The 144,179-nt window shown below is 46.9% G+C and overlaps 1 protein-coding gene across 1 annotated transcript; it reads left to right on the top strand.

Annotated features, from left to right (window-relative positions):
- Positions 1-42,221: 42,221 nt before the first annotated feature.
- On the top strand, positions 42,222-128,625 carry qars1 (glutaminyl-tRNA synthetase 1). Its single transcript, XM_078543041.1, has 24 exons — positions 42,222-42,387; positions 47,507-47,654; positions 49,657-49,766; positions 51,797-51,872; positions 53,597-53,661; positions 57,240-57,293; positions 63,698-63,758; positions 73,976-74,047; positions 79,753-79,838; positions 83,051-83,137; positions 87,801-87,900; positions 89,253-89,331; positions 91,318-91,426; positions 92,201-92,331; positions 93,235-93,327; positions 96,588-96,725; positions 99,791-99,878; positions 106,235-106,378; positions 110,151-110,255; positions 110,629-110,721; positions 111,126-111,253; positions 120,322-120,388; positions 127,295-127,420; positions 128,322-128,625. The coding sequence occupies exons 1-24, from the start codon at positions 42,280-42,282 to the stop codon at positions 128,370-128,372; spliced, it is 2,319 nt and encodes a 772-aa protein (XP_078399167.1). The 5' UTR covers positions 42,222-42,279; the 3' UTR covers positions 128,373-128,625.
- Positions 128,626-144,179: the final 15,554 nt, after the last annotated feature.

Below are 144,179 nucleotides of genomic sequence, written 5' to 3'. Positions count from 1 at the left end.
ATCAGGTCAATTTGATGCCACAGAGCCTACAAAGCACCCCCCCCACCCCTTCTCCAGCTATTGAGGTGGGGTCATTACCCCCACCCCACCCCCAAATCCTAGCTCTGACCCACCCATATGACACCATGAAAACAGTGCAACATTTCGAAATAAAATGTATTTGAGGATTACTAAGCAATGCCCAAGAGCAAGTACAGGACCAGTTTGCAGTTAATGAGATGGTTACACTCTGTTCTGGCAACAGTTACTATGGAGGAAGTTTCAATGGCTTCACTTTTTTAAGCCTAACTATAAATTTGTGTGAGAAATTGAAAATGCTGGGGATTGTTGGTGTCCCTTTTTCTCAGAATATTTATTTGTCTTTTCAAACATTTGGTTTGTTTGCAGCAATCGCTCCAGTGTGGAGAGCTCCATGCTAGTGGTGATTTTTATAACTGTTTTCTTGGGATGAGGAAGCTGACCTGAGGCACAATCCAGGAAGATTCCTGCCTGTGGGGACAGCTTCTGATTGACTCCAATGCCCTGGATCAGGCAGCAGGCACACGCACTCAGCTCCTGACCCTGTCCAACCCTCCCTGTGTCATTTTGGGTGGGATTGTGTTGTTGCTGACATTGCTGTCTGCACCATGTGAACGATGGAGTGAGTTAAAATGTGGGAGGATCAGGCTGCCCCTCTGACATTGGTACTTTCAGCAAAGGAAATTCCTAAATATTGACTGGATATTGTTTTATTTTTAAAGTTCTCTCCTGTGTTCTGATTGTCACACTGTTTGTTTGATGGGCTGCAGGTATGTTTGAGTCAATGGGTGGCTGATGTTTCGGGGATCATGATGATATTTTGCACAGTGTTGTACTAAAAGCATCCACATTATCTTGTGTTTAGAGTCTGCCCGGCAGCAGATTTAAATGACTCTTTTCACTGGTTTATTTATTTGTTTTCTATTTAAGATTAAATTCCATATCTATGGACCTGTGAACTATGTTGCAGTTCAATAAAATGGTTTCATCGCTGCGTTTTGATGAGTGTACTTTGTTTCCTGTGAGTATTTGCCACTGAGCTCAGGTCCGTTTGTGAAAGTTAGCTGGCTGTACTCTCCCTGCTACCTACACTGTCACATCAGGAGAGTGCTCAATGTTTTGCTGTTTCAATCTAGATTAAACTGCAGTTACTCCATAATCTTAAATCTTACATCGCTGAAGGAAGCTGTTCAGCCAATTGCGGAGGTGGGGGAGGTGGTGTACAGTTGGGAGGGAGTTGCCCTGGGAGTCTTCAATATTGACTCCAGACCCCATGAAGTCTGATGACATCCAGTCAAACATGGGCAAGGGAACCTCTTGCTGATTACCACGCACTGCCCTCCCTCAGCTGATGAATCAGTGCTCCTCCATGTTGAACATATTCTGCTTTTGGTATGCAGGACATACCTGGGCAATTTCCTACCTGGCTATGTGGAAAATTGCACAGCTATGTCCTGTACACAAAAAGCAGGACAAATCCAACCAGGCCAATTACCGCCCCATCAGTCTACTCTTGATCATAAGTAAAGTAATGGAAGGGGTCATCAACAGTGCTATCAAGTGGCGCTTGCTTAGCAATAGCCTGCTCACTGATGCCCAGTTTGGGTTCCACCAGGGTCACTCAGCTCCTGACCTCATTACAACCTTGGTTCAAACATGGACAAAAGAGCTGAACTCCCGAGGTGAGGTGAGAGTGACTGCCCTTGACATCAAGGCAGCATTTGACCGAGTGTGGCATCAAGGAGCCCTCGCAAAACTGAAGTCAATGGAAATCGGGGAAAACTCTCCACTGGTTGGAGTCATACCCAGCACAAAGGAAGATGGTTGGGGTTGTTGGAGGTCAGTCATCTCAGCTCCTGGACATCACTGCAGGAGTTCCTCAGGGTAGTGTCCTCGGCCTAACCATCTTCAGCTGCTTCATCAATGACCTTCCCTCCATCATAAAGTCAGAAGTGGGGATGTTCGCTGATAATTGGACAATATTCAGTACCACTCACAACTCCTCAGATACTGAAGCAGTCCATGTCCAAATGCAGCAAGACCTGGACAATATCCAGGCTTGGGCTGACAAGTGACAAGTAACATTCACGCCACACAAGTGTCAGGCAATGACCATATCCAACAAGAAAGAATCTAACTATTGGGTTTTGACATTCAAAGGCATTACCATCACTGAATCCCCCACTCAACATCCTGGGGGTTACAATTGACCAGAAACTGAGCTGGACTAGCCATATAAATACTGTGGCCACAAGAGCAGGTCAGAGGCTAAGAATTCTGCAGAGATTAACTCACCTCCTGACTCCCCAAAGCCTGTCCACCATCTACAAGGCACAAGTCAGGAGTGTGATGGAATACTCCCCACTTGCTCAAGATGCTTATCACCATCCAGGACAAAGCAGCCCACTTGATTGGCACCCCATCCACAAACATTCACTCCCTCCACCACCGACGCACAGTAGCAGCAGTGTGTGTACCATCAACAAGATGCACTGCAGGAATTCACCAAGGCTCCTTAGACAGCACCTTCCAAACCCACGACAACTACCATCTGGAAGGACAAGGGGAGCAGATAGATGGGAACACCACCACCTGGAAGTTCCCCTCCAAGTCACTCACCATCCTGACTTGGAAATATATCACCGTTCCTTCACTGTCGCTGGGTCAAAATCCTGGAACTCCCTCCCTAACAGCACTGTGGGTGTACCTACACCACATGGACTGCAGCGGTTCGAGAAGGCAGCTCACCACCACCTTCTCAAGGGCAATTAGGGATGGGCAATAAATACTAGCCTACCAATGATGCCCACATCCCATGAATGAATGAAAATAAATGTACCTGTGCTGGCTGTTTGAAATAGCTATTCAATTAATCCCAATCTTCCCCTGCTCTTTCCTCATATCCCCGTCATTTTTATCCCCTTCAAGTTTTTCTCCAATTCCCTTTTGAATGTTATTGTGTAATCTGCTTCCTCCGCCCTTTCAGACAGTGCCTTCCAGATCACAACAACTCGCTGTGTAAAGAGCTCTCGCTGGTTGAGTTAAACCTGGCTGCTCTGCTTGCTGACACTGCCACTGCTAACAGTTTCCCTTTAATATGTTTTGGAAACATATTCCTAATCTTGCATCTGAACACAACAGATTGAGGCTGAGAGCGGCACCAATCTCCCAAAAATGGATCCGTGATACACGTCAGCCACGAACCACAGCACAGTGGGAGATGCAGATACAAGTGTCGTGTTGAGTGAGCAGATTGCGGCACCATTTATAAAACAGAAATCCCATAGTGGGAGGGGAATCGGACTCTCAGAGCCACTGGTCTGGGATATCCACATCACCTCAGGCAGCCTGGAACCAGGTGCTTTGAGCCTGCAGGCAGCCCACAGGGTGAAGCATAGGAAGGGTTTTGGAATGTCTGACTCCAGATCTGCCCATTCACCAGGACAACAGCAATCACATTTCAAAAATACTTCACTGGCTGATCACCCTTTGGGATGTTGTGAATGATGCTATAAAAATACATATCCTTTCAGCAAATCCCAGACCAAACAGTGACTGTCCCATCAAACAAATCAGGACAGGTACAGCACGGGGTTAGATACAGAGTAAAGCTCCCTCTACACTGTCCCCATCAAACACTCCCAGGACAGGTACAGCACGGGGTTAGATACAGAGTAAAGCTCCCTCTACACTGTCCCCATCAAACACTCCCAGGACAGGTACAGCACGGGGTTAGATACAGAGTAAAGCTCCCTCTACACTGTCCCCATCAAACACTCCCAGGACAGGTAAAGCACGGGGTAAGATACAGAGTAAAGCTCCCTCTGCACTGTCCCCATCAAACACTCCCAGGACAGGTACAGCACGGGGTAAGATACAGAGTAAATCTCCCTCTACACTGTCCCCATCAAACACTCCCAGGACAGGTACAGCACGGGGTTAGATACATAGTAAAGTTCCCACTACAGTGTCCCCATCAAACAATCCCAGGACAGGTATAGCACGGGGTTAGATACAAAGTAAAGCTCCGTCTAAACTGTCCCAATCAAACACTCCCAGGACAGGTACAGCACGGGGTGAGATACAGAGTAAAGCTCCCTCTGCACTAACCCCATCAAACACTCCCAGGACAGGTATAGCACGGGGTTAGATACAGAGTAAAGCTCCCTCCACACTGTCCCCATCAAACACTCGCAGGACAGGTACAGCATGGGGTTATATGCAGAGTAAAGCTCCCTCTACACTGTCCCCATCAAATATTCCCAGGACAGGTACAGCACGGGGTTAGATACAGAGTAAAGCTCCATCTGCACTGACCCCATCAAACACTCCCAGGACAGGTACAGCACGGGGTTAGATACAGAGTAAAGCTCCCTCTACACTGTCCCCATCAAACACTCCCAGGACAGGTACAGCACGGGGTTAGATACAAAGTAAAGCTCCCTCTAAACTGTCCCCATCAAACACTCCCAGGACAGGTACAGCACGGGGTTAGATACAGGGTAAAGCTCCCTCTACACTGTCCCCATAAAACACTCCCAGGAGAGGTACAGCACGGGGTTAGATACAGAGTAAAGCTCCGTCTACACTGTCCCCATCAAACACTCCCAGGACAGGTACAGCACGGGGTTAGATACAGAGTAAATCTCACTCTACACTGTCCTCATCAAACACTCCCAGGACAGGTACAGCATGGGGTTAGATACAGAGTAAAGCTCCCTCTACACTGTCCCCATCAAACACTCCCAGGACAGGTACAGCACGGGGTGAGATGCAGAGTAAAGCTCCCTCTACACTGTCCCCATCAAACACTCCCAGGACAGGTACAGCACGAGGTTAGATGCAGAGTAAAGCTCCCTCTACACTGTCCCCAAAATACAATCCCAGGACAGGTACAGCACGGGGTTAGATGCAGAGTAAAGCTCCTTCTACACTGTCCCCATCAAACACTCCCAGGACAGGTACAGCACAGGGTTAGATACAGAGTAAAGCTCCCTCTACACTGTCCCCATCAAACACTTCCAGCACAGGTACAGCAGAGGGTTAGATACAGAGTAAAGCTCCATCTGCACTGTCTCCATCAAACACTCCCAGGACAGGTATAGCACGGGGTTAGATACAGAGTAAAGCTCCCTCTACACTGTCCCCATCAAACACTCGCAGGACAGGTACAGCACGGGGTTAGATGCAGAGTAAAGCTCCCTCTACACTGTCCCCATCAAACACTCCCAGGACAGGTACAGCACGGGGTTAGATACAGAGTAAAGCTCCATCTGCACTGACCCCATCAAACACTCCCAGGACAGGTACAGCACGGGGTAAGATACAGAGTAAAGCTCCCTCTACACTGTCCCCATCAAACACTCCCAGGACAGGTACAGCACAGGGTTAGATGCAGAGTAAAGCTCCCTCTAAACAGTCCCCATCAAACACTCCCAGGACAGGTACAGCATGGGGTTAGATACAGAGTAAAGCTCCCTCTGCACTGTCCCCATCAAACAATCCCAGGACAGGTATAGCACGGGGTTAGATACAGAGTAAAGCTCCCTCTACACTGTCCCCATCAAACACTCGCAGGGCAGGTACAGCACGGGGTTAGATGCAGAGTAAAGCAACCTCTACACTGTCCCCATCAAACACTCCCAGGACAGGTGCAGCACGGGGTTAGATACAGAGAAAAGGTCCATCTGCACTGTCCCCATCAAACACTGCCAGGACAGGTACAGCACGGGGTTAGATACAGAGTAAAGCTCCCTCTGCACTTTCCCCATCAAACGCTCCCAGGACAGGTACAGCACGGGGTTAGATACAGAGTAAAGCTCCCTCTGCACTGTCCCCATTAAAGACTCCCAGGAAAGGTACAGCACGGGGTTAGATACAGAGTAAAGGTCCATCTGCACTGTCCCCATCAAACACTGCCAGGACAGGTACAGCACGGGGTTAGATACAGAGTAAAGCTCCCTCTGCAGTTTCCCCATCAAACGCTCCCAGGACAGGTACAGCACGGGGTTAGATACAGAGTAAAGCTCCCTCTGCACTGTCCCCATCAAAGACACCCAAGACAGGTACAGCACGGGGTTAGATACAGAGTAAAGCTCCCTTTACACTGTCCTCATCAAACACTCCCAGGAAGGGACAGCACGGGGTTAGATGCAGAGTAAAGCTCCCTCTACACTGTCCCCATCAAACACTGCCAGGACAAGTACAGCATGGGGTTAGATACAGAGTAAAGCTCCTTCTACACTGGCCCCATCAAACACTCCCAGGATAGGTACAGCACGGGGTTAGATACAGAGTAAAGCTCCCTCTACAATGTCCCCATCAAACACTCCCAGCACAGGTACAGCACAGGGTTAGATACAGAGTAAAGCTCCCTCTACACTGTCCCCATCAAACACACACAGGACAGGTACAGCACAGGGTTACATACAGAGTAAAGCTCCCTCTACACTGTCCCCATCAAACACTCCCAGGACAGGTACAGCACGAGGTTAGATGCAAAGTAAAGCTCCCACTACATTGTCCCCATCAAACACTCCCAGGACAGGTACATCACGGGGTTAGATACAGAGTAAAGCTCCCTCTACACTGTCCCCATCAAACACTCCCAGGACAGGTACAGCACGGGGTTAGATACAGAGTAAAGCACCCTCTGCACTGTCCCCATCAAACAATCCCAGGACAGGTACAGCACGAGGTTAGATGCAGAGTTAAGCTCCCTCGACACTGTCGCCATCAAACACTCCCAGGACAAGTACAGCACGGATTTAGACACAGAGTAAAGCTCCTTCTACATTGTCCCCATCAAAGACTCCCAGGACAGGTACAGCACGGGGTTAGATACAGAGTAAAGCTCCCTCTACACTGTCCCCATCAAACACTTCCAGCACAGGTACAGCACAGGGTTAGATACAGAGTAAAGCTCCCTCTGCACTTTCCCAATCAAACACTCCCAGGACAGGTACAGCACGGGGTTAGATACAGAGTAAAGCTCCCTCGACACTGTCCCCATCAAACACTCCCAGGACAGGTACAGCATGGGGTTAGATACAGAGTAAAGCTCCCTGTACACTGTCCCCATCAAACACTCCCAGGACAGGTACAGCACGGGGTTAGATGCAGAGTAAAGCTCCCTCTACCCTGTCCCCATCAAACACTGCCAGGACAAGTAGAGCATGGGGTTAGATACAGAGTAAAGCTCCCTTTACACTGTCCCCATCAAACACTCCCAGGACAGGTACAGCACGGGGTTAGATACAGAGTAAAGGTCCCTCTACACTGTCCCCATCAAACACTCCTAGCACAGGTACAGCACAGGGTTAGATACAGAGTAAAGCTCGCTCTACACTGTCCCCATCAAACACTCCCAGGACAGGTAAAGCACGAGGTTAGATGCAGAGTAAAGCTCCCACTACATTGTCCCCATCAAACACTCCCAGGACAGGTACATCACGGGGTTAGATACAGAGTAAAGCTCCCTCTACACTGTCCCCATCAAACACTCCCAGGACAGGTACAGCACGGGGTTAGATACAGAGTAAAGCACCCTCTACACTGTCCCCATCAAACAATCCCAGGATAGGTACAGCATGGTGTTAGATACAGAGTAAAGCTCCCTCTACAATGTCCCCATCAAATACTCCCAGGACAGTTACAGCACGGGGATAGATACAGAGCAACGGTCCCTCTACACTGTCCCCATCAAACACTCCCAGGACAGGTACAGCACGAGGTTAGATGCAGAGTAAAGCTCCCTCTACACTGTCCCCATCAAACACTCCCAGGACAAGTACAGCACGGGGTTAGATACAGAGTAAAGCTCCCTCTACACTGTCCCCATCAAACACTGCCAGGACAGGTACAGCACAGGGTTAGATACAGAGTAAAGCTCCCTCTACACTGTCCACATCAAACACTCCCAGGACAGGTACAGCTCGAGGTTAGATAGCAGAGTAACGCTCAGTCTACACTGTCCCAATCAAACACTCCCAGGACAGGTACAGCACGGGGTTAGATACAGAGCAAAGCTCTTTCTACACTGTCCCAATCAATCACTCCCAGGACAGGCACAGCACGGGGTTAGATACAGAGTAAAGGTCCATCTGCACTGTCCCCATCAAAAACTGCCAGGACAGGCACAGCACGGGGTTAGATAAAGAGTAAAGCTCCCTCTGCACTGTCCCCATCAAACACTCCCAGGACAGGTACAGCATGGGGTTAGATACAGAGTTAATCTACCTCTGCACTGTCCCCATCATAAACTCCCAGGACAGGTACAGCACAGGGTTAGATACAGACTAAACCTCGCTCTACACTGTCCCCATCAAACACTCCCAGGACAGGTACAGCACGGGGTTAGATACAGAGTAAAGTTCCCTCTACACAGTCCCCATCAAACACTCCCAGGACAGGTACAGCACAGGGTTAGATGCAGAATAAAGCTCCCTCTACACTGTCCCCATCAAACACTCCCAGCACAAGTACAGCACGGCTTTAGATACAGAGTAAAGCTCCTTCTACACTGTCGCCATCAAACACTCCCAGGACAGGTACAGCACGGGGTTAGATACAGACTAAAGCTCCCTCTACATTGTCCCCATCAAACACTCCCAGGACAGGTACATCACGGCGTTAGATACAGAGTAAAGCTCCCTCTACACTGTCCCCATCAAACACTCCCAGGACAGGTACAGCACGGGGTTAGATACAGACTAAAGCTCCCTCTACATTGTCCCCATCAAACACTCCCAGGACAGTTACAGCACGGGGATAGATACAGAGCAACGTTCCCTCTACACTGTCCCCATCAAACAATCCCAGGACAGGTACAGCACGAGGTTAGATGCAGAGTTAAGCTCCCTCGACACTGTCGCCATCAAACACTCCCAGGACAAGTACAGCACGGATTTAGACACAGAGTAAAGCTCCTTCTACATTGTCCCCATCAAACACTCCCAGGACAGGTACAGCACGGGGTTAGATACAGAGTAAAGCTCCCTCTACACTGTCCCCATCAAACAGTTCCAGCACAGGTACAGCACAGGGTTAGATACAGAGTAAAGCTCCCTCTGCACTTTCCCCATCAAACACTCCCAGGACAGGTACAGCACGGGGTTAGATACAGAGTAAAGCTCCCTCTACACTGTCCCCATCAAACACTCCCAGGACAGGTACAGCTCGGTGTTAGATGCAGAGTAAAGCTCCCTCTACACTGTCCCCATCAAACACTTCCAGCACAGGTACAGCACAGGGTTAGATACAGGGTAAAGCTCCCTCTACACTGTCCCCATCAAAGACTGCCAGGACAAGTACAGCATGGGGTTAGATACAGAGTAAAACTCCTTCGACGCTGTCCCCATCAAACACTCCCAGGACAGGTACAGCACGGGCTTAGATACAGAGTAAAGCTCCCTCAACACTGTCCCTATCAAACACTCCCAGGACAGGTACAGCAAGGGGTTAGATGCAAAGTAAAGCTCCCTCTGCACTCTACCCATCAAACACTCCCAGGACAGGTACAGCACAGGGTTAGATACAGAGTAAGCTCCCTCTACACTGTCCCCATCAAACACAGCCAGGACAGGTAGTGCACGGGGTTAGATACAGACTAAAGCTCCCTCTACACTGTCCCCATCAAACACTCCCAGGACTGGTACAGCACGAGGTTAGATAGCAGAGTAAAGCTCCATCTGCACTGTCCCCATCAAACACTGCCAGGACAGGTACAGCACGGGGTTAGATACAGAGTAAAGCTCCCTCTGCACTGTCCCCATCAAACACTCCCAGGACAGGTACAGCATGGGGTTAAATACAGAGTAAAGCTCCATCTGCACTGTCCCCATCAAACACTCCCAGGACAGGTACAGCACGGGGTGAGATACAGAGTAAATCTCCCTCTACACTGTCCCCATCAAACACTCCCAGGACAGGTACAGCATGGGGTTAGATACAGAGTAAAGCTCCCTCTACACTGTCCCCATCAAACACTCCCAGGACAGGTACAGCACGGGGTTAGATGCAGAGTAAAGCTCCCTCTACCCTGTCCCCATCAAACACTGCCAGGACAAGTAGAGCATGGGGTTAGATACAGAGTAAAGCTCCTTCTACACTGTCCCCATCAAACACTACCAGGATAGGTACAGCACGGGGTTAGATACAGAGTAAAGCTCCCTCTACACTGTCCCCATCAAACACTCCCAGCACTGGTACAGCACAGGGTTGGATACAAAGTAAAGCTCCCTCTACACTGTCCCAGTCAAACACTCCCAGAACAGGTACAGCACGAGGTTAGATGCAGAGTAAAGCTCCCTCTACACTGTCCCCATCAAACACTCCCACGACAAGTACAGGACGGGTTTAGATACAGAGTAAAGCTCCTTCTACATTGACCCCATCAAACACTCCCAGGACAGGTACAGCACTGGGTTAGATACAGAGTAAAGCTCCCTCTACATTGTCCCCATCAAACACTCCGAGGAGAGGTACATCACGGGGTTAGATACAGAGTAAAGCTCCCTCTACACTGTTCCCATCAAACACTCCCAGGACAGGTACAGCACGGGGTTAGATACAGAGTAAAGCTCCCTCTACAATGTCCCCATCAAATACTCCCAGGACAGTTACAGCACGGGGATAGATACAGAGCAACGTTCCCTCTACACTGTCCCCATCAAACACTCCCAGGAGAGGTACAGCACGAGGTTAGATGCAGAGTAAAGCTCCCTCTACACTGTCCCCATCAAACACTCCCAGGACAAGTACAGCACGGATTTAGATACATAGTAAAGCTCCCTCTACACTGTCCCCATCAAACACTCCCAGGACAGGTACAGCACGGGGTTAGATACAAAGTAAAGCTCCCTCTACCCTGTCCCCTTCAAACACTTCCAGCACAGGTACAGCACAGGGTTAGATACAGAGTAAAGCTCCCTCTGCACTGTCCCCATCAAACACTTCCAGCACAGGTACAGCACAGGGTTAGATACAGGGTAAAGCTCCCTCTACACTGTCTCCATCAAACACTGCCAGGATAAGTACAGTATGGGGTTAGATACAGAGTAAAGCTCCTTCTACACTGTCCCCATCAAACACTCCCAGGACAGGTACAGCACGGGGTTAGATGCAGAGTAAAGCTCCCTCTACACTGTCCCCATCAAACAGTCCCAGGACAGGTACAGCACGGGGTTAGATACAGAGTAAAGCTCCCTCTACACTGTCCCCATCAAACACTCCCAGGACAGGTACAGCAAGGGGTTAGATGCAGAGTAAAGCTCCCTCTACACTGTACCCATCAAACACTCCCAGGACAAGTACAGCACGTGTATAGACACAGAGTAAAGCTCCTTCTACATTGTCCCCATCAAACACTCCCAGGACAGGTAAGCACGGGGTTAGATACAGAGTAAAGCTCCCTCTACACTTTCCCCATCAAACACTTCCAGCACAGGTACAGCACAGGGTTAGATACGGAGTAAAGCTCCCTCTGCACTGTCCCCATCAAACACTCCCAGGACAGGTACAGCATGGGGTTAGATAATGAGTAAATCTCCCTCTACACTGTCCCCATCAAACACTCCCACGACAGATACAGCACGGGGTTAGATGCAGAGTAAAGCTCCCTCTACACTGTCCCCATCAAACACTTCCAGCACAGGTACAGCGCAGGGTTAGATACAGAGTAAAGCTCCCTCTACACTGTCCCCATCAAACACTCCCAGGACAGGTACAGCACGGGGTTAGATGCAGAGTAAAGCTCCCTGTACACTGTCCCCATCAAACACTGCCAGGACAAGTACAGCATGGGGTTAGATACAGAGTAAAGCTCCTTCTACACTGTCCCCATCAAACACTCCCAGGACAGGTACAGCACGGGGTTAGATACAGAGTAAAGCTCCCTCTACACTGTCCCCATCAAACACTCCCAGCACAGGTATAGCACAGGGTTAGCTACAGCGTAATGCTCCCTCTACACTGTCCCCATCAAACACTCCCAGGACAGGTACAGCACGAGGTTAGATGCAGAGTAAAGCTCCCTCTACACTTTCCCCATCAAACACTCCCAGGACAAGTACAGCACGAGTTTAGATACAGAGTAAAGCTCCCTCTACACTGTCCCCATCAAACACTCCCAGGACAGGTACAGCACGGGGTTAGATACAGAGTAAAGCTCCCTCTACATTGTCCCCATCAAACACTCCCAGGACAGGTACATCACGGGGTTAGATACAGAGTAAAGCTCCCTCTACACTGTCCCCATCAAACACTCCCAGGATAGGTACAGCACGGGGTTAGATACAGAGTAAAGCTCCCTCTACAATGTCCCCATCAAATACTCCCATGACAGTTACAGCACGGGGATAGATACAGAGCAACGTTCCCTCTACACTGTCCCCATCAAACACTCCCAGGACAGGTACAACACGAGGTTAGATGCAGAGTAAAGCTCCCTCTACACTGTCCCCATCAAACACTCCCAGGACAAGTACAGCACGGATTTAGATACAGAGTAAAGCTCCTTCAGCACTGTCCCCATCAAACACTCCCAGGACAGGTACAGCACGGGGTTAGATACAGAGTAAAGCTCCCTCTACACTATCCCCATCAAACACTCCCAGGACAGGTACAGCACGGGGTTAGATTCAGAGTAAAGCTCCCTCTACACTGTCCCCATCAAACACTCCCAGGACAGGTACAGCACGGGGTTAGATGCAGAGTAAAGCTCCCTCTACACTGTCTCCATCAAACACTGCCAGGAGAAGAACAGCATGGGGTTAGATACAGAGTAAAGCTCCTTCTACATTGTCCCCATCAAACACTCCCAGGACAGGTACAGCACGAGGTTAGATACAGAGTTATGCCCCTTCTACACTGTCCCCATCAAACACTCCCAGCACAGGTACAGCACAGGGTTAGATACAGAGTAAAGCTCCCTCTTCACTGTCCCCATCAAACACTCCCAGGACAGGTACAGCACAGGGTTAGTTACAGAGTAAAGCTCCCTCTACACTGTCCCCATCAAACACTCCCAGCACAGGTACAGCACGGATTTAGATACTGAGTAAACCTCCTTCTACACTGTCCCCATCAAACACTCCCAGGACAGCTACAGCACGAGGTTAGATGTAGATTAAAGCTCCCTCTACACTGTCCCCATCAAACACTCCCAGGACAGGTACAGCACGAGGTTAGATGTAGAGTAAAGCTCCCTCTACACTGTCCCCATCAAACACTCCCTGGACAGGTACAGCACGGGTTTAGATACAGAGTAAAGCTCCCTCTACACTGTCCCCATCAAACACTTCCAGGACAGGTACAGCACGGGGTTAGATACAGAGTAAAGCTCCCTCTACACTGTCCCCATCAAACACTCCCAGGACAGGTACAGCACGGGGTTAGATACAGAGTAAAGCTCCCTCTACATTGTCCCCATCAAACACTCCCAGGACAGGTACATCACGGGGTTAGATACAGAGTAAAGCTCCCTCTACACTGTCCCCATCAAACACTCCCAGGACAGGTACAGCACGGGGTTAGATACAGAGTAAAGCTCCCTCTACAATGTCCCCATCAAATACTCCCAGGACAGTTACAGCACGGGGATAGATACAGAGCAACGTTCCCTCTACACTGTCCCCATCAAACACTCCCAGGACAGGTACAACACGAGGTTAGATGCAGAGTAAAGCTCCCTCTACACTGTCCCCATCAAACACTCCCAGGACAAGTACAGCACGGATTTAGATACAGAGTAAAGCTCCTTCAGCACTGTCCCCATCAAACACTCCCAGGACAGGTACAGCACGGGGTTAGATACAGAGTAAAGCTCCCTCTACACTATCCCCATCAAACACTCCCAGGACAGGTACAGCACGGGGTTAGATTCAGAGTAAAGCTCCCTCTACACTGTCCCCATCAAACACTCCCAGGACTGGTACAGCACGGGGTTAGATGCAGAGTAAAGCTCCCTCTACACTGTCTCCATCAAACACTGCCTGGACAAGTACAGCATGGGGTTAGATACAGAGTAAAGCTCCTTCTACATTGTCCCCATCAAACACTCCCAGGACAGGTACAGCACGAGGTTAGATACAGAGTTATGCCCCCTCTACACTGTCCCCATCAAACACTCCCAGCACAGGTACAGCACAGGGTTAGATACAGAGTAAAGCTCCCTCTGCACGGTCCCCATCAAACACTCCCAGGACAGGTACAGCACAGGGTTAGTTACAGAGTAAAGCTCCCTCTACACTGTCCCCATCAAACACTCCCAGCACAGGTACAGCACGGATTTAGATACTGAGTAAACCTCCTTCTACACTGTCCCCATCAAACACTCCCAGGACAGGTACAGCACGGGGTTTGATACAGAGTAAAGCTCCCTCTACACTGTCCCCATCAAACACTCCCAGGACAGGTACAGCACGAGGTTAGATGTAGAGTAAAGCTCCCTCTACACTGTCCCCATCAAACACTCCCTGGACAGGTACAGCACGGGTTTAGATACAGAGTAAAGCTCCCTCTACACTGTCCCCATCAAACACTCCCAGGACAGGTACAGCACGGGGTTAGATACAGAGTAAAGCTCCCTCTGCACTGTCCCCATCAAACACTCCCAGGACAGGTACAGCACGGGGTTTGATACAGAGTAAAGCTCCCTCTACACTGTCCCCATCAAACACTCCCAGGACAGGTACAGCACGGGGTTAGATACAGAGTAAAGCTCCCGCTACACTGTCCCTTCAAACACTCCCAGAGCAAGTACAGCACGGGTTAGATACAGAGTATAGCTCCCTCTACACTGTCCCCATCAAACACTCCCAGGACAGGTACAGCACGTGGTTAGTTACAGAGTAAAGCTCCCTCTACACTGTCCCCATCAAACACTCCCAGGACAGGTACAGCACGGGGTTACATACAGAGTAAAGCTCCCTCTACATTGTCCCCATCAAACACTCCCAGGACAGGTACAGCACGGGGTTAGATACAGAGTAAAGCTCCCTCTACACTGTCCCCATCAAACACTCCCAGGACAGGCACAGCACGGGGTTAGATACAGAGTAAAGCTCCCTCTGCACTGTTCTGAATTAGTGAGTTCCATGGAAAGGAGTGAACAGAGATGTGAAAACTCTGGGCAGAATCGTCCCAAGTTTGCACTAAGCAGGCGGCAAAAATGATGTTTTACCCGCTGGCCGCAATGGCAGCTTCTCACACCGTATCGTCCCAATCCCGCCTCATTAATTCTGCAGCCACAGGAAACACGCCATCTCGCTGGCCGACAGCCTCTGAATGTCCCACCACACCGTTACCTCACTGTTTCCTCACTCCGGGGGCCATATCTAAACTGCAGCCGCACACACAGTTCTCACTGCCTGGAGCCCAGGGCTGCTCCAGTGAAGACATGGCCCTGAAAGTCAGGGAGAGTTCAGTGACCTGTCACTGGGATGCCTTCCAGTGGCCCGGCTTGATGTCCCCCACCCCCACTCTGGCTGCTGGAGGTCCAGCAATCTCACCACTCCGGCTTGGGAGGCAATGGCAGTGGTGGTCAGTGCCAATGCTGCACAGAAGAGGTTGGCCATCCAGTGCAGAAAGAGGATGAATGATCTCATCCATATCGCCAGGGTAAGGCAACCATCTCATCACTCTAAACCCACACACTCACACACCCATCACACACTCACACACCCATCACACACTCACACACCCATCACACACTCACACACCCATCACACACTCACACACCCATCACACACTCACACACCCATCACACACTCACACACCCATCACACACTCACACACCCATCACACACTCACACACCCATCACACACTCACACACCCATCACACACTCACACACCCATCACACACTCACACACCCATCACACACTCACACACCCATCACACACACACACACCCATCACACACTCACACACCCATCACACACTCACACACCCATCACACACTCACACACCCATCACACACTCACACACCCATCACACACTCACACACCCATCACACACTCACACACCCATCACACACTCACACACCCATCACACACTCACACACCCATCACACACTCACACACCCATCACACACTCACACACCCATCACACACACACACACCCATCACACACTCACACACCCATCACACACTCACACACCCATCACACACACACACCCATCACACACTCACACACCCATCACACACTCACACACCCATCACACACTCACACACCCATCACACACTCACACACCCATCACACACTCACTGACATCTCACTCACTGCCAGCTCAAGGGACATCACCACTCACTCTCTCACACACACCCTCACATCCCCATCTGGCCTCATCTCCTCTGGAGGCTGCCCCCTCAGCCCTCACCCTCTTGAGGCCACTTGCACAGATCAACATGTGCCCCCCACACACACCCTGGGATACCCCCCTTCCCCATTACAGCCCTCACCCTGCAGCCTCTTCCCTTGCCTGAGGCCACTTCTCCCCCTTCCCCAAAGCCCCAGCCCTGCAGCTGTTGAAAAGCCCCCCCCGACCTTACAGCTGATCTGGTGGGTAGAGACCTGCCCGTGAGTCCCCCTAACAGTGATGTGGTGCTGCCTGTGAATCCTGGGGCTGAGACCCCGAGTGCTGCTCGAAACAGGATAGACAAACAAACCTGGAAGTCCCGAGTGAAGGGCAGCTCACCAGGTGTGAAGCACAATGGTGTGAGATCACACCGACATGCCCAGATGATCCAGTGTGGGGGGATGATACAGTGGTGGGGGGGTGATCCAGTGTGGGGGGATGATACAGTGGTGGGGGGGATGATACAGTGGTGGGGGGGTGATCCAGTGTGGGGGGGTGATACAGTGGTGGGGGGGGGGGGGTGATCCAGTGTGGGGGGGATGACCAGGGCGTGGCGGGGGGTGGGGTGATCCCAGTGTGGGGGCAGATGATCCAGTGTGGGGGGATGATCCAGTGGGGGAGATGATCCAGTGTGGGTGGGTGATCCAGTGTGGGGGTGGGGGGGATGATCCAATGTGGGTGGGTGATCCAGTGTGGGAGGGGGATGATCCAGTGGGGAGGGGGGATTGGGGGGGGGGGGTGATCCAGTGTGGGTGGGTGATCCAGTGTGGGAGGGGGATGATCCCGTGGGGAGGGGGGGGGGTGATCCAGTGTGCGGGGGTGGGGGGGGATCCCGGCCTGCGGTGGGGGGTGGGGGAGATTATAATGAGATGCGGATGTATAACAGTGAAATTCCTGACATCCAGCGATGGGAATTCCGGCCGCCAGACAATTACAAACTGGGTTCACGATGGGGTCAAGCTGATTTTTGGCTTTCTCGTCATATTGTTAACTGACACCCACCGTGACACCCACCGTGACACCCACCGTGACACCCACCGTGACACCCACCGTGACACCCACCGTGTTGAAACAATTCTGGATCTGGCATGTCCTCAACGCAGTGGGACCAGCAACAGGAATGTGGGTCTGAAAGATGTGGGGGTCGGGTTGGAGAGCATTGACACAACCCCCCCAACCCCAAACACTCACTGGGCTACAGTGAAGCAGGGTATGTTACTGAGCTAATCATCTCAAAGAAAAGTTCAAATGGGCAGTTTCAGAATTCGAATTCACTAGAGAAGATCTGAAAATGAAAAGCTGGGATCTTTCAAAGTGACCATGAAGATGTCAGATTGTTGGAGAAGCCTATCTGCTTCACTAATGTCCCTTAAGGGAAGGAAACCTGTTGTCCTTATTGGGTCTGGGCCTATACCTGTCTCCAGTCCCACATCCATGTGGTTGATGCTAACTGCACTCTGAATTGATTAAAACACTCAGAAATGTTAAACAGAAGCTGGAGAGGTTCTCCTGATTGGATTCACGTGCTGGACATCCAATGATCCAATGGAAGACCAGCGGCTATTTTAAGTTGCTATCTGAGGCTGTGCCAGTGTTACAGCAAGAAAACGTCACGGAATTTCCCAGACAATTAAATCAAGGGAAAATCCATGATCTTACTGAATGGCAAAACCGAATCCAGGGGCTGAATGGCATCACATGTTCCTATGAAAGAGAAAGAATTGCAATAGGGTTGAAAGAGAGAAACTGTTTCCTCTGGTGGAGGGTGGAGTCCAGAACAAGGGGCAGAACCTTAAAATTAGAGCTAGGCTGTTCAGGGGCGATGTCAGGAAGCACTTTTTTTATTCATTCACAGGATGTGGGCATCACTGGCTGGGCCAGCATTTATTGCCCACCCCTAATTGCCCTTGAGAATGTGGTGGTGAGCTGCCTACTTGAACCGCTGCAGTTCATGTGGTGTAGGTACACCCACAGTGCAGTTAGGGAGGGAGTTCCAGCATTTTGACCCAGCGACAGTGAAGGAACGGCCGATATATTTCCAAGTCAGGATGGTGAGTGGCTTGGAGGGGAACTTCCAGGTGGTGATGTTCCCATGTGTCTGCTGCCCTTGTCCTTCTAGATGGTAGTGGGCGTGGGTTTGGGAGGTGCTGTCTAAGGAGCCTTGGTGAGTTCCTGCAGTGCATCTTGTAGATGGTACACACTGCTGCTACTGTGCGTCGGTGGTGGAGGGAGTGAATGTTTGTGGATGTGGTGCCAATCAAGCAGGCTGCTTTGTCCTGGATGTTGTTGAGCTTCTTGAGTGTTGGGGGAGCTGCACTCATGCAGGTAAGTGGGGAGTATTCCATCACACTCCTGACTTGTGCCTTGTAGATGGTGGACAGGCTTTGCTGATATGCAGAGGGATTAGGGGATCTTGTACAGCAATCACAGAACATTCAGGTACAGCAGACAATTAGGAGGGTAAAAGGTCTGTTAGCTTTTATTGCAAGAGGGTTGGAGCATAATAATAAATGTACTTCTATTGGAGGTAAGGACATAACAAACTTGTGGTACACTGATGACACTTGCAGAATCAGGAGAGGCCCTGCAAAATATCGTAGATCAAGTAAAATCTAGAAGTTTAGAATATGGATTGAGTATGAAAAGCAAAAATATAAAAACGATGGTAGTTAGAAGGAATACATTAGAAGAAACAAGTATGAAGATTGAAGTGGATGGTATCACACTGGAACAAGTAGATAAGTTTTTATCCATTAGGACAAATGATAACAGAAGATGGTAAATGTAATACAAAAGCCAGAAGGATAGAAATATCCAGAAGTAATTTTGTGAAGATGTTAACATCTTGTTAACAACAAGAAAACTCAAGCTTGTAACAAGGAAAAAACTCATACGATGCTCCATTCTATCCACTTCCATGTCAGCCTCAGAAACCTGAACAATAAGTAAAGATCTGTGGAAGAAAATAAGAGGCCTTTGAAATGTGGATGCTAAGATGTTTGCTAAAAATTCCATATGCAGATAATAAGACCAATCAAGAGGTCTTGAAATAGAGCAAAAGAACTTGAAAAGGTGACATCCAGAAAAGACACTGTCAGTATTTTGGCCATTTGATCAGGGCTGAAAAGCTACAGAGATCTCTGCTAGAGGCCAAAGTGCAGGGCAGCAGAAAGAGGGGTTGACCTAGGTGTAGTTGGATGATGGATGTCACAGTGGTTGCGGACGAGTTACGGTGGATATGTGAGGGTGCACAAGACAGATGAGATACAATGACACATCTCCTGGTAGGAGTAGCTTCGAGCAGCAGCAGGAGGAGGAACATAAGAGTGAGAAAGTCTTGCTACAATTATCTAGGGCTTTGCGAGACCACACCTGGACAACTGTATATCATTTTTATAAAAGCAAAATACTGCTGATGCTGGAAATCTGAAACAAAAACAGAAAATGCTGGGAAAACTCAGCAGGTCTGACAGCATCTGTGGTGAGAAAGACAGAGTTAACGTTTCAAGTCTATATGACTCTTCTTCAGAGCTAAAGAGAAGTGAGAGACTAATGCACCTTCTCTTTAGCTCTGAAGAAGATCATACAGACTCAAAACGTTAATTCTGTTCCTCTCTCCACAGATGCTGTCAGACCAGCTGAGTTTTCCCAGCATTTTCTGTTTTATATAATTTTGGTCTCTTTATCTCAGGGAGGATACACTTGCCTGAGGGGAAATGCAACAAAGGTTCACTGGACTGATCCAGGGATGAGCAGGTCTCCTGTGTGGAGATTGAGTGGAACAGGTGCTTATTCTCTGGAATTTTGAACAATGAGAGATGATCTCATTGAAAGACATTAAATACTGAGAGGGGTATTACAGGATGTAGATGCTGAGAAACTGTTCCCTGCAACTGGAGAGTCGAGAACATGATTCATAGGGCAGAATTTTAATGTGGAGGCAGCTCAGAGGTGGTTTGGAGGATGCTGTGCCAATAGCCCAACACGTTAACGACACCAAAGGATTTTTCTGGAGACAGCACCTTGGGGAGGACAGCAACCTGCCTGGTATCATTGGACAGACAATTAGTGTGACTAAACAGGCAATTGAGAGGTTGTTTGACAGACAGCTGCAATTTTATCACAGCGCATCGATCCTACGGTGTGTCAGCTTCTCACACGAGCAGATGAGGCGGCTGCAAAACAGGATGTCCGAGGCTAAAGCAGCAGATATTAAATCCCCTGCATTATAGAGGAATCCTACATATGAAGCAGAAGTACATGTAGAAACACTGAATTACCAGGGTGTAAGCAGGGCTTTTTGAATGGGAGGATGGGTTTTGGAGTGGTGTTCATTCTGGGCCACTGCAAGGAGTGGGGCAAACATGGCAGTTTAGGTCCAGCGATTGACTCTGCATCTGGACATAGAGTCAGTACTGAGGGAGTGCTGCACTGTCAGAGTGTCAGTACTGAGGGAGTGCTGCACCGTCGGATGGTCAGTACTGAAGTAGGGCTGCACTGTCGGAGGTTCAGCACTGAAGGAGTGCTGCACTGTCAGTGGGTCAGTACTGAGGGAGTGCTGCACTGTCAGAGAGTCAGTACTGAGGGAGTGCTTCACTGTCAGAGAGTCAGTACTGAGGGAGTGCTGCACTGTCAGAGGGTCAGTACTGAGGGAGTGCTGCACTGTCAGAGGGTCAGTACTGAGGGAGTGCTGCACTGTCAGAGGGTCAGTACTGAGGGAGTGCTGCACTGTCAGAGGGTCAGCACTGAGGGACCGCTGCACTGTCAGAGGGTCAGTACTGAGGGAGTGTTGCACTGTCAGAGGGTTAGTACTGAGGGAATGCTGCACTGTCAGAGGGTCAGTACTGAGGGAGTCCTGCACTGTCGGATGATCAGTACTGAGGGAGTGCTGCACTGTCAGAGGGTCAGTACTGAGGGAGTGCTGCACTGTCAGAGGGTCAGTACTGAGGGAGTGCTGCCCTGTCGGAGGGTCAGTACTGAGGGAGCGCTGCACTGTCAGAGGGTCAGTACTGAGGGAGAGCTGCACTGTCGGAGGGTCAGTACTGAGGGAGTGCTGCCCTGTCGGAGGGTCAGTACTGAGGGAGCGCTGCACGGTCAGAGGGTCAGTACTGAGGGAGTGCTGCACTGTCGGAGGGTCAGTACTGAGGCAGAGCTGCACTGTCGGAGGGTCAGTACTGAGGGGGTGCTGCACTGTCAAAGGGTCAGTACTGAGGGAGCGCTGCACTGTCAGAGAGTGACGGATTTTTTTGTGTCTTCTTGCTGTGCACTATCTGGCTGCTCACTGACAACCTCATTCTGGGGTCATGACCCTTGCCTGGGTTGGGGCAGTAAAAAGCCACCCCCAAAAGTTCTTTACAAAGCGGGGAATAAAGTCAAAGAGTAGCAGTGCCCATCAGCCCAGGTGCCAGGGAGTAAATGCCCCACCAATGGGAAGCTGATTGTGAAATGAGCATTGGCATGTTATACTCAAGAAATATGACCTACTCATCTCCTGATGTTGATCAGTTTAATGTACATCTCAGATAAATCTTTGGTTAAATGTTTCACAATTATCTAACAGCTGACGTATGCAAGAGGTCGTGGGAGCCCCTTCGGAGCCTCACTTAGGCTTGGAAATTGGGAAGGGATGAAAAATCGGGTGGTTGGGGTGGTGGGTCTGACAAGGGGAAACCTCTTTGAGACACTGGAGCAATCTCATCAGCAACCGATGAGATTACAATTGCATTCACAGACAGGACCTGGGCTCTTTATGCCAGAATAAACATAGCGATTGAGGCTGCTTTTGAGAAAAGGAAGGGACCGGTTGTGACTGTGAGTGGGGACGCCTTACTTCCCTTCCCTCCCCAACCACCTCCCATTCACCAATGACAGGACAGCTCCCAGCCCGAGTACTTGTGTCCACTCAAGTCTGATTCTTACAGGTGACCTTGTGTGTATGTCAAGGTGGACAGACAGGGTGGTAATTACTTAATGGACACAGGAGCAACTCACACAGCTATTTACTGTGAGGCTGCATTTAACAGTCCTTGGTCAAGTGGGCACCTTACGCCCTAGAGGGTTTTGCTGGGGATGGTTCAATGGGAACAGTGTCAGTTCCTCTGGAGTTTGAGGTGGGACCACTACAAACTCAGTGGCCATATATATGAATCAAATGGTCAGACACAGGGGTCGGAATATTGGGATCATAGAGTCATAGGGGTCTACAGCACAGATAAAGGCCCTTGGGGCCCATTGACTCTGCGCCAGTCAAACAAGTACCTAACTATTCTAATCGCATTTTCCAGCACTAGGCCCATAGCCTTGTATGCCATAGCAGCGCAAATGCACATCCAAATACTTCTTAAATGTTATGAGGGTTTCTGCCTCTACCACCCTTTCAGACAGTGAGTTCCAGATTCCCACCACTCTCTGGATGAAAAAATTCTTCCTCACATCCCCTCTAAACCTCCTGCCACTTACCTTAAATCTATGCTCTCTGGTTATTGATCCCTCCACCAAGGGGAAAACTTTCTTCCTGTCTACCCTATCTATGCCCCTCATAATTTTATACACCTCAATCATGCTCCCCTCAATCTCCTCTGCTCCAGGGAAAATAACCCCAGCCTATCCAATCTCTCCTCACAACTAAAACTCTCCAGCCCAGGCAACATCCTGGTAAATCTCCTCTGCACTGTCTCTAGTGCAATCACATCCTTCCGATAATGTGGATTTCAGAACTGCGCGCAATACTCTAGCTGTGGCTTAACCAGCGTTTTATACAGTTCCAGCATAACCTCCCTGCTCTTATATTCCAGTCACAAAAACACCCCTCGACCATCACCCTCTGCTTCTCGCCACTCAGCCAATTCTGGATCCAATTTGCCAAATTGCCTTTGATCCCAAGGGCTCTTACCTTTGTTATCAGTCTCCCATGCGGGACCTTATCAAAAGCCTTGCTGAAGTCCAAGTAGACTACGTCAAATGCATTGCCCTCATCTATACACCTGGTCACCTCTTCGAAAAATTCAATCAAATTGGTCAGACATGACCTCCCCTTAACAAAACCATGCTGACTGTCCTTGATTAATCCCTGCCTCTCCAAGTGTAGATTAATTCTGTCCCTCAGAATTGCTTCCAATAGTTTCCCCACCACTGAGGTTAGACTGACTGGCCTGTAGTTCCCTGGTTTATCCCTTCCTCCCTTCTTGAATAACGGTACCACATTGGCTGTCCTCCAGTCCTCTGGCACCTCTCCTGTGGCCAGAGAGGTATTGAAAATTATTGCCAGCACCCCTGCTATCTCCTTCCTTGCCTCACTCAACAGCCTGGGATACATTTCATCCAGGCCTGGAGATTTATCTACTTTTAAGCCTGCCAGACCACTTAAAACCTCTTCCCTTTCTATGCCAATTTCTTTAATTATATCACAGTCCATCTGCCTGATTTCCATACCCATGTCTTCCCCCCTATTTGTGAACACCGACACAAAGTATTCATTTAGAACCCTACCTACATCTTCCGGCTCCACACACAAATTACCACTATGGTCCTTAATGGACCCTACTCTTTCCCTAGTTATCCTCTTACTCTTAATGTGCTTGTAAAATAACTTTGGATTTTCCTTTATTTTACCTGCCAATGTTTTTTCATGCCCCCTTTTTGCTCTCCTAATTTCCTTTTTAAGATCCCCCCTACACATTCTATATCCCTCTCGGGCTTCTGCTGTTTTGAGCCCTCGGGTCAGATTGGGTGAAGGCCCATGATGTTGTCGTAGATCTTTGCGATCACTAATGTGGAGGGGAAAAGAGCGGAAAGAAATTCTGGTTGTTCCCCCAGTAAAACATAAACAGAAGGGACAGAAAGTAAGTTTATGGTCATACAATTTAACAGATCTGGCAGAGTCAGTCTCTCCCTGGTTTCAGGAGAAGCTTTTGCCCGGCACAGAAATGGATGTGGTCGTGTTAAAGGGGTGAAGGTTAGAATTGATGGAGACTCCATGTCACGACCTCAAAGACAGTCCAATTTCCCACAGGAGGCAGAGGCAGGTCTGGGGAATTTGGTTGATTCCATAGTAGAGCAAGGGGGATGGAGACCAATAGCCACACGTGTCAATTCTCCTATGTGGCCAGTTGGTAAACCAATGAGTCATGGAGGCTGTGGGTGGATTATCCGGTTTTAAATAAGGACATTCCTGTCTGCACACCCACGGTAACTGTAGCGACAGACTAGATAGCAGATATACCCCCAACAGCCACAGTGTTCTCCGTGTTAAACATTTCAAAGGGATTTTGGTCAACTCCCATACGTCAGGAAGATCGATATAAATTTGCCTTTACCTTTAATGGTCAAGAGTCACCAAGGATGTGCCTCCCACAGGATTTTCACAATAATCCCTCCATATTCCATCAATGTACGGCCAACAAATGGAAAGCTTTCAGCCAGCCTGAGTGTTTGATTCAACATCTTGATGATTTATTATTGTTCACACAGAGTGAGCAGGAACATGCTGCTCTCTTAGCAGAGCCTGTTACAGTTATTAAAGAGCAGGACTGAGGGTCAACCCTGAAAATGTGCAGATAGGGGCGCGGGGAGACCAGCTTTTGGGATTAGGTCTCAAACCAGGAGAAATGAGTATCCCAGCAATTGAAGAGGGAGACAGTGGCCAAGTTAGCCCAGCCCACCTCACCTCAGTCACTACCCCATGATCTTTCCTCCAACTGACAGGCTATTGCAGAGAGTTCACTGAAGACTACGGGGACTAGTCAGTTCCACTGCTAGCCCTGTGAGAAAGGGAAAGGTGTAGAGTTGGACACCCAAGTGTCAAGAGGCCTTTGAGGAACTGAAAAGGGGTCTTCAGGTGGCGCCAGCTCTCGGAATGATCGGTCAGTAAATGGGATTTGCTTTGAAGGTAGCAGCACAGTATTGATAAAGGAGATTCACAGGAAATATAGATCAGAGGCTCACACCTCCCGGGTATTAACTGAAGGGGTACTCGACATGCGAGCACCACCATCTGGGCCGTACAGCATTTTGCAGTTTACACTGGGACTCTTGACTATAAATAACCTTTTTAACCCATCAACACCGACAAGGCGAGTACTGGAGGGAAAGATTAAAGGTGGAAGAGAATCCAGCGCCAGCATTTCTCGGTGGTCCCCGCTTTTACAGGACACAACTCTGAAAGTACAATCATTGCAAGATCCTAAATTAGCAGCAAAGCTGTATTACAAAAGAGAACCACATGAATGTTCAGGTGACGGTATCTGGGAAACAGGGGGAGGATTTAAAGCGGGAAATACTCCCAAATGGACGAGACAAAGATGTAGACGGTTCAAGTTCAGTACTGGCAGGAGAACGGCAAACGGGGTGTGGGATTTATGATCTTGACAATCAGCTGTGGTTAAGTCCAAAGCCTCCCAGCCAGTTGAGAGCTCAGCAGCAGAGTTAGCAGCTGGAGCTCATGTGGTTCTGAATTGAGGAGAGTTTCCACCACTTTATACCATTCGTTCAGATTCAGTGTTCACACGCTTGACTGATACAGCTCAGCAGGTGGGAAACCACTGACCATTAAACCCCTTTTGCAGATTATTTTGCAGGCAACCTGACAAAACCCAGGGCAGTACTACATCATTAAACTGAAGCCCATTCTAAACCCAAACCCAGGCGGGAGGGTAATTGGGAGGTCGACAAAATGGACAAGATAGAGGCTAAAGCGGGGATGCCACGGGATCCCTTTTCAGGGGGAAAGGCACAAGGCACAAGGTAAATGTGGGACTGAGGGAACAGCATTGCCCCTGATTGAACCAAAGCCCAGAGTCAAGATCCAGCATTGAAGGCAGCCACTGAGGCTATGAGTAGAGGGGAGCCCATACAATGACTGTTAGGGGTCCTAAAATCAATATAAAACAGAGGATGTTATTAACAGTGATAAAAGGATAGTACCAGAGACACGTTTTTTTTAATTCACTCACGGGATGTGGGCTTCGCTGGCTGGGCCAGTATTTATTGTCCATCCCCAATTGCCCTTGAGAAGGTGGTGGTGAGCTGCCTTCTTGAACCGCTGCAGTCCATGTGGTGTAGGTACACCCACAGTGCTGTTAGGGAGGGAGTTCCAGGATTTTGACCTAGCGACAGTGAAGGAACGGCGATATATTTCCAAGTCAGGATGGTGAGTGACTTGGAGGGGAACTTCCAGGTGGTGGTGTTCCCATGTATCTGCTGCCCTTGTCCTTCTAGATGGTAGTGGTCATAGGTTTGGGAGGTGCTGTCGAAGGAGCCTTGGTGAATTCCTGCAGTGCATCTTGTAGATGGTACACACTGCTGCTACTGTGCGTCGGTGGTGGAGGGAGTGAATGTTTGTGGATGTGGTGCCAATCAAGCGGGCTGCTTTGTGCGGGATGGTGTCAAGTTTCTTAAGTGCTGTGGGAGCTGCACTCATCCAGGCAAGTGGGGAATATTCCATCACACTCCTGACCTGTGCCTTGTAGATTGTGGACAGGCTTTGGGGAGTCAGGAGGTGAGTTACTCAATGCAAAATTCCCAGCCTCTCACCTGCTCTTGTAGCCACAGTTATTGTAGCTGATACAGACATTTTTTTTTTTTGTAAAAATATACTTTATTCATAAAATATCTTCAATCACATTCCAAACCATTTCAAACACAACATTACAAGGGTACAATCCAGGTTAAACTTTTACAAAATGTATCACCAGGTGCATCAGTACAAACAGTATTACAATCATTTACAGCCTTTCATTTTGATCTGTACAGCCCGAGGGGCTCTAAACAGTTCCCAGTCTCTCGGTGCGCTGTGGTAGAAAGGTCTTAGACAGCGACCCTTCCCCATTGCGCCTTTGCGGCAGCTGCCCCAAGCTTTAGTGCATCCCTCAGCACGTAGTCCTGGACTTTGGATTGTGCCAGTCCGCAACAATCGGTCGGGGACAACTCTTTGTGCTGGAAGACCAACAAGTTTCGGGCAGACCAAAGCGCGTCTTTCACCGAGTTGATGATCCTCCAGCTGCAGTTGATGTTTGTCTCGGTGTGTGTCCCTGGGAACAGCCCGTAGAGCACAGAGTCCTGTGTCACAGAACTGCTCGGGATGAACCTCGACAGCAACCACTGCATCTCTCTCCAGACTTTCTTTGCAAAGGCACAATCCACAAGGAGGTGAACAACGGTCTCTTCCCCACCACAGCCACCTCGAGGGCAACGTGCAGAGGGGGTGAGCCTCCTGGCGTGTAGGAAGGATCTGACGGGGAGGGCCTTTCTCACCACCAGCCAAGCTACGTCTTGGTGCTTGTTGGAAAGTTCTGGCGATGAGGCATTCTGCCAAATGACTTTGACAGTCTGCTCGGGGAACCATCCCACAGGGTCCACCCTCTCCTTTCCCCTCAGGGCCTCTAGGACGTTACGTGCTGACCACTGCCTGATGGACTTGTGGTCAAAGGTGTTTTTCTGCATAAATTTTTCCACCAGGGACAGGTGGTACGGCACGGTCCAACTACTTGGAGCGTTCCGCGGCAGCGTGGCCAGACCCATCCTTCGCAACACCGGGGACAGGTAGAACCTCAGCACGTAGTGACACTTGGTGTTTGCGTACTGAGGGTCTACGCACCGCTTGATGCAGCCACACACAAAGGTGGCCATCAGTATGAGGGCGATGTTGGGCACGTTTTTTCCCCCTTTATCTAGAGGCTTGTACATCGCGTCCCTGCGGACACGATCCATTTTCGACCTCCAGATAAAGCGGAAGATGGCTCGAGTGATCGCCATCGCGCAGGAGTCTGGAATGGGCCAGACCTGCGCCACGTACAGCAACAGCGAGAGTACCTCACACCTGATGACCAGGTTCTTTCCCGCAATGGAGAGGGAGCGTCACTCCCACATGCCCAGTTTCCTTTTCACCATAGCCACTCGCTCCTTCCAGTTTCTAACGCATGCCCCGGTCCCTCCGAACCATATCCCCAGCACCTTCAGGCCGTCAGCCCTGACAGTGAAGGGGACAAAGCTGATACAGACATGCTGGGTCAAATCAGTTAACTCAGTTAAACTGCTCCCAGGAACCTCAGGCATGTTGAATGACTGACTTGAGCTTTCTCACCTCAGAGTGTAATCCAGGTCAGAGAGATTCATTCCACAAACAGTCAGGAGAAAGTGACAGTGAAGAAAACTTGAACATGCATGAACTGAGTGAAGCTGAGACAATGAGCAGAATCATCCCAGATTTGCACTAAATGCTGTAGTGGGCGGGAAAAAAGACATTTCACCCACTGGCTGCAATGGTGGCTTTTTGCACTGTATCATCATTCCCGCCTCATTAATTATGCATTCCCAGGAAACATGCCAGGTCACTGGTGGGCTGTCCTCTGATTCGCCAGCTCTGCCATCACCTCAGGCCTTCAGTAAATGGGGCACCATATTTAAAGGCCGCTCCTGCACAGAGCGAGCTCTCTACAAGGGATAGGAAGCTGCTGGGAACTGATGGCTGCCAAAGATTTAATGACAGCTCCCTCAAGCACCTATTGGATGCAGTGGAGGCTCGGCATGGTGTCCTCCACCCCTGCTCTGGGTGAAAACCAATGGAAGGTGGTGGTCAGTGGTGGTCAGCACCAACGCCCTGCAAAAGATGACAGCCACCAGTGCCAAAAGAGGCTGAATCATCTCCTCCCTTACGCCAGGGTAAGTCACTCATCTCATCTCTCTCAACCCACAGGGCAGAATGTTCTGCCTGTTGGGTGGGCCGGTCGGGAGCAGGTGCAGGTGGGCACAGAGCCGATCACCGCCCACTGCCATTTTACATGGCGCACGGCTGATCACGCTCGGCGCTACCTGTGCGGGAGGGGGGAAGAGGGAGAGTCAGAGCAAACACGAAAGAGCACAGAAATCTCCCTGAGGCACAGAGCTGCCTCAGGGAGATTAAGTTCCTATTGAAAGTTTTAAATAAAGAAAGATTTTAATTATTTAGACATATCCCCTCATGTGACAGTGTCACATGAGCTGGGACTGTTTATGAATTGTATTAAAAATATTTATTTATTTAATAAAACCTTCAGGAATCCCGTCCGTGGATGAGGTTTCCTGAAAAATGTGAAGGCCACTTGGGCTCTTCGTCTGCCGCTGACCTTAAGGCTGGACGGGCAGCCCTGTTAATTATCTAAATTAGTCTCCTAATGGCCCTAACAGGCCTTTGATATTTTGGTGGGTGTGCAGCCGCCTCTGGCACTCGCACACCAAACAAAAGATCAGGATGACACGCGGTGAATTCGGGACACACGCCCAACATCATTTTAAGTGTCAGCCTGCGGGGCCCACCCCCACACAGCGATGGCAATATTCTGGCCACACACTCACGAACACATCACACATCCATAGGACCCTCACTCACTGCCAGTTCAAAAGATATCATCATTCACTCTCTCACACACTCCTTCATCTGCCCTGCCCTCATCCCATCCATGGCACCACTCACCACCCACACACGCTAGGCATATTTATCATCTGACTGGCAGGCGTCCTGCTTACACTCTCTCCATCTCTATTCATGCAGGACAACCTGGCACACAACAACAGGGAGAGGTTGCAGACAGATGGACAAATGCCTGAAATCAAGGTCCTCACGGTTTTTCAAAACAGAGCCATCCAGCTGGCCGGCGATGACCGGGACCGGTCCTGTGCTGACAGTGAGGTCGGCGCTGCTCTACCAAGTGAGGGTCCAGCTGTGCAACATCCATCAGACAACCAGGCTGTGAGTGATGTGTCCTGTTCCACAGGCCCCTGCCATGTACTAATTATCTCTACTTTTGCAGGCACAGCTACCTCAAGTCAAGTCCTGAAGAAACCTCTGAAGAGGAATCTGGAGACACCCTCCCTGAAGTCCCGGCACAGCCTCACCCACACCCTCCACCAGCGCAGAGAGACACACCTCGGTGGGACCTAGCTTTAGAGTAGCCTCAGGATCACAATCTGGTGAGCACATCGCACTGTCTGATCCACAGCAGGCGGAGACAGGGACTTCCCCGGGACCCCAGCACTCGGAGGGACTGCTGGGGTTGAGAATGTTGCTGAGTCTGAGTCAGATGAGGAGCCTCTGGACTCGGTCCTACCTCAGTTGCTGGAGCTGCAAAGGCAAACTCGGGAACATCAGGAAGGGATGTCCACTGCACTCCTCAGATTGCAAGGCACGATGGAGGAGTCCGTCCACCTTCACTCTGAGGTCATAGCGCCGACATTGCAACGCACCGAGGTCAACACTGGCAGGTTGGCGGCCGCCATGGAGACCTTGGCCCGGAACGTTGCTCCTGCACTGCTGCGCGGGCTCAACTCCATCGCTGACGCCATATTGGCCTCCAACAGCGTCAATGTATGAAAGCTCAATCTCACTCCAGCTTCCCCTTCTCCTCAAGGAGTCAGCCTGGGGCCCTCAGGCACCCATAGGGAGGAGGATCAGCAGGTCCACACCCCGGGGCCATCCACCCAGGTGACTCCGAGTGTCCAGCCCATCCGACTCCCCTCTTCCTGTGACCTCAGCAGCTCCAACTCCACAGGCTGAGGAGGGTGTCACTGCCACACAGCAGGACCCCGAAAGCAGGCCGGGGCCCTCCAGGTCTTGGCCCTCCAGAGGACACCCGCCAAGGTCATCACAGACAGGGTGTCACAGTCAGCAGGCTGCCTCCACCCCCACTGTGGATGTCCGGGGAGCACCAAGACGTAGCAGCAGTGTTAGGAAGGTTAAGAAGATATAGTTGCACAGCCTGGGCATGGGTGTTAATCACTTGTACATAATGTTCACTATTGTAAATAAACTCCCAAGAATGTCTCTCTGCCTATGGCCCCTTGTTCTGATGAGCAGTGTTCGTGTCACTCGGGTATGAAACCTTTCTGCACAAGATAAAGGCAAGTGTCTCAGTCCAGAGCCTCTTCCCTGTGCTTTGTGCACCTTTCCCAGCACACTGATGGTGCACCTTCACAGTCACTGGACACATCAGTCATTCCTGCACCCCAATGGTGCTGGTCATTGCTGCCAGAATGTCCTGGGTCAGCAGCACAGAGTTCCCTCATTCTCTCCGTGTGCTCCCAGCACCTTTGAGGTGCGGCTGCCCTCACCCCCATATCAGCAGCATCTGTGCCCGGTGACAGGGTGGCCCTGAAGGGTTCAGCTCACGAAGGATGCCATAGGATCAGGAGAAGTGAAGGTTTCCCCACTGCATCTCTATGATATGACCCTGTTCACAGAGCACAAGTGAGCTACCATCAGCCAGACAGGAGTCAGACGTTCACATAAATTATGTGAAGATCTATGGAGTGTCCTCACTGTATGTTGTCATCATCCTCCTCCTGGAATGTAGGGATTATGGGCATCCAGTGCGCCTCCATGACAGGAGATTCTCACAGGGGGTATGTGCGCTGCCATCAGCCTGACTGCAGTCAAACATTCACAGATGCAATGTGAGGATCTATGGTGTCTCCTCACTGCATGTCATCATCATCCTCCACGAATCTAGCAGCTATGAGGGATCCCGAGCGTGCCTGCCTCGTCTGGCCAGTGCGAGGGCCTCATCCCCGTCATCCTCATCTTCGAGGACCTCCTCACCCTCAGCCCCATCGACGTCCTCCTCATCGGAGGAGATGTGCAGCTCCTCCATCTCCTCCTCAGCCAGCTCCTCTCCCCATTGCAGCACCAGGTTGTAAAGGGCGCAGCAGACGACGATGATGTGTGACACCCTCTGTGGACTGTATTGCAGGGCTCCACCAGACCAGTCCAGATACCGGAACCTCATCTTTAGCGTCCCGATGGTCTGCTCCACCAAGTAGTGAGTTGCAGCATGAGCCTCATTATAGCGTCACTCTGCTGCAGTCTGAGGCCGCCGCACGAGTGTCATCAGCCACAGCCTCTGTGGGTAGCCCTTGTCCCCAAGGAGCCAACCCTGCAGCCTCTGTGGACCCTGGAAGATGTCTGGGATCTGAGACCTACTGAGAATGTAGGCGTCATGGACACTCCCTGGGAAGTGTGCACAGACCTGCAGGATGTGTTTGTGGTGGTCACACACCTGCTGAACATTCAGCGAGTGGAAGCCCTTGTGGTTGACGTAGTTGACCACTTGTTGTCGCTGAGATCTGAGCGCCATGTGAGTGCAGTCGATGGCACCCTGCACCTGTGGGAGACCTGAGATCTGTGCCAATCCCAGTGCTCTTGCATCCTGGCTTTCCTGGTCCCAGGCAAAATGCACAAAGTTGTGCGTCTTTGCAAATATGGCGTCCATAACCTCCTTGATGCATTTGTGGGTGGAGGCTTGTGATATCTCACAGAGGTCACCTGTGGAGCCCTGAAAGGAGCCACTGATGTGAAAATTGAACGCTGTGGTCACTTTCACAGCCACTGACAGTGAGTGCCCTCCACACCCCTGAGGTGCCAAGTCCTGCAGCAGCTGGCAGATGTGACCGGCCAGTTCCCTGGACGTGTGCAGTCTTCAGCGACACTGGTTCTCGGTCACCTGCAGGAATATCAGGCGCCATCTATAGACCCTGGGTCTAGCTGGAGGCCGACCAGTGATGGCTTGCTGTGGATCTTCAGCTGTGTGTGCGGAAGCCCCACCACCCCTACTTCCTGAGGCTGCTGCTCCTCCCTCTGTCCAGCCAGGTGCCTCTGTCACTCTCTTCTCCTCCATCTCCACTCCCTGTAAGCCATGAAGCATGCAGCTAGGTCACCAGACTCCATGCTTCTGATGTACTCCTCCTGCAGGGTGAAAGAGAGAGACGAGTGGGTTAGCATGGAGATATTAAAAACCTCTCTTGGTTAAGTCTGAAGGCCCCTTAACACATCCCGGAGAGTGCTGGCCACCACTTGGATGGCCAGAGTTTAGTGCCCTGCATGGCTGCCCGAAACCCCACCCACCTCCGGCCCACTCCACCTGACCGATAGGCAGCAGCTTTGCCCATTGGACTGCAGGCTGTGCTCTCAGCTCAGGCACAGACATTCTCCTAACCCACACTGCAATACTGCCCTGTTAGCTTGAACCATGGGTGAGACTGGTCTAAACCACAAGAGGCTGTGCGCGCCTCCAGCAGTGACTGCTCCATGACCAGCTTTAGCAAGGAGATTGTACAACGTGTGTAACTGTCCATCTGTTCCGCAGTCCACTAAAATGCTCACTCGTTTGCAGTCTGTGCCTAAGGGGTGAAAAGCTGTGGAGCACTTGGTGGCACTTTCCTGCCTCTCCGCTGCTTGAGTGGGCAGATAAGCTAGAGACCCGACTCCACACATCAATGTGGCTGCGCCTGGACTGTCTCAGATCAGGAGGAATGGTCACTTCATACAAGGTTTCCCTAATACACGGCCACTTCCCCCTGCACGGTCCCCAGCATCTGCTGGCGCACCACCATCAGACCGGCTGCCTTGTCCTCCTAACTCTCCCCAGCCACAGTGACACCCTTTCCCCGGCACTGCACTGTGATCCAGCCGGGAAAAAGCAACCTGTCTGTGTCCTTGCCTGAGGGTGTGGCACCTTAACCCTGAAATCCAACGGGCGACCCTCATGGGCGCTGCGCAGTGTTAGTGTGTACTCACCTCCGAGTTCCCCTCCAAGCTCAGCTCCCAGGTGCAGGGCTTTGAACCGCTGTTGTGAAACCCGTCAGCATGGTGACTGGATGATCCAGCCTGTGGGGGAGGATGATTCCAGTGAGCAGGGCTTATGATTACATGCAGATTTATTAAAATGACGTTCCCGATGTCCGACAGTGGGAGACGCAGCCCGTCATTGACAAGCGGAGTGGATGATCCCAAACTAGTTTTGCGACACCATGAGACGAATTTTTGGCCTTCCTGCCATATTGTCCACTCATGCCCACCCTGACGCCCAACACCAAGGGGAGCAGAAAATTCCAGCCCATGAGTTAATTGAGAGTAGCCAGCAGAGGGAGAGTTCACAGGTTGTTTGATTAACTGTATTGTGAACCTCAAACCTATTGAGCCTCCAGAAAACTAAACCCAAGTGTGTACAATTGTGAACTGCTTATAAATGAAATGGGACAGAAAGGAACTCTCCTCCTTACACAGCTCACCGCTCCCTGAACCGGTGTTGAAGTTGAAACTGATTGTGGGCAGGGACACAAATTGAGCAATAGCCAACCACCAGCTGTTTCACACCCCACCGCCATTGTCTTCAATCAGGTAGAGTGTAAATCAGGCCATTTTTAAAATTCATTCATGGGATGTGGGCCTTGCTGACTGGGCCAGCATTTATTGTCCATCCCTAATTGCCCTTGAGAAGGTGGTGGTGAGCTGCTTTCTTGAACCGCTGCAGTCCATGTGGTGTAGGTACACCCACAGCGCTGTTAGGGAGGGAGTTCCAGGATTTTGACCTAGCGACAGTGGAGGGATGGTGATATATTTCCAAGTCAGGATGGTGAGTAACTTGGGGGGGAACTTCCAGGTGGTGCTGTTCCCATGTGTCTGCTACCCTTGTCCTTCTAGATGGTACTGGTCGTGGGTTTGGAAGGTGCTAAGGAGCCTTGGTGAGTTCCTGCAGTGCATCTTGTAGGTGGTGCACACTGCTGCTACTGTGCGTCGGTGGTGGAGGGAGTGAATGTTTGTGGATGGGGTGCCAATCAAGTTGGCTGCTTTGTCCTGGACAGTGTCAAGCTTCTTGAGTGTTGTGGGAGCTGCACTCATCCAGGCAAGTGGGGAGTATTCCATCACACTCCTGACTTGTGCCTTGTAGATGGTGGACAGGCTTTGGGGAGTCAGGAGGTGAGTTACTCATCGCAGGATTCCTAGCCTCCGACCTGCTCTTGTAGCCACAGTATTTATATGGCTAGTCCAGTTCAGTTTCTGGTCAATGGTAACCCCCAGGATGTTGATAGTGGGAGATTCAGTGATGGTAATGCCATTGAACATCAAGGGGCGATGGTTGGACTTTGTCTTTTTGGAGATGGTCATTGCCCGGGCACTTGTGTGGCGCGAATGTTACTTGCCACTTGTCAGCCCAAGCCTGGATATCGTCCAGGTCTTGCTGCATTTGGACATGGACTGCTTCAGTATCTGAGAAGTCACGAATGGTGCTGAACATTGTGCAATCATCAGTGAACATCCCCACTTCTGACCTTATGATGGAAGGAAGGTCATTGATGAAGCAGCTTAAGATGGTTGGGCCGAGGACACTACCCTGCGGAACCCTGCAGTGATGTCCTGGAGCTTAGATGACTGACCTCCAACAATCACAAACATCTTCCTTTGTGCTCGGTATGACTCCAACCAGTGGAGAGTTTTCCCCTTGATTCCCATTGACTCCATTCGGTCAAATGTGGCCTTGATGTCAAGGGCAGTCACTCTCACCTCACCTTGGGAGTTCAGCTCCTTTATCCTAGTTTGAACCAAGGCTGCAATGAGGTCAGGAGCTGAGTGGCCCTGGCCGAACTCAAACTGGGCATCAGTGAGCAGGTTATTGCTAAGCAAGTGCCGCTTGATAGCACTGTTGATGACCCCTTCCATTACTTTACTGATGACCGAGAGTAGACTGATGGGACGGTAATTGGCCGGGTTGGATTTGTCCTGCTTTTTGTGTACAGGACATACCTGGGCAATTATCCACATAGCCGGGTAGGTGCCAGTGTTATGGCTGTACAGGACAGCTTGGCTAGGACTGGAGCACAAGTCTTCAGTACTATTGCCGGAATATTGTCGGGGCCCATATCCTTTGCAGTATCCAGTACCTTAAGCTGTTTCTTGATATCACGTGCAGTGAATCGAATTGGCTGAAGACTGGCATCTGTGATGCTGGGGACCTCCGGAGGAGGCTGAGATGGATCATCCACTTGGCACTTCTGGCTGAAGATTGTTGCGAATGCTTCAGCCTTATCTTTTGCACTGATGTGCTGGGCTCCTCCATCATTGAGGATGGGGATATTTGTGGAGCCTCCTCCTCCGGTAAGTTGTTTAATTGTCCACCACCATTCACGGATGGATGTGGGAGGATTGCAGAGCTTAGATCTGATTTGTTGGTTGTGGGATCACTTAGCTCTGTCTATCACTTGCTGCTTATGCTGTTTGACACACAAGTAGTCCTGTGTTATAGCTTCACCAGGTTGATACCTCATACTTAGGTATGCCTGGTGTTGCTCCTGGCATGCCCTCCTGCACTCTTCATTGAACCAGGGTTGATCCCCTGTCTTGATGGTAATGGTAGAGTGGGGGATATGCCGGGCCATGAGGTTACAGGTTGTGTTCGAGTACAATTCTGCTCATGCTGATGACCCATAGCGCCTCATGGATGCCCAGTCTTGAGTTGCTAGATCTGTTTGAAATCTATACCATTTAGCACAGTCGTAGTGCCACACAACACGATGGAGGGTATCCTCAATGTGAAGGCAGGACTTCATCTCCATAATGACTGTGCGGTGGTCACTCCTACTGATACTGTCATGGACTGATGCATCTGCAACAGACAGATTGGTGAGGATGAGTCAAGTATGTTTTTCCCTCGATTCCCTCACCACCTGCCACAGACCCAGTCTAGCAGCTATGTCCTTTAGGACTCGGCCAGCTCGGTCAGTAGTGGTGTTACCATTGAAGTCCCCCACCCAGAATTCACTTTGCACCCTTGCCACCCTCAGTGTTTCCTCTAAATGGTGTTCGACATGCAGGAGCACTGATTCATCAGCTGAGGGAGGGCGGTACATGGTAATCAGCAGGAGGTTTCCTTGCCCATGTTTGACCTGATACCATGAGGCTTTATGGGGTCCAGAGTCAATGTTGTGGACTCCCAGGGAAACTCCCTCCCGACTGTATACCACTGTGCTGCCACCTCTGCTGGGCCTGTCCTGCCGGTGGGACAGGACATACCCAGGGATGGTGATGGTGGTGTCTGGGACATTATCTGTAAGATATGATTCCATGAGTATGACTATGTCAGGCTGTTGCTTGACTAGTCTATGAGACAGCTCTCCCAATTTGGCACTAGCCCCCAGATGTTAGTAAAGGGGACTTTGCAGGGTCGACAGGGCTGAGTTTCCTGTTGTCGTTTCCGGTGCCTAGGTCGATGCCGGGTGGTCCATCCAGTTTCATTTATTTTTCTGACTTTGTAGCGGTTTTTTACAACTGAGTGGCGAGGCCATTTCAGAGCATAGGCCAGACCAGGTAAGCACAGCCAATTTCCTTCCCTAAAGGGCATTAGTGAACCAGATGGGTTTTTACAACAATCGGTAATGGTTTCATGGCCATCATTAGACTTTTAATTCCAGATTTTTGTTGAATTCAAATTCTACCATCTGCCGTGGTGAGATTCGAACCCGGGTCCCTGTGATATTACAACTGGGTCTCTGGATTACTAGTCAGTGACAATATCACTACGCCATCACCTCCACCTTTTCCAACTTCCTGTGGTAATCCGATGTGTAATATATCTTTAAGAAGAATGTTATAATAGAAGGACACATGATCTTATTATCCAATGACAGAGTAGCACGGGCTAAGTAGTTTGTAATCAGTAGTGAGTAGTCTAGAGTCAGAGTCTGTAATGTAGATACAGGGTTTTAGTTGTAAGTTCACAAGTGTAACTGCTGAGTTCCTTTGTAAATAAATAGAATGTGTTTTACATAAGAACTGTCTGCTGATCTGCTCTGTCTCTGGTACCAACTGGGACATCCTGAAACAAGTGTGCACCCCAGATTCATTACTCCAACTAAACTAATGACCAGGATCCAACACTGTCCTTCCTAAATGTCATGTACCCTTCAATATTCAGGTCCCAATCTATGTCATCCTGCAGCCATTTCCCTGTAACGGCTGTCAGATTTGTCATGACTCACCGGGGATAGTGTGCTGCAATATCAAGGCCCACTGCTCCCCAACAAATGTGAAAAAAGTTTGATCAACCTGCATAATTGTTTAATTTAGGTTAACAGAATACAAGCACCAGGTTTGTAAACTTAATAAGTAAATAACTGTATATTGAACCAACTGTTGTTAACCAGACTGCTAACATTGTCCCATTAGTGAAAAAGGGAGGGAGAGATTGACCATGTAATTACAGGCCAGTCAGTCTAACCTCGGTGGTGGGGAAGTTACTAGAAAGAATTCTGAGGGACAGAATATATCTGCATTTGGAGAGACACGGATTAATCAGGGATAGTCAGCATGGATTTGTTAAGGGAAGGTCATGTTTGACAAATTTGATCAAATTTTTTGAGGAGGTAACCAGGAATGTTGATGAGGGTAATGCATGATGTGCTCTACATGGACTGTAGCAAGGCTTTTGATAAGGCCCCTCATGGTAGACTGGTCAAGAAAGTAAGAGCCCATGGGATCCAAGGCAAAGTTGGATCCAAAATTGGCTGAGAGGCAGGAAGGAGAGGGTGATGGTAGAGGGATGTTTCTGTGATTGGAAGTATGTTTCCAGTGGGGTTCCGCAGGGCTCGGTGCTGGGGCCCTTGCTGTTTGTGGTGTAGATAAATTATTTGGACTTAAATTTAGGGGGTATGATCATGAAGCTCGCGGATGACACAAAAATTGGTAGGGTGGTAAACAGTGAGGAGGATAGCTGTAAACTGCAGGAGGATATCAATGGACTGGTCAGGTGGGCAGAGCAGTGGCAAATGGAATTCAACCCAGAAAAGTGTGAGGTAATGGACTTGGGGAGGACTAACAAGGCAAGGGATTACACTATGAATGGTGGGAGCCTGGGAAGTACTGAAGGTCAGAGGGACCTTGGTGTGCATGTCCATAGACCCCTGAAGGTAGCAGGGCAGGTAGATAAGGTGGTTAAGAAGGCATATGGGATACTTGCCTTTATTAGCTGAGCCATAGAATACAAGGGCAGGGAGGTTATGCTGGAACTGTATAAAATGCTGGTTAGGCCACAACTGGAATTCTGGGCACCACATTATAGGAAGGATGTGATTGCACTGGAGAGGATGCAGAGGAGATTTACCAGGATGCTGCCTGGGCTGGAGGGTCTGAGCTATGAGGAAAGATTGGATAGGCTGGGGTTGTTTTCCTTGGAGCAGCGAAGGTTGAGAGGGGACCTGATAGAGGTGTATAAGATTATGAGGGGCACAGATAGAGTGGATAGGAAGGCACTTTTTTCCATTAGTAGAGAGGGCATAGATTTAAGATAAGAAGTAGAAGGCTAAGAGGGGAGTTGAGGAGAAATGTTTTCACCCAGAGGGTGGTAGGAGTCTGGAACTCACTGTCTGAAAGGGTGGTTGAGTCAGAAACTCTCATAACATTTAAGAAGTATTTAGATATTCACTTGCATTGCGAAAGCCTCCAGGGCTAAGAGCCAAGTGCTGAAAAATGGGATTAGTGTAGTCAGATCTTTGTAGACCGGTGCAGACACGATGGGCCGAATGGCCTCTTTCTGTGCTGTAGACATCTATGAATCTGTGATTCAGTGGCAAAAGAAAGAAATATGAATTTCTAACTCTATAACGTAAACTCTACCCCTTCTTAAATCCCTATACGCACACCCACACAACACACATAAGACACACAAAATCATGGATTTTAAGGGGGGGGATAAAACAGTTCAATAGGACCAATTCCGGAGCACAGGATTCGATGGGTTGATTTTGATCTATGTCTCCCAAATTCCTTCCAGTTCTTGTTGATGACATGAGGTGGTCTTCCAGCACTTTCAATATTAAATTCACTGGTTGAGTACTTGCCATTCAATGTCTCTAACAGTGATTTTCCCCTTTGTCTCTTGACAGGGGTTTTCAGAGAGAAAGCAGGTTATAGAGATATTAGGAGAAAAAGCCAACTAGCTATTAATGTGGAAATACTGGAATCTTGCACACACAGGAGAAACAGGTTTTAGGTCTTTATCCTTTCAGGCTAGGAGCTATTCTGTTGCACTGCTCTCACACAAAACTTGGTCACCTGGTCAGGAGCCAATTGAAATGTTGTTGCCAGGCAGCTCCTTTGGTCCAGGACTCCTTTGGAGCACCATCCTGTCTTTCATGGCACACCCTGTTCCAGGACTGCAACATTGTATAAATCTCTCATCCCGTTCGAGGGGACATGTCTTTCAACCTGCAGCCATTGTAATTTTAAATCACATCCAACAGAAAATAAAAAGACATGTTCCTTACAGATTGTACTTACTTATTTCTGTTTGTGTTATCGGTTCATCTTTTGTTTCAAATGCTACTTGTATTCAGATACAGAGCCTTTAGTTTTATCCTTTTATTTTTGTAACCTTTACCTTTTCTGCTGATTTTCTCTTAGAGTTGTACTTTGTCCCTTCCTGTCACATTACGTTTATCATTTCCCATGTTGGTACCTTTCTCTCTTGCCTTATCCTTACTCATTGGTTTACCACATCTTCCCAAATTTGATCCCTTGAGGGGGTTGGAAACTTCCCGCTCCTTGGGCGACCTGGGGTGTATGAGCACAAATCTTTCAAGGTGACAGGACAGGTTTATGAGTTTGATGGACAGCGAACATCCAGAGAGGCAGCACGGACACAATGGGCTGAATGGCCGTCTTCAGATCTGCAACAGAGTGGAACTGTCCCTTTGGGCTGCCCAGGCTGATGATGTGCCCACCAACCTATCACAGCACCTTATTCGATCACGTTGATGTGTGAATGGCTGGGCGTCTTAGTCCAGATGTGAAGTCCTCTGTGATTGGTCAAATCATGTGATGCCCCTGTTGGTGTGATTGGCCGCGGTCGCTGCTTTTGGCAGTGCAACTGGCTGGAGGCCGATGTAATGGGCGGTCTGATTGGCCGGGGTGGTGCGGGGTCGATGCAATTGGCTGGGGAGGTGGGGGATTGATGTGATTGGCTGGGGCAGTGACGTCTCGATGTGATTGGCTGGGGCGGTGCAGAGTCGATGTGATTGGCTGGGGCGGTGATGTGTCGATGTGATTGGCTGGGGCAATGACGTGTCGATGTGATTGGCTGGGGCAGTGATGTGTCGATGTGATTGGCTGGGGCAGTGAGGGGTCGATGTGATTGGCTGGGGCGGTGCAGAGTCGATGTGATTGGCTGGGGCGGTGACGTGTCGATGTGATTGGCTGGGGCAATGACGTGTCGATGTGATTGGCTGGGGCAGTGATGTGTCGATGTGATTGGCTGGGGCAGTGAGGGGTCGATGTGATTGGCTGGGATGGTGCAGAGTCGATGTGATTGGCTGGGGCGGTGACGTGTCGATGTGATTGGCTGGGGCAGTGACGTGTCGATGTGATTGGCTGGGGCAGTGAGGGGTCGATGTGATTGGCTGGGGCGGTGAGGGGTCGATGTGATTGGCTGGGGCGGTGAGGGGTCGATGTGATTGGCTGGGGTGGTGAGGGGTCGATGTGATTGGCTGGGGCAGTGAGGGGTCGATGTGATTGGCTGGGGCGGTGAGGGGTCGATGTGATTGGCTGGGGCGGTGAGGGGTCGATGTGATTGGCTGGGGTGGTGAGGGGTCGATGTGATTGGCTGGGACGGTGCAGAGTCGATGTGATTGGCTGGGGAGGTGACGTGTCGATGTGATTGGCTGGGGCAGTGACGTGTCGATGTGATTGGCTGGGGCAGTGAGGGGTCGATGTGATTGGCTGGGGCGGTGCGGGGTCGATGTGATTGGCCGCGGTGCGGGGTCGATGTGATTGGCTGGGGCGGTAAGAAGTCGATGTGATTGGCTGGGGCGGTAAGAGGTCGATGTGATTGGCCGGGTTGGTGCGGGACGATGTGATTGGCTGGGGCGGTGCGGGGTCGATGTGATTGGCCGCGGTGCGGGGTCGATGTGATTGGCTGGGGCGGTAAGAAGTCGATGTGATTGGCTGGGGCGGTAAGAGGTCGATGTGATTGGCCGGGTTGGTGCGGGACGATGTGATTGGCTGGGGCGGTGAGGGGTCGATGTGATTGGCTGGGGCGGTGCGGGGTCGATGTGATTGGCCGGGTTGGTGCGGGACGATGTGATTGGCTGGGGCGGGGCGGTGCGGGCAGCGATGGCGGACCTGGAGCTTCTGTGCGGGATCGGCCTGAGCGAGCAGAAAGCGAAGGAAACCCTGAGGAACGAGGCGCTGAGCGGCCTCCTCACGCAGGCCATCGAGCAGGTGGGAGCGGGGAGCCGGGGCCTGTCCGGGGAGCCGGGGCCTGTCCGGGGAGCCGGGGCCTGTCCGGGGGCCGGGGCCTGTCCGGGGAGCCGGGGCCCGGGGTCTGGGGTCTGGGGCCTGTCCGGGGGGCCGGGGCCTGTCCGGGTAGCTGGGGCCGAGGCCTGTCCGGGGAGCCGGGGCCTGTCCGGGTAGCCGGGGCCGAGGCCTGTCCGGGGAGCCGGGGCCTGTCCGGGTAGCGGGGGCCCGGGCCCCAGGCGCTGTGTCTGGGTTGCAGTTGCCTCTCCCCCGGGGGGAGGGAGCTGGGCGGCGGTGGGTGTCAGTGAGGGGGTCACGGGTTCGAATCCCACCCGGGCAGCAGCTGCCGGTTAAATTCAATCAATAAAACCCGCGGCTGAAAACTGGCCTCAGTCTCAGTGACGGTGAAACTATCACCGGTTATTGTAAACCCCCCCCCGGGGTCACTGATGCCCTTTCGGGGAGGGAAATCTGCCGCCCTCACCCGCTCTGGGCCTACATGTGACTCCAGGCCCACAGCCGGACACGGACCACCCGGCATCGACCGGGGCACCGGAAACAACACCGGCATCTCAGCCCTGCCGACCCTGCAAAGTCCCGTTACTGACACCTGGGGGCTGGTGCCAACAATGGGAGAGCGTCTCACAGGCTCGTCAACAGCCTGACATAGTCATCCTCATGGAATCATACCTCACAGATAATGTCCCAGGCTCCACCATCACCATCACTGGGTATGTCCTGTCTCACCGGCAGCACCACCACTGACCGAGCTGGCTGAGTCCTAAAGAACACAACTGCTCGACTGGGTCTGCAGCAGGTGGTGAGGGAACCAACAAGGGGGAAAAACATACTTGGCCTCATCCTCACCAACCTATCTGCCACAGATGCATCTGTCCATGACATTACCAGTAGGAGTGACCACCACACAGTCGTTGCTGAGACAAAGTCCCATCTTCACATTGAGGACACCCTCCATCGTGTTGTGTGGCACTAACACGGTGCTAAATGGGAAAAATTTCAAACAGATCTAGCAACTCAAAACTGGCTATCCATGAGTTGCTGTGGCCATCAACAGCAGCAGAATTGTACTCAAATACAAGCTGTAACCTCACAGCCTGGCATATCCCCCACTCTACCATTACCACCAAACTGGGGGATCAACCTTGGTTCAATGAAGAGTGCAGGAGGGCATGCCAGGAGCAGCACCGGGCATACCTAAAAATGAGGTGTCAACCTGGTAAAGCTATAACACAGGATTACTTGCATTCCAAACAGCTTAAGCAGCAAGTGATAGACAGAGCTAAGCGATCCCAGAACCAGCGGATCAGATCTAAGCTCTGCAGTCCTGTCACATCCAGTCATGGATAGACAACTAAATGACTAACTAGAGGAGGAGGCTCCACAAATCTCCCCATCCTCAATGATGGGGGAACCGATTAGTGCATAAGACAAGGCTGAAGCATTTGCAGCATCTTCAAGAAGTGCTGAGAGGATGTTCCATGTTGGCCTCCTTATGAGGTCAATGTGTAAAATTGCCCAGGTATGTCCAGTCCACAAAGCAGGACAAATCCAACCTGACCAATTACACCCCTTCAGACTATCCTCGATCATCAGCCAAATGATCGACGGTGGCGTCGACAGTGCCATCACCCTGAACTTAGCAACAACCTGCTCACTGACACTCAGTTTGGGTTCCTCCAGAGCCATTCAGCCTCTGACCTCAATACACCATTAGTTCAAACATGAACAAAAGAGCTGAACTCCCAAGGTGAGGTGAGAGTGACTGCCCTTGACATCAAGGCCGCATGTGACAGAGTGTGGCATCAAGGAGCCCTAGCAAAACTGGAGTCAATGGGAATCAGGGGGAAATTCTCCACTGGTTGGAGTCATACCTAGCACAAAAGAAGATGGTTGTGGTTGTTGGAGGTCAATCATCTCAGCTCCAGGACATCACCGCAGGAGTTCCTCAGGGTAGTGTCCTCGGCCCAACCATCTTCAGCTGCTTCATCAATGACCTTCCTTCCATCATAAGGTCAGAAGTTTGCTGCTGATTGCACAATGTTCAGCACCATTCGCGACTCCTCAGATACTGAAGCAGTCCATGTCCAAATGCAGCAAGACTTGGACAATATCCAGGTTTGGGCTGACAAGTGGCAAGTAACATTCACACCACACAAGTGTCAGGCAATGACCATCTCCAACAAGAGAGAATCTAACCATCACCCCTTTACATTCAATGGCATTACCATCACTGAATCCCCCACTATCAACATCCTGGAGGTTACCATTGATCAGAAACTGAACTGGACCAGCCATATGAATACTGTGGCTACAAGAGCAAGTCAAAGGCTGGGATTTCTGAGGCGGGTAACTCACTTTCTAACTCCCCAAAGCCTGTCCACCATCTACAAGGCACAAGTCAGGAGTGTGATGGAATACTCCCCACTTGCCTGGATGAGTGCAGCTCCCACAACACTCGAGAAGCTCGACACCATCCAGGACAAAGCAGTCTGCTTGATTGGCACCACATCCACAAACATTCATTCTCTCCACCACCGACGCACAGTAGCAGCAGTGTGTATCATCTGCAAGATGCATCACAGGGATTCACCAAGGCTCCTTAGATAGCACCTTCCAAACACACGACCACTGCCATCTAGAAGTATAAGGGCAGCAGATACATGGGAACACCACCACCTGGAAGTTCCCCTCCAAGCCACCCACAACCCTGACTTGGAAATATCTCGCCGTTCCTTCACTGTCGCTGGGTCAAAATCCTGGAACCCCCTCCCTAACAGCACTGTGGGTGTACCTACACCACATGGACTGCAGCGGTTCAAGAAGGCAGCTCACCACCACCTTCTCAAGGGCAACTGGGGATGGGCAATAAATGCTGGTCCAGCCAGCGAAGCCCACATCCTGTGAAAGAATAAATTAAAAAGCAAATTCACTGGTAGCTATCAGGGAGAAGATGGGGATATGGCTCCAGGTTAATAGCTCAATTAGAGACCCAGTGTAGACACAATGGGCTGAATGGCCTCCTTCAGCGCTGTCACCATCTGTGACTCTATGAAAAGGGAATTGGATAAATATTTGAAGGGGAATGAAATTGCGAGGCTATGATGAAAGACACTATTGCTCTCCACAAATGGTGCCACAGCCTGAGTTTCTGCCAGTATTTTCTGTTTTGTTTCTGATTTCCAGCAGCTGTAGTTTCCTGCTTTTCAATAATGCTTCGCTGAAGTGTTTACCAATTAAAATCAAAGTTGTATTTTTACAGAGCTCTTGTTATTCAAACATCTGAGATCACACCTCACAGTGGGTTTTGAATAAGGAGCGGGTGGGAAAAGGCGTGAAAAGATCTGTGATCGGGTGGAAGACAGGAGAGATGGAATGACAAGTTGGTGTTCCAGGGCCAGAGAGACGTGCCGAGGGCAGGTGTGCTACTGACGGTGTGAAAAAAAAACCCGATTCAAGCAATCAGCCCTTTGTAGGATTGGCTTTGGGGATGAATGCTTTTGTTAAACAGTACTGTAGAGAGAGGAACCAGTCTGACTGCTCAGCGCTTCAGGCAGGGCAGTGTGAGGCGATGTTACTGTTTTTAAGGCTGACATATAAATTTGACTATATTTGTACAATTGTGGCTTTATTTGCTTAATGTGAAAATATTATGTTTGACAGCTCAACAGTCAGTGTATCCAATGTTATAAATTGTTCCATTCAGATCATCCTTGTTCTATATCTAACTTGCCTTGGTAGTGTTTGATGGGACGGTGTTGAGGGTGCCTTACTCTGTGTATTTTTCTATTCATTTATGGGATGAAGGTGTCGCTGACTAGGCCAGCATTTATCATCCACCCCTAATTTCCCTTGAGAAGGTGGTGGTGAGCTGCCTTCTTGAACCGCTGCAGTCCATGTGGTGTAGGTACACCCACAGTGCTGTTAGGGAGGGAGTTCCAGGATTCTGACCCAGCGACAGTGAAGGAACGGTGATATATTTCCAAGTCAGGATGATGTGTGGCTTGGAGGGGGCATTCCAGGTGGTGGTGTTCCCATGTGTCTACTGTCCTTCTCCTTCTAGATGGTAGTGGTTGTGTGTTTGGAAGATGCTGTGTAAGGAGCTTTGGTAAGTTCCTGCAGTGCATCTTGTAGATGGTACACACTGCTGCTACTGTACTGTACTGTGGTGGAGGGAATGAATGTTTGTGGATGTTGTACCAATCAAATGGGCTGCTTTGTCCTGGACGGTGTCAAGCTTTTTGAGTGTTGTGGGAGCCGCACCTATCCAGGCAAGTGGGGAGTATTCCATCACACTCCTGACTTGCGGCTTGTGAATGGTGGACAGGCTTTGAGGAGCCAGGCGGTGAGTTACTTGCTACAGGATTCCTAGCCTCTGACCTGCTTTTGTAGCCACAGTATTTATATGGCTAGTCCAGTTCAGTTTCTGCTCAGTGGTAACCCTCAGGATGTGCTGTACCTGTCCTGGGAGTGTTTGATGGGGACAGTGTAGAGGGAGCTTTACTCTGTATCTAACCCTGTGCTGTACCTGTCCTGGGAGTGTTTGATGGGGACAGTGTAAAGGGAGCTTTACTCTGTATCTAACCCCGTGCTGTACCTGTCCTGGGAGTGTTTGATGGGGACAGTGTAGAGGGAGCTTTACTCTGTATCTAACCCTGTGCTGTACCTGCCCTGGGAGTGTTTGATGGGACCAGGTTGTGGTGTTTTGGATATGGAACTTTCATCAGACTGACAATGAGAGGTAAAGTAAGATTTCATGTTCGCAAGATAGAAAAGGAAAGGAAACAGCGAAGCTTAATGAAAGTGTTGGGTAATTGATCATCAGTTGGATAATGGTGGGGTATAGAATAGCAAATGAAATATGGAAATATTGGGGTGAGGGGTGTAAAGGAATAACTGGCCTAATAACCAGAGAAAAACAAGCTAGCCACAATACTCAGTGTGGGCTGACGCCAAAGAGCGATGGGGAGCTGAATTTTCTGGAACAATTTGCCGTCTCTGGTGGCAGCTGACTGAGGGGGGAATACTCCACACCTCCTCCCAACTCATGGCTCTCCCAATCTCTCTCTCTTTCCAAACACATCAGGCACAAGCGATTTTGGGGTGCATTCCGGACAAGGCCACAGGCACACTGCTGTATAATGCAGCCACACGGCTCAAAGACCAGAGACACCTGGGCTTCCTGGTCAAGTACATTGCAAAGAAGGAATTGAACTCGGACCTGCAGCTCAATGGTAAGATCAGCCCCTGGGCTGGGAATTCATTTTGTCAGCAAGATAACTGGCTTTATCAGAAAGCTGATTGGTGCAATAACAATTAACTGTGCAGGTAACATTCCTCCCTTAAAGAACATCACAACAATTAGCAGATCGTTTATGTCCCATGTTGGCGAGATCTTGGTGTGGACAGATTGGCTGCTGTGTTTCCTGTTATAGGAGTGACTGAAGTGTCAATTCATTATGAAGCACTTGGGGATGTTCACAGGAAATATGACATCTAACCTGCAGGAGAGCCCAGTAAATTCTGTCTCTAATCAACCTCTTGCAATATTAGCTTCTTATGGCCTCCTAGACTTTAGATAGAAGAGTAAACTCTTTATTGTTCTGTGATTTAAGCTTTGTTTCCTTCCAGGCCACACACCGTCCTGACTTGAAGCTGTGTCACCATTCCTTCACTATGGCTGGGCCGGGATCCTGGGGGTGCTGTGGGTGTGCCTGCACTGCCACAGCCTTCTCAGGGGCAGTTGGGTGTGGGCAGTGAATGTTGGCCTGGCCAATGATGCCACGTCACCTGTAAGAATAAATTTAAATAAGCCGATTCAATAATAACTTTCAAAAGGGAATTGGATAAATACTTGAAGGGGAGAGAAATTGCAAGGCTATGGTGAAAGAGCAGGGGGAGTAAGACTAATTGCATAGCTCTTTGAAAGAGCCAGCACAGGCACAATGGGCCAAATGGCTTCCTTCTGTGCTTTAAGATTCCATGCACTATGGAACATGACAAATAGGAGCAGGGGTAGACCTCACAGCCCACTGAGCCTGCTCTGCCATTCAGTACGGTCCTGGCTGAACAAAATTATGGAATTGATGCAGCCCAAAAGGAAGCCATTCAGCCCATCACTGCTGTGCCAGCTCTTTGGTACAGCTATCAAATTAGTCTCACTGCCCTTGCTCTTTCCCTATAGCTCTGCAAATGTTTCCTTTACAAATATTTATCCTATTCCCTTTTGGAAATTATTATTGAATCTGCTTTTATGACATTTTCAGGCAGGACGTACCCGATCACACTTTCTCTTCCTCTCCACACAAGATTTTGTTTTTGCTTGGGACTGGGATGCATGGGAATATAAATTGGACAAAGTTTGTTAAATTAACGTGTTAGTTTCCTGAGTTCAACCCATTTTGACCCTTTGCCCAGCATTGTGCCTTAAATGTGAGTGAGTGTTTTCACCAGCTGCGAAAGAGACTTGCATTTATATGGCGCTTTTCATGACCACCAAATGCCTCGAAGTGCTTTACAGCCGATGAAGAATTTCTTGACGTCTAGTCACTGTTTTAATGTAGGGAACACAGCAGCCAGTTACACACAGCAAGATCCCACAAACAGCAATGGGATAATGACCAGATAATCTTTTTGTGATGTTGATCGAGGGCTAAAGTATTGGCGAGGACAACTCCCCTGCTGTTCTTCCAAATAGTGCCATGGGATTTTTTACATCCGCCACAGCAGGTGGGGCCTCCCTCGGTTCATTGTCTTATCTGAAAGACAGCATCTCTGGCATTCCCCTGGAATGTTAGCCTTGATTTTTGTGCTCAAGCCTGGAGTGGGACTTGAAACCAGAGCCCCGTGACTCAGAGGTGAGAGTGCGGCCAACTGAGCCGTGACTGACACTCGCGATTTGCAATAAAATGTAATTGCGTAGGATTAAAGCCTGTGGCCCGTGGGGTTGATGCTTTGTATACAAGTTTGCATTGAGTGCACTTCCCCTTGGCCTTGCCCTGACTTCCCATGTGGCCTACTCTGTTTTCCTAAATATTGCATTGATCAGGGTTTTATAATAGTGTCATGGTCTACTTGTTTTCTCTTCCTGTGATTCCTCTCAACCCCTACATTCTTTGATCTCTCCTTTTGCACCCACCAACCCAAAACTTAAGCATCCTACTGTGAACAATCAAAAAGTGATACTGCTTCATTTTAGAGAAATAAAAATTAACATCATTTCGTTTCTTCAATTAGCTTCCCTAGATTACATTAAAAACCATCAGATGGATCCAATTGACAGCGCAGACTTTGAGAGAAAGTGTGGCATTGGTGTTGTGGTGACACCGGAACAGATTGAGGAAGCGGTGAGTGGATTCATCTTGTTGTGTTGCATCATAAGATCTGCTGCAAATAAACTTCCTGGATTGGATTTAAATGCCAGGAATTGGGTCACCCCTCCCTCACCCTGACTATAATCAGCTTCTTGCCCCTTGCTGTAGCAACTCGATGTGTAATTACCTGCCTTCTCTGTTGTTTGGAGCAGACCATGAATGGAGCTGGTGTGAATGACAAGGCAACTTCTGGCTGTCACTGGGCAGCTGAGAACCAACACAAGAGAAATGGCAATTGCCAAGCTGTTCCAGTACAGCTACAACAACTGACATTTACCCGACAATATGAATAATTGCTCAGGCATACCCTGTCTGCAAAAAGCAGGACAAATCTAACCTGGCCAATTACCACCCTATCAGCCTTCTCTTGATCATCAACAAAATGATGGAAGGTGTCGCCGACAGTGCTATCAAGCAGTACTTATACTGCAATGACCTGCTCGCTAGTTCTCAGTTTCAGTTTTACCAGGGCCACTCGGCTCCTGACCTCATTGCAGCCTTGGTTCAAACATTGGCAACAGAACTGAATTCCAGAGGTGAGTGTGACTGCCTTTGACATCAAGGCAGCGTTTGACCGAGTGTGGCATCAAGGAGCCCGAGCAAAACTGGAGTCAATGGGAATCAGGGAGTGGGAGAGGGGTGGGGGGGTGATAGCTCCCCATTAGTTGGAGTCATTCCTAGCTCAAAGGAAGATGGTTGTGGTTGTTGGAGGTCAGTCATCTCTGTCCCACAACATCACTGCAGGAGTTCCCCAGAGCAGTGTCCTAAGCCCAACCATCTTCAGCTGCTCCATCAATGACCTTCCTTCCATCATAAGATCAGAAGTGGGAATGTTCACTGAACATTGCACAATATTCAGCATCATTCACAGCTCCTCCAATACTGAAGCAGTCTGTGACAATATGCGGCAAGACCTGGATGACATTCAGGCTTGGGATGATGAATGGCAAGTAATATTCGTCCCGCGCAAGTGCCAGACAATGACCACCTCTAATAGTAGAGAATCAGCAATCTCCCTTTGACATTGTGGCGCTGCCATCCCTGAGTCTCCCACAACTAACAACCTAGGGGTTACCATTGACCAGAAGCTGAACTGGATCCGCCATATAATTTTACAAGACACAAGTCAGGAGTGTGATGGAATGCTCTCCACTTGCTTGGATGAGTGCAGCTCCAACAACACTCAAGAAGGTCGACACTATCCAGGACAAAGCAGCCCACTTCATCGGTACCCCATTCTCAACTTAAATCTTCATTCCCTCCCCACCAATGCGTAGTGGCAGCAGGGTGTACTATATACAAGATGTACTGCAGCAACTCACCAAGATGCATTTGACAGCACCTTCAAAATCCACAACTTGTACTGCCTAGAAGGACAAGGGCAGCAGACACATGGGAACACCACCACCTGGAAGTTCCCCTCCAAGCCACTCACCACCCTGACTTGGAAATATATCGCAGCTCCTTCACTGTCGCTGGGTCAAAATCCTGGAACTCCCTTCTTAACAGCACTGTGGGTGTACCTACACCACATGGACTGCAGCGGTTCAAGAAGGTGGTTCATCACCACCACCTTGAGGGCAATTAGTGATGGGCAATAAATACTGGCCTAGTCAGCGACCCACATCCCATGAATGAATAAGGAATAATTCCCACATCTCTCAAGCTTCTGATAATAAGAAAGATTGACATTCTGATTTTGAGTTCATCTGGCAGTGATATAGCAGTGTGAAGAATGGCCACTTTCCAAATAATCCACAGGCATCAAAAGTCAAGCAGGTCGAAGAGCAGCTAAGAAAACCAAGACCTAAGTTGTCAGGATTGGGGTTCCTTGGGTTGCAAGTAGTTATTTTTGGGCTGCCCCAATATGGCATTTCTTTCTCTTTTAAGAAAAGTTATTGATGGAGCTGAGGATATTAATATCTTAGTAATACTTGCAGTGTTTACAGTATAAATGAAATAAACAGTAGTGCATCTTAACACTCTCATTGTGCTGCCCCTAGGTTGAAGCAGCAGTCAGCGAGCACAGGAACCAGATCCTGCTGGACCGTTACCGCTTTAACATGGGGCTGTTAATGGGTAAGTGTTAGAAGGAGGAAGTATGGAAAGTCCACTCCAACCCGCCTGCCTCTTACTGGCTCCTTGCAAAAGACCCCATCCCTTTTCATTCCCAGTGCCAAGTCTATAACTGTTATTCCAACTTATTTTAGGGATAGGGGAATGTGGGCCTGTGACCTTCAGCACTGAGACATGATTCTGGAATCTCAAGATCTAGTAATCTAAAGGCTTGGACTAATAATCCAGAAAACGTGAGTTCAAATTCCACCCTGGCTGTTTGGGAACAGAATTGTTTTTAAAAAAAACACCACTGCAAATTTATAGCTGGTCTCAGTAAAAGTGACCATGAAGCTTTTGGATTGTCAGAAAAAACCCAAATGATTCCATAATGCCCCAGATGCAGTTGTTACCTTGTCTGCCTTCAGAATGGCCTTCTGAATTGGTCAGAAAAACATTCCGTTACATCAAAGTGCTCACCTTCACCACTTGAACTGCAGTGATTTAGGATGAAGACCCATCATCATCACCCTTTCTGGATGATTAGGGATGGACAATAAATGTCAGCCTTGACAGCAGTGCCCACACTCCTAGAATGAATGTTTACAATCAGAGTGGGGATACTGCCAAGTGCTGCTGTTTTGGTTTGTAATCTTAAAGTCACAGGAAAAACACTCTGAAATGCAGTTACGTAGCTGGAGATACATACACATAGAGAGTGTAGAAGAGTTTCACAAGAATGGCCCCAGGGATCAGAAACTTCAGCTATGAGGATAGATTGGAGAGATTGGGACTGTTCTCCTTGGAGAGGAGAAGGCTGAGAGGAGATTTGATAGAGATGTTTAAAATTATGAGGGGGCTGGACAGAGTAGATAGGAAGAAGCTGTGCCCATTTGTAAAAGGATCAAGAATGAGAGGGCACAGATTTAAAGTGATTTACAAAAGAAGCAAATGTGATGGGAGAAAAAACTTTTTCACACAGCGAGAGGTTCATGTCCGAAATGCACTGTCTGGAAGTGTGGTGGAGGCAGGTTCAATCGAGGCATTCAAGAGGACATTAGATGATTATTTGAATAGAAACAATGTGCAGGGGTACGGGGAAAAGACAGGGCAATGGCACTAGGTCATAATGCTCATTGAAAGCTGGTGCAGACACGATGGGCCAAGTGGCCTCCTTCTGTGCTGTTAAAATTCTGTGATAGCTCTATAATCTGAGGTGACGTGCTATTCGCAGACACCACTGATCTCCCTGTCCCAGTGTGACGAAGCACTGAGCTATGTCACCACAAGGAAGGAAGGAAATGATTCATTACTGCACTGAAAACACCAGTGCCCTGACAGCATTGGTTGGGTTCTGGGAGCTGGGCACTTGCAGAACGGGCACGGTGCAGGAGACGATGAGACGATGTGTTTTTAGACAGTGGTCTGTAATGTGCTACCTGAAAGGATGTTGAAAGCAAAACAATAATAACTTTGAAAAGTAAATTGGATTAAGATTTGAAAGGACAAATTTTCAGAGGTATGGGGAAAGAGGAGTGGGACTAATGGAATAGCTGTTTCAAACAGCCAGTACAGGCACAATGGACTGAGTGGCCTCCTGTGATGTTAAATTGTATGAGTCTGACTGATTGAGAATGGAGTAGACAGCTCTTCCAACTCTCAGAGCAAAGATCCGAGTTGATGGATGTTGAGTTTTGTGAGAAGGGTTAATGTTTGCGGCTTTTTAATGTCACTTGTGTCTCTCCCAGGTGAAGTGAGAAATAAACTGAAGTGGGCAGATGGGAAGATTATCAAGAATGAAGTGGATCTACAGGCAAGTGCAGCAGATTGTTCTAGTCAGTGATACCTTCGAACTATTCATCTTATGTTCAAATGGGGCCTCTGTTTAACGTCTCATCTGGAAGATGGCGCCTCTGACTGTGCAGCACTCCCATGGTGCATTGAAGTGAGACTTCTCTCAGTCTGCATTATGTTGCTGGAGTAGGTTTTGAACCCACAACCTTCTGACTCGGGAGAGAGCAAGAGAGTGCTCCCCACTGAGGCACAGCTGACAACTAAGAGAGAGAGTTTGACAGTGATAGCAACCTGATTCTGCTTTCATTGCCTGTGCAATAATTCAGAAACACTAGTCAACATTGTCTTTATCTGCTTGCCAAAGTGAAAGTACTCTAAACATATTTTAACGCATTTGATTATGACAGAATCTTGCTGTGACTGGCATGGAGCCAGTAATGGATTCCTGTGAGCTACTGGCTTGGTTTTCATGTAAAGCAAATTCCTAAAATGCACCATAACTGGCCATTAGTTCAGCCTGTGCTGCTGTGCACGTACCTGCAGCAAATATCAGTACTCATGGGGACTACCAAGTCTTAACTACAAAAAAACAGTCTCTGCCACCCAACAGAAATCAGAGCCATCATTGCAACAATGAAATTGAATTAGAACACAGAAACGGAAAGAATGAAAAATTCTCGAGGAATTGAATGCGTTACCCTCTGCTCCAAGTGTTGTGACCAGAATGGGAGGAGTACGTGAATCATCAAGCCACACTACTCTGCAGGCCATGCATTTAATTTAAATGGTTAATTTTCTCACCGAAATGGCCAATTGTGTACCTATACCTCTAGTACCCAGAAGAAAAGAGACTCTGACCAGGCTTCTTTCAAAAACACAATTATTAATTTATTTTAAAACAAAACTTCTTTTAACAAGCTGCAGGTACTGGTTAACACACAATTGTAATTGGGCAGTATAACTATCTATCTCTTCCTAAAGAATTCCTTCAACACACGCACACACACACACACACACACACACACAGACAAACAAGCAGATAGAGTCTCTCTGCAGGGGTGGGCAATATAAAATAAAGGATAAAGTGTGCAGGGTCTCAATGCTGTCGACCTGGAATTCTCTCCTGTGCACTTGGGCCACTGGTCCCAGTGGATGCCTGGAAGTTCTCACTAGCTGGCCCAGCTTTGCAGGTCCAACTGTAGACTAGTTACACTCAGATGAGGGTTCTCTGGTTACAGGTTGATAGCCGGACACAATTTTAGGCGAGGTAGAGAGAGGGAACCAGTCAAGGTAGCCTTCTTTCCTCAGCTTGTTCTACAACAACAATATCTTCCAAACAAGTAGGTTCACAACTTATGTTTTTTCCTCTCTCCCATGTGGCTGCATTTTTATCTCCCAGCTTTTCATTAATTAAAGTGCTTTGCAGTTCAACACAAACAAACAACTCCTTCTCAAGTACCATAAAGGTCAGGTGATTTAGTCAGAGTTTTATAGCTCGGAAAGAGGCCCTTTGGCCTATCATGTCTGTGCCAGTCGTCAAGCTCCTACTCTAATTCCATTTTCCAGCACTTGGCCCATAGCCCTGTAAGCTAAGATATTTCAGGTGTTCATCTAAATACTTCTTAAATGTCATGAGGGTTCCTGCCTCTACCACCCTTTCAGGCAGAGAGTTCCAGCCTCTACGTGAAAACATTTTTCCTCTAAACCTCCTGCCTCTTACCTTAAATCTATGCCCCCTGGTTATTGACCCCTCCACTAAGGGGAAAAGTTACTTCCTATCTACCCTATCTTTGTCCTTCGTAATTTTGTCGACCTCAATCAGGTTCCCCCTCAGCCTTCTCTGCTCTAAGGAAAACAACCCCAGTCTATCCAATCTCTCTTCATAGCTGAAACGCTCCAGCCCAGGCAACATCCTGGTGAATCTCCTCTGCACCCTCTCCAGTGCAATCACATCCTTCATATAGTGTGGCAACCAGAACTGCACACGGCACTGCAGCTGTGGCCTAATGTTTTATACAGCTCCAACATAACCTCCCTGCTCTTATAGTCAATGCCTCACGTAATAAAGACAAGTATCCCACATGCCGCCTTAACCACCTTATCTATCTGTCCTGTTGCCTTCAAGGATCCATGTACATGTACACCAAGATCCCTCTGATTATCTGTACTTCCCAGGGCCCTACCATTCATCGTGTATTCCCTTGCTGTGTTAGTCCTCCCAAAATGCATCACCTCTCACTTTTCAGGATTAAATTCCATTTGCTACTGTTCTGCTCATCTGATCGCCGTCTATATCATACTGTAATCTAAGGCTTTCCTCCTCGCTACTTACCACACCACCAATTTTCATGTCATCTGCGAACTTACTGATCATACCTCCTACATTCATGTCTAGACCATTAATATACACTACAAACAGCAAGGGACCCAGCATCGAACTCTGCGGCACACCACTGGACACAGCCTTCCAGTCACAAAAGCAACCTTCAGCCATCACCCTCTGCCTCCTGCCACTAAGCCAATTTTGGATCCAATTTGTCAAATTGCCCTGGATCCCATGGGCTCTTACCTACTCGACCAGTCTCCCATGCGGGACCTTGTCAAAAGCCTTACTGAAGTCCATGTAGACTACATCAACTGCACTACCCTCATCTGCACAACTAGTCACCTCGAAAAATTCAATCAAATTTGTTAGACATGATCTCCCCCTGACAAAGCCATGCTGACTATCCCTGATTAATCTCTGCCTTCCCAAGTGGAGATTAATTGTGTCCCTCAGAATTTTTTCCAATAGTTTCCCTACCACTGATGTTAGACTCACTGGCCTATATATCCCTGGTTTATCCCTACCACCCTTCTTGAATAATGGTACCACATTTGCTGTCCTCCAGTCCTCTGGCACCTCTCTTGTGGCCAGAAAGGATTTGAAAATTAATGTCAGGGCCCCTGCAATCTCCTCCCTTGCCTCACACAGCAGCCTGGGATACATCTCATCTGGGCCTGGGGATTTATCCACTTTTAAGCCCGCTAAAACCACTAATATCTCCTCCCTTTCGATGCTAATTTGTTCATGTACATCACAGATCCCCTCCCCGATTCCGACACCTACATTGCCCTTCTCCATAGTGAACACAGATGCAAAGTACTCACTTAAAACCTCGCCTACTGCTTCCGGCCCCTCACACAGATTGTCACTTTGGTCCCTAACGGACCCTACTCTTTCCCTGGTTATCCTCTTGCCCGTTGGAAGAGGCTTGTTTGTTTACAGTTCCAAGGTGAATTTAGGACCTTTTATTTAAAAAAAATCCCAGATTAACATCCACGCGTCCAGATTGTTCCAAATCCTTCCAATTTGTAAAAACAAACTGCAGTCTTGAGAGACATGAATTCAACACAAGCAGGAAGAAATCTAATGATCTCGTAGATCTTCATTTCAAACTCATACTCTCTGCCCTTCCTCCAATATATTACCTCAACTAGCTATTTTCTCTAAACCTCAGTTTAAATATATGTTAACATGTCTTGGGATATCCTGGATTAATGGTTTAAATTGTGCTCTGTCAAATAAGTTTTAATGTCTATGTTTTCACCTTTCAGGTTCTGAATTTACTGGGTCCAAAGACTGAAGCTGACCTAGAAAAGAAGGCAAAGGTATTGACTCAGTTCTGCTCCATTGCTTTATACTCTTAATGGGCTTGTAATATGTCTGAGCAGTTGTGCAGGATCAGGTTAAAGTGGCTCAGTATAATTGTCTATGGGCGTACTTTGTATTTTAAGGTGGGAGAGCAATTCTTTTAATTTTTTTGTATTTTCATGAAATGTGAACATCGCTGGCTAGGTCAATATTTGTGGCCCATCCCTAATTGTCCTTGAGAAGGTAGTCTTAAGCCACCACCTTGAACCGCTGCAGTTCATGTGGTGCAGGATCAAAAAAAAATGGGATGTGGGTATCATTGAACATCTGTTCTCCTTTCTTAATTTCCTTTAAGAAGGTGGTGGTGAGCCACTTCTTGAGCCACTGCAGTTTCTGGTGTAAATACACCTGCAGGGCTGTTAGGAGTTCCAGGAATTTAACCCAGTGACGATGAAGGATTGGCGATCCTGTTCCAAGTCATGATGGTGTGTCGCTTGGAGGGGAACTTGCAGGTGGTGGTGTTTCCCATGTGTCTGCTGCCCTTGTCCTTCTAGGTGGTAGAAGTCATGGGTTTGGAAGGTGCTGTCAAAGGAGCCTTGGTGAATTGCTGCAGTGCATCTTGTAGATGGTCCACACTGTGTACCACTGATGGGGGGAGTGAATGTTTAGTTTGTTGAATGGGGCATCAATCAAGCGGGCTGCTTTGTCCTGGCTGGTGTCAAGCTTCTTGAGTGTTGTTGGAGCTGCACTCATCCAGGCAAGTGGAGAGTTTTCCATCATTCCCCACTTGCCTGGATGAGTGCAGCAACATAACACTCAAGAAGCTTGACACCATCCAGGACAAGGCAGCCCGCTTGACTGGCACCCCATCCACAAACGTTGACTCCCTTCACCACCGATGCACAGTAGCAGCAGTGTGTACCATCTACAAGATGCACTGCACAAATTCACCAAGGCTCCTTAGACAGCATTTTCCAAACCCACGGCCACTATCATCTAGAAGGACAAGGGCAGCAGATAGAATGGAACACCACCACCTGGAAGTTGCCCTCCAAGTCACTCACCATCCTGATTTGGAAACATATCACCGTTCCTTCACTGTCGCTGGGTCAAAATCCTGGAACTCCCTCCCTAACAGCACTGTGGGTGTACCTACACCACATGGACTGCAGCGGTTCAAGAAAGCAGCTCACCACCACCTTCTCAAGGGCAATTAGGGAGGGACAATAAATGCTGGCCCAGCCAGCGAAGCCCACATCCCATGAATGAATTTTTTTTTTAAATCGCACTTCTGACTTGTCATGTAGATTGTGGACAGGCTTTTGGGGAATAAGGAGGTGAGTTATTCACGACAGAATTTCCAGCCTCTAACCTGCTTTTGCAGTCAATATTTATTCAGGTCACCCTCACCACACCCCCCCCCACCCCAGGATGTTGATGTGTGCTGACAGGGCAGTGGGTGTTTGAAATAGCAGGATAGGGAGAGGATTGAGGCTGCTAATATCAACAGAATTAGGCAGGCATTTGGGGAGACTGGGGATAGACTGTAGCTGCAACATTGCCAGTGGCACCCATATCCCACGAATAAATAAAAATAATTTTCTGTCGACTTGCCTGATCCACTATGGTGTGAGCATTTCCAGAAGGTGGTCAGGTCAGCAGGGAAAGGTCAGGTAGGCTTCTTAGGCTCATGTGCTGGATATTCATTCGGTGCAACTATCGGGGAGACCTGGTTGGGTTTAATTGCGTTACCTCTTCCACGGCTGAATGTCTTGGCGGCATTCGCTGTTCACGCACATGCCAAGAACAGCTGAAACACCAGGGACTGAACATCGCCCCAAAGCATTTCCCAGGCCAGGGTTGCAGCTGACATGGGTGAGGAGTAGGAAGTTAATCGGCATAGATGCACAACTCCTCACTCACGCACCTCTGTAATCGGCCTGCTACCCACACTTGACCATGTCACGTGGTAAAGAAATGCTGGTGGAATTTGTCACCCAGTCACCAAGTTGTCAAAATGTTACAAAGGTGTCTGCAGTGTGATGGCTGTTAATTTTATTACTTGAGTTAAGAGCCTTGTTTTATTGCACAGCAGATGTTGTCATTGTGCTTCATCTTATTTAAGTTTCCTGTGCTATTATCTCAATCCTGAACACAAATAAAGCTTGCTTCCTGAGCGTTTACACTTATACCTGGTTCATTAAACCTTTAAACTAGATACAGCTCATTCCTATCTCTTTGAAAAATGTCCAGTAAGCAGGATGTGACACCACCTGTTTGACAGAGTATAGCTTTGAAAGTAATTCAAGGGTTCACTTGGTTTGACAATGTTAAAAAGATTTCCCCTCAATTCTCAATGGTTCAGTGCCTAACTGCACTGCCTCTTCCATAACTGAGGCATGCAGACTGAAACGTCTCCAGCCTGTGCTGACCTCCGTTCCATAAAGAAGTTGTGTTTGTCAGCCATGACTCAGTGAATCAGAAGATTGGGTTTCGATCCCCATTCCAGCAACTTGAGCAGTAATCTCAGCAGATGCTCAGCATTACTGGGGGAGCCCTGCACGGTCAGTACTGAGGGAGTGCTGCACTGTCGGAGGGTCAGTACTAAGGGAGTGCTGCACAGTCGGAAGGTCAGTACTGAGGGAGTGCTGCACTGTTGGAGGGTCAGTACTGAGGGAGTGCTGCACTGTCAGAGGGTCAGTACTGAGGGAGTGCTGCACTGTCAGAGGGGCAGTACTGAGGGAGTGCTGCACTGTCAGAGGGTCAGTACTGAGGGAGTGCTGCACTGTCAGAGGGGCAGTACTGAGGGAGTGCTGCACTGCTGGAGGGGCAGTACTGAGGGAGTGCTGCACTGTCAGAGGGTCAGTACTGAGGGTGTCCTGCACTGTCAGAGGGTCAGTACTGAGGGAGTGCTGCACTGTCAGAGGGTCAGTACTGAGGGAGAGCTGCACTGCTGGAGGGGCAATCTTTTGAACAGGTGGATGCAAAAGATCCCATGGCACTATTTAAAGAAGAAAAAGGGAGTTTGCTCTTGTGTTCTAGGACAATACTTATCCCTCAATCAACATCCAAAAAACAGAACATCTGGTCATTTATTACAAAATATATTACAATAGTGACTACATTTAAAAAGTACTTCTTTGGCCCAGATTTTCCAGTCAGTGGCATAGTGACTGCTCTCCACTGACCTCAGAAAGTTGCCCACAAAACATTAGTGATCTTTCTGGCAAGGGTTTGACTTTTCCCAATGTTAGTTTCATTCTGGTGACAGCTATGGAGGACCTTTAGTATCCAGCAACAGTGATGTCATCAAGTCAGCAAACCAAACCAGGAAATAACAAACAGGTTTTTTCCATTCATTTGTTATAATTTTACAGTAAACAAAATAGTTTGGGACATACACTGGAATTAAGGTAGAAGTTGAAATGTAAACAAGCTTCAAAAAAACTTTATTTTAAAAATCTAGGTAATCTATTTCAGCACGGAATGGAGATATTTGGCATTTTGCGAATATGAAATTAGTTTTTCAGGGCCAGAGTGATTTTTCAGCAGTGATTATGAACTTGGCATACTGTTAAAAATCTTGTTACACTTCATTCAACAAGGTGTAACCTTTTCAAGAATTTTTGCAGCAATACTAGTAAAAAGTGAAAGTTCACGTCAAATCAGTAATTTCTAATTGATCCCCCCCCCGCCCCCCCGGCCCAGTCTGTGGGGACTTCACAGTGCAGCCAGTGGAAGAATTGGGGAATCACAGCAGCTTCTGGATTTCCGCACTGAACTACACGTGCAGGCATCAGAAGTTGCTAACGGTTTCAGAAGAGCAATTACAATGAACACTGACGGTTTGGCCATCAGTACAACTGCAAAATCCGGGCCACCATCTCTAAAGAGCATTGGGGATATCCCGAGGTTATGTACAGCACTGTACATAGTGCTTATAATGACCTCAGGTTAAGAAATTACTTGAATTGCTCAATAGAGGTTCAGTATCAGACATTTAAAGGGATATTTCAGAATACACAGAATAGATAATTCCAATGAGAAAGAAAACTTCCAAGGGGAGGGGTCAGTATCCGTGGTTAACTAAAAAAAGTTAAAGACAGTATCAGACTTAAAGAAAAAGCATATAATTACGCCCATACTGGTGGCAGGTCAGAAGATTGGAAAGAATATAAAGAGCAGCAAAGGATGACAAAAAGATTAATAAGGAGGTAAAAACTAGCATATGAGAGAAAGGTAGCTAGTAATATAAAGACGGGTAGTCAGAGTTTCTATAGATATTTAAGTAAGAAAAGAGTTAACAAAGTGAGCGTTGGTCCTATAGAGAGTGCGTCTGAGGAATTGATAATGGAAAGTAGGGAGATGGCGGTTGAATTAAACAGGTACTATGCTTCGGCCTTCACTATAGAGGACACCAGTAACATCCTGGAAATGGCTGTAAATCAGGAAACGGAAGGGAGGAAGGAAATGGGAAAATTTCAATCACCAGGGAAGTGGTACTGAGCAAATAGTTGGGGCTGTGGGCTGACAAATCCCCAGGTCCGGATGGACTTCACCCTAAGGTCTTCAAAGAAGTGGCTACTTGATGCATTGGTTTTAATTTTCCAAAATCTCCTAGATTAGGGGAAGGTTCTATTAGATTGGAAAATAGCAAACGTAACTCATTTATTCAAGAAGGGAGTGAGACAGAAAACAGGAAACTATATAGGCCAGTTAACCTAACATCTGCCACAGGGAAAATGTTAGAAGCTATTATTAAAAATGTTATAGGACACTTGGAAAAATTCAGAGTAATCAGGCAGAGTCAACATGGTTTTGTAAAAGGGAAATCATGTTTAACCAATTTATTGGAGTTCTTTGAAGGAGTCACATGTGCTGTGGATAAAGGGGAACCGGTGGATATACTGTACTTTGATTTCCAGAAGGCATTTGATATGGTGCCACATCAAAGGTTATCACAGAAAATAAAAGCTCATGGTGTAGGGGGTAACATATTAGCATGGATAGAAGATTGGTTAGCTAACAGGAAACAGAGTTGGCATAAATGGGTCTTTTTCAGGTTGGCAGGATGTGATGAGTGGTGTGCCACAGGGATCAGTGCTGGGGCCTCAACTCTTTACAATTTATCTAAATGACTTGGATGAATGGACCGAAGGAATGGTGGCTAAATTTGCTGACAGCACACAGATAGGTATGAAAGTAATTTGTGAAGAGGACGCTAGAAGGCTACAAAGTGACACAGATAGGCTAAGCGAGTGGGCAAAGATCTGGCAAATGGAGTATAATGTGGGCAAATGTGAAATTGTTCATTTTGGCAGGAAGAATAAAGAAGAAACTTGTTATCTAAATGGTGAGAGATTGCAGAGCTCTGAGATTCAGAGGGATCTGGGTGTCCTAGTGCATGAATCACAAAAGGTTAGTATACAGGTACAGCAAGAAATTAGGAAAGCTAATAGAATGTTACCATTTATTGTGAGGGGAATTGATTACAAAAGTAGGGAGGTTAAGCTTCAGTTGTACAGTGCATTGGTGAGACCATATTGTGTACAGTACTCGTCTAATTTAAAGAAAGCTGTAAATGCATTAGAAGCAGTTCAGAGGAGGTTTACTAGACTAATACCAGGAATGGGCAGGTTGCCTTATAAGGAAAGGTTGGACTGATTAGGCTTGTATCCACTGGAATTTAGAAGAATAAGAGGTGACTTAATTGAAACCTTTAAGATTATGACGGATCTTGACAAGGTGGATGTATAGAGGATGTTTCCTCTTGTGGGAGAATCTAGAACTAGGGGTCACTTTAAAAGCTCATTTAAGACAGAGATGAAGAGAAATTTTTTGAGGTTTGAGTCTCTTTGGAACTCTCTTCCTCAAAAGGCTGTGGAAGCAGGCTCTTTGAATATTTTTAAGGCAGAGCGAGATAGATCCTTGATAAGCAAGGGGCCGAAAGGTTATCAGGGTAGGTGGAATTGTGGAGTTGAAGCTACAGTCAGATTATCCATGATCTTATTAAATGGCAGAGCAGGCTCGAGGGCCCAAGTGGCCTACTCCTCCTAATTTGTCTGTTTGTCTGTTCTGTTCACTGTCTTTGACTCACGCATGAAGAGGTACCAGAGGGAGATTAGCACCCCTGGCACCCATAGGCCAATGAGAATGAGCACCTGCAGGAGAAAAGAAGGTATTTGGAAGTAGGAAACCTCTGGCACTTCTGGGCTCTGCCCTGAGGCTGTTTCTGATCAGTGCCTGCAGCACTCTGAGCCCAGTGCACAGTGTGTACACACACCTGGCTCACTGACTCCTGCTTACAGCTAACTCTACAGGGGAGGGATGTACAGCTGCCTATGGGTCCTTCAGTCCTGAACCACTGCCACATCAACAGAATGTTTGGTGTCTTATTCAGCACATTTTTTATTCACTTTAGGCCCCAAAGCAAAAGGCACCAAGAGCGACAACAGAGAACAAGGATGAATCAACGTACAATGGTGAGTTGCAAACTGTGTTTCAGCATTGAATCAACTTTATACATTTCACTTTAGAGTTACAGATCTCTGTGGGGTGATGAGGCTGGTGTAGAAAGCAATTTGAAACTCTGCCCACAGCCTGGTGTAGCTGTTAGCCTGATCTCCAAAAGTATCTATTAAAACAGTAAGTATTGTGGCTGTGTTACTCTAACTCCCAGCACAAACTGTTCTGGCCATAGAAGAGCTTCCATTGTGTTATATTTCTCTTTTTTTTGCTACTGAGTGGCATGACCTGTACATCTTTCAATTTACTGGACAAATCTATCAAAATGAAGGAATTTCTAACAGTAAGCAATGTCTGTAGTGTTCACCGGAGTTTCTAGTTCAGCAGTAACCTCTTCATTTCAGTGATGTTTATTGAATATTGCATCATGATTACCCCATCACCTGCTTTTTTGGGCCCACTTTCTGCTTCTATGCATCTCACACGTACCCACGCTGCAGTCACTGAGCCACCACGTGTGGCTGCACCACAGTCACGCAATTTCCAGCTAATTTGTTGGATGTGAAACCTTTGGGAGGCTTCTGCAACACAATAAGGTGCAGTTTATATCGTTACTCAGACAATGTTTTGTATAGGAGAACAAATGCTCCATTAGCTGCACGTGGTTTTAGATTGATTGAGATGATGAGTCTTAGTGGAAAGTTGAGAACTGCTGTTAGAATGCTGAGGAAGCAAGACACATCATAAAGAGAGGAAGAGATGCACTGATCTAATTACAAGTCAGTGTTAGCTCATTAACTGCCTCTTTCTAAGCGGGGCTTTAGTTTGACCAAAGTTAGATCATTTCATTTTAGGTCATGAGTGAAAAGTTTCAACACTGACCTTCCCTCCTTACAATAAACATTCCCCCATTCTTCGTCCCTTTCAGTTAGTGACATTATTCAGTTGAATCCATGGCCTCCTTTTCCCCACCCTGAGGCCATCCCAGATAGTAATCATCAGCAACAACACCTTGCATTTATAGAGAACTTGTAACATTGAGTGTCATCCTGAGGTGCTTCACTGAGGCATAATCAGACACAAAAGCTTAATAAGATTAATTAAGATAAATGCACATGGAGTTGGAGGTAATATATTAGCATGGATAGAGGATGAGTTAACGGACAGGGAGCAGAGAGTGGGCATAAGTGGGATATTTTCAAGACAAGTAGTAAATAATGAAGTACCACGAGGGTCAGTGCTGGGCGTCAGATATTTACAATTCATATTCATGACTCAGATGAAGGGACAGAGAATAATGTACAGTATCTAAGTTTGCTGATGATCCAAAGCTGGAAAGGTAAGCTGTGGGGAGGATACCGAGAGGCTACAAAGAGATATAGACAGGGTAAGTGAATAGGCAACAAGATGGCAGATGGGGCATATTGTAGGGAAGTGTAAAGCTATTCACTTCAATTGATAGAGTAGAAAAGCTGAATATTTTTTAAAAGGTGGGAAACTTGTAAGTGTTGATGTTCAGAGAGATTTGGGTGCGCTTGTACAAGGAACGCAGAAAGTTAGCATGCAGGTGCAACAACTAATTAGGAAGACAAATACCATGTTGGCCTTTATTGCAAAGGGATTAGAGTGCGAGAATAAAGAAGTCTTGCTGGAGTTGTATAGGGTTTTCATGAGACTACATCTGGAGTCCTGTGTGCAGTTTTGGTCTCTGCATATGAGGAGGCGATGGCGTAGTGGTATTGTCGCTGGACTAGTAATCCAGAGACCCAGGGGACCCAGGTTCGAATCCTGCCATGGCAGATGGTGAAATTTGAATTCAATTAAAAAACCTGGAATTAAAAGTCTGATGATGACCATGAACCATTGTCGATTGTTGTAAAACCCCATCTGGTTCACTAATGTCCTTTAGGGAAAGAAATCTGTCGTCCTTACCTGGCCTACATGTGATTCCAGACCCACAGCAATGTAGCAAACCGCTACAAAGTCACAAAAAAGGAATGAAACCCGACGGACCACTCAGCATCAACCTAGGCATCAGAAACGACAATGGCAATCTCAGCCCTGTTAACCCTGCAGAGTCCCATTACTAACATCTGGAGGCTAGTGCCAAAATTGGGAGAGCTGTCTGACAGACTAGTCAAGCAACAGCCTCATACTTTACAGATAATGTCCTTGGGTGTGCCCTGTCCCACCGGCAGGACAGACCCAGCAGAGGTGGCGGCAGTGGTATACAGTCAGGAGGGAGTTGTCCTGGGAGTCCTCAGCGTCGACTCTGGACCCCATGAAGTCTCATGGCATCAGGTCAAACATGGGCAAGGAAACCTCCTGCTGATGACCATGTACCGCCCATCCTCAGCTGATGAATCAGTGCTCCTCCATGTTGAGCAACACTTGGAGGAAGCACTGAGGGTGGCAAGGGCACAGAATGTACTCTGGGTGGGGAACTTCAATGTCCATCACCAAGAGTGGCCCGGTAGCACCACTACTGACAAAGCTGGCCGAGTCCTAAATGACACAGCTGCTAGACTGGGTATGCTGCATGTGGTGAGGGAACCAACAAGAGGGAAAAACATACATGACCTCATCATCGCCAACCTGCCTGTCGCAGATGCATCTGTCCATGAGAGTATCGGTAGGAGTGTGAAGTCCCGCCTTCACATTGAGGATAACCTCCAACGTGTTGTGTGGCACTAACACCGTGCTAAATGGAATAGACAGGACTAAACAGGGCTCCTTGCATGCAAAACAGCAAAAGCAGCAATACATAGACAGGGCTAAGCGATCCCACAACCAATACTTCAGATCTAAGTTCTGCAATCCTGCCCCATCCAGTCGTGAATGGTGGTGGACAGTTAAACAACTCAGTGGAGGAGGAGGCTCCACAAATATTCCCATCAATGATGGAGGAGCCCAGCACATCAGTGCAAAAGATAAAGCTGAAGCACTTACAACAATCTTCAGCCAGATATGTTGAGTAGATGATCCATCTCAGCCTCCTCCGGAGGTCCCCAGCATCACACATGCCAGCCTTCAGCCAATTCGATTCACTCCACGTGATATCAAGAAATGGTTGAAGGCACTAGAGACTGCAAAGGCCATGGGCCCTGACAATATTCCGGCAATAGTACTGAAGACTTGTGCTCCAGAACTTGCCGCGCCCCTAGCCAAGCTGTTCCAGTACAGCTACAACACTGGCATCTACCCAGCTATGTGGAAAATTGCCCAGGTATGTCCTGTACACAAAAAGGACAAATCCAACCCGGCTGGCTCTTTGAAAGAGCTGTCGTGCTTAGTCCCATGAACCTGTTTTATGTCCTCAATCCTTCAATCCTATAAGTTCCTCATCCTCAAGAACCTGCCCAATTCTCTCAAAATTATTTATGGAAGCAGCTTGTACCACCTGTACAGGTAGCGCGCCCCCAATCTCGACAACACGGAGTGAAAACATTTCTCCTCATCTCCCTTCTAGGTTTTTTTCCCACTGATTTTGAATCCACGAACTCCAGTTATTGACCCGCTCCCGAGGGAATAAGTTTTCCTTATTTACTCAGTTTACTCATTATTTTGTAAATCTCCATTATGTCACTTCTTAACCATCTTGGTTCCAAGAGGAGAGTCCTAACTTTTTTAATCTCTTCTTATAACTGAAGTCCCTCATTTCTGGTAACATTCTGGTAAACCTCCTCTGGACTCTTAAGACCTTTACATCTTTCCTGAAGTAAGCTGTCCAGAATAGTCCACAGTTTTCCAACAGAGGCCTAACCAGTATTTTATAAAGTTCTAATGTTGTGACCAGGATGGGAGGAGTGCGCAGTGTATCTAGCCCCACTGTTCCTCAGGTCACACCATTAGTTTAGAAGCTTGATTCACTCACCAACATGGCCAATTGTTTACCTTTGCTGCTGTTACTCAGAATAAAAGACTTTTAGCCAGGCTTCTTTCAATAAACAGCAAACTTACTAGTTTATTATAAAACCAGTTGTGTCAAATAAAGGCAAAGCTTATCAAAGCTAATCAGTGGAATATGAAATTATACTAATTACTCTTTCGAGATACCCTAAGTTGCACATGCACGCTGCATACCAAATAAAAATAGAGTCATTCTGCCAAAGGTTAAAAGTCAATGGTTCAATGGAAAAAGTAAGATGGTGGAGTCCTTGAAATGGTGCCTGGGTTGGTATCTCAGTACGGGTTGGTCAAACCATCGATGACTCTTTCACTGCTTTTCAGGTGGACTGGAGGAACACTCGCAGGTACTCAATTCCAGCATGTAGAGCAACTTAGAAGCAGCTTATATTCACTTTGGCTGTGGACTGGCTCTGGACTGCAAAAAGGCTGCTGTCGTCTTCTGAAGCAGTTGGTGGTGGTCTTCCCCAAAACCAAAACCAACTTAAACACAGTTCCAGGCATGGTTGTTTTTTCCAGAGCCATAATGTACCATATGACCCCTTTTGTACACAGTTCACTGGGGTCAAGAGGTTTCCAACTTCTTTACAACTGCTTAATTACCTTTTCTTGTAAATGGATGTCTCTTCCAAGAAAAGCAACCAGAGTTTTTGCATTAACCCTTGAAGGAACAGTGTCTTTTAAAACACAAATTCTTCCAGAATGTTTTTAGTCCTTAATGATGAACTATTTTCTGTGATGAAACATAGGAACATTTGAAACAAGAGCTGAAGTAGGCCATTCAGCCACTCAAGTTTGCTCTGCCATTCAACAAGATCATGGCTGATCTGTTTGTTTTGAATTCCACATTCCTATCTAGACCATAAGATGTAGGAGCCGAAGTAGGCCATTCAGCCCACCGAGTCTGCTGCACCATTCAGTGAGATCATGGCTGACCCGATGATCCTCAACTCCATTTCCAGCCTTTTCTCCATAACCCTTGATTCCCTAACTGATTAAAAATCTGTCTATCTCAGCCTTGAATATACTTAACGACCCAGCTTCTACAGCCCTCTGTGGTAAAGAATTCCACAGATTAACTACCCTCTGAGAGAAGAAATTCCTCCTCATCTCTGTCTTAAATGGGCAACCCCTTATTCTGGGATCATGCCCCCTAGTCTTAGACTCTCCCACAAGGGGAAACAACCTCTCAGCATCTACCCTGTCAAACCCCCTATGAATCTGATATGTTTCAATAAGGTCACCTCTGAGTCTTCCAAACTCCAGTGAGTACAGGCCCAACGTACTCAACCTCTCCTCATAAGAAAATCCTGGGATCAACCTCGTGAACCTCCTCTGGACTGCCTCCAATGCCAGCATGTTTTTCCTTAGATAAGGGGACCAAAATTGTTCACAGTATTCTAGGTGTGGTCTAACTAGTGCCTTGTATAGTTTTAGCAAGACTACCCTATTTTTATACTTCATTCCCTTTGAAATAAAGGCCAACATTCTATTTGCCTTCCTTATTACCTGCTGAACGTGTATGTTAGCTTTTTGGGATTCATGCTCAAGGACTCCCAAATCCCTCTGTGCTGCAGCTTTCTGCAGCCTTTCTCTATTTAAATAATTCTTCATAATCTCACATTTTCCCACATTATATTCCATCTGCCAAGTTTTTGCCCACTCATTTAACCTGCCTATATCCCTCTGTAGACTCTCTGTCATCCTCGCCACTGCCATCCAAGTCATTAATATATATTGTAAAGCACTGATCCCTGTGGCACTCCAACTAGTTCCAGGTTGCCTTCCTGAAAATGCCCCCCTTATCCCAACTCTGTCTTCTATTAGTTAGCCAATCTTTTATCCATGGGCTCTTATTAAGTATCCTTATGTGTAGTACCCTTTCGAGCGCCTTTTGGAAATCCAAATATATTACATTTACTGGTTCCCCTTTATTTATCCTGCTTGGTACCTCCTCAAAGAATTCCAATAAATTTGTCAGGCATGATTTCCCCTTCATGAAGTGATGCTGAGTCTGCTTGATTTTATGATGTATTTCTAAATGCTCTGCCATTATATCCTTTATAATAGACTCTAACAATTTCCCAATGATGGATGTTGAGCTAACTGGCCTATTGTTACCTGTTTTTGGTCTCCCTCTCTTTTTGAATAACATTGGCAGTTTTCCAATCTTCTGGGACCTTTCCAGAATCTAAGGATCTTGGAAGGTTACCACCAGTGCATCCACTATCTCTGTAGCTACTTCCTTTAATATCCTAGGTGCAACCCATCAGGTCGAGGGGACTTATCAGCCTTTAACCCTATTAGTTTCCCCAGTACTTTTTCTCTAATGATAGTTATTGTATTTATTTCCTCCCCCGCTTTTTGCCCCTTGATTATTTAGTATTTTTGGAATGCTATTAGTGCCTTCTACCCTGAAAACTGATGCAAAGTATTTATTCAACTCCTCTGTCATTTCCTGGTTCCCCATTATTATTTCCCCAGCCTCATTCTCCAAGGGGCCTATATTCACTTTAGTCTCTCTTCCTTTTTATATATTTAAAGAAGCTCTTACTGTCCGTTTTTATATTACTTGCTAGTTTACCCTCAAAGTTTATTAGTCATCTTTTGTTTTTTAAAACTTTCCCAATCCTCTGGCTTACCACTAATCTTTGCCACATTGTATGTATTTTTCTTTCAATTTGATACTATCCTTAACTTCCATGGTTGGTTTATCCCCTTCCTAGAATCCTCCTTCCTCACTGGAATATACCTTTGTTGTGAATCTGAATTATTTTTTTAAATGTCTGTCATTGTTCATCAACCATCTTTTCTGCTAAACTCCTTTCCCAGTCCACTCCAGCCAACCCTGCCCTCATTCCTTTGTAATTACCCTTATTTAAGTTCAGCACAGTTGTTTCCGACCCAAGTTTCTCTCTCAAACTGAATGCTAAATTCTACCATGTTATGGTCACTGTTTCCAGGGTATCTTTTACTCTGAGATCATTTATTAAACCTGCCTCATTACACATTGCCAGAACCAAAATAGCCTGATCTCTGGTTGGACCCACAACATATCGTTCTAGGAAACTGTCCCGAATACACTTCATGAATTCTTGCTCATGGCTACCTCTGCTAATTTGATTTTCCCAAACTACATGAAGATTAAAGTCACCCATGATTAATGTACTGCCTTTTTTACATGTCCTCATTATCTCCTGATTTATTCTCTGTCTGACAGTATAGCTACTGTTAGGGGGCCTATAGACTACTCCGACCAGTGTCGCCTTCCCCCTTATTTTTTTCTTACCTCCACCCATATGGATCTACATCTTCCAATCCACGATCATTTCTTGCTATCACACTTATTCCATCTCGTACTAACAAAGCTACCCCACCACCCTTTCCTTCCTGCTTGCCCTTTCAAAAAGTCACATACCCCTGAACATTTAGTTCCCAGCTTTGATCTCCTTGTGACCATGTCTCCATAATGGCAATAAGATCATACCCATTAACCTCTATTTGCGCCGTTAATTCATTTATTTTGTCCTGAATACTATGTGCATTTAAGTAAAGAGTCATTAATTTGGCCTTTTTACCATTTTTTTCTCCCTTTGACCCTATTTGCTGATTTTTATGTTTGTGCACTCTGTCCCTTCCTGTCACACTCTGGGTATCATTAGCTAAGTAGCTGCCCTGCAAGGCTGCCATGTTCTTTTGCTTTGTAAGCCTACATACCCCCTCTCCAGAACCCTCCCTCGCTCTATTTAGCATAAAGCCCTCTCTGCAGCCCTAGTTATTCAATTCGCCAGGCTATCTACCCCCGATAACCTTAGATTCTTGTTGAGGAAGAGAATCAATCTACCTCTGCCTTAAAAATATTCAATGACCTGCTTCCACTGCCTTCTGAGACAGAGTTCCAAAGTTGCACAACCCTCAGAGTCCTCACTCTTCTGTGTAACAGGAGGGTTTAGCATTGCTGAGGTTCCTGTGATGATGTGATACAGTTGGTGACAGTGGAACTGTCGGCTTCCAACTGGCTGATTGCAGCTACTGTGTAAACTGCAGCCTAAGCTGTGGCTACACTTCAGTATGTGTCATAAAAGCTGCTCTTTTATTGTGCCTTAATTTCTCTTCAGCTCAGTGGCAGGTGTAAAGGCATAATTGGAAGAAGCTGCTTTGAAGTATTTTATCACTGTTTATTAGTGAGAATTTGTTGCTGAGTTTTTAAACTGTATCAGTATCCTGGGCTTCCTGTTGAACTAAAGCTCTACTCAGGATACTTACACTGAACTTGATCCCTTCCCAGTGCTGCTTCAACATGAGAATCAAACAAGGGCACTGCAATCAAACACTCCAAGGCAGACCGAGCAATGGTTAGGAACAGAGTAAAGCTCCCTCTACAATGTCCCCATCAAACACTCCCAGGACAGGAACAGCACGGGGTTAGATACAGAGTAAAGCTCCCTCTACACTGTGATAAAAACAAAAAGCTAAAAGCTGAGTTTTGCTGAGTTTTTCCAGGTAATTCTGTTTTTGTTTTGTTTTTTTTTCCCTCTACACTGTCCCCATCAAACACTCCCAGGACAGGGACAGCACGGGGTTAGATACAGAGTAAAGCTCCCTCTACACTGTCCCCATCAAACACTCCCAGGACAGGATCAGCACGGGGTTAGATACAGAGTAAAGCTCCCTCTACACTGCCCCATTAAACACTCCCAGGACAGGTACAGCACGGGGTTAGATACAGAGTAAAGCTCCCTCTACACTGCCCCATTAAACACTCCCAGGACAGGTACAGCACGGGGTTAGATACAGAGTAAAGCTCCCTCTACACTGCCCCATTAAACACTCCCAGGACAGGAACAGCATGGGGGTTAGATACAGAGTAAAGCTCCCTCTACACTGTCCCCATCAAACACTCCCAGGACAGGTACAGCACGGGGTTAGATACAGAGTAAAGCTCCCTCTACACTATCCCCATCAAACACTCCCAGGACAGGAACAGCATGGGGGTTGGATACAGAGTAAAGCTCCCTCTACACTATCCCCATCAAACACTCCCAGGACAGGAACAGCATGGGGGTTAGATACAGAGTAAAGCTCCCTCTACACTGCCCCATTAAACACTCCCAGGACACTGTGGCTAAAGGAACAGGGCAGTGACTGGATACTCAAAATCTGTCTGCAACACACAAGTCAGGAGTGTGATGAAATACTTCCTACCTGGCTGAATGCAGCTCCAACACTCCTCTGGAAGTTTGACGCTATCCAGGACAAAACAATCTGTTTGATTGGCAGCCCTCCAATAATCTTTAATACTCACCCCCTTCATTGTTACTGCAACATGACTGTAGTGCATACAATTACAAGGTGCACTGCTGCACTCAGCAAGGTCACTTCAACAGCACCTCTCAAACTCGTGAACTCCTCCATCTAGGAGGTCAAAAGCAGCAATGTCATGGGAAAGCCATCACTCCCAAGTCTCACACCATCCTGATTCAGGTATATATAACCATCCTTTCTGGTTACTGGATCAAAAATCCTAGAATTCTCTGCCCAACACCAGATTCTCAGGGCAACCAGGGGTAACCAATATCCCAAGAACAAACTTTTTTTAAAAAGTTAATGTTTCAGCTGGAGGCTTCATTATAATTAACCTGCACCTGAAATTTTAGCCTGACTTCCCTTTCACAAACTGACTGCATCTGTCTGACAAGGTTCTGTTCTCAGTTCTGATTTCTAGCATGCGTCAGTTGTGTCTTTGTCTTTGCTTGGCCCCCACAGTTTTCAGATTTTTCTATATGGGGATATCTTACCTCTGAAAAACTTTGTCACCTACTCGAAGGAAATCAGAAATGTGTTTTAACTTGTAAAATGTAAGTGAAATAAGGTTCTTGGCAATCAACCAATATGGAAATGCTTCAACTTATTAATGGAACCGGTGCAGTGTCAGTGATCTAAGATAATTAAATAAGTGTAGATAGTGAGATTATTTAATGAGGGAGTACAGAACCGGGGGGGGGTGCAATCTTAAAATTAGACTAAGCTGTTCAGGGGTGATGATGTCAGGAAGCACCTCTTCGCACAAAGGGTGCTGGAAATCTGGGACTCTTTCCCCCAAAAGACTGTTGAGGCTGGGAGTCAGTTGACAATTACAAGCTAAGACTGATGGATTTTTATTGGGTATGGATATTAAATGTTAAAGGACCAAGCCATGATCTAATTGATTGGTAGAACAGGCTCGAGGGACTGATTGGCCTTGTCCTATTCCTCTGTAAGTAACATTATGACAAGCTAAACTGGCCTGAAATATAAAGATTTGTTTTTCCTCTTCTGTTGCCCGCAGGTGAGGCAAAGGTGGAGTCAGCATCTCTCATGGAACAGCTGCATGGAGAGGCAATGAAGTTTCATAAGCCTGGTGAGTGGTGGTGCCTGTTATATTCCAGAAAGCCAGGTGGTGAAGGATAGAACTGGAACCAATCTTTACACACTTTTAGGAGCTTTTATTTATACATGTTACATACATGCACCTTTTAATCCAACAGCCACAGTTTCAGTCTGTCCCTATTTCGAGAAACACAGGTGAATCCCCCATTAATGCCTTTCACCTGTATACAATTAACAAATTCCCCTCTCTCTCTCTCTTTCAATAAAAAATTAACTTTATATGTACAACCAAAATTTCAAAATAAATTAAATCAAAGACTTTCATATTCTGTACAAAGCGTTGCGAGATGCTCCTCCTCTTAGACCCTTAACAATTTGTAAATGCATTTCCTTTTGTAAAACAGTTAGGATTTGCATCCACTCATTTAATTTTAGAGGTTTTATTTCTCTCCAGCATTTGTTTCAAGCCAGCAAAGTCAATCTGTAATTTGTTCTCACACTTTTCTAGAGTGTGCATTATCCTGCAAGGAACAATTACCTACGTAACACTCACTTATGTAACACATGACCATAATATGATAGAATTTTACATTATGTTCGAAAGTGAGGTAGTTCAATCTGAAGCCAGGATGTTAAATATACACAAAGGAAATTATGAAGGCATGAAGGACAAATTGGCTGAGGTAGATTGGGAAAATGCATTAATATGTATGACCGTACATATGCAATGGACAGTCTTTCAAGAATTATTACATGGATTACAGCAATTATACATTCCTTTAAGGCACAAAAACCCAAAGAGAAAAGTCAGTCAACTGTGGCTAACAATGGGAGCTAAAGGATTGTATAAGATTAAAATAAAAGGCCTATAAAGTTACCAGAAATAGCACTGAACCTGAGGATTGGGAAGATTTTAGAATACAGCAAGGGGGACCAAGAAACTGATAAAGAAAGGAAGAATAGAATATGAATGTAAACTAGCAAAAACAGATTGTAAAAGCTCCTATAGGGATGTAAAAAGGAAATGTTTGGTTAAAACAAATGTGGGTCCATTACAGGCTGGGTCTGGAGAACTTATAATGGGGAATAGAGAAACAGCAGAGAAGCTAAATGATTACTTTGTGTCTGTCTTCACTGAGGATGATACAGAAATCTCCCAGAAGTAGAGATCCAAGGGACTAGGGAAAATGAGGAATTGAAGGAAATTAGTGTTAGTAAGAAGGGTGTATTGGAGAAATTAATGGGACTGAAGGCTGATAAGTCCCCAGGACCTGATGATCTACATCCCAAAGTGTTGAAAGAGGTGGCTATGGAGACAGTGGATGCATTGGTGATCATCTTCCAAAATTTTATAGATTCTGGAGTGGTTCCTGCAGATTGGAAGCTGGCAAATGTCACTCCATTATTTAAGAAGGGAGGGAGAGAGAAAACAGGGAACTACAGACCTGTTAGCCTTACATCAGTTGTCGGGAAAATGCTAGAATCTATTATAAAGGATGTGACAAGTGGACACTTGGATAATAATGATCTGATTGGGCAGAGTCAACATGGATTAATGAATGGGAAATCATGTTTGATGAACCTGTTGGAGTTTTTTGAGGATGTTACTAACAGAATTGATAAAAGGGAGTTGGTGAATGTGGTATACTTGGATTTTCAGAAGGCTTTTGATGCCTCCCCCATAGGAGGTTGGTCAGCAAAATTAAAGCACATGGGATAGGAAGCAATATACTGACATGGACTAAGGATTGGTCAACAGACAGAAAACAGAGTAGGAATAAAAGGGTCATTTTCTCAATGGCAGACTGTGACTAGTGGGGTACGGCAAGGATCAGTACTTGGGCACCAGCTGTTCACAATATATCTCAATGATTTGGATGTGGGGACCAAATGTAATATTTCCAGGTTCACGGATGATACACAGCTAGGTGGGAATATGTGTTGTGGGGAAGATGCAAAGTGGCCTCAAGAGGATTTGAACAGAATTAGTGAGTGGGCAAGAACACGACAGATGGAAAAATGTGAGATTATCCACTTTGGTAGGAGGAATAGATGTGCAGAGTATTTCTTAAATGGTGAGAGATTAGAAAGTGTAGATATACAAAGGGACCTGGCTGTCCTCATCAATAAGTCACTGAAAGCTAACATGCAGGTGCAGCAGGTTATTAGGAAGGCTAATGGTATATTAGTCTTTATTGCAAGGGGATTTGAGTACAGGAGTAGTGAAGTCTTGCTTCAATTGTATAGAACCTTGGTTACACCATACCTGGAGTATTGTGTGTGGTTTTGGTCCCCTTACCTTAGGAAGTTTATTATTGCCATAGTGAGAGTGCAGTGAAAGTTCACCAGACTTGTTCCCAGGATGGCAGGACTGTCATATGAAGAGAGATTGGAGAAACTAGACCTTTATCCTCTAGAGGTTTGAAGAATGAGAGGTAATTTCATTGAAATCATAAAACACTTAGAGATAGACAGGGTAGATGCAGGTAAGATGTTTTCCCTGGTTGGGGAGCCTAGAACCAGGGGACACAATTTCAAAATAAGCGGGGAGCCACTTATAACTGAGGTGAGGAGAATGTTTTTTTAACTCAGAGGGTTGTGAATCTTTGAAATTCTCTACCCCAGTGTTGTGGAAGCTCAGTCATTGAGTATGTTTAAAGCAGAGATTGACAGATTTCTAAATGCCAGTGAAATAAAGGGATATGGGGATAGTGTGGGAGAAAAGGCATTGAAGTGGATGATCAGCCATGATCATATTGAATGGCGGAGCAGGCTTGATGGGCTGAATGGCCTCCTCCTGCACCTATGTTCCTATTCAATAGGCATACAATCTATAGTACAACCCCTTTGTAGAATCTCAGTTAAAATATTTGGTAAAAAGAGTCCCATATCCACTGCCTCTTCAAAGCCAGTGTTTCAGCGGTCTGAAGAAGAGTCACACAGACTCGAAACGCTAACTCTGTTTTTCTCTCCATAGATACTGTTAGACCTGCTCAGTTTTTTTCCAGCATTTTCTGTTCTTGTTTCAGATTTCCAATATTTTGCTTTTAATTCAGCAGCCAAAATATGTTTAACAGCCCTTTTATCTCCTTAGCTTCCCAAGCTAACGGGAAAACATTTTCTCTTCTCACCCTTCAAAAATATACCAGCTGCACTCAAATACCCATCAGGAGCATTAGCATCACTAAAAATAACTTTGTCGTCTTTGGGTCACTGAAGCATGCATTTATCAAGATTTAATTTTCCTAATGTGCTTTTTGCCCTTAAAACATTCTCTATTTTTATAAGAGCACAAATGAATTCCCAGTTAATACCTAGCACCTGCATACAATAAGGCACAATTAATAAACAGCTAACAGTGCCCAGACTGTGGCTTGGCATTGTGTAGTATCTGACTAGCAGCGAAACAACATGGAGTTCCTGGCACAGCGACAGGCTGCTGTATCTACCTACCATTAGGTCCATCTCCTTTCGCAATGGGGATTTCGCATCAGTTTTTCATGCTGCTTTCCAATGAAGAATGAATAAATATTGTGTCTGAAACTGGGAGAGGCAGAGCAAGGCCAGTGAATTCTGGGGTGCATCAGTGCTTCAGATAGTGAACATTTATCTCCTTGGTATTCTCATCTTCCTTTCTCTGTGGGGGAGGGATGTGTGTGATGGTGGTGGGGGAGCAATGTTGCAGGTCTTAAAGCAATAGGAGTAGGCAGCAGGCTATGCTCTGGTTTGTCACCAGGTGGTTGCTGTTCAATGTGTTCACAAACCATTCACTGTCCTCGCCACATACTCACTCTCTGCAGTACGAGTCACTGCATAGTGATCAGGCACATGACACTGTCTAATATTTTATTGTCCTCTCATACACAATTTATACAGGGCTATAGGGAGAGAGTGGAACAGTGGAGGAATGGTGATATAGTTCTAAGCCAGAATGGTATGTGGCTTGGAGGGTAACTTGTAGATGGTGGTGTTCCCATACGTCTGTTGCCCTTGTCATTCTAGATGGTAGAGGTCGTGGGTTTGGAAAGTGCTGTTGAAGGAGCCTTGGTGAGTTGCTGCAGCGCATCTTATAGATGGTACACACTGCTGCCACTGTGCATTGCTGATGGAGTGAGTTGATGTTGAAGGTGATGGATGGGGTGCCAGTAAAGCGGGCTGCTTTGTCCTGCATGGAGTCCCAACTTCTTGAATGAGCTGCACTCATCCAGGCAAGTGGAGAGTATTCCATCACACTCCTGACTTGTGCCTTGTACATGGTGGACAGGCTTTGGGGAGTCAGGAGGTGAGTTACTCTCCGCAGAATTCTCAGCCTTTAACCTGTTCTTGTAGTCGCAGTATTTATATGGCTAGTCCAGTTCAGTTTCTGTTGATGGTAACCCCCCCCAGGATGTTGATAGTGGGGGATTCAGCGGTGGTAATGCCATTGAGATTCAAGAGGAAATGGTTAGGTTCTCTTTTGTTAGAAATGGTCATTGCCTGGTACTTGTGTGGCATGAACATTTCTTGCCACTTATCAGCCCAAGCCTGAATGTTGTCCAGGTCTTGCTGCATGTGGGCACGTATCACTTCAGCATCTGAGGAGTTGCAATCATGTGCAAACAGTGCAAAAATCATGCAATCATCAGCGAACATCCCCACTTCTTATGATGAAGAGAAGGTCATTGATAAAGCAGCTGACAAAGGTTGGGCCTAGGACACTACCCTGAGGAACTCCTGCAGTGATGCCCTTGAACTGAGATGATTGATATCCAACAACCACAACCACCTTCCTTTGTGCTAGTGGAGGGTTTGCCACCTAATTCCCATTGACTTTAGTTTTGCTAGGGCTCCTTGATGCCACACTCGGTCAAATGCTGCCTTGATGTCAAGGGCAGTCACTCTCACCTCAACTCTTGAATTCAGCTCTTTTGTCCATGTTTGGACTAAGGCTGTAATGAGATCAGGAGCTGAGTGGCCCTGGCGGAGCCCAAACTGAGCGTCAGTGAGCAGGTTATTGCTGAAGAAGTGCCGCTTGATAGCACTGTCGATGACTCCTTCCATCACTTTGGGATTGATACAGGGCTAAGGGGAGAGAGCAGAGCAGTGGGATTAGCTTTGGGATTGATACAGGGCTAAGGGGAGAGAGCAGAGCAGTGGGATTAGCTTTGGGATTGATACAGGGCTAAGGGGAGAGAGCAGATCAGTGGGGTTAGCTTTGGGATTGATACAGGGCTATGGGGAGAGAGCGTGGCAGTGGGGTTAGCTTTGGGATTGATACAGGGCTAAGGGGAGAGAGCAGGGCAGTGGGGTTAGCTTTGGGATTGATACAGGGCTAAGGGGAGAGAGCGGGGCAGTGGGGTTAGCTTTGGGATTGATACAGGGCTATGGGGAGAGAGCGTGGCAGTCGGATTAATTTGGGATTGATGCACGGCTATAGGGAGAGCATGGGGCAATAGGATTAGTTTGGGGTTCATACAGGGCTATGGGGAGAAAGTGGGGGTGTGGGCCTAGTTTGGGGATTGATACAGGGCCATTGGGAAAGATCAGGAGAATGGGAATAGTGTTAGATTTCGGAATGGGTAAGCAGAAACGCAAAGATGAATGGTCTGTGCTGCATACATCGGTGTGTGTCTATGGTTACATGACATTCGGTAGAGGGAGCAGGCTTTCTATAGATCTGGATTTTATCCTGTTTATTCCAAGATTGTTCAGTTCCAGCTGCAGAATATGGTGATTTTCTTTTTGTTTTAATTATAGGTGAAAATTTTAAGACGGATGGTTACACGGTCACTGCGAACACCATGAACCTGTTGCAGAAACATCTGGAAATTACAGGAGGCCAGGTATGTTGCTTTCAGTCAACCACCTGAACCTGCCCCAGGCTTTGCTTCTCTCAGCCAATCCCTCACCTGGGATGGGTTTGCAGCTGCAGTGTATCTTCCTGTCACCCCCCCTGGCCAGTGTTGCACTCCGTTGAGTGAAGCAGTGCGAGATGCTGAAACAGCAGGTTGTTTTTCAGTAGGTAATATCTTTCGAAGACTAAAGACTGAAGTCCATGAGTATTGCGGCAGCATGCAGAGTATCCAAATAATTCTATGTCGCTAATGTGTTGCTGGGATTAGATGAAGAGGGTTTGAAGGAGGCTAATTTGGAGCATGACCACCATAACGGACCCAGTCGAGCCAAATTGACCTGTTTTCGTGCTGTGAATACTATACCATTGATAGCAATATCTGCAGCTCCTCCATTTTCCATTGTGGGTCAGTGACTAGGAGATGATGCCATGTTGATACCATTGCTTCCTGTGTAGAGTAACTAAACTGTTGGCAGGCTGTTACAGTGATGCTGAATCAGTCTGTTGGAGTATGGTCAGTGGGTAGGGCACAAGGAGCCACCAACTTGGCACTTTTGCTAGGAGGGAAGAAGGAACACTGCCACACACAGTTATTTGAATGTGGAAGGAACAGCTGGGAAAAGTGAGTCACAGTATTTACGAGGGATGCATCTGTAGAAGAAAAATATCTAAAGGTTCAATGAACATAGAGTCGTTAGGGCACAGAAGGAGGCCATTTGACCCGTCAAGTTCATAGGGAAATGGAGCTGTCGTGGTTGTATTACCACAGGCACAATGGGCCGAATGGCCTCTTCTGTGTGATAATTCATGCTGTTTTCCGTCAGCTTCCTGGTGTTTTGTTGCTACAGTAAGGCAACAGAGCAGAGAGTTAGCAGAAAGGGGTAAAGCAGGCACAGAGAAGATCAGGTGTCATGCTCACTCCACCCATCAGTTTACTCTTCCCTCCTGCAGCTGGTGATACCTGTTGCTGTTGTGCTTGAGCAAGGACGTCACTAACGTTCAGACGCCACCTTGTGCACATTCCTGTTGTGAGAGTGTAGAGCAGTGGTTCTTAAATGTTTTTTTTGTCCTCAAACCAGTTAGGCAGGGCAAAAGGCCCTGTTGTCCTACCCCGTCCGCTTTCTCTTGTCACTGCCAAAATTTCATCAGAATTAATGGGAAGTATGGCATTGCTTTTGATGAGACACCAGTGAGGAAACATCTGGTGAAGAACTTCAGTCTCGTGTCAGGCTCCACGTTCAGCCAGTTCTTCTTTGTTTGAAAATCCCATCTCACAGTTGTACGTTATGAAAGCAACATAAATCCTGTTTACAAAACTACACTGGCCACCTGACAGTAGTTATACCATTGGACAGAGCATTACACAAGAAATTATTGGAACATGTAACAAAGCAATGTAATAATTGTGGGGCACTGTAATCATCTTATAGACTAGACCAATCAAATTGGTAAAGGTGATTTAGAAGGTGAGTTTGTAAAACCGTTTCCTACAGCAATATGTTGTGAAATCAACCAGGGGTAAAGCTATTTTAGATCTAGTACTGTGGTATGCAACAGGTTTAATTCAGTAACCTCATAGCAAAAAAATCAGCTTGGAACTAATGGTCATAATACAATTGAATTTTGTGTTAAATTTGAAGGCGACACACTCCAATCACAAACAAGGATCTTAAACTTAAAGCCAATCACATAGGCATGAGGGGAGAATTGGCTAAGGTTAATTGGGTAAATAGACTAAAAGGCATGGCTGTCAACAAACAGTGGGAAACCTGCATTCAGTTGCTTGGTAGTACAGAACTTGAATATTGCTGAAATGAGACATTTTGTTGAAGCTTTTCATCTTGCAGTCAACAGGACAAAACCAATGTCAAATCTCAAAATATCCAATTTATACTACAGGAGAAATGGGTGCTGATCGGTTGGCAAGTCAACCCTGGTTGGCTGAGGCATTGCCATGAGAAAGTAACAGTGGAACTGGACCTCAACTCCCCCCCACACTGAGAGACCTCGTTTTCCCCCCCCCTCACTGAGAGACCTCGTTCCCCCCCCCCTCACTGAGAGACCTCGTCTCCCCCCCCACTGAGAAACCTCGTTCCCCCCCCTCACTGAGAGACCTCGTACCCCCCTCACTGAGAGACCTCGTTCCCCCCCCCCTCACTGAGAGACCTCGTTCCCCCCCCCCTCACTGAGAGACCTCGTTCCCCCCCCTCACTGAGAGACCTCGTTCCCCCCCCCTCACTGAGAGACCTCGTTCCCCCCCCCTCACTGAGAGACCTCGTTCCCCCCCCCTCACTGAGAGACCTCGTTCCCCCCCCCTCACTGAGAGACCTCGTTCCCCCCCCCTCACTGAGAGACCTCGTTCCCCCCCCCTCACTGAGAGACCTCGTTCCCCCCCCCCTCACTGAGAGACCTCGTTCCCCCCTCACTGAGAGACCTCGTTCCCCCCTCACTGAGAAACCTCGTTCCCCCCCACCACTGAGAAACCTCGTTCCCCCCCCCCACTGAGAGACCTCGTTCCCCCCCCCCCTCACTGAGATACCTCGTCTCCCCCCCCACTGAGAAACCTCGTTCCCCCCCCTCACTGAGAGACCTTGTTCCCCCCCCTCACTGAGAGACCTCGTTCCCCCCCTCACTGAGAGACCTCGTTCCCCCCCTCACTGAGAGACCTCGTTGCCCCCCTCACTGAGAGACCTCGTACCCCCCCTCACTGAGAGACCTCGTACCCCCCCTCACTGAGAGACCTCGTACCCCCCCTCACTGAGAGACCTCGTACCCCCTCTCACTGAGAGACCTCGTACCCCCCTCACTGAGAGACCTCGTTCCCCCCCCCTCACTGAGAGACCTCGTTCCCCCCCCCTCACTGAGAGACCTCGTTCCCCCCCCCCCTCACTGAGAAACCTCGTTTCCCCCCCCATCACTGAGAGACCTCGGTCCCCCCCCCACCCCTCAATCGGAGACCTCGGCCCCCACGCACCCCTCACTGAGAGACCTCGGCCCCCCTCACCAAGAGACTTTGTCCCCCCCCTCACTGGGAGACCTCGGTCCCCCCACTTTCTGCATCCCCACATTGGGTTGAAAGTCTGGCCCGTACGTCTTTATCTGATGGGAATTAATCAGAACGCAAATGCGTTGAGACATTAGGAATCATGACTCTGGTCAATTTGATTCCGCAGATTGTTTATTGTTCCTTTAAATTCTCAGGTACGAACACGGTTTCCACCTGAACCCAACGGTATTCTCCACATCGGCCATGCAAAGGCCATCAACTTCAACTTCGGCTATGCCAAGGTGAGCATTCCCAGGAGCAGTTATTTCTTTCTTATTCATTCACGGGATGTGGGCTTCACTGGCTGGGCCAGCATTTAATGTCCATCCCTAATTGCCCTTGAGAAGGTGGTGCTGAGCTGCCTTCTTGAACCGCTGCAGCCCGTGTGGCGTAGGTACACCCACAGTGCTGTTAGGGAGGGAGTTCCAGGATTTTGACCCAGCAACAGTGAAGGAACGGTGATATATTTCCAAGTCAGGATGGTGAGTGACTTGGAAGGGAACTTCCAGGTGATGGTGTTCCCATCTATCTGCTGCCCTTGTCCTTCTAGATGGTCGTGGCCTTGGGTTTAGAAGGTGCTGTCTCAGGAGCCTTGGTGAATCCCTGCAGTTCATCTTGTAGATGGTACACACTGCTGCTACTGTGCGTCGGAGGGCGTGAATGTTTGTGGATGTGGTGCCAATCAAGCAGACTGCTTTGTCTTGGACGGTGTCAAGCTTCTTGGGCATTGTGGGAGCTGCACTCATCCAGGTAAGTGGGGAGCATTCCATCACACTCCTGACTTGTGCCTTGTAGATGGTAAACAGGCTTTGGGGAGTTAGGAGGTGATTTACTCACCACAGGATTCCTAGCCTCTGACCTGCTCTTGTAGCCACAGTATTTATGTGGCTAGTCCAGTTCAGGTTCTGCTCAATGGTAACCCCCAGGATGTTGATCGTGGGGGATTCAGTGATGGCCATTGAACATCAAGGGGTGATGGTTGGATTCTTTGTTGTTGGAGATGATCATTGCCTGACACTTGCGTGGCGCGAATGTTACTTACCACTTGTCAGCCCAATCCTGGATATTGTCCAGGTCTTGCTACATTTGGACATGGACTGCTTCAGTATCCGAGGAGTCAAGAATGGTGTTGAACGTTGTGCAATTATCAGTGAACATCCCCACTTCTGACCTTATGATGGAAGGAAGGTCATTGATGAAGAAGCTGAAGATGGTTGGGCCCAGGACACTACCTTGAGGAACTCCTGCAGTGATGTCCTGGAGCTGAGATGACTGATCCCCAACAACCACAACTATCTTCCTTTGTTCTAGGCATGAGTCCAAACAGTGGAGAGTTTTCCCCCAGATTCCCATTGACCCCAGTTTTGCTAGGGCCCCTTGATGTCATACTCAGTCAAATGCGGCCTTGATGTCACTCTCACCTCACCCTCTGATCCATTGGTTGTGGATCGCTGAGCTCTGTCTATCACTTGGTGCTTATGCTGTTTGGCATGCAAGATGTCCTGTGTTATAGCTGCACCAGGTTGGCACCTCAATTTTAAGTATGCCTGGTGCTGCTCCTGGCATGCCCTCCTGCACTCTTCATTGAACCAGGGTTGACCCCCTGGCTTGATGGTAATGATGGGTGATATGCTGGGCCATGAGATTACAGATTGGGTCCGAGTTCAATTCTGCTGCTGCTGATGGCCCACAGTGCCTCATTAATGCCCAGCCTTGAGTTGCTAGATCTGTTTGCAATCATTTAGCAAGGTGGTAGTGCCACACGACACAAGAGAGGGTACCCTCAATGATTGTGCAGTGGTCACTCCTACTGATAGTATCATGAACAGATGCATCTGCGGCAGGCAGATTGGTGAGGATGAGGTCAAATATATTTTTCCCTCTTGTTGGTTTCCTCACCACCTGCTGCAGGCCCAGTCTAGCAGCTATGTCATTTAGACCAGCTCGGTCATTAGTAGTACTTCCGAGCCACTCTTGGTGATGGACATCTGGGCCCTTGCCACCCTCAGTGCTTCCTCCAAGTGATGTTCAACATGGAGAAGCACTGATTCATCAGCTGAGGGAGGGCGGTATGTGGTAATCAGCAGGAGGTTTACTTGCCCATGTTTGACCTGATGCTACGAGACTTCATGCCTAGGTCGATGCCAGGTAGTCCATCCGGTTTCATTCTTTTTTGGTGACTTTGTAGTGTTTTGTTACAACTGAGTGGCTCGGACATTTCAGGGGGCATTTAAGAGTCAACCACGTTGCTGTGGGTCTGGAGTCAGTGCTGACCTGAGGAGGTTGAGGTGAGGATGACTGCCTTTGACACCAAGGCAGCATTTGACTGAGTGTGGCAGCAAGTTGCCAAAGAAAATGTCAATGGGAATCAAGTAGAAAACTCTCCACCAGTTTGAGTCATACCCAGCATAAAGGAAGACCCTGGACCTGATGTTCTACTTCCAGAGTGTTGAAAGAGATGGTTGTAAAGATAGTACCACATTGGTGGTCATTTTTCAAAATTCTGTAGAGTCTGGAATGGTTCCTGCTGATTGGAAAGTGACAAATGTAACCCCACTGTTTGAAAAAGGATGGCGAGAGAAAACAGGGAACTACAGATTTGTTAGCCTGACATCAGTCCTGGGGAAAATGTTAGAATTTATAATAAAGGATGTGGCAACAGGACTTAGAAAATAATGATAGGATTGGGCAGAGTCAACATGGATTTATGGAAGGGAATTAATTTTTAACAAACCTGTTGCAGTTTTTGAAGATGTAACTAGCAGAATTGATAAGGGGAACCAGCGGATGTGGTATATTTAGATTTTCAGAAAGCTTTTAATAAGGCCTCACACATTCAGTAAACAAAATTAGAGCACATTTGGATGTGGGGATTAAATGTAATATTTCCAAATTTGCAGATGACACAAAATTAAGTGGAAGTGTGAGTTGTGAGGAGGATGCAAAGATGCTTCAAGGGGATTTGGAAAGGCTAAGTGAGTGGGCAAAAATTTGGCAGCTGGAATATAACGTGGAGAAATGAGAGGTTATCCACTTTGGTAGGAAAAACAGAAATACAGAGTATTTCTTAAATGGTGAGAGGCTGGGAAGTGTTGAACTTCAAAGGGACTTGGGTGTCCTTGTTCGTGACTCACTGTAAGCTAACAGGCAGGTACAGCAAGCAATTAAGAAGGCAAATGATATGTTGGCTTTTATTATAAGTGGATTGGAGTAGGAGTAAAGATGTCTAACTGCAATTGTATACAGCCTTGGTGAGACCACAGCTGGAGTAGTGCCTGCAGTTCTGGTGTCCTTACCTAAGGAAGGACATAGTTGACATAGAGGGAATGCAATGAAGGTTCACCAGACGAATTCCTGGGATGGAGGGATTGACCTATGAAGAAAGATTAAATAGACTGGGCCTTTATTCTCTGAAGTTCAGAAGAACGAGAGGTGATTTTATTCAAATATAAAAAATTCTCTCAGGGCTCGACAGGGTAGATGCAGGAAGGATATTTCCCCTGGCTGAGGGGGAATCTAGAACCAGGGGACACAATCTCAGAATAAGGGGCAGGCCATTTAGGACTGAGATCAGGAGAAATTTCTTCACCCAGAGGGTAGTGAATCTTTGGAATTCTCTGCCCCAGAGGGCTGTGGAGGTTCAGTAGTTGAGTATGTTCAAGACTGAGATCGATAAATTTCTACATATTAAAAACATCCAGGGATACGGGGATAGCTGGAAGATGGTGTTGAAGTAGATCAGCCATGATCTTATTGAATGGGGGAGAGGGCTTGAAGGGCTGAATGGCATACTCCTATTTCTTATGTTCTTATTGTTGTGCATCGTTGGAGACTTATTATCTCAGTCACAGGATATCGCTGCAGGGAGTTCCTCAGGGTAGTGTCCTAGGCCCAACATTCTTCAACTGCTTCATCAATGACCTTCCCTCCATCATAAGGTCAGAAGTGGGGATGTTCGCTGATGATTGCACAATGTTAAGCACCATTCGTGACTCCTCAGATACTGAAGCAGTTCATGTCCAAATGCAGCAAGACCTGGACAGCATTCAGACTTGGGCTGGTAAGTGGCAAGTAACATTTGTGCCACAAAAGTGCTAAGCAGTGACCATCTCCAACAAAAGAGAATCTGATCATCACCCCATGACATTCAATGGCATTACCATCTCTGAATCCCCACTGTCAACATCCTGAGGATTACCATGGACCAGAAACAGAACTGGACCAGCCATATAAATACAATGGCTACAAGAACAGATCAGAGCCCAGGAATTCTGCAGCTTATAACTCACCTCCTGATTCCCCAAAGCCTGACGATCATCTCCAAGGCACAAGTCAGGAGTGTGATGGGATACTGTCCAATTGCCTGGGTAAGTGCAGCTCCAACAACACTCATGAAGTTTGACACCATCCAGCACAAAGCAGACCGCTTAACTGGCACCCCATCCACCAGCTTAAACATTCACTCCCTCCTCCACCAATGCACAGAGGCAGCAGTGTGTACAATCTACAAGATGCACTGCTGCAACTCACCAAGGCTCTATATCTCTCTTCCTTCACTGTTACTTGGTCAAAATCCTGGAACTCCCTCCCTAACAGCACTGTGGATGTACCTACTCCATATGGACTGCAGTGGTTCAAGAAGGCAGCTCACCACCACCTCCTCAAGGGCAGTTAGGGATGGGCAATAAATGTTGGCCCAGTCAGCGATGCCCATATCCTATGAATGAAAAGTGAACTGAGTCTAAACTGCTTTTCTGAACCCCATCCTTCTTGGCTGTTGAAGAGCTGTAAGATCTTTCTAGTGAAATATTCAGTCTCTGTCACTCGACAACTCCCTCCCAGGGCGAGGGCTAAAAGTGCTCTATAATTCCAAGTTATATTTACTGAGTTTACCATTAATTACAGGCGAATGGCGGAATCTGCTTCCTTCGCTACGACGATACGAACCCAGAGAAAGAAGAGGAGAAATATTTCCGGGGTATCAGGGACATTGTGGAATGGTTAGGTATGTAACAGGATGGGCAGAAATCCAGACAGATCCAGTCATGTTTTCATGTTAAATCTCTGGGGCCTTTTGTTTATTGTGTTGATTTGTAACAATTTGTTTCTGCGCCATTTCTCAGAAGAAGCACCCGTGCAGTCAGACTGCTGGTGCCGAGCAGCCCCTGGCTCCGAGGCCCCCCTTCCCCCCACCCTGGTGCCGCACGGGCTCCCCATTGATCCCAGACATGTTGAAGGAGAGACCCTGGATTATGTTGAACATGTCCCATACCTTTGGCAGCCACCTCTCTCAAAAGGCCACCACTAGGGAGATCACACACCAGACCAGCTGTGCCAGCTTTGCCTTCTATCAACTCCGACAGTGAGTGTTTGATGACAACAAACCTCTGCAAGTCAACATAAGTCCTAGCTTACAGAGTTGTCATCACCATATTCCTGTACTGCAGTGAGACCTGAACTGTCTGTCAGTGACACGGAGAATTTCCAGATTTAATGGGAGGACCACCAAACAAACGCTAGTGTCCTTCTTGAAGCCAGCTCCACAAGTGTTCAGGCAAAACGCCTCAGAAATCAATTCAATGGGCTGGACACTGTTCAGATGGCCGAAAGTGGTCTCCACTTGCCAGATCCTGTTTTCTCAACTCTCAAATGGCCAGTGTTCAGGAGAGGACAAAGAAAATGCTTCAAGGACACTCTGAAGCTCTCCTTGAAGCATTGGCATTAATAACTGGGAGAAGCGTGCTACCAATCAGACAAAATTGCGAAAACCTGTCCCTGACAGCTGCATCACTCTTTGAATCCAAACCTTAATGATGAGGTAGAGCGGCAGCGGAGGTGGAATCCCGCACTCCAGATCCCACTAACACATGGGACGTCCCCAACCCCCGCCCATCCCCCCCCATGTGTCCAAAGATCTGCGGGTCGAAAATTGGCCTGTTCAGTAACAAGCAGACCCGGGGCAGAAACTCGTAACCCTGAGTAGATGTCATCCTCGAATCGAGGGACAGCTGGTGACGGCACTTTGAATGGTAGCTACAGGAAGAGAGCATTGGACTCTTCACTCTGGTCCAATCTGGCTAATCCAGAAAGGACAAGAAGCCCTTCAATGTGTTGCTGACATTACCTCTGGTGATTGGGGTACACAGGTTTTGTCCCTGATAACTGCTGATCCAGATCGATTCTACTTTTGGGTAAAATGAAGGAGAGAAAGCTAGTTAGGAAATGTAACAGAGAAACCCACACATTCAGGACGGTTTGCTTAAAATTATCTGTGCCAACTGAACGCTGGCTGAGTAGCTTGGGGACAGAGCAGAATTGGCCTGCTGCTAACTGCAGTTACTTGATTACTTTTTCAAGGTTACAATCCGTATGCCGTGACTCATGCTTCTGACTATTTTGACCAGCTGTACGAATGGGCGGTGGAACTCATTAAAAGGTGGGTCATGTTAGCGATTGCGCCAATCTATCCATCAGGCCCATTTCAACATTTATGCTCCATATGAACCTTATTCCACCCCTCTTCATCTAACCCTATCAGCATAACCTTCTAATCCTTTCTCCCTTGCTTGTTACCTAGTTTCAATCCGGTAGTTTCATGGTCACCTATACTGATACTAGTTTTTTTTATTCCAGATTTATTTAATTAAAATTCCCCAGCTGCCATTTGAATTCATGTCTGAATCATTAGTCAGGCCTCTGAATTACTAGGCAAATAACATAACCACTATGCTACCATGACTAAGTGGGTTATTCATGACTATCTTATGTTTATGGCCCTCAGTCTTGACTCTCCACAAGTGAGAGAATTAATAAAAATAAACAATTGGTGTTCGACTTTCACTTGGGACGTAACTGGCAAACTAATTGATGAAAATGTAAGAGAAGTGAATATATTGACTCAAATAATACGGCATAGTTCTAGTTTATAGTTATTATGCTTATTTATTTCCTCATATAACACAAAATAAATCACTTGTAGATGCTGCTCTAAATTTTACCCCTGCTTTATGAATCTCTTTTTTGTTATTTCTCTTCGAAGGCGACAGACACGTTAGTAAATACTTAAAACAAATGACCAGAACCAAACAAGATTAACCATATAAATATAAAAACAAAAAGCTAAAAGCTACTGCGGATGCTGGAAATCCAAAACAGAAACAGAATTACCTGGAAAAACTCAGCAGGTCTGGCAGCATCGGCGGAGAAGAAATGAGTTGACGTTTCGAGCCTTCACGGCCCTTCGGCAGAACTGAAGCATAGTTAGGAGAAGGGAGAAATAAATTGGTTTAAGGTGGGAGGGGGGGGGGCGGCGGAGACATTGAGGGATTAACCATATGTTAATTGAAAACCTATTTGATTAAATCCCACAAGATATTTGTATTTGAATTGAGTGGCTTGGCCCCTCCCTCAAGCATAACACTGAAAACCTCTGGCAGTTTGTACCACTGGGATATTATCTCTGAGTAGCTCTGGTTTTAAGTCCTGCAGAGTGTGACAGAATTAAAGAAGCAATACCATGTTAACTATTGGATAGCAGTGGTTAATTTTTTCGCATCCCCGCCCCCACCTTTCAGCCCTCTCCTTCCCATCCACCATTCATCACACAACCCTCTGCTTGCTGTCCTCCCAAACCACCATAGTCACCCGACATGCTGTATAATTTCTTCCAAAACAACTGCCATCACCACCTCCCCAAGCAACTTGCCTCTGCCCTCTCTAATTATTGCACTTTCTCGCATCCTCCCTTCCATCCCAAGCTCTGAGTAGCGAATGGAGTGTTTTTAAAGGCTCATTCAGCTCTTGAGGCTGGCACGTATTGCTCAATCCTAGTTGCTCTGAGAAAATAGCGGAGAGTTTGTGTAGCATGGACGAAGCAAAAGCAAACCCACTTAAATTAAAAATAATTGTTCAGCTGTAGTGGTGTGAGCGGAGGCAGCGGTTCCAGTTAGCCATATCCCTCTTGGACTGATGGCAAGGGGAGAAGAGAGAGAGTGTTCCCCTTCTGAAAAACAGTTACACTGAGGCTCTGTCTGCTTTCTCAGGTTAACATTAAATAGTCCATGGTACCATCTTGCAGAAGAGTAGGGGAGTTCTCCCTGGAGCCCTGGCCAATATTTATCCCTCAGCCTACATCATGAAAACAGCTCATCTGGTCATTATCACATTGCTTTTTATGGGACCTTGCTGAGTGAAAATTGGCTGCTGTGTTTCCTACATTACAGCAGTGGTTACACCTCAGAAGGGACTACATTGTCTGTAATGTAATTTTGAATGTCTACGGTCGAGAAAGATGCTCCAGAAATGCAAGTTTTTCTTTTTCTTAAAACAGCAACATTAGGCAGTAAAATTTAATCTGGGATATTTTCTGAGATTTTTTGAACTGTTCAGTTTTGAGAATCTTGTTGCTTTCACTGTCCTGCAGGGATCAGGCGTACGCATGTCACCAGAAAGTGGATGAGATCAAAGGACACAACCCGCCCCCGTCTCCCTGGAGAGATCGGCCCATCGAGGAGTCTCTAGTTCTCTTTGACGTAAGGAGAAATGGTGGGGTAGTTGTATTGCCTCTGTGCTAGCAATCAGAGGCCCAGGCTAATGCTCTGGGATCACAGGTTCAAATCCCACCACAGCAACTGGTGGGTTTTAAATTGTTTAATAAATTCAATTAGTTAATAAAATATCTGGAATTGAAAGCTAATCTCAGTATTGGTGACATGAAACTATCATGTTTGTCATAAAAACCCCATCCGGTTCAATGGAAAGAAATCTGCCATCCTTATCTGGTCTGGCCTACATGTGAATCCAGACCCACAAAGGGCAAAAAGAGTCCTTAGCAGTGAGGGTTTTGGGGAGTGTGTCAGTATTACGGAGTCCCTGGAATGGAATGCAAACTAAAGTAGCCTGAAAGCCACAATGCTGGGTAATGATGTTGGGGGCTGTGCCAGGGTTAGTGCCAACTGTGCCGGTGATTGTCGTAAGGTTCAGCTGGGAGGGTTTTGATAAATCATTTCTGTCTCAACCATATTCTGTACAAGGGCCTGTTGTTGCAGACTGCTCCATCTAGTGAGAGTTATCGTGCTGCTAATTGCGTAATTCTGCTAGAACCATGGAGTCGAGCTGATTTTCCCACATACAGTGCCTGAGAATGCTCACCCATTACTGGTCTTCTCCCCTAGGTGTCAGTGTTATCCATTGTGTTCCAGTCTGATCACATAACACAAATTCACTACTGTGTTGGATTAAACTGACTCAGGCTTTAGTGGGTCTGCCTCAGCCTAAGCTCCTTTCTTTCTCTGCCTGTCTCTCAGGAAATGCGGAAAGGGATGTTTGCAGAGGGAGAAGTAACACTTCGTATGAAGCTGATTATGGAGGATGGCAAGATGGATCCAGTGGCTTACAGAATCAAATACACACCACACCATCGGACCGGGGATACCTGGTAAACAGGGCACTGGGGCTGTGCACCTTTACTATCAGTGGAATGTATTAGGGTTTTAAATTATAAACAGTGACATCCAGTGTCTAGCAGTCAGACTCGAGCACTGCTCCCGGGGCGGGGTGTGGGGTATGGGTTCGGTTTTGGGGAGGCCGCACTCTGTGACAATAGAGGGGCCATGTTTTGGAGCTACTTTAACTCTGACTTGAGTGAAGTCAAGTGAGAAACTCAGCAACAGAATGGACTATTCAAGGTCATTATCTTTCCTTTGTGGGAAAAGCAAAAGTATTCCTCAGGCCTACAGGTTGGTTTAGGTTTCCCTAGCAACCATCCTGTCCCCTCCACCTCAGTCTCCACTCTGACTGAAGCGCCAAGGAGCAGCTGTTTCCTGTCCACCACCAGAAACAGGAGAGAAGCCAGTTGGCAACTGCTTAATGAGGTTAAAATCGCCTTAAAATCCCCCATCCATGCCCCTAAGCTGCTGTGGCCCTGGCGCTATACACAATGCCTTAATGTGTCTCTCTTTACCACTGATTCAGGGCTTTATTTGGTGCAGTATCTTGCACTGTTATAGTGCCTGGAATTAAAAACTCTCGTTGAGAGTCTGGCACTTAGTAAGCAGCCATCAATCTTCATATATCCAGGCTGCATTCAGCCAGTCCTTGGGTTGCCCTAACCTGACACTCTCCGCTTTCACTTCCTGCCCTGTCTTCTCTTCTGACGTAAAGAGCATTGAGTCACCTTGCTGCCTGTGACATGGTAGAACTGCCAATTGTTGCTGCTGCTTGCCAGTTTGCGTTCTGAAGCCCTGACTGACTGTCCCGTGCTGTTGCTGTGCTCTATTGCTCTATGACTACCGTGCTCAGTGTGCTCTGAATTCACTCTGCTTTTACCTGTGTTTTTAAGGTGTATCTATCCCACGTATGACTACACCCACTGTTTATGTGACTCCATTGAACATATCACACATTCGCTCTGTACCAAAGAATTCCAGGCTCGGTAAGTCAAAGTTAGGGATTAGAGAAAGCTTCTTCCTCCAATGAGGCACTGCACATGTGTAGCAGCCTCCTCGGGAATGCTGGGATTTGGGGTGTTGGCTTGGCACCTATTGGAAAGTGGGGGAGGTGGTGACGCGGCATCAATTTAAAATGGTCATCAGAAGAGTGGTTTGGAGAAGGTTACAGGGAAAGTTGATGAAACACTGGTTTACCACAGGAAGTGGTTCAGACAGGGGCGATTACACCTTCAAGGGAAAATTACATAGATATTTGAAGTAGAGGAACGTACAGGTCTATAGGGAGAGAACGGGGCAGTGGGATTAGTTTGGGGATTGATACAGGTCTTTGGGGAGAGAGCAGGGCAGTGGGGATTAGTTTGCGATTGATGCAGGGCTTTGGGAAGAATATAGGACAATGGGATTAGTTTGGGATTGATACGGGGCTATGGAGAGAGTGGGGCAGTGGAATCAGTTTGGAATTCATGCAGGGCCGGTGAGGGAGAGTGGGGCAATGGGATTAGTTTGGGATTGATATGGTGCAATGGGATTAGTTTGGAATTCATGCATGGCCGAGGGTAAGAGTGGGACAGTGGGTGGGATTAACAAAAAGTTAGGGAACCCAGGGCAATGCCTTAACCAATCAGTCAACTTGCTCAGTTTGAATTTGATCAAAGCTGGGCAGTTAACTGTTCGATGCTGCATTCTTCATGGCAACGCCTCCATCAATCAGAGTCCACTTGCCAACCAATCAGCACTCTCTTCTCATGCAATATAAATTGTTGTTCCCCCATTACTGTCAGTAATTTCTTGCAAGCTATCCAGATGAGTGCAAGACGGAAAAAGCTTTGATAGGATGTTTTTTTAAGTTGTTCATGAGATGTGGGCATCGCTGGCTACGCCAGTATTTGTTGCCCATCCCTAATTGCCCTTGAGAAGGCGGTGGTGAGCTGCCTTCTTGAACCGCTGCAGTCCATGTGGTGTAGGTACACCCACAGTGCTGTTAGGGAGGGAGTTCCAGGATTTTGACCCAGCGACAGTGAAGGAACGACGATATATTTCCAAGTCAGGATGGTGAGTGACTTGGAAGGGAACTTCCAGGTGGTGGTGTTCCCATCTATCTGCTGCCCTTGTCCTTCTAGATGGTAGTGGTCTTGGGTTTGGAAGGTGCTGCCTAGGGAGCCTTGGCGAGTTTCTTCAATGCAACTTGTAGATGGTACTCTCTGCTGCCATTGTGTGTTGGTGGTGGAGGGAGTGAATGTTTAAGTTAGTGGATGGGGTGCCAATCAAGCGTTAGGTGGAGATTGTGCCCAATGGTAATGTTATGGAACTAATAATCCAGAGATCCAGGCTAATGCTCTGGGGCCACAGGTTCAAACCCCACCAGGTCAGCTGGTAAAATTTGAACTCAATTAATAAATCTGGAATGTAAACTAATATTAATAATGATCATGAAAGTAACGTCGATTGTTGTAAAAAACCCATCTGGTTCACTGATGTCCTGTAGGGAAGGAAATCTGGCAGATTTCCTCAGCTGGTCTGGCCTACATGTGACTCCAGATCCACAGCAATGCGGTTGACACTACTTGCCTTCTGAAATGGCCTAGCAAGCCACTCAGTTCAAGGGCAGTTAGGGATGGGCAACAAAGCTGGCCTTGCCAGTGATGCCCACATCTCATGAAAGAATGAAGAAAAATGCAGGCTGGTTTGCCCTGCATGGTATCAAACATCTTGTTGGAGCTGGAATCATCCTGGCAGGTGAAGAGTAGTCCATCAGACTCCTGACTGTAGATGGTGGACAGGCTTTGGGGAGTCAGGAGGTGAGTTACTTGCTGCAGAATTCCCAGCCTCTGACCTGCTCTCGTAGCCACAGTATTTATATGGCTAGTCCAGTTCAGTTTCTGCTCAATGGTAATTTCCGGAATGTTGATAGTGGGAGATTCAGTAATGGTAATGCCGTTGAATGTCAAGGGGCGATGGTTCAATTCTCTCTTGTTGGAAATGGTCTTTGCCTGGTACTTGTGTGGCATAAATGGTCCCTGCCACTGATCAGGCCAAACCTGAGGTCTTGCTACATTTGGACATGGACTGCTTCAGTATCTGAGGAGTCGCGAATGGTGCTGAACATTGTGCAATCATCAACGGACATTCCCACTTCTGATCTTACAATGGAAGGAAGGTCATTGATGAAGCAGCTGAAAATTATTGGACCTAGGACATTTAAGGAACTCCTGCAGTGATGTCCTGGAACCTAGATGATTGACCTCCAACAACCACAGCCATCTTCCTTTGTACTAGGTATGACTCCAACCAGTGGAGAGTTTTCCCCCTGATTTCCATTGACTCCAGTTTTGCTAGGGCTCCTTGATGCCACACTCGGTCAAATGCTGCCTTGATGTCAAGGGCTCACCTCACCTCAGGCATTCAGCTCTTTTGTCCATGTTTGAACCAAGGCTATAAACAAAGTCAGGAGCTGAGTGGCCCTGGCGGAACCCAAACTGCGCATCAGTGAGCAGGGCATTGCAGAGTTAGTGCTCTTGGATAGCACTGCCGATGAGACCTGCCACTGAGAGACTGGGAGAAAGAAAATGGTGAATGCAGGAAATACATCAGCGCCTTTCAGTATGTGGAAGAGGAAAAGCAGCTTAATGTTTCCAGCAGAACCTTGCTTCAATTCTCTCTCAGCAGCTGGGCAACATGCTGGGAAGCTCCAGTATCTGCTGTTGAGTTAAAGCTAGCAATGGAGATTTGTTCTGGCCAGTGTGGGATGAGATGACAGCTAGTCCCCATTCCGGGCCATTCCTATTTTGCATGAGGTATCGCTGAGGGGAAGCAAGCAATCACAAGAACTCTTTTCAGTGAAGAAGAATCGAGAAAGAGGGATTGTCACGCTTATGCCAGAATGGTCAGAGACCTTGATCTTCCACTTGGTGATAAATGGCCACAATTTTTAGACAGGTTCAGTGGATGAGCAAACATCTCACTTCTAGCAGTAGGGAAGAGGTCTGAGACTATAACCAGTTCTTTTAAAATGGCTCAAAGAATTTTTTTCAGGTAACATTTGTGTGGTCTTCAGAATCTCCTGCTTGGCTGTGCCCCATGTGGTGCTAAGCTGTGCTGACAGGACGGCCCCTGGTTTGATGCCAGGTGCTGAGTTAGCTGACCTCTGGCACAGTAACACTAATAACTGACCCCCAAGTAAGGGGAGGAAAGATGTGTGTGAGGGAGGTTGAGGTGCTGACTTTATGCAATGTATCTCCTACAGGCGTTCCTCCTACTACTGGCTATGTAATGCTCTGGACCTGTACTGCCCTGTGCAATGGGAATATGGACGGCTGAATCTGCACTATACAGTGGTATCAAAGAGAAAGATTATCAAGCTGGTGGAGGCGGGTGTCGTGAGGTAACTGATTCTATTATATAATTTGGTTCTTTGTTCTGAGGTTGACAGTGTTTTATAATGCAAAACTGAAACCTTGTAACCAGGCACTGTCTACAATTAAACCCCTTAATGATGTTTAATCAACAGATCGTAGGTGCATTAATATGTGGGTCTCCATAGGGCAGCTGATACTGTTGTTGATTTTAAATCTGAAATTGATAGATTTTTGTTAACTGAAGGTATTAAGGAAATGGGCAAAGGCATGGTAGCATAATGGTAACATTACAGGACCAGTGATCCAGAAGCCTCTCCTAATTCTCTGAGACGTGAGTTTAAATCACACCATGGCAGCTGGGAAATTTAAATCCAATTATGTAAATAAATCTGGGATTAAAAGCTAGTCTCAGTAACAATGACCATGAATCGATTGTGGTAAAAACCCATCTGGTTCACTATTGTCCTTTAGGGAAGGAAATCTGCCGTCCTTACCTGGTCTGGCCTACATGTGACTCAGATCCACGGCAATTGTGGTTGACTCCTAAATGCCCCTTTAAATGGCCTATCAAGCCATTCAGTTGTATCAAAGCCATGACACAAAACTGTAATGAGGATAAAACCAAATGGACCACAGGCACCGAACTATGTACCAGGTGCAGCAAAGGCAGACCCGGCCCAGTCAACTCTGCAAAGTCTTTTCACTAACACCTAGGGACTTGTGCCAAAATTAGGAGACCTGTCGCACAGACTAGACAAGCAACAGCATGACCTGAGTATTGCCAGCATTTTCTGTCTTTATTTCAGATTTTTAGAACCAACTGTATTTTGCTTTTATTTATAAAGCAAATTGTCAAGATCACGGAATCATACCATACAGACAATGTCCCAGACCCCATCATCACCATCCCTGGGTATGTCCTGTCCCACTGGCAGGACAGGCCCAGCAGAGGTGGCGGCACAGTGGTATATGGGAGGGAGTTGCCCTGGGAGTCCTCAACATTGATTCCGGACCTTATGAAGTCTCATAGCATCAGGTCAACCACACGCAAACAAACTTTCTGCTGATCACCACCTACCATCCTCCCTCAACTCATGAATCAGTACTTCTCCATGTTAGTCACCACTTGGAAGAAGCACTGAGGGTAGTAGGGTATACTCTGAGTGGAAAAACTTTAATGTCCATCACCAAGAGCTGGCTGAGTCCTAAAGGACATATTTGCCAGGCTGGGCCTGCGGCAGGTGGTGAGAGAACCATTACGTCCTTACCAATCTATTTCACAACCCATTTCCGAGCAATGTATCCACGACAGTGTTGGTAAAAATGATCATAGCACAGACATTGTGGAGATGAAGTCCAATCTTCATGCTGAGGATTCCTCCATTGTGTTATGTGGTACTACCCCCGTGCTAAATGGGATAGATTCAGAACAGATCTAGCAACTCAAAACCAGACATCCATGAAGTGCTGTGGGCCATCAGCAAAAACAAAAATTGTATTCAAACACATTCTGTAACCTCATGGCCCGGCATATTCCCCACTCCACCATTGCCATCAAACCAGGGGATCAACCCTGGTTCAATGAAGAGTGTAGGAGGGCATGCCAGGAGCAGCACCAGGCATACCTAAAAATGAGATGTCAACCTGGTGAAGCTACCACACAGGACTACTTGCATGCCAAATAGCATAAGCAGCAAGTGATAGACAGAGCTAAGCAATTGCACAACCAATGGATCTGTTGAAGGATCAGATCTAAGCTCTGCAGTCCTACAACATCCAGTCGTGAATGGAGGACAATTAAACAGCTCACTGGAGGAGGAGGTTCCACAAATACCCCCACCGTCAATGATGGGGGAGCCCAGCACATCGGGGTGTTGGCAAGGCCGCACCTGGAGTACTGTGTACAGTTTTGGTCCGGCTAAACAGGTTAGGCCTTTATTCTTTAGAGTTTAGAAGAATGAGGGGTGATCTTATTGAAACGTATAAGATTCTGAGGGGGCTTGACAGGATAGATGTTGAGAAGATGTTTCTACTAGTGGGGCATCTCGAACCAGTGGACACAGTTACAGAATAAGGGGACACTCATTTAAAACTGAGATCCGAAGGAATTGCTTCTCTCAGAGAGTAGTGAATGCCTGGAATTCTCTACCCTAGAGAGTTGTGGAGGCTAGATCACAAAATATTTAAAGAGTCTCCTCTTTAATAGATAGATTTTTGAAATATCGGGGAGCTGAGAGCTATGAGGAGCTGGCACAAAAGAGGGGTTGAGGCCTGGGGCAGATCAGCCATGATCTTATTGAATGATGGGGAAGCTTGAAGGTCGAATGGCCTTCTCCTATTTCTCATGTTCTTATGCACTTATCAGTGCAAAAGATAAGACTGAAGCCTTTGCAAGACTACCTCCTGAGGTCTTCAGTATCACAGATGCCAGTTTTCAGCCAATTTGATTCACTCCATGTAACACCAAGAAATGACTAAAGGCAATGGGCCAAAATTATGGCTGGAGTATTGAAGACTTGTGCTCCAGAACTAACCGCACCACTAGCCAAGCTGTTCCAGTACAGCTACAACATCAGCATCTGTGCAACTCTGTGGAAAATTGCCCAGTGTTGTTCTGTCCACAAGAAGCAGGACAGATCCAATCCAGCCGATTATCACCCTATTTGCCTTGTCTCAATAATCAGCAAAGTGATGGAAGATTTCATAGTAGTGCTATCAAATGGTGCTTGCTCAGCAATAACCTGCTCACCGATCCTCAGTTTGGGTTCTACCAGGGTCACTTGCTCCTGACCTCATTACAGAGCTCCCTAACACCTCTGCAGGTGTACCAACACAACATGGATTGCAGCAGTTTTAAAAGGCAGCTCACCACCGTTTTCTCAAGGTAATTAGGGATGGACAATAAAAGCTGGCCTATGACCCTCACATCTCATGAACAAACAAAAATGAGTGATCTAACTGAGTGGCGGAAGAACGAGCTTGCAGGGCTGATTTGTGTATCACTGTCCCTGTCTGTTCGGTTTCCATATTTGTTGGACTCTTGCCCCCTTTTCTCGATTTCTGTTACCTTATTTCTTCTCTCCGCCTGCAGGGACTGGGATGATCCCCGTTTGTTTACACTGACTGCCCTTCGCAGGAGAGGGTTCCCTCCAGATGCAATCAACAACTTTTGTGCTAAGGTGAGATGTTCCATGTGTCATTGAACACCCTGCCTGCAAATCCCTTTATGACAATGGATTGCAACAGCTGGTTTTATGCACAGGAAGCTGAATATGATTGAGAAACTCGGACAGTGCTACCCAGGGGCAGTTGTTACTACAACTCTTCTTGGTGGGACTCTGTTAATTTTGTCCCGGATTAGCGTTTCCAGAACCTTTCCCGCCACCAAGGTTAAACTGATTAGTCTGTAGGTCCTGTGTTTATTCTTACACTTTTTGTTTTGAGCAAGGATGCAACATTTGCAATTCTCTAGTTGCCTGACACCCCCCCTGTATCTGAGGAGGATTGGGAGATTATGGCCATTGCCTCCGCAATTTCCACTCTTTCTTCTCTCTCTATCCTCAGATGCATCTGACCCGGTCCTGGTGCCTAATCAGCTTTAAGCACAGCCAGCCTATCCATTACCACCTCCTTATCGATATTTAGCTCATCCCATGTCGCAGCTTCCTCCTCTTTCACTACAACTTGGGCAGTAGCATCTTCCTTGATAAAGACAGATGCAAAGTACTTATTTAGTACCTCAACCGTGCCCCTGCCTCCATGTGTAAATCCTCTTTTATCACTCTTTTACTATTTATTTGCCTTTAGAAGAATTTGGATTCTTTGTCATGTTAGCTCCCAGTCTCTTCTCATACTCTCTTTGCTGCTTATTTCTTTTTTCATTTTCCCTCTGAATTTTCTACATCCAGCCTGGTTCTCATGTATTATCCACCTGACCTCGGTCATAGTATCATTGAAAGTTTACAGCGCAGAAAGAGGCCACTTGGCCCATTGTGTCTGTGCCAGTTGAAAATGAGCCACCCAGCCTAATCCCACTTTTCAGCATTTGGTCCATAACCCTGCAGGTTACAGCACTTCAGGTGCACCATCCAGACACTTTGAATTGAGTTGAGAATTTCTGCCTGCACTACCCTTTCAGGCAGTGAGTTCAAGACCCCCAAAACCCGCTGGGTGAAAAAATTCTTCCTCATCTCCCCTTTAATCCTTCTACCAATCACTTTAAATCCATGCCCCCTAGTCACTGACCTCTTATATGCCTCCTTTCTCTGTTTCATACTCTATCTCCTTCATCATCTAGGGAGCCCTGGCTTTGTTTGTCCTCCCCTTTCCCCTTTGTGGGAATGGGCTTCTCCTGACTGAACCTGAACCAGAACCATCTCTTCTTTAAATGTTCAATTGCAGTTTTCCAGCCAGTTATTGATTCCAATTTAGCTGGGCCAGATCCGTCCTCACCCCATAAAAGTTGGCTTTCTCCCAGTTAATTATTCTTACTTTGGATTGCTCCTGGTCCTTTTCCATAAAAAAGCTAACCCTTATGATACAATGACCACTCCCATAAATATTCTCCCACAGACACTTGATCCATTTGTCCCACCTTATTCCCTAGAACCAGACCCAACAGTGCTGCTTCCTTCATTGGACTGGAAACATACCCTGTAAAAAAAATTCACCTGAACGCACATTAGAAACTCTTGCACCATCTCTTCCCTCAATACTATTACTATCCCAGTTAATATTCAGATAATTCCAGTCCCCCAATGCAACTATTCTATAACTTTTCTACCTCTCCATAATTTTGTTGCAAATTTCTTTCTATAGTTCCCATTAGCTGGTAACGTATAAAATACACCCGGCAATGTTATTCATTTATTTATTTTTTATTCATTCACGGGATGTGGGCTTCGCTGGCTGGGCCAGCATTTATTGCCCTTGAGAAGGTGGTGGTGAGCTGCCTTCTTGAACCACTGCAGTCCATGTGGTGTAGGTATACACACAGTGCTGTTAGGGAGGGAGTTCCAGGATTTTGACCCAGCGACAGTGAAGGAACGGCACTATATTTCCAAGTCAGGATGGTGAGTGACTTGGAGGGGAACTTCCAGGTGGTGGTGTTCCCATGTATCTGCTCCCCGTGTCCTTCTAGATGGTAGTGGCCATGGGTTTGGAAGGTGATGTCTAAGGAGCCTTGGGGAATTCCTGCAGTGCATCTTGTAGATGGTACACACTGCTGCTACTGTGCATTGATGGTGGAGGGAGTGAATGTTTGTGATGTGGTGCCAATCAAGCGGGCTGCTTTGTCCTGGATGGTGTCAAGCTTCTTCAGTGTTGTGGGAGTTGCGCTCATCCAGGCAAGTGGGGAGTATTCCATCACACTCCTGACTTGTGCCTTGTAGATGGTGGACAGGCTTTGGGGAGTCAGGAGGTGAGTTACTTGTTGCAGGATTCCCAACCTTTGCTCTGCTGTTGTGGCCACAGTATTTACATGGCTAGTCCAGTTTAGTTTCTGCTAAATGGTAACCTCCAGGATGTTGACAGTGTGGGATTCAATTATGGTAACGGCATTGAATATCAAGGAGTGATGGTTAGATTCTCTCTTGTTGGAGATGGTCATTGCCTGGGCACTTGTGTGGCGTGAATGTTACTTGCCACTTGTCAGCCCAAGCCTGGATATTGTCCAGGTCTTGCTGCATTTGGACATGGACTGCTTCAGTATCTGAGGAGTTCCGAATGGTGCTGAACATTGTGCAATCATCAGCGAACATCCCCACTTCTGACCTTATGACGGACGGAAGGTCATTGATGAAGCAGCTAAAGATGTTTGGGCCGAGGACACTTCCCTGAGGAACTCCTGTAGTGATGTCCTGGAGCTATGATTGACCAACAACAACTACAACCATCTTCCTTTGTGCTAGGTATGACTCCAACCAGTGAAGAGTTTTCCCCCTGATTCCCATTGACTCCAGTTTTGCTAGGGCTCCTTGATGCCACACTCTGTCAAATGCAGCCTCGATGTCAAGGGCAGTCACTCTCACCTCACCTCTGGAGTTCAGCTCTTTTGTCCATGTTTGAATCAAGGCTATAATGAGTTCAGGAGCTGAGTGGCCTTGACAGAACCCAAACTGGGTGTCAGTGAGCAGGTTATTGCTAAGCAAGTGCCACTTGATAGCACTGTTGATGACCCCTTCCATTATTTTACTGATGATCAAGAGTAGACTGATGGGGCGGTAATTGGCTGGGTTGGATTTGTCCAGCTTTTTGTGTACAGGACATACCTGGGCAATTTTCCACATAGCTGGGTAGATGTCAGTGTTGTAGCTGCACTGGAACAGCTTGGCTAGGGGTGCGGCAGGTTCTGGAGCTCAAGTTTCCAGTACTATTGCTGGAATATTGTCAGGGCCCATATCCTTTGCAGTATCCAGTGCCTTTAGCTATTTCTTGGTATCATGTGGAGTGAATCGAATTGGCTGAAGACGGGCATCTGTGATGCTGGGGACCTCCGGAGGAGGCCGAGATAGATCATCCACTCAGCACTTCTGGCTGAAGATTGTAACAAATGCTTCAGCCTTATCTTTTGCACTGACGTGCTGGTCTCCTCCATCATTGAGGATGGGGACATTTGTGGAGCTACCTCCTCCAGTGAGTTGTTTAATTGTCTACTACCATTCACGACTGGATTTGGCAGGACTGCAGAGCTTAGATCTGATCTGTTGGTTGTGGGATCGCTTAGCTCTGTCTATCACTTGCTGCTTATGCTGCTTGACACGCAAGTAGTCCTGTGTTATAGCTTCACCAGGTTGACACCTCATTTTTAGATATGCCTGGTGCTGCTGCTGGCATGCCCTCCTTCACTCTTCATTGAACCAGGACTGATGCCCTGGCTTGATGGTAATGGTAGAGTGGGAGATATGCCGGGCCATGAGGTTACAGATTGTGTTCAAGTACAATTCTGCTGCTGGTGGTGGCCCATAGCGCCTCATGGATGCCCATTCTTGAGCCGCTAGATCTGTTTGAAATCTATCCCATTTAGCACACAATGGTGGGTATCCTCATTGTCTCCACAATGACTGGTCACTCCTAACGATACTGTCATGGTTGCACCTGCAACAGGCTGATTGGTGAGGATGAGGTTAAGTATGTTTTTCCCCCTTGTTGGTTCCCTCACCACCTGCCGCAGACCCAGTCTAGCAGCATTTAGGACTCTGCCAGTTCGGTCAGTGGTGGTGCTAGAAGACCCCAGAGTACATTCTGCGCCCTTGCCACCCTCGGTGCTCCCTCCAAGTGGTGTTCAACATTCAGGTGGTACATGGTAATCAGCAGGAGGTTTCCTTACCCATGTTTAACCTGGAGTCGCTGTATACCAGTGTGCTACCACCTCTGCTGCCGGTGGGACAGGACATACCCAGGGATGGTGATGGTGTTGTCTGTAATATCTGGGACATTATATGTAAGATATGATTCTGTGAGGACTTTGTCAGGCTGTGGCTAGTCTGTGAGACAGCTCTCCCATCCCCCAGATGTCGACAGGGTTGAGTTTGCATACAAGTGCCTAGGTATTTTGCCTCTGGTGCCTAGGTCGATGTCGGGAGGTCCGTCCAGTTTCAATACCTTTTTTGGGACTTTGTAGCGGTTTGTTACAACTAGGCAGTTTCAGGGGGCATTTAAGAGTAAAGCACATTGCTGTGGGCCTGGAGTCACATGTAATGCCCTTCCCTAAAGGGGAAGGTTAGTGAACCAGACGATGATTTCATGGCCATCATCAGACTTTTAATTCCAGATTTTTATTGAATTCAAATCCCATCTGCTGTGGCGGGGTTCGAACCCGGGTCCCCAGAGCATTACCCTGGGTTACTAGCCCAGTGACTTTACGACTAGGCATCATCTATTGTTTATTTTCTCTAGCCAGATAGGTTCTGTCCTTGAGGACATGCTCTCTCTCCAGCACTGCAATGTTATCCTTAATACTGCAACCCCTCCCCATTCCTTTTCTTCCCTATCCTTCCTGAACGCCTTGGACAGGAATATTTAGTATGCAGTCTTGCTTCTTTTTTGACCCAGGCTTCTGCTATCACCACAACATCATATTCTCACATGGCTCCCTGCACCAGCAGTTCCCCAACCCTATTTACCACATTCTGTGCTATCCCACACATGCTCTGTAAAACTAATTTAGACCTTGTCACATACCTTCCTACTCTGATCGCACCTAATACCGTACTGTTTCTCACTGTAGCGCTAGCTGTCTCTCCAGCTCACCGCCTCAGCACAGTCAACTCACTGCCTCAGCACAGTCAGCTCACTGCCTCAGTACAGTCAGCTCACTGCCTCAGTACAGTCAGCTCACTGCCTCAGCACAGTCAGCTCACTGCCTCAGTACAGTCAGCTCACTGCCTCAGTACAGTCAGCTCACTGCCTCAGCACAGTCAGCTCACTGCCTCAGCACAGTCAGCTCACTGCCTCAGTACAGTCAGCTCACTGCCTCAGTACAGTCAGCTCACTGCCTCAGTACAGTCAGCTCACTGCCTCAGTACAGTCAGCTCACCGCCTCAGCACAGTCAGCTCACCGCCTCAGCACAGTCAGCTCACCGCCTCAGTACAGTCAGCTCACCGCCTCAGTACAGTCAGCTCACCGCCTCAGTACAGTCAGCTCACCGCCTCAGTACAGTCAGCTCACCGCCTCAGTACAGTCAGCTCACCGCCTCAGTACAGTCAGCTCACCGCCTCAGTACAGTCAGCTCACCGCCTCAGTACAGTCAGCTCACCGCCTCAGTACAGTCAGCTCACCGCCTCAGTACAGTCAGCTCACCGCCTCAGTACAGTCAGCTCACCGCCTCAGCACAGTCAGCTCACCGCCTCAGTACAGTCAGCTCACCGCCTCAGTACAGTCAGCTCACCGCCTCAGTACAGTCAGCTCACCGCCTCAGCACAGTCAGCTCACCGCCTCGGCACAGTCAGCTCACCGCCTCAGCACAGTCAGCTCACCGCCTCGGCGCAGTCAGCTCACCGCCTCAGCGCAGTCAGCTCACCGCCTCGGCGCAGTCAGCTCACCGCCTCAGTACAGTCAGCTCACCGCCTCAGTACAGTCAGCTCACCGCCTCAGTACAGTCAGCTCACCGCCTCAGCACAGTCAGCTCACCGCCTCAGCACAGTCAGCTCACCGCCTCAGTACAGTCAGCTCACCGCCTCAGCACAGTCAGCTCACCGCCTCGGCACAGTCAGCTCACCGCCTCAGCACAGTCAGCTCACCGCCTCGGCGCAGTCAGCTCGCCGCCTCAGTACAGTCAGCTCACCGCCTCGGCGCAGTCAGCTCACCGCCTCAGCGCAGTCAGCTCACCGCCTCGGCGCAGTCAGCTCACCGCCTCGGCGCAGTCAGCTCACCGCCTCAGTACAGTCAGCTCACCGCCTCAGTACAGTCAGCTCACCGCCTCAGTACAGTCAGCTCACCGCCTCAGTACAGTCAGCTCACCGCCTCAGTACAGTCAGCTCACCGCGATGATGTCTCAGTAGATGGTTTCAGTTATTTTCTCTCTTCCTCCCATAGGTCGGAGTGACAGTTGCCCAGACAACTATGGAACCACACCTGCTAGAGTCGTGTGTACGAGATATTCTCAATGAGACGGCAGCACGGGCAATGGCTGTTCTCGAGCCACTCAAAGTTACCATAACAAACTTCCCATCTGACCAGGTAATATTTATGTCACATTGTCTGGAAGTCTGCAACCATTCCTTTGTAGGTATTGACCTTTAAACGCAGGAATGTGTGTCTTTTAAGGATGTTCTGATAATGCATTTTTGTTTTGGCACTGTTTGTAAATGATGGAGTTTACCGAACAGCACTTGCTCCATCTTTGTTTTAGCGCAGTTACTGCAAATGCGCCAAGAATCGCATTGTAACTGCACATGCTCAGTCACTCTTTCTCAATCACAATGCTGCTTCGATCGCCACTCAACACCTTCATACTCTCCAACTCGCCCCCGCTCTCCCAACTCCCTCCAACTCACCCCCCACTCTCCCTCCAACTCACCCCCCCACTCTCCCACCAATTCACCTCCCCCACTCTCCCTCCAACTCGCCCCCCCCTCCCTCTAACTCACCCCCGCTCTCCCAACTCCCTCCAATTCACCCCCCCACTCTCCCTCCAACTCACCCCCCCCACTCTCCCTCCAACTCACCCCCCCCACTCTCCCTCCAACTCACCCCCCCAACTCTCCCTCCAACTCGCCCCCCCCACTCTCCCTCCAACTCGCCCCCCCCACTCTCCCTCCAACTCACCCCCCCACTCTCCCTTCAACTCGCCCCCCCGCACTCTCCTGATCACTCACATCCTCTGACTTGCCTGTTCCTCTCTTGACAGCCCTCGCACCTTGCAACTCACCCCCAGTCTCTCCGACTCCCTCTCCGACTCTCTCCAACTTACCCGTCACTCTCCTAAGTCTCTCGAACTCACCCCCAACTCCCTCGCACCCTCCAACTTGCTGCCCACCCTGCCAATATCCTTGCACCCTCCAACTCACCCCCCACTCTCCCGACAACACTCACACCCTCCAACTTGCTCCCTACTCTCCCAGATCCCTCGTGTCCTCCAGCTCGTCCCCTACTCTCTCGCCTCCGTCACACGCTCCAACTCACCGCTCACTCTCCTGACAGTCCTACACCACATGGACTGCAGCGGTTCAAGAAGGCAGCTCGCCACCACCATCAAGGGCAACTAGGGATGGACAATAAATACTGGCCCAGCCGACAAAGCCCACATCCCGTGAATGAATAGAAAAAGAACACCCTCACACACAGCACCCCCCCCCTCCGCCTCCCTCCCAACAAGACCCTGAGGAGGGAACTTGAGTAAGTCACATAATGGGTCCTTTTATTTATCCACTAAGATAAAAGCAAAATAGTGTGGATGCTGGAAATCTGAAACAAAACCCGAAAATGCTGTAAAAGCTCAGCAGGTCTAACAGCAACTATGGAGAGAAAGACAGAGTTAACGTTTCGAGTCTGTATGCTCTGAAGGTGAATCACTCCACAGATGCTGTTCGACCTGCTGAGTTTTTACAGCATTTTCTGGTTTTGGTCCTCTATTTATCCCTTGTTTTTGTAGGGTGTTGCCAGACAGGATGATGTCAATTTTGTTGACATTGGCCACAAACTATCTGACTGGCAACTAGGGTCTCATCCTATCCTTTCATCATTCTGTGTACTACTGAGTCCCACAGCTTAGATACACTCTGCTCCCTAACATCAGGCTCAGCAGGAGGGTGAACAAATTCAAAATCAGCCAAGATGCCTGCACCTGATCACAGTCCCTGCAACAGTACCCTAGTGAGAGTGTGTGAAACTGTACCCCAGTGAGAGACAGTGTGTGTGGAACTGTACCCCAGTGAGAGTCAGTATGTGTGGAACTGTACCCCAGTGAGAGTCAGTGTGTGTGGAACTGTACCCCAGTGAGAGTCAGCGTGTGTGGAACTGTATCCCAGTGAGAGTCAGTGTGTGTGGAACTGTACTCCAGTGAGAGTCAGTGTGTGTGGAACTGTACCCCAGTGAGAGTCAGCGTGTGTGGAACTGTATCCCAGTGAGAGTCAGTGTGTGTGGAACTGTACTCCAGTGAGAGTCAGTGTGTGTGGAACTGTAACCCAGCAAGAGTCAGTGTGTGTGGAACTGTAACCCAGTGAGAGTCAATGTGTGTGGAACTGTAACCCAGTGAGAGTCAGTGTGTGTGGAACTGTACCCCAGTGAGTGTCAGTGTGTGTGGAACTGTACCCCAGTGAGTGTCAGTGTGTGTGGAACTGTGCCCCAGTGAGTGTCAGTGTGTGTGGAACTGTGCCCCAGTGAGAATCAGTGTGTGTGGAACTGTACCCCAGTGAGAGTCAGTGTGTGTGGAACTGTACCCCAGTGAGAGTCAGCGTGTGTGGAACTGTATCCCAGTGAGAGTCAGTGTGTGTGGAACTGTACCCCAGTGGGAGTCAGTGTGTGTGGAACTGTACCTCAGTGAGAGTCAGTGTGTGTGGAACTGTACCCCAGTGAGAGTCAGTGTGTATGGAACTGTACCCCAGTGAGAGTCAGTGTGTGTGGAACTGTACCCCAGTGGGAGTCAGTGTGTGTGGAACTGTACCTCAGTGAGAGTCAGTGTGTGTGGAACTGTACCCCAGTGAGAGTCAGTGTGTGTGGAACTGTACCCCAGTGAGAGTCAGTGTGTGTGGAACTGTACCCCAGTGAGAGTCAGTGTGTGTGGAACTGTACCCCAGTGGGAGTCAGTGTGTGTGGAACTGTACCCCAGTGAGAGTCAGCGTGTGTGGAACTGTACCCCAGTGGGAGTCAGCGTGTGTGGAACTGTACCCCAGTGAGAGTCAGTGTGTGTGGAACTGTACCCCAGTGAGAGTCAGCGTGTGTGGAACTGTACCCCAGTGAGAATCAGCGTGTGTGGAACTGTACCCCAGTGAGAGTCAGTGTGTGTGGAACTGTACCCCAGTGAGAATCAGCATGTGTGGAACTGTACCCCAGTGAGAGTCAGTGTGTGTGGAACTGTACCCCAGTGAGAGTCAGTGTGTGTGGAACTGTACCCCAGTGAGAGTCAGCGTGTGTGGAACTGTACCTCAGTGAGAGTCAGTGTGTGTGGAACTGTAACCCAGCAAGAGTCAGTGTGTGTGGAACTGTAACCCAGTGAGAGTCAGTGTGTGTGGAACTGTACCCCAGTGAGTGTCAGTGTGTGTGGAACTGTACCCCAGTGAGAATCAGTGTGTGTGGAACTGTAACCCAGTGAGTGTCAGTGTGTGTGGAACTGTGCCCCAGTGAGAATCAGTGTGTGTGGAACTGTAACCCAGTGAGAGTCAGTGTGTGTGGAACTGTAACCCAGTGAGAATCAGTGTGTGTGGAACTGTAACCCAGTGAGAGTCAGTGTGTGTGGAACTGTAACCCAGTGAGAGTCAGTGTGTGTGGAACTGTACCCCAGCATGTCTAAGGTTAGGGTGAAATAGCACAGGTCAGTGATGAATATGATTCAACTGGAATTAGGAATTAATTCAGACAAACAAAGCTGTAATTTTATTCAAACCTCAGATTTTTTCCAACATTTGTTGAGTTTTTAACAAGTGGGAATGGTGAAATTTGAATTCTCTTCCTGCAGCAAGATTCACATTTCCCAGTGATGTGTGTCTGTTCCTCGAGCGGCTCCATGGCCCGATTTTACCTGTAGACTTGATGAAAAACTGTAGAACAGAAATTCAGGATAAATTCAGAGTAAGGTGTCTGTGGGGAAATACAGGCGGTGGGGATAGTGTGTGTGTGCGGGACAGAAGTGTGGAGCATTCATGCATAAGGGTGGTGGGGAGTGTGGGCGGGCAGGCAGTGCGAGTGTGTGCTGGATAATGCGGTGTGTGCGCCTGTGGTGGGGTGGGGTGCAGGGCAGTGAGAATGTGAACATTGTGCCACTTATCCTCATGAAGCTGTCTGTTCCCCTCAGCCACTTGAAGTCTCTGTTCCAAACTTCCCAGCAGATGAAAGTAAGGGATTCCACACAGTACCGATCACTTCCACCATCTACATTGAACAGTCTGATTTCCGAGAGGTAAGACCCTGTGTTTTGCTGTGTTTGTTTCTTGGTCCTTTACTGCATCCTGACCCCCCCTCAGGTTCGGGCTGACGATTGGGACTGGCAGCGAGCTTGGGCTGTAGGTGGGTGAATTGCGACGAGACTCATGGGTGAGGTTGCATTTTCTTTCTCCTGTGCTGCAGCAGGGAGTGTCCCAGTGAATCCTTCACATAACAAACATTCCTTCTAGTTGCACTTTACAAGCAACACCCTGAGATACCTGCACTCTCAGGGCCTGGCTCACCTGCAACCCAGGTGCTACCAATTCAGCTCTCACTGTTACTGTTGTTCTGACCCCTTCTGTTTGCTGCATGCTTCTGATGCTGATATACATTTGCTTGATGTGCAGGTGATGGAGAAGGGCTATAAACGACTGACCCCTGAGCAATCCGTTGGACTTCGACATGCTGGCTTTGTCATCTCAGTGCAAAGGCTTATCAAGGTAATCATTCATCACCAGTGGAAGCAACAAGGAGCGTCTAAAAGCACCATTTCCTAACCAGGAACTAAGACTCATCTTGAAATCTATTCTTGCCTCTTTGTTAGCTCCCATGTTGCAGCCCTTATTGTCCTTAATAGACTTGAGTAATCTGCAGTATTTATGCTGCATCTTAACCACACGTCTCTCACACTGGCTTCCCTTGGATGTGCAGTTTCTGCTGTGTGGGAGAACCACACTGTGTGATGACTGGAGCATGGCTAGTTATAAATTACATAAAAGGGTTGATCTAACTTGCAGAGTGAAAGCCATTAAGCAGGAACAGTCACAACCCCTCTGTGCAGGCCCAAATTGATGGATCCAATCAACAGAAAATGTTTCACTGGATTGTATTTCTCACTTTACAGAATAAGAATAGGAAAGTAGTCGAGTTGGAAGCGACTTGTAGGAAATCCGACACGGCTGAGAAACCAAAGGCTTTTATTCACTGGGTGTCGAATCCTCTAATCTGTGAACTACGGCTTTATGAGAGACTGTAAGTTGTACCCAAGGGCATGTAAGTTGTGCACAAAAACCTGTAAGTCAGATGTATGGACCACGGGGTCTAAGGTGGTACATAGTCAGTGTTGGCAATTACTATAAAATATAGAAACCCAGGAACAGAAGGAGGACATTCAGCTTTTCAACCTTGCTCCACCATTCAATCTATCATGGCTTATCTGCATCTCAGCTCTGTCTACCCACCTTTACTCCATATCTCTTGATACCCTTATCCAATAGAAGTTGATCGATATCAGTTCATAAAATTCCAGTTGACTCGCAGCATCCAGGCACTTTTGGGGGAGGTTGTTCCAGACTGGATCCTGACATCACCTCTGAATGGCCTGGCTGTAATTTTAAGGTGCTGCACCCTTGTTAATTCCTGATTCTCACCGCGCACACCCCCCCATCCCCCCCACCCCCCCAGATTATGATGGGTTTAGATAAGGTAGACAAGGAAAAACTCTTCCCATTAGCTGATGTTATAAGGACTAGGTGCAAAGATTTAGGGCTTCAGGCAAGCGATGGAGGTGGGGGGGTGGAAATGTGTGGAAGAATTTTTTTCCACAATAAGTGATAATGACCTGGAACTCGCTGTCCTCTAGGGTGGTGGAAGCAGAAACAATCAATGATTTCAGAAGGAAATTGGATGGACACTTGAGAGAAGTAAACTTGCAAGACCATGGGGAGAGAGAGGTGGAATGGGGCTAACTGGATTGCTTTACGTAGAGCCAGCATGGACTCGATGGGCCAAATGGCCACCTCCTGTGCCATAATGACTCTTAAAAAATACTCGGATATGCACTTGACCGACCAGACCAGATGGGCTGAATGGCCTCCTTTTGCACTGCATATTTCTGATTCTGTGACTCTCTATAAAGACTTGTCTAGTGAGGATCTGGCTGCGTGCCCCACTGCAGGGCCAATATATCCATCGTAAGGTGCAGTACCCAAACCTGAACATAGCTCTCCAGATGATGTGTGACCAAGGCTCTGTACAGCTGCATCACTCCCTGGGCCTTTGAAATACAGCCCCCATGAGAAAACGACGAGCATTCCGTTTCCTTTTTTGATTGATTTCTTTCCCTCTGACGATTCCTCCATGGATTGCTATCTTGACATGGTGGAGAGGCTTGTGCACTCTGATGATTCCTTGAGTGATGCCGTGGGGAGCTCCTTGCACCTGGTAGGGTGACCCATGGCGGCAAGGTTGGGGGAGGTGCCAGACAAAGTGCAGTCCAAAAAGTCTTCAACAGCAGGTGAAGGAAGACTGTAGATCTCACTGGCTGCAAAGGTGGAAGAGGCTGCAGTGGCAAGGTGGTCCCAGCCTGACCACCAACGCTTCAAGATCAATTGGACAATGATGTCGCCCCAGGGCGCCCATTTTAAACAAAGTCACATGCAGGTTTCTACCAGGGTCTATTTGCCAAGCCCTGTGGTGATGGAGAATTGGCGATGGGGTCAGGGCTGTGAACCTCAGAGTCTCCAGTCAAGAATCTGCTCACAAGCGACAGACATATGAAAGTTGTTGGACACCTGTTATGGGACAGAGGTGTCTTTGGGTAGCGGCTGTGACTAAGCATCCTCTTCAGAATACCCTCTGCTCACTCCAAGTAAGGAGGCGGCTGGAAAAGATGCCCTAAAAATAGGCTGTCCACTTTCCCCTAGCTGGAGAGCCATGTTGTGAAGTTCTTCTAACACTAGTGTTTGGAATTTTGGAGGAATAACAGCTCTGATTCCCCATAACAAACAACCATCTTGCAGAGTCAGCTCAAATCTACGCATGTAATAAGGCTTAAGCTCAGTTGTCACTTCTTGAGGTACACACCAACCCTTCTGTGTGTGCAGGTAAACTTTGGAGAGCACAGCATCCCTCTGCATTTCAAGTCGAATTTGATCCACTTTAACGGGTAACATGTCTATCTGCTTCACATTGAAAGCAGTGACTTCACTTCGGGTTGTGGAGCTGTGGTGGAACAGAAGTCTGGAAAGTGTGTCCGCTTTTCCATAATTCTCAGCAGAACGAAATATAATTTTGTACTGGTAAGCAGATAAGATCAGTGCTCACCTTTGTAGGCGGCAGCGACAAGTGTCGGGGTTTGTGACTTCGGGCTAAGCAACCAGGTCAAAGGCTTGTGATCTGTCATTAACGTGAATTTACGCCCATACAAATATTGGTGGAACTTCTTGACTCCATTGATTAGTCCAAGAGGTTCCTTCTCAATTTGGGCATAATTTTGTTCTGCCTTGGACAATGTGCACAAGGTGTATGCAATGGGCCTTTCACTGCCATCAGGAAACGTGTGGGAGATGACAGCTCCAACATCATATCCAGATGCATCACAAGCCAGGCTGACAGGTACTTTTCATTGAATGTGCCAGGACTTTAGCAGAAGTGAGCTCTTGCTTGAGTTCCTTGAAACTTTCCTGACAGACTTGTGACCAATCCCATTTTGCATTCTTCTTCAGATTATTCGGTGATGCTGCCTTGGTAGTCAAACTGGAAATGAACTTGCCGTAGTAATTAACAAGTCCCAAAAATGAACAAAGCTCCTTAACATTTTTGGGCTGTGGTGCATTCATAGTCATCACATATTCTGCTTGACCCATCATTCTTCACTACTGGGACTGTTGGAGCTGCCCACTCTGCATAATCAACTTTCTCAATTATCTGAAAGTTTTCAAGTTGTTCTAATTCCTGCTCGATTTTCTGTTGCATCGAGTAGGGAACTGAACGTGGTTTGAAGAACCTTGGAGAAGCTTCAGCCTTCACAGCAAGTTTGGCTTCAATGTTTTTAATAACTCCAAGACCTTCTTTGAAGACATCAGTATGCTTGTCTAACAAGGACTGCAACATGGGGTTGCAATGCACTTAATTTTATTCCAGTCCAGCCAAATTTCTCTTAGCCAGTTCCTGCCCATAACTGATGGGCAATGATAAGCAGCAACCTTGCTATTTGATCCCCATATTTAGCTTGAATGGACATTTTTCCAAGTATATTCACAGGCTGACCGGTATAGGTGCTAAGCTGGAGGAGGGTCTTCTCCAATGGGCATTTCTTGAAAATTCTCTCCCATGTCTGAAGCAATAGAAGCTCCAGTGTCAACCTCCATTTCAACCATTTTACCATTTAAGGCAATGCCAACTTTTAGTCCTTCATCTAGTTTCAGATCAGACTGAATGCAATGCAATTGCTCTTCTGCATTGTCGCTGTTAGTTTCATTTTCTGTCTCGTCAGGACTCTCATTAATTTTGTGTTTTGTTTCCAAGTAATGTGTCTTTTAAACTGCCTGTTTGTTTTCAAGCGTGACTTGTCTGTGTGCTCCTCATGATGCCCTTTTCTTGGTGGTACTGCTTTACTGTGATCAGCCTTTGATCTACATGCACGCTGCATGTGTCCTTTTTCTCCACAGTAGCGACAGTCAGCGGTTTTCCACTTACAGGCTTCTGCATTATGCCCTATTACACTACAGCGGTAACATGTTTGAAAGCAAGTATACCCTGACTTTATTATTTTAATTTCAGCATTGTTAGAATTCACTTTCAAATCTCCAGCTTGTTTCTCTGCCATTTCTATGCTTTGCGCAATCTCAAACGCTTTCTTCAGTGTCAACTCTTGCTCCGCTAACAATCTATGCTGAACTTTTTTTAAAATTCATTCATGGGATGTGGGCTTCGCTGGCTGGGCCAGCATTTATTGCCCATCCCTAGTTGCCCTTGAGAAGGTGGTGGTGAGCTGCCTTCTTGAACCACTGCAGTCCACGTGGTGTGGGTGCACCCAGTGCTGTTAGGAAGGGAGTTTCAGGATTTCTTAGTCCACAAACCAAGCGATCACACAACACTTCTTCCAGATAATCTTAAAGTCACAATGTTCCACTGATTTTCTCAACTCAGCCAGGAACTGGGAAACTGACTCACCCTCAAACTGTTCTGTTCAGTGAAACTTGAATCTCTTGGCAATAATTGCTGGTCTGGGATTGAAATAGTTGGATCAAAAGCCCCTAATAATGATGATCCCATCCTTGTTGTCATTTGAAGTGTTTTGTCACTTCTTAACAATTAAGAATACACACACACACACAGCTATTTGTTTCTGAACTCCAACTTTCTGTGTGAAAACACAGAAGGTTCCTTTATTCCCTATTCTCCATCAGAGGGCAATACATCGGGAACTTAGCTCACCCTACTAAGGTTATAAAAAGCAGTTCTTGTTAACTAAAATGACTTTTTACAAAAATGACCTTTTACAAAAAAGCATTAACATTGAACACAAACTGGTTTTACGAAAATGATGCAGAAATATATGACCTCCTGGAACAAAAACAAACAGCCTTTATTGCCTGGCAGAACAACCCAAGGTGGCAAGTCAAGAAGGCAACAACCCAACAGCTCAAGGCTGATGGCCAGAAATAAATCTGGACAATAAAGGACAAGTGGTGGGAACAGAAAGCCTGAGAGGCCCAACAATATGCTGACCATCATGACATGCAAAGCTTTTCTGAAGCCACCAGGGCCATCTATAGACCAAGATCAGATGGACAAAATCCCCTTTGCTCACAGGATGGTGTCTCTCTTCATAGGGATGACAATGCCTTTTATCAACACTAGAAAGAACATTTCAAATAACTCAACCATGAAGCCACAGTGGCAGCTGATACTCTCCAGGTTATCTCCTAGTACCCTGTGATAGAATTCATGGGTGAACCACCATCGATGGGAGAGCTGCAACAAGCAAATAAATGGATGAACAACAACAAAGTCTATGGCCCTGATGGTGTTCAAGTTGAGATCTTTAAAGCTGGTGGGCTTTTGCTCACATCAAGACTTCATGATATTGATGGTGAGGGATTTAGCAATAGTGACGTTATCCAAGTCTTGCTGCAAGCAGGTACAAACTGCTTCAATAGCCAAAGTCACAAATGGTACTGAGCACTGCGAAAATAGATATTAACTGTTACGATATAGTTGCAATTATGGAGACATGACTGCAGGGTGACCAAGGATGGGAACTGAACATCCAGGGGTATTCAATATTTAGGAAGGACAGTCAAATAAGGATAGGAGGTGGGGTAGCATTGTTAGTAAAGGAGGAAATCAATGCAATAGTGAGGAAGGATATTGGGTTGGAAAATCATGATGTGAAATCTGTCACCAAGGGGCAGAAAATGTTGGTGGGAGTGGTCTGTAGGCCCCCAAACAATAATGGAGATGTAAGGGGAGGCATTAAGTAGGAAATTAGAGACGCATACAATAAGAGTACACTGTAATCATGGGTGATGGGTTTTTTTTAGACCAATATGTTGAGGAATTAGCTAGAGAGCAGGCTATCCTAGACTGTGCAATGAGAAAGGATTAGTTAACAATCTTGTTGAGTGGGATCTCTTGGGGAAGAGCGACCATAAAATGATAGAATTGTTCATTAGGATGGAGAGAAAAGAAGTTGAATCCGAAACTAGAGTCCTGAATCTAAATAAAGGGAACTACGAGGGTATGAGGCGCAAGTTGGCAATGATGGATTGGGGAACCTTACTAAAAAGGTTGACAGTGGATAGGCAATGGCTAATATTTAAGGAACGTATGCATGAATTACAACAATTATTCTTTCCTGTCTGGCGCAAAAATAAAACAGGAAAGGTGGCTCAACCATGGTTTACAAAAGAAATTAGGGATAGTATTAGATCCAAAGAGGAGTCATATAAAGTTGCCAGAAAAAGCAGCAAGCCTGAGGATTGGGAGCAGTTTAGAATTCAGCAAAAGTGGACAAAAAGATTGATCAATAAGGGGAAAATGGAGTTTGAGAGTAAACTTGCAAGGAACATAAAAACTGACTGTAAAAGCTCCTATAAATATGTGAAGAGATAAAGATTAACAAAGACAAATGTAGGTCCCTTACAGTCAGAAACGGGGAAATTATAATGGGGAACAAAGAAATGGCGGAAGAATTGAACACATATTTTGGTTCTGTCTTCGCAAAAGAGGACAAATAATTTCCCAGAAATGTTAGGGAACCAAGGGTTTAGTGAGAGGGAGGAATTGAAGAAAATCAGTATTAGTGAAAAAAATGGTGCTGGAGAAATTAATGGGGCTAAAGGCTGAAAAATCCCCAGGGCCTGATAATCTACATCCCAGAGTACTAAAGGAAGTGGCTCTGGAAATATCGGATGCATTGGTGGTCATCTTCCAAAATTCTATAGACTCTGGAGCAGCTCCTACAGATTGGAGGGTGGCAAATGTAACCCCACTATTTTAAAAAGGAGAGAAAAAACAGAGAATTACAGACCAGTTAGTCTAACATCAGTAGTGGGGAAAATGCTAGAGTCTATTATAAAAGACGTTGTAACAGAACACTTGGAAAGCCTGAAAGGGAAATCATGCTTAACTAATCTTTTTTTAAGTTTTTTGAAGATGTAACTAGTAGAATAGATAAGGGAGAACCAGTGGATGTGGTGTATTTGGATTTCAAGAAGGCTTTTGATAAGGTCCCACATAAGAGGCTAGTGGGCAAAATTAAAGCACATGGGATCAAGGGTAATATACTGGCATGGATTGAGAATTGGTTGACAGACCAGAGACAGAGAGTGGGAATAAATGGGTCTTTTACCGGGTGGCAGGCAGCGACCAGCAGTGTACCGCAGAGATCAGTGCTTGGGCCCCAGCTATTCACGATATATATAAACGACTTGGATGAGGAAACCAAATGCAATATTTCCAAGTTTGCTGATAACACAGAACTGGGCGGAGTTGTGAGGAGGATGCAAGGAGGCTTCAGGGCGATTTAGACAAGTTGTGTGTGTGGGCAAACACTTGGCAGATGCAGTATAACATGGATAAATGTGAAGTTATACACTTCGGTGTGAAAAACAGAAAGGCAGAGTATTATTTAAATGGTGATAAATTGGAAAATGTGGATGTACAAAGGGATCTGGGTGTCCTTGTACAACAGTCAATGAAAGTAAACAGGCAGGTGCAGCAAGCAATTAGGAAGGCAAATGGTATGTTGGCATTCATTGCAAGAGGATTTGAGTTCAGAAGTAGGGATGTCTTAGTGCAGTTATACAGGACCTTGGTGAGACCACACTGGAGTATTGCGTGCAGTTTTGGTCTCCCTACCTAAGAAAGGATATACTTGCCATAGAGGGGGCGCAGTGAAGGTTCACTAGGCTGATACTGGGGATGACAGGACTATCTTATGAAGAGATTGGTTTGGCTAGGCCTATATTCACTAGAGCTTAGAAGAATGAGAGGGGATCTGATTGAAACCTATAAAATTCTAACAGGGCCAGACTGGATACAGGGAAGATTTTTACCCTGGTTGGCCCCAGTCTCAGGATACGGGGCAGGCCATTTAGAATTGGGATGAGGAAAAATTTCATCACTGAGGGTGGTCAACTTATGGAATTCTCTACCACAGAAGGCTGTGGAGGCCAGGTCACAGAGTACATTCAAGAAGAAATTGATAAATTTTTGGATATTAGGGGCATCAAGGAGTATGGCGAGAAAGCAGGCGTTGAGATAGAGGATCAGCCATGACATTGAATGGTGGGGCAGGCTCGAAGGGCTGAATGGCCTACTCCTAGTTTTTCTTTATGTTTCTATGTAATCATCAGTGAACATCCCCACTTCTGACCTTATGATGGAAGGAAGGTCATTGATGAAGCAGCTGAAGATGCCACGCTCAGTTAAATACTGCTTTGATGTCGAGGGCAGTCACTGTCACCTCACTTTTTGAGTTCAGCTCTTTTGTCCATGTTTGAACTAAGACTGTGATGAGGTCAGGAGCTGAGTGTCCCTGGCAGAATCTAAGCTGATCAGTGAGCAGGTTATAGCACTGTCAATTGCACCTTTTCTCACTTTAATGCTTGAGAGTAGACTGATGGGCTGTACCATACAATGAAGAGCGTCCTCAGTATGAAGATGGATCTTGGTCGTCATAAGGACTGTGCAGGCGTCACTCCTTTCAATATTATCCGTGAATTGATGCATCTAGAAAGGGTAGATTGGTGAGGGCAAGATCAGGTAGGTTTTTGCTGTGTCTCGTAGATTCTCTCGCCACTTACTGCAGATAAGGAATCAACGAGCTCAGTCAGTAACGGTGCTACTGAGCCACACTTGGTGATAACATTGAAGTCCCCCACCCAAAGAATATTCTGTGTCCTTGCTACCCTCAGTGCTTCTTCCAAGTGGTGTTCAACATGGAGAAGTACTGATTCATTTGAGGGAGAATGGGAGATGGTATTCAGCAGGAGGTTTCCTTCCCCATGTTCTATCTGATGCCATGCGACTTCATGAGGTCCAGAGTCAATGTTGAGGACTCTCACAGCAACTCCCTCCCAATTGTATACCACAGTGTTGCCACCTCTGCTGTGTCTGTCCTGCCAGTGGGACAGGCCATACTCAGATGGTGATAGAGGTGTTTGAGACATTGGATGATTGTGAGTATAGACTATGTCAGGTTGTTGCTTGACTAGTCTGTAGGACAACTCTCCCAATTTTGGCACCCAGATGTTAGAAGGACTTTGCTGGGTTGGCTGTGTAGGGTGTGTTTATGTTGTGCCTAGTCATTGCTGGGTGGTCCGTCCAATTTTATTCTTCTTTAATCTTTTTATAGCTGTTTGATACAACTGAGTAGCCTGCTAGGCCATTTCAGAAGACAGTTATGAGTCAACCACAATGCTGTGTGGATGCTACATTTCCTTCCCGAAACGGCATTGGTGAACCAGAGGGTTTTTTATAACAATCCAGCAGCTTCATGATCTCCATTATCAAGAATAGCTTTTTATTCCAGTTATATTAATTAATTGAATTAAAATTCCCCCAGCTCCCATGGTGAGATTTGAACTCAGGTCTCTGGATTACTAGTCTAGAAGCATTACCACTATGGGTTGTGGAGATTGAGGTTTTATTATGGGTGGGGTCTGATTCTCCAGAGTAGTGAGCGGGGGGATGTGTTTTGCAGTATTAATGGGCTGTTTTGCCAGGGAGTGTTTCAAGCAGCTGCTGGGGGTGGGGTGGCCATTGCCTGGAGTTGGAATTTTGATCTCTTTTAATTTTGTGTTTTGCAGCTTCCTCCATAAATGTCCTGAGGACTCCAGTGAGGTACCCGGAGGCTTCCTGAGTGATATTAACCCAGTGAGTATCTAACAACTGAATTGTGGACCAAGGCTATTGTTCTGTTCAATTAATGGAAGGTTCAGATTGGATGAAGTTGTTGATCTTGGAGAGTGAGCAGCACTGGGTCCTTGGGATCAGTTACAGGTTCAGAAGCCTTTCCCTCTCATCAAAAGGATGTGGATGTGTCTGCCCGGAAAGGGAGGGACTGGAAGGTCAGTTGCCACCTTCAAGAGAAACTGGATCATTCTGTATTGTAAAGGCTTGAGGGTTCGAGAGACATTAACATCCCTGCTGGAATGTTTCAGGGAGACTCGGGAAGAAAACCTGCTTGAGTTTTGTGATGAGATAACAGAGGGAGTTGATAAGGGTAATGAAGCTGATATAATGTATATGACTTTCAAAAGGTGTTTGATACACAGCAGGCTTGTCAACATAGCTCAAGCCCATGGAATAAAAGGGATAGTGGGCAGTATGGAGACAAAGTCGGCTGAGTGACAGGAAACAGAGAGTCGTGGTGAACAGTTATTTTTCGGACTGGAGGAAGGTTTATGGTGGGTTCCCCAGGGTTCAGTACTGAGACCACTGCTTTTCTTGATCTATATTAATGACCTAGTCTTATGTGTACAGGGCACAATTTTAAAATTTGCAGATGACACAGAACTTGAGAGTATTTTGAAGTGTGAGGCTTCAAGAGGACAGAGACAGATTGGTGGAATGGGTGGACGCATGGCAGATGAAATTTAATGTAGGAAAATGTAAGTTGAAACATTTTGGTAGGAAGAATGAGAGGCAATATCAAATAATGGACACAATTCTAAAGGGGGTGCAGGAGCAGAGGGACCTGGGGGTATGTGTGCATAAATCACTGAAGGTGGCAGGACAGGTTGAGAAAATTGTTAATAAGGCATATGGGATCCTGGACTTATAAATAGGGGCAGAGAGTATGAAAGCAAGGAATTTTTGATGAACCTTTAAAAACCACTGGTTTGGCTTTAGCTGGAGTATTATGTTTAGTTCTGGGCACTGCACTTTAGGTAGGATTTGAAGGCTTCAGAGTGTTTTTTCAATTTGTTTATGGGATGTCAGTATCACTGGCAAGGCCAACATTTATTGCCCATGCCTAATTGCCCTTGAGAAGGAGGTGATGAGCCACTGCCTTGAACTGCTGTAGTCCAGGTGGTGTAGGTACACCCACAGTGTTGTTAGGGAGGGAGTCCCAGGATCCAGGTGCAGAAAAATTCATGAGAATGGTTCCAGGATTGAGGTACCTCAGTTATGAGGATAGAATGGAGAAACTGGAGCTGTTCTTCTTGGAGAAGAGAAGGTTGAAAGGAGATTTGATTGAGGTGCTCAAAACCATGAGAGGTCTAGACAGAGTAGATAGGGAGAAACGGTTCCCATTGGCAGAGGGACAAGAACCATAGGACAAAGATATAAGGTGAATGGCAAAAGAACCAATGAGATGAGGAAAAGTTTTTCTAGGCAGTAAGTGGTTAGGATCAGGAATGCACTGCCCGAGAGTGTGGTGGAGGTAGATTCAGTTGTGACTTTCAAAAGGGATTGGATAAGCACCTGAAGAGAGGCTAAATTAAGAAGCAGAACCGCAAAAGTAATCATCTCTGGATTATTACCTGAGCCACGAGCAAATTGGCGTAGGGTAAATAAAATTAGAGGGATAAATACATGGCTTAAAGTTTGGTGTGGGGGAAATGGGTTTTGATTCATGGGGCACTGGCACCCGTACTGGGGAAAGTAGGAGCTGTACGTTTGGGATGATTTTCACCTGAACCGTGCTGGGACCAGTGTTCTGGCAATTTGTATAACTAGAGTGGTAGAGAGGGCTTTAAACTAAATAGTGGGGGGGAGGGATCAAGTGAGAGGAGATGCAGTAAATCAAAGGGGAGCAATGAGGTGATAGAGCAGACTAGTGATTTGGGTACTGATAACCAGAGTGTGGCAGGAAGGGACAGAGAGTAAAACTTAAGAGTGCACCAGCAGACAAGGACAGAGATTGCAAAAATGGTAAAAAGCCAGTTAAAGGCTCTGTATCTGAATGCGCACAGAATTCATAACAGAATGGATAAATTGTTAGCACAGGTAGAAATAAATATGTATGATCTGATAGCCATTATAGAGACATGGTTCTAAAGTCACCAAGGCTGAGACCTGAATATTGAAGGGTATTTGACATTTCAAAAAGATAGGAAGCTAAGAAAAGGTGGTTGGGTAGCTCTGTTAAGGATGTCACTGGCACAGTAATAATAGGTGATCTTGGCTCAAAAGAATAAGATGTAGGATCAGTTTGGGTAGAGAGGAGAAATAGTAATGGTAAGAGGTCACTTGTGGGAGTAGTTTAGAAGCCCCCTGCATGGTAGGAAAGGGTATGCAGGAAGAAATAAATAGGGTGTGTAAGAAAGGTACGTCAGTAATCATGGGTGACTTTAATCTACATATAGAATGGACAAATCAGATTGGCAAAGGTAACCTAGAAAATGAGTTCACAGATTATTCGGGCCATTTCTTAGAGCAGTATATTAGAGCCAACCAGGGAGCAGGCTATTCTCAACTTGATAAGTGATGATTCAGGATCAATCAATAGCATCATAGTAAAGGCGCCTCTAGGCAACAGCGATCATAACATGATAGAATTTCATGTTCAGTTTGAAGGGGAGAAGTGTGGGTCTAAGATTAGTGTATTAAACCTGAATAAAGGTAATTTTAAGGGTATGAAAGCAGACTAGCTAAAGTGAATTGGGAAGCTAGATTAAAAGGTAGGACAATAGAGATGCAGTGACAGGTTTTTAAGGAAATATTTAATAACTTTCAGCAAGATTTATCCTTGTGGGAAGGAAAGACTGGTAAGTAGTGGGTACGGTCGGGTAAGTATTTAGTACTTTTATTGCTTATAGTTTAAGGTTTTTTTGTGGTTTACAGATTGTATATTCTGCAGTAATGAGGATCAGGAAAGAAGGGTCCTAGAGTTATTGATTTAAAAGGTTTAATTTAAAGGGATAAGTCATGGCAGGAGTGCTCAAAGCTGTGGTGTGCTCCTCGTGCTCCATGTGGGAAGCCGGGGACATTTCCAGTGCCCAGGACCAGCATGTGTGCAGGAAGTGTGTCCAGCTGCAGCTCCTGGAAGCTCGGGTTTCAGAGCTGGAACGGCGGCTGGGGACACTGTGGAGCATCCGCGAGTCTGAGAACATCGTGGATAGCACATTTAGAGAGGTGGTCACACGCAGCTGAAGGGACTTGAGGAAAGAAGGGAATGGGTGACCATCAGGCAGTCCAAGAGAAACAGGCAGGTAGTTCAGGAGTCCCCTGGGGTCCCGCTCGCAAATCGGAATTCCATTTTGGAGGCTGATGAGGGCGCTGGTTCCTCCACGGAGGGCAGACAGAGCCAAGCTTCTGGCACCATAAGCAGCCTGTCTGTACAGGAGGGGAGGAAAAGCAATAGTAATAGGGGATTCTATAGTCAGGGGAACAGATAGGCGCTACTGTGGCCATCAGTGTGACTCCAAATGTTGTCTCCCTGGTGCCAGGGTCCGGGATGTCACTGAACGGCTGCAGGACATCCTGAAGGGGGAGGGTGATAAGGCAGAGGTCATGGTACATGTTGGTACCAATGACATAAGTAGAAAGAGGAATGAGGTCTTGCATCAAGAATTCAGGGAGTTAGGTAGTAGGCTAAAAAGCAGGTCCTCTCAGGTTGTAATCTCTGGATTACTCCCAGTGCTACATGCTAGCGAGCACAGAAGTAGAATAGCGCAGATGAATACGTGGCTTAAGAGTTGGTGGATCACTGGGACCGTTTCTGGGGAAGGTGGGACCTGTACAAGCGGGACAGTCTACATCTGAACCAGAGCGGGACTAACATCCTTGCGGACAGGTTTGCTAATGCTGATGGGAGGTGTTTAAACTAATTCGGCAGGGGGAGGGGACATAATGTTAGCAGAATAGGGACACATAATATAGTAAAACAATCAAATCAGAGGGAGTACAGCTGCATTAAGTTTCAAGGGAGTAAGGCAAGGCTGGATGGCCTCTACTTTAATGCCAGGGGCATTACAGGTAAAACGGATGAGTTAAGGGTGAGGATTGACACGTGGAATTGTGATATAGTAGTCATCACAGAGACGTAGTTGAGAGAGGGGCAGGATTGGCAGCTCAACATTCCGGGATATAGAATCTGCAGGCAAGACAGGGGAGGGTGTAAAAGAGGAGGAGGCGTTGCATTATTAGTTAAGTAGTCAGTTACTGCAGTAAGGAGAGATGATATCTTGGAGGGGACATTGAATGGAGCTTTGTGGGTAGAGCTTAGGAATAAAAAAGGGGCAACCACATTGTTAGGTGCTTATTATAAGACCCCCAGATAGTGGGAAATTGAGGAACAAATATGTGTATAATTTGTGGAGGTGTGTAAAAACAATAACAATAGGGTAATTATATTAGGTGATTTCAACTTTCCCAACATTAATTGGGATCGACATAGTGTTAAGGGCTTGGATGGAGTGGATTTCTTGAAATGTGCACAAGAGAACTTTTTAGGTCAGTATGTAGAGGGTCCAACAAGGGACAGCGCAGTGCTGGACCTAATTCTGAGGAATGAAGCCGGACAGGTGGCTGAGGTGGTGGTGGGGGAGCATTTTAGTGATAGTGACCACAACACGGTACAGTTTAAGTTTGTTTTGGACAAAGAAATAGACAAGTTGCAAAAAAATGTTTTGGATTGGGGGAGAGCGGATTTTAGTGAAATAAGGCAGGATCTGGCCAAGGTAGACTGGGAACAGCTACTTGTGGGGAAATCTACAGAGGAGCAGTGGGGGGTGTTCAAAAAGGAAATGGGGAGGGTACAGGCTCAACATGTTCCCTCTAGGGGGATAGGAAGGAGTAACAAGCCCAGAGAACCATGGAAGACCAGAGATATTCAGGATACGATGAGAAGGGAAAGAGAGGCTTTAAGCAGGTACAAGGGGAGCAAATAAGCGGAGGCATTAGTGGAGTACAGAAAGTGCAGGGTGGAGCTTAAAAAAGCAATTAGGAGAGCAAAGAGGGGATATGAGAAAGCTCTGGCTGGTAAAAGGGAAAATCCCAAGATATTCTATAAGCATATCAATGGGAAGAGGATAACCAGGGAAAGGGTAGGGCCCATAAGGGACCAAGGGGGCAATCTATGGGTGGAGCCAGAGGACGTCAGTAGAGTATTGAATGAATATTTCACATCCGTCTTCACCCATGAGAATGAGGATGAAGGTATGGAACTCGGGGAGAGAGACTGCGAGGTTCTTAAGCAAATTGATATAGGGAGTGACAAGGTATTGAAGGTGTTGGCAGGCTTAAAAGTGGACAAATCTCCAGGTCCAGATGATTTGTGTCCCAGACTGCTGAGGGAGGCAAGGAGGAGATCGCAGGGGCTCTGACCCAAATTTTTAATTCCTCTCTGGCCACGGGGGAGGTGCCAGAGGACTGGAGAACAGCTAATGTGGTTCCGCTATTTAAGAAGGGTTGTAGAGATAAGCCAGGGAACTACAGGCCAGTGAGTCTCACGTCAGTGGTAGGGAAACTATTGGAGAAAATTCTGAAGGAGAGAATCTATCTCCACTTGGAGAGGCAAGGTTTGATCAGGGATAGTCAGCATAGCTTTGTCAGAGGAAGGTCATGCCTAACAAATTTGATTGAATTTTTTGAGGAGGTGACCAGGTGTGTAGATGAGGGTAGTGCAGTTGATGTAGTTTATATGGATTTCAGCAAAGCCTTTGACAAGGTCGCTGTGGTTTCAACGTTTTCACAATCTACATCAATGATTTGGATGAAGGGACCCAATGTATGATAGCTAAATCTGTCCATGACACCAAGATAGGCAGAAAAGTAAGTTATCAAGAGGAGGTAGAGAGTCTGCAAAGGGATATATAGACAGGCTAAGTGAGTGGGCAAAAAATTGGCAGATGGAGTACAATGTGGCAAAATGCGAACTTGTCCTATTTGGCAGGAAAAACAGAAAAGTAGTGTATTATTTAAATGGAATGAGATTGCAGAACTGGGTAGTTACAGAGGGATCTGGGTGTCCTGGTACAAGAATTGTGCAAAGTTTGTATGTAGATATAGCAAGTGATTAGGAAGGCTAATGGAATGTTGTCATTTATTGCAGGGGGAATGGAATATAAAAGTAAGAAGTTTTACTGCAGCTGTACAGGGCCTTGGTGAGACAATATCTGGAATATTGTATACAGATTTGTTCTCCAGATTTGAAAAAAGATATAATTGCGTTAGAAGCAGCTCAGAAAAGGTTCACTGGATTCATTCCTGGGATGAAGGACATATCTTATGAAGAAAGGTTGAACAGGTTGGGCCTATACCCATTGGAGTTTGGAAGAATGAGAGGTGACCTTATTGAAATATGTAAGACCCTGAGGGGGTTTGATAGGGTGGATACCGGGAGGATGTTTCCCCTTGTGGAGGCGACTAGAACAAGGGGACACAGTTGAAGAATAAGAGGCCTACTGTTTGAGATGGAGATGAGAATTTTTTTCTCTGAGAGGGTCATTACGATGGATTTTTAAACAATCAACAATGGTTTCATGGTCATCATTAGACTTTTAATTCCAGAATTTTGTTGAATTCAAATTCCACTGTCTGCCAGGTCCCCTGGGTCTCTGGATTACTAGTCTAGCGACAATACTTTGCCATCGCCTACATCAGAACAATGGGTTACACTTGAAAGGTATTTAATTGGCTGTAAAGTGCTATGGGATATGCTGAGGTTATGGGGAAGTGCTATAGAAACACAAAGCTTTATAGATAAAAGCTCATGACATATACTGTTCCTGAATACTTTGAAAATGCTTCAAAGCGACGTCTCTCAAACAAGTCTTCCTGATTAACGATCGTTACAAAATAGCTCATTGTCATTTATCTCTCTGTCTCTAGAACTCCCTGAAGGTGATCGGAGATGCGATGCTAGATGTATCTGTAAAAAATGCCAAACCGTTTGACAAGTTTCAGTTTGAGCGTGTTGGCTATTTCTCAGTGGATCTGGACAGCACTGACCAGAAGGTTGGTACAGTGTTAGCTTGTATGAAAATCAGATATGCTGCTCACCTAGAGAACTTGAACTGTATCACAGTGTGTGATGTTATGGTGTCTGGTGAAAATGACAGTGCATTTACACCAGTGTCACTATTGGGGTCTCATACAGTTACCTTCACATGACACCCACCTCCCCCTGCCACCCGCAACCTATCCTCGTGTGAAACCGGGGTGCAGCTCAGATGCCTGTAGGAGAAACTCCCTGACTTTCCTTTTGTTAATACAGTGATTCATGTAGGAATCTGAGCACCAGTTTTATATTCAGTCAGTTTAAAATGACCTTCTGCATGTACTCCCCATGAGCACAGTCTAAGCTTCCCATGAGGGATTTTGTGAGAACAGCTCCTAGCGACAGGGAGTCAGTCTTCTGAGGTGCGGCAAATTCACTGTGACCTTTTTAAATCTATTCTTGGGATGTGAGCGTTGCTGGCAAGGCGAGCCTCTGTTGCCTATCCCTAGTTGCCCTTGAGAAGGTAGCGGTGAGCTGTCTTCTTGAACCACTGCAGTCCATGTGGTGTTAGGGAGTTCCAGGATTTTGACCCAGTGACAGTGAAGGAACGGTGATATATTTCCAAGCCAAGATGATGTGTGACTTGAAGGGGAACTTGCAGGTACTGGTGGTCCCATGGGTTTGCTACCCTTGTCCTTCATGGTGGTTGAGGTCGCAGGTTTAAAACGTGCTGTCAAAGGAGCCTTGGTGAGTTGCTGTAGTGTACGCACTGCTGCCACTGTGCACTGCTGGTGGAGGGTGTAAATGGTGGAGGGTGTAAATGTTGAAGGTGGTGGTTGCATTATTAATCATCCAGCTTCTGCTGAATTGTACGCGTTTCTGCTTTGCTGACTGTTGTGAATGTTTCTTCCTCTGCAGTTGGTGTTTAACAGGACTGTGATGCTGAAAGAAGATCCTGGGAAGATCTGAACTGCTACAGGTCCACATGACTCCACGTTCAAGACTCCACGTTCAAAACTCCACCCAGATGCTTAAATCTTTTAATTTACCAAAAGACGCAGCATTTTCCTGAGCTTCTTGCTGAAAGGAGTAAGGGAGAAACTTGCTCATAGCTCCTTGCCCAGAAAATCCAAAAATCAAAGCCCGTTGGTTAAGTTGAAGCAGTGACAGCTTTTCTGCTCTCAATAATATCTGTACTTTATAAAACTCGGTAATCTCCCCACCCCCACCTTTATCCTCTCTGATATTGCTAAACCCAGCAAGTTTAACTGCGGCTGTGAATCAAAATTCAACCCACAGAAAGGCACCAAACTGGAAAAATGGACCAACTTAAATTGGTTGGTTTTACTCCTAAGTTTTTAAAAGTCTCAAAAATGTGGAGAAGTAAAAAGGGACATTGCTGGAATACACAGCGGATCATTCAACTCTGTGTATGTGTGTGAGAGAGAGAGAGAGACAACTGGTTGATCTGGGCCAAGTGTTTGGAGCATTTACTGATCTTTGGTTGAGCTGATCTGTGATCTTGTGAACCTATTACCTGTTCAGCTCTAACTGAAATCAGTCCATATGTTTGCAGGTTGCAGTGGAAGTGCAGTGACCTATGAATCTTCCTGTTGTTATCTCTGTCCTATTGAAACTATGCAGACTGTTGGAGGGGGCAACATTCAATCAGGTCAGTGACTGGAGTGGCAGCTACAGAGATCGGCTGATGCTGTTTCTGCAGTTGCACGTTGTTTGGACACCTCAGGTATTTGCAGACAAGGCGCTGGTTCACACTTACATTTCTCTACCAGTGAAGTGTGAGCTGGAGGAGGACACTGTGGCCCAGCAGTGCTCCACTTATCTTTAAACAAAATATCTGATCCTCTTGCAAAAAGAATGCAAATAAGATAATCATTAAAGGTCATTATTTGAACCACAGTGAAATGCAATGCTGCAAAGATGTCTCATCCATTTCAGGCTTGCAAGCCAGGATTTCACATCCACAAATAGGAGGTGGATTTGTCACATTTCGGAGCACAGATTTACCTCGATGTTGAAGATGCAATAAATTCATGTAAACATTGTGGCCTCGTCACATTTCATCAACATGGGTGACATCCCCCAAAGCAACCACAGACCACGCCTTAAATAAAACTTAGTTTCACTGCTTTCTCAAAACTAAAATCAGTGTTCCCATAAAACCTGAGTAATTGGTCACCTTTCCCATCTCTCTCTCTTCCCCACCCATTCTCCCCCTCTTTCCCCCCCTCTATCTCCACTCATCCTTTCTTCCCCCACCCTCTATCTCCCCTCACCTCTTCTCCCCCTCCCTCCCCCACCCCTTCACCATCACTGCAACTGTTCAACCACAAGTTATCAGAGCGACAAGAGGATTAATGTTGGGCTTTGTAACAGATTTGCTGTAATAAAAAGTATTTTTTTTTTCCGATTGTTATGGCGTTGCTCTAGTAAGATGCTTGACTGGAGCTATGTGCAATTCTGTTCCATTGCTATGTTGCTCATTCTGTGCTGTATTGCGCATGCCGCAGCATCAGTTATGTTGGTTCTGCTGTCGTAAGCTGCTGGACTTGTGCTGTTGTGTTGCCAAAAATAATGACGATCAAAGCAGAGCAGTGAATGCTGGGATTGCACACGTGGATCAGCTGGTGCAGAGCCCGCCTGGGACTGACTCCAAGAGGCTGCAGCATTTTCAAACATTTGACAGTTTTACGTCAGGATGCTGTTTGACTTGCTGTGGATTTCCTCCAGCTCTCCTGACGGGTATATATTGCTGTTGCTTCATTGCTGGGACACTATTCTGACATTCCCTCCTGAGTACTCTCATGGCAGCATCTTCACCACACAGACTGCAGCAGGCCAAGAAGACAGCTGACCACCATCACCTTAGAAACTAGGGATGGACTATAATGCTCATTACCTGAGAATGAATTTAAAAATACTCTAGCCTGTCAGATTCCTTTTTCATCATTAGTCTGCTGTGTTTCGAGGACATTTTCTCTGCAATGCAGTCTCACCTTGGTATTATTACACTGGGCAGTAGCAAACAAACAATGAAAGTGAAATTGAACATTATAAACCACGGCTCAGAGCAAGACAGAAATATTTGTGTCTCTGCAAGGTGATGCCAAAATGGAACTGAGCCCAACACAAAAGCTGGACATGTGGACACTGTTGAGATCGCTCTATCATGGCCAGAGAGATGCATCGAACTGAACGTGTGCTGATTCATCCACCTAAACAAAATCAACTCTGGATCTCTCTGCACAGATGTTGCGTGATCTGAATTTGTCTGGCTTTTTTCATTTTTATTGCAGATTTCCAGTGACTGCAGTATTTTGCTTTTGTATTGGTGGAACAATCATGCATCAGTCTCCTTGCCTAAAACTGCCTATAATTCCAGAATCACCTAGCCTGCCATTTCCAAGGTCAAAGAGAACCCTATCTCCACTCTACTGCTGCTGAATCCTTCATTCATGCTTTTGTTACCTCTAGTCTTACCATTCTAATGCACTGCTGGCAGGTATCCCATATTAAGTCCTCCGAAAACTTGAAGTTATCCAAAACTCTGCTGCCCGTGCCTTAACCCACACCAAATCTCGTTCACCCATCAACCCTGTGCTTGCTGACCTACAGTTCAGAGAAGGTTTACCAGACTAGGCTTGTATCCACTGGAGTTTAGAAGAGTAAGAGGCGACTTGATTGAAACATTTAAGACCCTGAGGGGACTTGACAGGGTGGATGTGTAGAGGATGTTTCCCCTTGTGGGATAATCTAGAATTAGCGGGTCACTGTTTAAAAATAAGGGTCGCCTGTTTAAGTCTGAGATGAGGCGAAATTTTTTCTCTGAGGGTCCTGAGTCTTTGGAACTTTCTTCCTGAAAAGGCGGCAGAAGCAGAGTCTGGATATTTTTAAGGCAGAGGTGGATAGATTCTTGGTAAGCAAAGGGTGATAGGTTATTGGGGGTGGGCGGAATGCAGATTTCAGGTTACTATCAGATCAGCCATGATCTTATTAAATGGTGGAGCAGGCTTGAGGGGCCAAATGGCCTCCTGCTCCTTGTTCGTTTGTTCCCTGTCTCCATAATCTCCTCCAGTCCACAACCCTCCAAGATGTCTGTGTTCCTTTAATTCTCCCTCCTGTGCATCCCCGATTTTAATTGCTCCACCATTGGCAGCTGCGCCTTCAGTTGCTGAGGCCCCAAGTTCTGGATTGCCCTCCCTAACACCCCTCTACCTCACTTTCCTCCTTTAATACACTCCTTAAAACCTATCTTTTTGATCAAGCTTTTCATCATCTGACCTAATATCACTTTATGTGCTCAGTGACATACTTTTATAATGCTCCTGTGAAGCATCTTGGGATGTTTTATTACTTTAAAGGCACCATCTAAATTTGAGTTCTTTGATTCCAAGTTTCAAGATTTGTAAGTTAAGTGCCTGCAGCACAACCTCTTTCTCTTGACTCCGTACCCCTTTAGTATCCCAACCACTGTAGCCCTGAACCCCCATTTATACATCTTCACTCCCACCTTCAATCTCCTAATCTGAGATTCAGACAAAATTCTATTACCTCACGCACAATTGACCCACCCAATTTCCCATCATACCCCAATGGTTTCCTCTCCTCAGGCACCTTTAAAACTCCTTGAGTCAGTTGTCATCTTCCAGTTCAGCAACCATATCTCCCATAACTCGATGAATTCCTCCAGAGCAGTTGTTAATCGCAAAACAACCAAACCAAAGTCTCGAACTATATCCTTTGACTTCCTTGCCCAACAGCTCTCGTCATCCACCTTTGTGGGAACTGTCCTTGCAGTTCCATTCCTGTATTTCTAACGATGGTTTCTCTTCCCTCCCCTCACATGGTCACCTTCAGATTCCTCAAGAATCTCTTCCCTTCCTCATCTTAGTTGACATCGTCTGCAGACCAATTTCCACACCTTTGTCAGTGTCATTGAACTCTACATCTCAACCACCTCTTCCATTTCCCTCAGTGCTGTCATGTCACTTGTCCTGAGATGCAGTCTGGTTGTGTTGACCTGTTCTAGCTCAGCATAGAGAAGATTATACTACCGTCTTCAGCCCTTGTGATGAACACAGCTCCTTTGCCATTAATTCCATCCTCCATGGCAACTGTCTTGAGCTCTACTGTGGTATCTTGGCTTACCACATCCATCTTAGACTCCATAATCCTTTCCATCACAAAGACTGCGTAATTCCAGAATTCTGCACCCGGTAGCTGCAGATAATGGGTCAATTAACATGGTAAGTATATCAAGTGATACACAGAGAAAAAAAATCTCATCTCCGTCTTATATGTAAGATCCCTTATTTTTAAACTGTCTAGTTCTAGTCTTTCCCATAACAGGAAACATCCGTGAGGTTGGGAGCTTCGTGGATAGCATGTTTATAGATGCGGTCACCCCGCAGCTCACGAGTATGCAGGTAGAGAGGGAATAGGTGACCACCAGGCAGTCAAAATGAAACAAGCAGGTAATGCAGGAACACCTGAATGCATCGCGCACTCCAACCAGTATTCTGTTCTGAATACTGATGATGGGGTTCATCTGGGGAATGTAGCTAGAGCCAAGTTCATGGCATCACAGGTAGCTCAGCTAAGGTACTGGCATGGATTAGGAATTGGCTAACAGGCAGAAAACAGAGTAGGAATAAAGGGGTCATTCTCACGTTGGCAGGCTGTGACAAGTGAGCTACTGCAGGAATCAGTACATGGGTCTCAGCTGTTCACAATATATATCAATGATTTGGATGTGGGGACCAAATGTAATACTTCCAAGTTTGAAGATGATACAAAGCTAGGTGGGAATGTGTTATGAGGAAGGTGCAAAATGGCTTCAAAATGATTTGGACAGACTTAGTGAGTGGGCAAGAACATGGCAGATGGAATATAATGTGGAAAAATGTGAGGTTATCCACTTTGGTAGAAGGAACAGATACGCAGAGTATTTCTTAAATGGTAAGAGATTAGAAAGTGTCGATGAATGAAAGGTCCTGGGTGTCCTCATCAATAAGTTACTGAAAGCTAACATGCAGGTGCAGCAGGCAATCAGGAAGGCGAATGGTATGTTAGTCAATATCACGAGGATTTGAGTACAGGAGTAATGAAGTTTTCCTTCAACTGTATAGAACCTTGGTTACACTGCACCTGGAGTTCTGTGTGCAGTTTTGGTCCCCTTACCTTAGGAAGGATATTATTGCCATAGTGGGAGTGCAATGTTCACCAGACTGGACGGCAGGACTGTCCTATGAAGAGAGATTGGGGAAATGGCCTGTATTCTCTAGAGTTTTGAAGAATGAAAGGTGATCTCGTTGAAACCTACAAAACACTTAAAAGGAATAGACAGGGTGGATGCAGGTAAGATGTGTCCCCTGGTTGGGGAGTCTAGAACTAGGGGGGGTGGTAATTTCAAAATAAGGCAGAAGCCACTCAGGACCGAGATGAGGAGAATCTTTTCACTGAGGGTTGTGAATCCATGGAATTCTCTACCCGAGTGTTGTGGAAGATCAGTCATTGACTATGTTTAAAGTAGAGATTGACAGATTTCTAAATGCCAATGAAATAAAGGGATATGGGAATAGTGTGGGGGAAAAGCATTGAAGTGGATGATCAGCCACGATCAGATTGAATGGCAGAGCAGGCTCGATGGGCTGAATCACAGAATCTCAGTGCAGAAGAGGCCCTTTGGCCCATCGAGTCTGCACCGACACGTGAGAAACACCTGACCTACCTACCTAATCCTATTTACCAGCACTTGGCCCATAGCCTTGAATGTTATGACGTGCCAAGTGCTCATCCAGGTACTTTTAAAAGGATGTGAGGCAACCCGCCACCACACTCCCAGGCAGCGCATTCCAGACCGTCACCACCCTCTGGGTAAAAAAGTTTTTCCTCACATCCCCCCTAAACCTCCTGCCCCTCACCTTAAACTTGTGTCCCCTCGTGACTGACCCTTCAAATAAGGGGAACAGCTGCTCCCTATCCACCCTGTCTATGCCCCTCATAATCTTGTACACCTCGATCAGGTCGCCCCTCAGTCTTCTCTGCTCCAACAAAAACAACCCAAGTCTATCCAGCCTCTCTTCATAACTTAAATGTTTCATCCCAGGCAACATCCTGGTGAATCTCCTCTGCACCCCCTCCAGTGCAATCACATCCTTCCTATAATGTGGCAACCAGAACTGCACACAGTGCTCCAGCTGTGGCCTCACCAAGGTTCTATACAACTCCAACATGACCTCCCTACTTGTGTAATCTGTGCCTCAATTGATAAAGGCAAGTGTCCCATATGCCTTTTTCCCCACCCCACTAACATGCCCCTCCGCCTTCAGAGATCTATGGACACACACGCCAAGGTCCCTTTGTTCCTCAGAACATCCTAGTGTCGTGCTGTTCATTGAATACTTCCTTGTCAAATTACTCCTTCCAAAGTGCATCACCTCACACTTTTCAAAAATTCCGTCTGCCACTTATCTGCCCATTTGACCATCCCGTCTATATCTTCCTGTAGCCCAAGACACTCAACCTCACTGTTAACCACCCAGCTTACTCCTGCTCCTATATTCCTAAGGAAGACTGGAAGAACAATAATGATAGGTGATTTGATAGGGGAATAGATAGGCATTTCTGCAGCTGCAGATGTGAATCCAGGATGATGTGTTGCCTCCCTGGTACCAGGGTCAAAGATGTCACTGAGTGGCTGCAGAGCACCCTGAAAAGGTGGTGGTGTTGGTGGGAGGAGAGGTTGGGATGGTGAACAGCCAGCAGTTGTGGTCCACATTGGTACGAATGACAGGGAGAAAGAGGGATGTGGTCCTGCAGTCAAAATTTAGAGCGCTAGGTAGGAAATTAGCAAACTGCACCTCAAAAAGAAGTAATCTCTGGATTATTCCCAGTACCACGTAGAAGTGAGTAGAAATAGGATAAAGCAGATGGATGCATGGCTGGAAAGATGGCACAGGAGGGAGGGCTTTAGATTCCTGGGACTTTGGAACTGCCCTGGGGGAAGATGGGACCTGTACAGGCCGGATGGGTTGCAATTAAGACCATAAGACATAGGAGCAGAAATTAGGCCATTCGGCCCATCGAGTCTGCTCCGCCATTCAATCATGGCTGATAAGTTTCTCAACCGCACTCTCCCACCTTCTCCCCGTAACCTTTGATCCCCTTACCAATCAAGAACCTATCTATCTCGGTCTTAAATACGCTCAATGACCTGGCCTCCACAGCCTTCTGTGGCAATGAATTCCATAGATTCACCACTCTCTGGCTAAAGAAGTTTCTCCTCACCTCTGTTCTAAAAGGTCTTCCCTTTACTCTGAGGCTGTGCCCTCGGGTCCTAGACTCCTACTAATGGAAACATCTTCCCCACGTCCACTCTATCCAGGATTAAATAGGGACTGAGTTCCTCACAAGACGATTTACTAGTGCTATTGGGGAGGGTTTAAACTGGCAGGGGGGTGGGAGTCAGGTGGTAATATCAGAGGAATACCAAGGCGTTCCGAATACCAGAAGATGTGAATAGCAATAGAATAGAGAATAGTAAGTTATTAGGTGGACAGAGTAAGAGAGAAAGTAATAATGTGCATCTATGTGAATGTATGGACTGGTAAATAAGATTGGTGAGTTACAGACACAGATTGCCATGCAGAAATATAATGATGTGGCTATAACAGAGACCTGGCTTGAAGAAGGGCAGGACTGGGTGTTAAATATTCCTGGATACAAGGTGTTCAGGAAAGATAGGACAGGAAAAAAGGGTGGCGCTATTAAGGAAAGCATTGCCTTGTGAGAGAAACAGGATGCCCAGAGGGATCAAGGACAGAAGACATTTGACTAGAGCTAAGAAACAATAAAAGGTACAATTGCATTTTTCAGTGTATTCTATAGGCCACCAACTAGTGGGAAGGATGTAGACGAACAAATTTGCAAGGAAATTAGAGGTCCAAAAATTATAGAGTACACTAATTATAATGGGGGACTTTAATTATCTGAACATAGATTGGGATAGTTTAAAGAGCAGAGAAAGGAAAGAGTTCCTAGCGTATATTCAGGAAAGTTTTCTACAACAGTATGTTTCCAGTCCAACGAGAGGGGGAGGCACTGCTGGACCTGGTTCTTGGGAATGAGGTAGGCCAAGTAAATAAAATTTCAGTAGGAGAACATTTAGGGAACAGTGATCATAAAGCTTAGGCTGGCTTGGAAAAAGAGCAATCCAAAGTAAAACAAATTAAATGGGGAAAGCCCTTTTAATGGGGTAAGATCGGGGCTGAATAAATCAAAGTCAAAGGTTGGCAGGAGAAAAAGCAGCAGAGGGCTACCTTCAGAGAAGATATAGTTCGGGCACAATCAAGGCATATTTCATTGAAAGGGAAAGGTGGGGCAAACAAATCCAGACCCCCATGGATGACAAAAAAGATAAAAATTAAATTAAGGAAGAAAAAGTGTGCTTATGACAGATGTCAGGTAGAAAATGCAATTGAGAACCAGGCTGAATTTTTATTTTAATTTGTTCATGAGATGTGGGCATCGCTGGCTAGGTCAGCATTTATTGCCCATCCCTAATTGCCCTTGCTCAGGGGGCATTTAAGAGTTAACCATATTTCTGTGGGTCTGGAGTCACATGTAGGCCAGACCAGGTAAGGATGGTAGACTCCCTTCCCTAAAGGGCATTCGTGAAGCAGATGGGTTTTTATGGCAATCGACAATAGTTTCATGGTCATCATCAGACTTTTAATTCCAGATGTTTATTGAATTCAAATTTCACCATTTGCCGTGTTCCTGGGTCCCCAGATCATTACCCTGGGTCTCTAGATTACTAGTCCAGTGAGAATACCACTATGCCATCGCTTCCCCATAGAAGGTTCAGAGAGGAAGTGAAAAAGCAAACAAGAGAAGCAAACAGGGAGTAAGAAGAGAGACAGGCAGCTAACATAAAAGGGAATCCCAAAGTCTTCTATTGGCATATAAATTGTAAAAGGGTGGTAAAAAGAGGAGTCGGGATGATTAAGGACCAAAAAGGGGATTTAAGCTTGGGGGCGGAGGGAATATCCCCTCAGGACCTTGTGTGTTTCAATAAGATCACCTCCCCTTCTAAACTCCAATGGGTATCGGCCCAACCTATTCAAGCTTTCTTCAAAGACAACCTCTTAATCCCAGGAATGAGTCCAGTGAACCTTCTCTGAACTGCTTCTAAAGCAATTATATATTTTTTTAATAAGGAGACCAAAACTGTACACAGTATTCCAGATGTGGTCTCACCAAGCTGCAGTAAAACTTCCCTACTTTTATATTCCATTCCCCTTGGAATAAATGCCAACATTCCATTTGCCTTCCTAGTCACTTACTGTACCGCATACTGAGGACACCTAGATCCCTTTGTACCACTGAGTTCTGCAATGTTTCTCTATTTCAATAATATACCACTTTTCTATTCTTCCTGCCAAAGTGGACAAGTTCACATTTTCCCACATTATGCTCCATCTGCCAAATTTCTGCCCACTCAGTTAACTTGTCTATATCCCTTTGTAGATGCTCTTCCTTCTTTTGACAACTACATTTCCTACCTATCTTGGTGTTATCAACAAATTTAGCTACTATACATTCAGTCCCTTCATCCAAGTAATTGATGTAGATTGTAAATAGTTGAGAACCCAGCACTGATTCCTGTGGCACTCCACTCGTTACAGCTTGCTAATCTGAAAAAGACCTATTTATCTATTCCCCTGACTCTTCTGTCTCCTATCACTACCGCATTCCTCTTCATTTCCCCCACTTGAATGACATCCTTTGCCATGGTCAGTCCACTCATCCACCGTGCAGTCCTTCTCCTCACACACACAGGTACTGAGCAGCTCGTATCTGTTGGACAAAGTCAGGGGCTGAGGCTTCTCCATCACTACATGCTGGATCCTTTTACCTACCTGATTCGCAGTCACACCCTCCTGTCCCTGACCATTGACCAATTCTAAGGTTCTGCTTAACCTAAAGGGGACTGACTGCCTCTTGGAACAAAGTGTCCAGGAAACTCTTCCCCCTTCCTGATGCCCTACAATATCCACAACTCCAAATCCAGCTCAGCAACTCGGAGCTGAAGCTGCCTAAACTGCAGATACTTTCTACAGATATGGTTGTCTGGGATTGCAGTGCATTCCACAGATTCCCAAATGCTGCATTCATGGCACCGCCTGCCCTGCCCTTTACACAGCTATAGTAATAGGAAGTTGCACTCATCTAGCTTGAAGACAAGCAAGGAAACTCACCAACCACTGGAGGCAGAATTTCCCACCTGAACTAAATTCCCAACTCCTCACTCAGTCTACTTCTCACTCAGACATGGTCTCGTGTCTGCACGCCCCTCTCTCCGTCAATTCATGAGGGTTCTGGACAGACCAGATAGGGAGAAACTGTTCCCACTCGTTAAAGGATCGAGAACATGAGGGCACAGATTCAAAGTAATTGGCAAAAATCAAAACTTTTTCACGCAGCGAGTGGTTAAGGTCTGGAATGCACTGCCTGAGAGTGTGGTGGGGTTAGGTTCAATTGAGGCTTTCAAAGGGAAATTGGAGTGTTATTTCAAAATGATGGATGTGCGGGGTTGCGGGGAGAATGGCACTAAATGAACCGTATGTTGGGAGAGCTGGTGTAGACATGATGGGCTGAACGGCCTCCTGTACTGTAACAAGCCTGTGATAATGAAAATGGATTGAACATAGATCTGATGGAATAGTGGAACAGATTCAAGGGGCTGACTGACCTTAACCTCGCCCAGAACTACCAAGCACATCCTGCCTGACAGCAAGATCTGCTCACCCATCACCGCGCCACACACACCATCCCACCACTGCCCCACAAACTGCCCTTTCGCCATGCATTAATTTAAAAACCTTATCATTTTTAAACACATTCACAGCTTTGTCATATCATCTCTCTGCAATCACTTCCAACCTCCCACCTGATTCTAGCCTTTAGTGCAGCTCTCTTCCTTTGTCACATATAAACATATGAATTAAGAGTAGGCCATTCAACTCCTCGAGCCTGCTCCACCATTCAATAAGACCACAAGAGTGATTCGATTATAGTCTTTACTTTCTACCCCTATACCCTTTGACTCCCTTGTCAGTCTATCTATCTAACTCGGTCTTAAAAATACTCAATGACCCTGCCTCTACCACTCTGGAGAAGAGAATTCCATAGACTACTGACCCTCAAAAGAAAAAAATTCTCCTCATCTCTATCTTCAGTGGGAGACCCATTATTTTTAAACTGTGTCTCCTGATTCTAGTCTCTCCCACAAGGGGAAACATCCTCCCAGTATCCACCCTGTCAAGTCCCCTCAGGATCTTATATGCTTAAATAAGATTACCTCTTATTCTAAACGCCAGTGGATACCGGCCCAACCTTCCACCATAAGACAACCCTTTCATCCTAGAAATCAGTCGAATGAACCTTCGCTGCACCCACTTCTAATGCAATTATATCCTTTCTTAAGACCAAAACTGTACACAGGACTCCAAATTTGGTCTCACCAATGACCTGTACAACTGTAACAGAACAATACTACCTTTATATTCAATTCCCCTTGCAAGAAACAACATTTCATTTACGTTCCTAATCACTTGCTGTATCTGCATACTAACTTTTTTGTGACTAGGACACCCAGACCCCTCTGTACTTCAGAGTTCTGCAATCTCTCTCCAATTAAATGATATGCTGTTTTTCTATTCTTCCCGCCAAAGTGGACAAGTTCATATTTTCCCACATTATACTCTATCTGCCAAATTTTTGCCCACTCAACCTATCTATGTCCCTTTGCAAACTCCTTATGTTCTCTTCACAACTTACTTCCCTACCTATCTTTGTGTCATCAGCAAATTTAGCTACCATACTACTATAAAGGCCTAGCCTGTTTAGCCATTCTCGATAAGTCAATCCCTTCGTCTCAGGAATCAGCCTAGCAAATCTCTTTTGAACTGCCTCCAATGCCAGTATATCCTTTCCTATTTGAGAAGGGATATACTGGCATTGGAGGCAGTTCAAAAGAGATTCACTAGCCTGATTCCTGGGATGAAGGGATTGACTTATCAAGAACGGCTAAATTGATTAGGCCTTTATTCATTAGAGTTTAGAAGAATGAGGGGTGATCTTATTGAAACATACAAGATTCTGAGGGGGCTTGACAGGGTAGATGTTGAGAAGATGTTTCCATTCGTGGGGGAATCTTGAACTAGGGGACATAGTTACTGAATAAGGGGACATTCATTTAAAACTGAGATGTGAAGGAATTTCTTTGAGGGTAGTGAGTATCTGGAATTCTCTACCCCAGAGAGTTGTGGAGGCTAGATCACTGAAAGCATCTTTAGGAGGTAGATAGATTTTTGAAATATTGCGGAGTTGAGGGCTATGAGGAGCTGGCACGAAAGAAGAGTTGAGACCTGGGGCAGATCAGCCATGATCTTATTGAATGGCGGGGTAGCCTTGAGGGGCCGAATGGCCTACTCCTGCTCCTATTTCTTATGTTCATCAAAGTTACTGATATAAATTGTAAAGAGTTGAGGCCTCAGCACTTATCCGTGACACTCCACTCATCACATCTTGCCTACACAAAAATGACCCATTTATCCCTACTCTCTGCTTCCTGTTAGCTAACCTCTATCCATGATAATATATCACCTCCTACACCATAAGCTCTTATTTTGTGTAGTAACCTTTGATATGGCACCTTGTAATGCTTTTTCAGAAATCCAAGTACACCACTTGCTTGTTACTTCCTTAAAGAATTCCAATAAATTAGTTAAACAATGATTTCCTTTTTACAAAACCATGTTGACTCTGCTTGATTGCATGAAAGTTTTCTAAGTGCCCTGCCATAACCTCCTCAATAATAGATTTTAGCATTTTCCCTATGACAGGTATTACATTAATTGGCCTGTAGTTTCCTGCTTTCGTCTCCCTCCTTGAATAGAAGAGTTGCATTTGCTATTATCCAGTTTGATGGGACCTTTCTAGAATCAAAGGAATTTTGGAAAATGAAAATCAATCCATCTACTGTTTCAGCAGCCACTTCTTTTAAGATCTAGAATGAAGTCCATCAGGACCTAGGGACTTGTTAGCTTTTAGTTCTAATAATTTTCTCATCCCCCTTTGTCTCACCATTGGTGGCTGTACCTCCAGATGCCCAGCATCTACTTTTTAAAATTTATTCCCTAAAGATTTCCACCTCCCTCTCTCTTCAAAACCCAATTCTTCAATTAAGCTTTTGATCAACTCTCCCTTGCCAGCTCAGCATTTGTCTTCCTAACATCTTGTCTTGTTACTGTAAATGGTCTGACTGTGAGGAAGGCTAAAGTAGCAAGGGTTCCTGGTCTTGATTGTAGGATTAGATTGGTTGTGAGGCACCTGTATTCAAATATCTTACCAGCAGCACAAGACAATTATCTGTGTGGGATGCAGAAGGGACAATACCAAGAGGAATTGAGAGAGGTTGGTAGAACCATATGACAAGAAGCAGAACCCAAATTGCAATGAACTCAACCTCTGTGAAGCTGCAGCTTTACCAGTTGGTGCTCCCAAACTGTTCTTGCCAGTTATTTTTTTGTTCATTGTTATTTACTTTTTGAAAAAAAAAGTTGCATTTTTATGGTGTTGTTCACAACATCAGGATTTTAGGAAGTGCTTTATAGCCAATGAGGTAATTTTTAAAAGTTTAGTCACTAGCTACAACACTGGCATCTACCCGGCTATCTGGAAAATTGTCCAGGTATGTCCTGTACTCAAAAATCAGGATGAATCCAAATAGCCAATTACCGCCCCATCAGTCTACTCTCCATCATCAGTAAAGTAACGGAAGGGGTCATCAACAGTGCTATCAAGCAGCACTTGCTTAGCAATAACCTGCTCACTGACACTCAGATTTGAGTTCCGCCAGGGCCACTCAGCTCCTGACCTCATTACAGCCTTGGTTCAAACACGGACTAAGGAATTGATCTCCTGAGGTGAGGTGAGAGTGATTGCCCTTGACATCAAGGCAGCATTTGACTGAGTGTGGCATCAAGGAGCCCTAGCAAAACTGGAGTCAATGGGAATCAGGGAGAGAACTCTCTGCTGGATAGACTCATATGTAGCATAAAGGGAGGTGGTTGTGGTTGTTGGAGATCAATCATCGTGGTTCCTCAGGGTAGTGTCCTTGGCCTAACCATCTTCGGCTGCTTCATCAATGACCTTCCTTCCATCATAAGGTCAGAAGTGGGGATGTTCGCTGATGATTGCACAATGTTCAGCACCATTTGCGACTCCTCAGATACTGAAACAGTCCATGTCCAAAGGCAGCAAGACCTGGACAATATCCGGGCTTGGGCTGACAAATGGCATGTAACATATGTGCCACACAGTGTCAGGCAATGACCATCTCCAACAAGAGAGAATCCAACCATCGCCCCTTTGATGTTCAATGGCATTACCATCACTGAATCCTCCAATATCAACATCCTGGGGGTTACCATTGACCAGGAACTGAACTGGACTATCCATATAAATACTGTGGCTACAAGAGCAGTCAGAGGCTAGGAATCCTAAGGTGAGTAACCCAGCTTCTGATTCCCCAAAGCCTGTCCACCACCTACAAAGCACAAGTCAGGAGTGTGATGGAATACTCCCCACTCGCCTGGATGAGTGCAGCTCCCACAATGCTCAAGAAGCTCAACACCATCCAGGACAAAGTTTGATTGTCCACAAGCGATGCACAGTGGCAGCAGTGTGTACAAGATGCACTGCAGGAACTCACCAAGCCTCCTTAGGCAGCACCTCCCAAACCCACCATAACTACATTCAGATGGACAAACGTAGCAGATACATGGGAATGTCACCACCTGCAAGCTCCCCTCCAAGTCACTCACCATCCTGACTTGGAAATATATCGGCTGATCCTTCATTGTCACTGGGTCAAAATCCTGGAACTCCCTCCCTAGCAGCACTGTGGGTGTACCTACACCACATGGACTGCATCGGTTCAAGAAGGCAGCTCACCACCACCTTCTCAAGGGCAACTAGGGATGGGCAATAAATGCTGGCCCAGCCAGTGAAGCCCACATCCCATAAATCGATTTTAAAAATGTAATGTAGGAAACAAGAGCCAGATTTTGCACAGCAAGATCCCATAAACAGGTTGAATATTGGTTGAAAGATAAATAAGGGCCAGGATGACAGGATATACGTGATATGAAACCAAGGCTGCGTAATTGGATGTAAGATATAAGACGGATGTAAGACTGGGTGACCGCTTTGCGGAACACCTTCGGTCTGTCTGCAAGCATTACCCAGACCTCCCTGTCGCTTGCCATTTCAACACACCACCCTGCTCTCATGCCCACATGTCCATCCTTGGCCTGCTGCATTGTTCCAGTGAAGCTCAACGCAAACTGGAGGAACAGCACCTCATCTTCCGATTAGGCACTTTACAGCCTTCCGGACTGAATATTGAGTTCAACAATTTTAGATCATGAACTCTCTCCACCATCCCCACCCCCTTTCCCACCCACCCCCCTTTTCCCAATAATTTATATAGATTTTTCTTTTCCCACCTATTTCCATTATTTTTAAATGTATTTCCATCCATTGTTTTATCTCTACCTTTTAGCCTATTTTGATCCCTTCCCCCCACTCCACCCCCACTAGGGCTATCTGTACCTTGCTTGTCCTGCTTTCTACCCTTAATTAGCACATTCCTTAGATAATATCACCACCGTCAACACCTCTTTG

Source organism: Cetorhinus maximus, chromosome 6 (genome assembly GCF_964194155.1).
Source record: "Cetorhinus maximus chromosome 6, sCetMax3.hap1.1, whole genome shotgun sequence".
Taxonomy (NCBI): Eukaryota; Metazoa; Chordata; class Chondrichthyes; order Lamniformes; family Cetorhinidae; genus Cetorhinus; species Cetorhinus maximus.
The sequence above is the reverse complement of the archived record's forward strand: the minus strand, read 5'-3'. Positions and strand labels throughout refer to the sequence as shown.

What these genes read in the sequence shown, in the direction of transcription:
- qars1 (XM_078543041.1), top strand. Translation starts at nt 42,280, where the DNA reads ATGGCGGACCTGGAGCTTCTGTGCGGGATCGGCCTGAGCGAGCAGAAA. An exon ending in AATGAAGTTTCATAAGCCTG is followed by an intron (nt 74,048 to 79,752) that starts GTGAGTGGTGGT and finishes TTTTAATTATAG; the next exon opens with GTGAAAATTTTAAGACGGAT. An exon ending in AACAGTCTGATTTCCGAGAG is followed by an intron (nt 110,256 to 110,628) that starts GTAAGACCCTGT and finishes CTTGATGTGCAG; the next exon opens with GTGATGGAGAAGGGCTATAA.